This window comes from Homalodisca vitripennis, unplaced genomic scaffold (assembly GCF_021130785.1).
Source record: "Homalodisca vitripennis isolate AUS2020 unplaced genomic scaffold, UT_GWSS_2.1 ScUCBcl_579;HRSCAF=2902, whole genome shotgun sequence".
In the NCBI taxonomy this organism is placed as follows: domain Eukaryota; kingdom Metazoa; phylum Arthropoda; class Insecta; order Hemiptera; family Cicadellidae; genus Homalodisca; species Homalodisca vitripennis.
The window spans coordinates 8,921-153,099 of NW_025776711.1; the positions used below are offsets into that span (position 1 = coordinate 8,921).

The following is a 144,179-nucleotide window of genomic DNA, read 5'->3' on the forward strand; positions in this document are numbered from 1 at the left end:
ATAGTAGCCTACTGTGTTCTATTAGTTATTCTATATTACTTTTAGTGTACTTATATACAAATAAACAGTGTTGTTCAATAAATATGAAGCAGTCGACTAAAAAGCAACATCTTAGAACTAAAGTAAGTAAAAGACTCAAAGCATCTTTGGCAATAAACAAACGGTGGCAAAATGTCAAACTTATTGAGTCCCTGCAGGCTGATTCAAATGATTCTGTATCTAATACTAGTGACAATCCTAACAGTTCTGCTAAAGTACATGTTAGACATGCAATTATGGATCACTTTGAGGTTATGCCTAGTACAAGTACTGCAAATGTAAATGAGCCTAGGCCTCTAAGTGGAAGCCAAAACGACACTAGGCCTATAGTGTTATCTAGTGAACTAAATATAAATGCAAATCAGTGTCCCTCTATTGGTTTGAAGCCAATATCACCAAGAATAAGCGATCTTGATCAACGCCTAAATGTGGTGGTTGATAATGAGGAAATTTTTACTGGGTCTGAGTATAAATTAGTCGATATGGTTTGCGTGAAAGAGTTAGTACGAAACCTAGTGTGCCCTATATGTTTGCATCCAAACAGCTTGAGTATTACTGAAACAGAACGTAATGGCTTTGCGTGCAAATTGAATGTTGAGTGTGAGAACTGCCCTGATCTAGAAATATTTAGTTACACTTCCAAAAAAATTGATGGTTCGAAGTCATTCGACGTAAACCGCAGGATCGTGAAATCATTCATGACTATTGGTGAAGGTTATGGGTCCTTAGAAAAGTTTAGCTTGGTTATGAACCTAGACAGTATGAGCAGCAAAAACATATTCATCTCATTCTGCGGAAGTTTCAAAGTCATCTGTATTTATGGGCGGGGATAATCTGAAAAAAGCTAGGGCTCGAGTGCGTGAATCGTATAAGGATATGGATGCCACAATCACGGATGACACAGTTGTTGACATTGGTGTCAGCTTCGACGGTTCATGGCACAAAAGAGGCCACACATCCAACTATGGTGTTGGTGTTGTAATAGAACTTCAAACTGGTCTCGTCATCGACTACTGTGTCCTATCGAAGTATTGCCAAGTGTGTGTGAATACAGCCACTGAACTCGGCGCAGAGTCACCTGAATTCGATATTTGGTATGAGGGCCATAAAGAAGATTGTTACAAAAATTACAGTGGCTCTTCCCCTGCGATGGAAACCAAGGCCGCAGAAATATTATGGAAACGATCATTAGACTATAAACTGAGATATCGTTTCTGATGGGGATGCCGCAGTTTTTTCCCACCTACAAAATCTGAAAGTGTACGGTGAAGATGTACCCATCGTAAAAGAAGAATGTGTCAACCATATTGCCAAGCGACTTGGGACTGGCTTACGAAATGTTGTAAAAACATGTAAAGCACAAGGTATCACACTAGGTGGAAGGCGGTTCGGTAGCCTAAAACAATCGACAATAGTAAAGTTGACAAAATATTACCAGAACTCAATTCTTCGGAATCAAGATAGTGTTGAAAACATGAGGCAAGACATATTAGCAACTTTACACCACTGTGTGTCTTCTGACAGTGAAAACAGGCACACTAAATGTCCTCAAGGTGACAATAGCTGGTGTTTCTACAATCGTGCTCTCGCAAAAGGCGAAACTCCAGGGCCCCATGCAAGAAATCTGGGTACTGCAATATCACCATTGGTACTGAAACACATATTTCCTGTATACCAAAGACTCATATCAAGAGAACTGTTAGAAAGATGCCAGAAGGGACGAACTCAAAATGCGAATGAGAGTCTCCATAGTTGTATTTGGAAAAAGTGTCCTAAGACAAGGAACGTTTCGAAGCGAATCGTGGACTGTGCAGTTGCTGAAGCTGTATCTGAATACAATTATGGAAACACAATACAAAGTACCTTGATGGGAGCTGCTGGTGTGTCTCCAGGAAGACTTTCAATGAAAATAATAAGGGCAAGAGACAAAAGAAGAGTATTGCAGGCGAAGAAGAGACTGAGTGCAAAGTACATAAAACACCGCCGACAGCTAAAGGTGAGAAAATTGAAAAATGAAGAAACCCTAAAGGAAAAAGAAGGTGTAACTTATGGAGCTGGACTGTTTTAGGAGTACAAAGCATCAAAAGGTATAAAATTACCTGTTTCTTGTTATTGTATACAGTATTTATATGACAAAAAGCTACATACTATGTTTTTGCTGTTTTCCGGATATATTTTACCTGTTTTATCAAATAGTTTACAGCATAACTTTTTTATTTTTTAACTTACAGAGTTCAAACTTTGCACAATTGTTCTTAGATACAATATGCACAAACTGTAGTATGTGAAATAAATTTTGTTAATATATGTGTCATTTATGATATATTTACTTTTTGTTACAGAAAAATAAAATCGAAAATAAAACTATTTATTTTAAAATATGTTACTATGATTTAATCCTATTACTGATACTACAGTTTATAGGGATCATATTAAGCTTTCATTAAAAAAAATAATTTTTTAAAATATCTCTACTAGAAGAACAGTTATCCTGCAAACTAAAATTATAGTGTTTTTTATTCCGCAACCCCCCTTAGGGGTGGGGGGTGGTGTGGGGGGGTTATGTGACTTTTCTTGTATAAATTAGTTATAGACTAACTTTTAAAAGTCCAATCATGTATAAAAACCAAGTATTAACATATTTTTATTTTTGGGTAAATGGCCCCCTTAAGTTAGAATAAGGTAACATCATGGGTTACATTTTACAATTCTCTAATCATTACTTTTTGTACTTAACAATACTTGTTTATCTCATTCTCAATGGTGTGTTATGTAATAAGGTGTTTGTTTTATTAAATATTTACACGCATATAAGATAGGAACACGTATATTTTATTTTTTATATTGTATACTTCCCTTTTTTGTCCTTAGGAGTACTTATTTATCTTAATTACAATGGGTTTTGCTGTGTTATACGGTATTCATTTTGTCATATGATAAAATATAACAATATACATTTTAGACTACTAGTTTGGCACTTGTTTTCTGTGTTATTTTAGGATTTTTTTAAGTTAAGGAGACTTGTTTTTATTATATTTTGTATCTGATTTGAATAAAAAATAATTATCAAAAATGAGCAAATTTATTTAATCTTCTATACCTTTTATTTTATAAAAACCTACACTTTGGTATGTGTTTACTTACAAATTATTTAATAATATAAAACTATTTTCTAGAATAATGATTTTCATACACTATAAACTAGATAGTTTAAATAATGTGCAAAAGTAAAAACAAACTATGTAGCATAAATAAAAGATTTAAATATCTGGACCTTTAAATGGCCATTTAAACATCTCTACAATGTAGTAGTAAACAAATACCAGAGCGCTAGCGTCATCTGAGTTGTCCTTGCAACAGAGCTGGACGAGACAAAGTTGTAAGCCAGCGATGCTGGACATAAGAGCTAAGGGACAGGCAGCTGTCATTTCTAACCAGAGTAGTAGGGGGAGTGCTGTATCCAGGTATACTGGATACGAGAGGGCAAAGGGTTAACAATTAAAATGTACTATTGTTAGCAAATACAAGGTGTGACTGAAAGAACATCAGTATCTTTTACTGTGGAGGTTTGATTGTATATTTACAGAAATAAGGACTTTTGTCATTACCGCATTATAATTAATAAAAATATCAACGCATTCAAACTTCATCACATTTTAACAGTTAGTACTAAAATGCATTTCATGGATCTTTTCTCAATAACACTCTAATAAAATCACATACCTTTACAATAGTAACTGGGTGTGTAAAGGCCAATGTCACTAGTCGATATTAAAAGGATATCGACACCAACACGTGGCAAAGCCAGTCCCAGCGTGTACAGGGTTTGTCCGGAAAGTAATAGGACTGATTTTCTTTTGCCGAGACTGTACTCCGGAGCGGGCGTGTGTGCACCGGACTGGATTCGGTAGAGGGCGTTCCTAGCTAACGAACAAGCGGCTGGTCAGTTGTCTCCGAGCACCTGAAGAGTCAGGACAGGTGTTTTTTTACGTGACGTGTTTCTGTGAGTGGTGCAAGCCGAAAATGCAGCGTTCGTTAGAGAAGAGGTGAAACTCGGTAAATCTGCGACAGAGAGATTTGATATAATCAAGCAGGCTTACCCAGATGTTGCTTTAGGAAGAAGTGGTGTGTTTCAGTGGCACCAGGCCTTTTTGGGCGGCCGGGAAGAGGTTGCTGATGAAGACCGTGCTGAAAGGACCTTCGACTTCGACAAACACCGACAATGTGATTCGTGTGCGCAAAGTTTTGAACTCAGACCTTCGAATAAGTATTAGTTTAATTTCCCAAATGTTACATTTACCGAAATCTGTGGTTCATGAAATTGTGACGGAGCATTTTAACAAGCACAAAGTGTGTGCGAAGATGATCCCAAAAGTGCTCACTGGCGACCAGAAATTGCGGCTCACACCGCCATTCTTGCGAACAGCTACCTGACCAAGGCCGGCATCCCAACTCTTCCACAGCCGCCGCTCTATAATCCCAGATGTGGCCCCCCCAGACTTTTTTTTTTGTTTCCTCGCCTGAAAAAGCAAGCATTTTGAGACGACAGAGGGGATCCAAGCAGCTTGCACACCGCGGCTCTCAAGGCTATTCCGGAGAATGCCTTCCATGACGCCTTCAATGCTTGGAAATCACGCTGACAGCGCTGCATCGACGTAGAAGGAGCCTATTTTGAAAGTCTTTAAAGAATTGTAACGATTTGCTCAATACATTTTTTTTAATCGACTCAGTCCTATTACTTTCCGGACAAACCCTGTATACCAAACAAACACTACATTTAAAAGCTACCATCATGCTTAATTTACAAACTTTTACATGGTAAATACAGCTTTTTTCCAACATTTGTTTTATGTTTATCTTGAACAAATTGACTGGCATAGTTTTGAATGAAATTAGGTATTACATTATAAAATTTAATCCCTTGGTATTGGAAACTTTTCTGAGTGAAACTAAACACTTGCTAGATTCAGATTCAGATTTTATTCACCGTTAAATAATATCTCGTATTACAATAGGTTTCGTCATTGGTACACAAAAGTACTAAAACTATGTTAAAATATCTAAACAATCAGAAATTAAAAATTCATCAGTAGTGTAAAAAGCTTTAGAGATAGCCACTTAGAAATAGAAATTTTAAACTTATTAATAAGCTGATTCTTAACTAACATTGGTAACTTGTTAAACATCTTTAACTGTTGGTAGCTAAAGCTCTTATGGCTTTTATCAAGTCTTATTCTAGGAAAGGCCAAGTTTAGACTTATACCTAGTGTCATATTCATGTATTGAACTCTGACTGTCAAATGTATTTATATTTTCTCTAACATGAATTACATTGTTATAAATATATAGGGAAGCAAGGGTCATAATATTCAAGTTTGTAAAACTGACTCGACAGGAATCATTGTAACCAAGTCCAGCTATAATTCTTACTGCTTTTTTCTGCCATAAAAAGAGTTATTTTGCAGAACTTGAATTACCACATAGTCTTATTCCATAAATTAAATGAGTATTAAAAAGGCCAAAATATGTCATTAACAGTACATCTAGACTTACAGTAGGTTTTAACTTACGCAACAGGTAGTTTATTCTTTCTAATTTCTTACAAATATTATTTACATGTACATCCCACGTTAATGTGGTGTCAATATGTATACCTAAAGGTTTGACACGTTTGGCAAAGTAACTATCAATAGACAGATTTTTATTTAAAGAAAAAATTATGTTTTCTGTTTTGCTTTCAATAATAACTAAACTATTAGCTAAAAACCAAGTTTTTGACAATTCAATTGCATTAGATAATTTACCTTTAACCTTATCTGCATTGTTGCCTAAACAGACAAACGTTGTGTCATCAGCGTATAAATACAGAAAAGGTAGGTACATTAAAACTAAAATCATTCACAAAGACTAGAAAAAGGAAAGGTCCAAATACTGAGCCCTGAGGTACACCAGCAGAGACATTTAGAAATTCAGATTTACATTTATTTACTACTACTATCTGTTTTCTATTGGAGAGGTAGCTTTGGATTAGTTGCAGTTCTGAGCCCGTAACTCCTTAGAATTTTAACTTATGAAATAAAATAGTATGATTGACTGGATCAAAGGCTTTACTTATATCTAATAAACTAGATCCAACAGTTTTTTTATTTTATAACTCACTTAAAATATACTCAACAATAGTTTCCAGAGCAAGAGAGATGGAATGCTTAGGCCTAAAACCATACTGATGTCTGTACATATTATTGGCAATAAAATAATCATACAGTTGAGTCATTAAACATGATTCTATTATTTTACTAAACAGGAATGATGGCAATGGGGCAATAATTTTCTGCAAGACGATTATCCCCCTTCTTAAAAATAGGTGTTATCTTAGCAAATTTTAAACAAGTTTGAAACTGACCCTGGAACATAACTAGATTAATTAAAAATGTAAGTGGTTCTATAATTGATTCAATGATGTTCTTAATTAAATAATTTGAAAACCCATAGACATCCTCACTACGAGAATTACTAAGTTTAACAACAATATTTTTAACAGTTTTATCAGCTACCATTTCCACCTAAAACTATGAGAAACATTTGCATTAGACAAATTACGCACTAAATCCATATAATGTATTTTTATTTACATTAGTTTGGTTACAGGAATTCATTTTAACAGGTACATTGACAAAATAATTATTTAACTCGGTCGGGGAAGTAGGTATTTTACATTTTTCATTGACTAGGTTCCCATTATTTACTGTGTTGTAGACAATTTTCCAGGCAGCTTTGCATTTATTATGCGAGTTCTTAATAAATAAATTGTTTGCAGCTAATTTAGCATCATGTATTGATTGGTAATACTATTTTCGAAAACTTCTTAAAAACTACTTTGTCCGCAATGGACGAGGGGTTGATTTCCACTTATCATACAACACTAATATATAAGAATGCACTAATTTTAATTCCTGTGTGTACCAATTAGTCGACATCTTAAGATTTAGCATTATTTTTACAAGTAACAATAGAACAATACATATTAAAATAATTAGACAAAACATGAACGAACACTGAAAAGGCAGTATGTACATCAGTTAAACTATATATATACCTACAGTTCCAATCAATAAAACTAAGGCTTTGGCTTAAATCACTAATACTGTCATTATTCATTACACGTTTATCACAAGAAGGCATATCATTATCTTTTATATTATTTAAAGTAGGCTTACTATTACAAGATGTGGTTAAAAAAATCCACCCACATGCCAGCATGGTGAAAAATAATATCCTGACCTAATAAGAAACATATCGTCCACTCTTTATTAACATTTGTGAAAACATTATCCAGGCATGCCTGTTTACGTGTAGGTTTTGTATTTACAGGATACAGATCCACAGATCTAAGAATATTTAAGAAATAATTAACTTCTGGATTTTCTGATTTAGATAGATTGAAGTCACCTGAAAGCCCAAAGTATTTAAAAGACCTAGATAAGTATTTTTTTCTAGGCATTCAATAACATTAAAATCTGTGTTGGGTGTGCGATACACACTTTAGACAATAAAACTATAACCTATTAATATTTAATAATTCAAAAGAAATGCCAGTTCTGACTAAAACTGAAGTACCGCCATGCACCCTAGGAGGCCGTCGGCAGTAGCTCGCGCCAACGACAAATCCCTCTGGAACATACAATGATGCTTCATCATCCGCAAGCCAATGTTACGTAGACATATAACATGTGTTTGACTGTCTTTTTAGATTAACTCCAGATGATCAACTTTATTTCTTAATGATTGAATATTTATTGAGAAAACTGTAAGTGGGCCTAGGCCTTGTCACTCATTATGTTTACTATAATTAGGTTTATGGAAAGCTACAGTATCACTTATGAGACTCCTATGAGTTGAGGGTTTGGAGTTTAAAACTTCCTTGTGGGAGTTTAAGTTTCTCTTGGTCACAAATTTAGACACAAACACTGTACTGGGCCAAAAGTCAGGTGAAAAAAATATCTTTAAACTTGCAGGTACACCTACCTTGAAGTCCTGCACACACCAGAGCGATACTCCGCGCGATACCATGGTGGCTTATGGAGCCGCACACACCAGAACGAACTGCGATACCGAAACGATTGCGATACTGTAGCGATATTATCGCAGTAACGCTGCATGCACTGTTCGCAGCGCTTTATCGCAGCAATACAATGCGGCCAAACCTGAACTACTCAGTTTTGTCTGTCCATTGCACCTGTAAACAAGTCGTGTATCACTGAACACTTACTTGAAGTTGTGTATATATACCCGGTGCTCTATGATTTAAATCACAAGGATTATAAGAACATACGGAAGAAGGACAAGATCTGGGAGGACATCAGAAAGACACTGAATACCTCTGGTAAGTATCAAAATTGCTGGTACCAAGAAGAACTTTAACCTTTCTTCCAGGATAGAGGTACTGCAAAATATTTAATGAACCAAGCCTACGTAATTATGTTTCGTGTGCATATAATTGTAGCCATTTTATTGTTTAGTACCACCACGTGGTAAATGATGGTAAGGATGTTTGGTACAGTGATGAGGAAGCAGCTTGAGCTACAGGAAGTAGTGACGCCGTCTACCGTGGGAACGTCTGCCCTTGTTAAATTCCCGAGTCAACTCGCAGGACTCGTAGCCAGTAATCCTAGTGGTCCTACCAATTACGCTTACTTTTTACATATTTTACATTGGTTCTTATGGCTGGGAGTCGTTTTACATACTGTAGCTAACATATAAAGCTGAGTTGTACAACCCATTATTCAATGATTATATTATGTAAATATGAGGCTGAGAGGGGAGGTGGTATGGCGTAGCATTATGCTGCGTTATATGGGGGGGGGGGGTTGGCTCAACGTTACGTAACTCACACATTTTACCCCTCTTTAAAAATTAAAAAATACGTAATATGTGTATGGCTCCTAAATTATATCAAATCACACAGTTGCAGAAAAAGGTGTAGTTTATTTAGTAATAAGAAAAGTAAATACAAATAAAAAGGTAATTAATAATAATAGATAATTCTTAATACAGCTAATTTCTTTAATTTTGAACAACTATTAATGGTTATTTGTACATAACTATAATTGTTCATGCTTGACAAAAATTAGCTTTTGTCATTTAAAAAGTCTGCAACCATCTCACTTAGGTCGGGTTGTTTGTCTTGTCAAAACATCGACAAACCTCTCGCGCACAATCACTGCATAACGAGGACTTCTCTTGAATTCGGGATTGAATCGAGAAAAAGCACCCCCTCATGGCTCAGCAGCATATTCTTCAAGGCAGTCGAAGAAATCCTTATCAGAGTTCTTCGATCGTATAAAGTTGTGCAAAACGCACGTAGCTAGCACAATAACTTTAGCCAATTCCACTTTAACTTCCAATGGTCAATGGTAAATTCTCCACTTTTGTGAAAGTATGCCAAACGTATTTTCAACCACACCATGTGCTCTGCAAACATGGTAGTTGTACCTCCTCTTTCTTCGGTCTCGTCCAGCTTCTCTTCGTGGGAAGGGTTTCATAACATTTTGTTTCAGTGCAAATGCCTCATCACCTACTAAACAGTACGGGGTCTCCTGTTTTTGTCCAGGAAGAGGTGTGTCTTCAGTTAAATTGAGTTGATCTGTGTTGAACTTTTTTCCCATAACAGATTCTTCAAATATACCCCCATCACCGTTTTTTCCATATCCTCCCACATCAACGCAAATGAACTTACAATCTGGATCAACAATACTCAACAAAACAATTGAAAACCTGTACTTGTAACAAAAGTACGTCGAACCTGAATTGGATGGACACTTGATAGTGACATGTTTTCCGTCAATGCTTCCCACGCGATTCGGAAATTGCCATCTCTCGTAGAATCCAACAGCAGACTTTCCCCATACTTCTTTAGAGGGTTCAGGCAAATACAGAGGTTGTAGTCGTTGTATAATAGCATTGCAAACTTTCTCTACAATAAGACTCACCGTTGAAAACCCAACTCTGAAGCTGTGGCCAATGGTTTCTAATGAGTCTCCTGGGGCCAAGAACCTGAAACAAAGTTATGATTTTTTATAGTATTTGTAAGTTAAAACCCTTAATGCAAAAAAAACTCTAATAACATAAATTAATTAAATAAATTTTAAAATTCATTAAATAAAATAAATATTTTTTTTTGTAATACAATAAATTATTACATCTATTAAAAAAGTTCCAATTTTTTCTCTATTCAAGAATGTTGCAATATAATTTTTTTTTGCAATTTTATTTAAACAGTTATTTTATTTGCAGATGACGAAATGAAAAAGAAATGGAAAGATATGCGTGATTGCTACATGAAATATCTTTGGGATTGCAAAAACAACGACTGGTAAGGCAAAGAGAAACATAAAAAATGGACTTGGGCCACTCAGATGGAAAGGTTTAAGCTATTTATTGGAATGGCCAAAACTATGTCTAACGTGACAGCACCTGAAAGACGACAACACAAACCATGATAAGCTTGTTGACGAACCCGATGAACTGGTTGACGATGGAGGTGACAATCAAGAAATGCCAGCACGCAGAGAAATAAATATCCATCCAAGAAGAACCGATCAATATGAATCTTGTTAGAAACTATCCTACGGCTAGTCCATCTGAACCAGCTGCCAAAAGAAGGAAACCTAAGTCACCTGGGAGCAACGTAGATAAGGTGATTCAGTACTTAGAGAGGGAAAATAAACCTGTTCTATATGCAAGGTTGGATATTCGGAAACTATAGACTTTCACTCGGGCAAGACAAACACGTCAAGTTCAAAATAGAACAAATAATAAATCAGGCTGAATTAGAGCAGATCCAGGAAGAAAACCTCTCCAGACAATGTAGCTCTTCTACGGGATCTTGGGTTGACTCGGAACTCAACTGCCTTACTTAGACAGTACAGTGCAATCTCGCTAATCCGGCAGTATATCGGGATTGGTAGTGTCGGATTACCGGAATTGCCGGATTAATGGATGTATGGGTAAAAACGTACGAAAAACATACAAATGTACATTGAAATTTATTAGGAACCAGTTAAAGTATAGTTTAACATAAGTAGAACGCAAAAGTACAATTGGAAAATAACTAAATACACAATAAAACGTAATAAACAAACAGTACAGTATGCCTAATCTGACTGTGAAATAAATAACGGAAGGATACAGTACAAAAAATTTGAAAATCAATATGTAAACTTACATACCGTAAAATGAAAAATCTGCATATGCTTATTCATTACAGGCAGGAAAAAAGTCTTTGATAGTTTTTTGTTTTTTAGCATCAAATGAATGCTTCAATACTTTTTCTTGAAGTCCTTTGAGTGTAAGGAGTTCAGAAGCTGACACACTATTTTCCTCCGCCCAAGTTATAGCCATGGTGATCGCACGCAGCTCCTGATTAGTGTTTACTGTCTGTGGAGCAGCTGCGACACAAACAGTTCCCCTCTCCCCTTCGCTGTCGAGTATGTCTGCTACTATCTCGTCGTCTGTCATTATTTGGTACAATTGAGGCGTTAGCTGCAAGAAGGGCACATAGCTGAAAAGCTAGGTTTTCAGAAACAAGGTTCAAAGTTTTGTAATAGGTTCAAAATGCTTTAAGAATTATGCTGATTTTTTTAAATGGTTGAAATCAATTAGTTTTATTATATTTGAATAAGACTTAGAGTTAAGTAATGAGTTAATAAATTTAGGAATTTAGTAATTTAACATTTTAGAAACAGTGTTATGTGCCCTTCTTGCACCTAACGTTATTTATGCTGTGAGAAGTGTGAAGTAAATGATGTATTGACTCATTATTAAGCAAACCAAGACATTTATGAACACAAAAACAGGTTTATAACATGATATCAAAGGCTTCACAGTAAATATTGAAGAAACAACAAGTTTTTTTTTAAAGTTTTTTTCTCTTGCAATAGGACTATTGTTTGATAGCACTAAAACTCTTCGTCACTGATCTCTTCGTTTGTCGGAGGGGTTTCTTCAACAGTCAAGTTTTCGAAAAGCATTTCTATATATGCCACACCATCGTCATCAATGAACTTATACAAATCTCTTACGTCTCTAATTTTTGCCGCATTCATCATTGGTGGAGAAGGTGGTTTTAGTGTTTGTTGAACATTGTTCAGTATTTCACTGTTGGTAGAAGTTTTTTAGTGTTTGTTGAACATTGTTCAGTATTTCACTGTTGGTAGAAGTTTTCCATATTTTAAATGGAATAAAGTTGGCACAATAGGTTGTGGATGCCAAAAGAGTGCCATTTTCCATGTATTTCATTTGAACATAGGATTGAATTTTGAATTTCCTGCCTTTACACACTGGTGGCAAACAAGCAAGGGTGTTGAGAGCTGAGTTCCAGTCTTTTATCAGTGTTCTGTCATGTGTAACAATAAAAGGATTGCTTGAACGAGCTAGAACCATAGACTCTAAGTACGGTTTCACTGTTGTTATCACTTCTTTCTTCTTCAACAGTGTTTTGAAGAGTCCAAAATTCCTGTCGCACTGCGAAAAGGAATGGCCGCGAACAGGAAACATGTGTGTAATGTCAACGTTGTACACTTTTGCGAACCAGCATCCAAATGAAACTATTGTTTTGCTCTTATTTTGGCCCCCGGCACCATCTGAGAGAAACAGTATCTTCTTTACTCTAGGAAACTCGACAAGTTTCTTCTTTAAGCAGTCATACAAGAACGATGCTACGGAATTGGCATCTTTTTTGCCTTCTGTTTCCATAAAGAAACAGTATCTTCTTTGGCACACTACAAGTTCATGTCCATTATCTACCCTTAGAGAGTAACACCAACTACGAAGTCGCTCTTTCTTTGGTTGCGTAGCCACAGTTTTCAAACTTTGGGTTTTCATACAGCTAGACAGAAAAGTATCTTGAACTTCTTTGTTAGAACTATCCCAAAATTTTGTAAACATCTCAATCTGTTGTTCTTGGGTAACCTTTTCGCAGCATTTCTTTAAGCAGCAAGTTGTTACTCTCGTAAACTCTTTTCCACTTATTAGCTTTTTAGAGGTTGAAACATAGCTCTTACCTGAATTTCTAGCAGTTTTATTTAGATTCCGTTTCCATTCAGTTATTTTAATTGCTTTCTTACCACCCAACTGCACAGCTTTTAGGTTAGTTAAAATCTCTCCACTATCACTCATATCGAATACCGTTTCTGAGAGTTCACTGTCCGTTATATTATCACACTCTTATAAAAACTGAAAACGTCAACTCTAAAGTAACTAACAAAAAAAAACTAAGAGAAGATCTACTATTATTATTGTAAAACTATTAGTAATAAAATGTGGTTTTAAGTATTGTAAACAAACAGCAAAACAAAGATGTAGATGTAAACACAACTCACGGTCAGCTGACACTGAAAATCACCCGACATGCTAACACAAAAGCAGGCGTACCAACCTCATGGAATAAGATATCAACACAAAATTTTCAGGACACATGTACAAAGACATGGTGGATCGTTTTCTGCGTTCTCCGCAAAAAGATGTGCCCTTCTTGCAGCTACCGCCTCAATTGTTCTTCTTCCTCCCCGGTGAACCAGTCATTTACATCAGTTTGCGTCAGGTCATTAGGATCATCCACAAGCTGCTCAATAATTGCGGCTCTTAAGTCATTTAGCTCAGTTTTGTTATTCAGAGTCACTTTTTTCTATTTTTCGTAATCCTGTAGTAACGTCAGCGTAAGCCACAATTTTTTCCATGAACAGACAATGGTTTTCGTTTAAAGTTTTTCCCGTGCACTAGCTAAGTTAAAAACAACGTCTTTAAGGTTAGTGTTCTTTAGTGCTGTAACAACACTCCCCTCTTTTGACAAAATACTGTACAAAAGGGTTTTTTTGTAACTTGTCTTTACGGTTTGGATAACGTTTTGATCCATAGGTTAAAGTAATGGAGTAACACTTGGAGGCAAAAATAGTGCACAGATGTTGCCATCCCTTAATTCGTCTGCATTAGGATGCCCAGGGCAATTATCGAGAAGTAGCAATGCTCTAAGAGGCAACTTCTGTTTTTTCAAACATTTCTTGACTGATGGAACAAAGCTGTTATGAAACCATTCGTTGAAGAGAGTCTTTGTCATCCAGCCTTTTGTTTGGTTTGTGTATTCCACGGGCAAATTTACGTTCTTAAAAACACCTGGGGTTTTTTGATTTACCGATCACGAGCATTGGTAATCTATGAGTGCCACTGGCATTACAGCACGGCATAAATGTGATTCGGTCTTTTGCCAACTTGCGGCCAGGTGCGCTTTCTTCAGCTCTGTGAACAAACGTTTTTTTTGGCAAAAAGGCACCAAAATAAGCCACTCTCGTCCGCGTTATACACCTGATCTGGGGTCAAGTTCATTTCTTCAACAGTTGTTATGAATTTTTCTATAAAGGGCTCAACCGATTCTTCATAGCACGACAGTCTTTCACCAATTAAGCTTAACAGTCTAATCCCGAAACGTCTTTTAAACTTGTCCAACCAACCTACATTGGCACGAAAGTCGTCCTTCTTCATTATTTTGTTGTAGAAGAACTTGGTTTTTTCCATAAGGATATCACCTGAAATAGGTGTATGCTTGCTTCTTTCTTGTAATCTTCAACTTGGGGAAACTCACCTGATTTCAAGGTTTTTCTTGCAACAGCAGATTTCTCACTAGGCCTACTTTTGAAGAACGATTCAATTTTGTCCTTTTTGTTTTTAATGTCGTGTACTGTTGCACGACCAATGTTGTATTCTTTGGCCAAATGAGACAACTTATCACCTTTCTCTAAACGTTTTAGAATTTCGTACTTTTTATCGATTGTTAATCCCCATCGCACGCGCCGCGGAGCGACACTCCGCAAGTAGGTATATTTGTTGTTAGAATAGTGGTCAGAATGGGTTGAGCCTTGAGCCCGCGTGTAGCTTTCTCCCTCCATCTGTAGAAAGACGTGGCGCGCTTGTTGGGGCGTGTACGTTCAGTCGCGACTGAGCAGTGACATTGAGAACATCCCCGCGGAAGTGACGTTCCGCATGCGTTCTTTTCATTATCTGATATAACGGAGTATCGCTCCGTGGCGTTCTACACTGCATTCATCATTAGATTCATCACTCTTCACGTTCAACCTAAAACCTGTGGTAGTTACTGATAAGCGCTCGTTAACTAAAATAATAAGTCCGTCATTTTGATTCCGTTGTTTCTCAGTAGCGATAAGTTCAAAGCCTTGAATCCTTGTCCATTCCTCACCCCCCCTCAACCAACACTCTGACAGAAATATTAGATCTAATTATTCAAATATGCTACTCAAATATAACATTAACTGATCAAAATTCTTAGAAAAACTTCTTATGTTACAATGGAAAATTTTTAAACTGTTGCCACCACTATTATAAAAGTTAACACATTCCTTGTATGAATCTAACTCCAGACAAGATAAATTTAAATAGACATCATTGTCATCATCACCCTCCAATGAAACCAGTTTTGCACAAACCCACGCACAGCCTGCCCGCCCAGTCATAAAACGGCTTAATACAATTTGTGGCATTAACTACAAGACCACAGATCTATGTACAACTATATAATTATAATGCTAATATATACATACATACACATACATACATATATATACATATACATATATATATATATATATATATATATATATATATATACATACATATACACACACATATACATACACATACACACATACATATAGAAATCAACATTAACATAAATACTAATAATACATTTCAGATTACATAACATATATAAAGGAAACAAAGTATTTGAATATAATGAATCACTAATTTAAATTATAGTATTTACTTATCCAATATTATTTTTACTTTATAAAATATATAAACATAAAAGTTTTTTTTTTTTTTTTTACTTGCATCCTTATTATAAGAGTAAGAGAACTTACTCCTTAATATCCTTAATATATAGTAAGAGAACAAAACACAAGAAGAAATCTCAACGCGATAATTTTGAAATGAATATATATATTAGAAAATATTTTAATTATGAGAAACATATTTAAGGAAAGTAATTTATTGTTTTGGAAGTACACAATGACATTATATTATATAAATAAATTAGTATTGGCATATCATATTATATAGCCATACTTATGCATAGACAGGCAGAAACAGTGGTTAGACATAATATAACAGTAAAGAAGTATTAATAACTATTAAACATATTGTTAAAATGTATGAACTTGTTAGCTTGTCTGCACCTTGCTTATTTGCCAGAGTTCCTAGAAACTACTATGTATATATAATTTTAATGACATCACAAGAGTAACATTTTTACATTTATTTAATTTAATTATTGTCGCTGCAACAGACTTGTGTTTCCTATTACTTAATAATATATGGCGCTGTAAAGAATCTTCCAATAAGGTATCAAATTAAATTAAACTAAAATATGAATGGAACTGAAGGTAAACAAACAGAAACCTTTGTTTACAGAAATCTGGCCTTAAATAATCACAGTTAATATTATATGAAATTGGGGCATCGGATAATTCAGAAGACAATGTTCAAGAAAGCGATCACATGTCACTGAGTGAGGAGTCAGCTGAAGGCAGTGATAATGAGCCAGTTTTAAACCAATCTGTTCTTGAAAACGAGGAGGATAATGGCCAGGACATTCGTGGCAATGAGGTAATAAATAATGTTATTACTAATGACATGCTCAGCTACAAATTCCAACAGTATTTGCCTTATATATTACTGCCACAATCTTAACTGCAAAAGAATGTATTGAAATATCAGATTATCCTACTCAAAAATACAATACCAGGAATTCCAGATATAGAATAACTGGGCATCATAATCTTGAGTTCTATAAAAAAAGCCCAACCTACGTGGGACTAAAATTTCTTCAAAGATTACCTTGCCACATTAGATCGGAACAAACCTTGCCAAAATTTAAGAAAAAAATTAACAAGTTACCTGACAGCAAAGGCACTTTACTCAATAGAGGAATTTTATGAATCAGATGGCCCATTAGTTAGTTCATTAATTTGAAGCTTATTTTTAATAATTTAAAGTTCTCTTTAATTTATAATATGAACTTGCAGAAATATAATGTTTATAGATTAACCATTATATATTATGTATGGCTATTTTAAATTGGAAAATATACCCAGAATTCTAATTTGTTAATGTAAAGATTAGTCAATTATATTGTATATACAATGCTGACACTATTCATGTATAAAATGTATACAACTATGAATAAAGAGATTCTTATCTTATCTTATCTGACCTGTATGTCGCTGACGATGGAACTGTGTGGAGAATGACACCGGATCAAAATTGGAGGGTCAGAAGAAGACCGTGTGATCTTCTACGACATCTACCTGGCGTTCGTGCAGATGCGTGTAATGCTGAAAGCACTTTGGACGCACTGAAGCTATTTTTTACCGATGAAATATTACAGGAGATGGTGAGATGTACAAACATTTATATTTCTAGCCAACGCCCTAATTTTACCAGACCCCGAGACGCAAGTGACATAACTGTTGTTGACTTGAAGGCCTGTTTAGGGCTGCTTTTCCTTGCAGGCTCCATGAAGCTATCTCATACAAGACTTGAGGACCTATGGCGTACTGATGTTACAGGCATAGAATATTTTAGGCTGACAATGAGTATTAACCGATTCAAGTTCATTTTAAAATGCTTGCGGTTTGATGATTATAGGACCAGAGGTACGAGGAAAGCTACAGACAAGCTTGCAGCTGTGAGATTTCTTATTGACAAATTTAACAACTGCATGAAACATTACAGTTTATCTGAAACAGTAACCATCGATGAAATGTTGGATGCTTTCCGTGGGCGTTGCAGTTTTAAACAGTATATTCCAAGCAAGCCCGCCAAATACGGTCTTAAAATATTTGCTCTGTGTGATGCTAAGATGTACTACACAAACAATGTTGAGGTTTACTGTGGGCGGCAGCAACCAGGACCCTACTTATGCGGAAACTCGTCACATGAAATCGTAAAAACGTCTTGTGCGCCCAATCTCTAACAGTGGCCGCAATATAACCTGTGACAATTGGTTTGTGTCAATACATTTAGCTCAAGACTTATTGGAAAATGACAAGCTTACTCTTGTAGGTACAATTAAAAAAAACCGAAGGGGAATCCTAAACTTCATGAAAGAAGTAAAAAATCGCCAAGTAGATTCAAGTGTTTTCGCTTTTAGAGAAAATACCAAAATACCACACTTGTCTCTTACAAACCAAAGAAAAACAAGGTGGTCTTAGCCCTGACAACACTTCATTACGAACGAGATGAAGTGGAAACTGATGAAAATAATGAAGTGCACAAACCAGCAATTATTACATTTTATAATGCAACAAGATCAGGTGTAGACAAAGTCGACGAGATGAAGTGCTCGTATTCAGTTGCAAGAATAACCAGGAGGTGGACATTAGTGGTATTTTTTTCATTTTTGAACATTGAAGGCATCAATGCCTATGTAATACAAAGGCCAACAGTGGAAATACCAACCTGCTGAGAAAAGATTTTCTTGAAACACTGGCCAAAGACCTACTTGATGACTACATCAGAGCAAGAGTTGCGAAGACAAACATCCCAACGTCAATAAGATTACATCTGGGGGAAATATTGTGACTGCCAGCAACTCAACCAAATCATGTACTGGATCATAGGGAGAAAACTCATGGAAGGTGTAGCTTTTGTGACAGAAAAAAGAACAGACCAACCCGATTCACATGTTAGGGATGCTACAAATATTTGTGTACGGAACATATTGAAAGCTATGTGTGCAGGGACTGTGTGCCAAAGTTCAAATGATAGAACAAGGTTCAGATTCTAACTGAACAACATTTCTTAAAACTTTTCTCAAGGCATTTAGGTTTTTGATAGATTTAACATTTAGTTAATTATAAATTATCTGGTTGTAAAAATACTGTATTTGTAAAGTCTTGAATAGGAAGTATGAACAGTTATTGTTTAGTCATGAATAAGTACTAGAAATACAAGACAAAGACTGACATGCTGGTAAGACGTTATTCATTCTACACCAAGTTTTCTAAGTGAAACATAACTTTTACAATATTTTAAATTAAAATTATCTTATTTTATTTTCTCTATTATGCTAATAATGTTTATCATTATCATTTATATAAATTCAACATGTGATTGTTTTCAATTATAATGTTAGTTGTAGATGAATAAACTAACTTTCATAAAAACTGATCGTATTTTTATTACAAAACACGCATGCATACACCCACCCAAAATTGAAAAAGCATGTGTAAACACACAGTTAGAGTTTAAATACTAAAAAGGTTTACAAAATCTTCATAGAATTAGGATTTGTTAAGAAAGTGAAAAATATATCAATAGTGGAGTCACACTCCGTGCGCGTATGATTGTGTAAGAGCCCTTTAATGAATGCGTTTTTGTACGGACGTTAAAAAAACCCACGTTTTTAAATACATTGGAACATATGAGCGACTTTATCCACTGTCGTCCGTTTTTACAGCTCTTGCGTTCGACTTCCGTTTCTAAAACATTTCGCAGTGTTTTAGAAACGGACGTCATACTCAGTGACAGACGTTTGCTCAAAGTAGGGGAGACCGGGGGAATCGCGCCACACTGTGCAATGCCGCCACCCCTTGTATCTCACCAGTGGTTGTGTGTGGAGGGGGGCTGTGAGTGTTGAACTCTAGCGGGAAACACTGCAATCAGTAGTACAGACGCTTATGGCCGTGCGGTGTGTTGGTGTAACGTAATAATAACAAATACGGTTTTTAGTGAGAGTCATCTAATATTGAGTCTTTTGAAACTAAGAGGTAAGTGACTGTTATCCTTAAGTTAGATAAATCAGTTATATCTAGTTGAAAAGAGAAACTATTTGGCCATGTTTTCACGTTGTTAGTTGGGAAGTTAGACTATCTACCTTCCCTTAAACAAGCAATCTACGCCATTTTGTCTTACTGGGGTTATGCCGCCATCCTTGTGTGGGTGGCGGCATAACCCCGTAAAATCAAAATTTCTTATATTGGCCCTACAACTTGTTTGTTTTCTTTCTAGATGCCATGTATCCGGAAAAGAATAACTGAAAAGGCTAAATGGACCGAAGAAACGTTAAAACAAGCTGTCCGGCTGGTTTCAGAGGGAAAATCAGTAAAAAGTGTAGCTGTACAGTTTGCCATTCCAAGGTCAACGTTACGGGACAGACTAAAATCAGAAAAAACGTGCGAGCCTTGTATGGGAAGAAAACCTGTGTTTAACAAAGAGCAGAAAAATGAGTTAACAGCCAGAGTAATCGATTTAGCTAACATGTTCTACGTGATAACCATAACAGACTTGCGACGGTTGGCGTTTTCTGTGGCAGAAGAGCTAAAAATTAGCCACAACTTTAATAAGGAAACCCAGATGGCTGGTGAGGATTGGGTTGCAGGATTTCGGAAAAGAAATCCTCAGATCAGTTTGCGGAAACCATCTGCTACAAGTCTTAGCCGAGTAATAGGGTTCAACAAACCGGAAGTAGACTTATTTTTTAAGAACCTCGAAAATCTAATAGACAAACACAAATTTCCAGCCAGTCGAGTCTTCAACATGGACGAAACTGGGATTTCATCCGTTCAGAAGCCTGGCCACATTCTAGCACCAAAGGGCCAGAAACAAGTTGGTGGAGTAACTAGTTGGGAAAGAGGACGAAACGTCACCGTAGTCTGTGCCTTCAGTGCATCTGGCCAGTATGTACCCCCGATGTTTATTTTTCCACGGAAAAGAATGACGCCTCTTCTTGAACGCGGTGGACCACCCGGTGCGATTTATGGTTGCTCTCACAACGGCTGGTCTAATGAGGATCTGTTTTTGGACTGGTTGCAACATTTTAAATCCGTTTGCAAGCCAACTGAAGACGAACCGGTTCTCTTGGTTCTGGACAACCATGGGAGCCATATTTCCTTGGACAGCTACACATTCTGCCGCAAGAATCACATTCACATTCTGTCGATACCTCCTCACACATCACACAAATCCAGCCACTAGATGTGTCCTTTTATGCTCCGCTGAAAAGCGCTTTCAATAAGGAGTGTGACAAGTTTATGAGGACTAATGTTTATCAGAAAATCACACCCTACGACATTGCTCACATTTTCAACCAAGCTTATATGAATGTGGCGACCATAGAAAAAAGCCATATCAGGCTTTGAAAGCACAGGTATTCATCCAGTAAATCGAGACAAGTTTAAAGAAGAAGATTTCGTGTCTGAACAGCGTTTAAGAGCACCTGTCATTGAGGACCCAGATGGCGAGGAAAATCTTGAAGAAGAATCTCAAACCAAGCTTAACAACAATCTATCTCAGACTCCTGTGAACAACGAATCTAATATAGACCAAAACCAAGTCTCTGAAGAGCCAACAGTTGCTGTCAATAAGCAGGATGGTTACATAGGGCTGCCAGGACCATCGGAAATGTCAAAGAAAATCACTTTAGAATCAACCTCTAACTGCAGTGGAAATATTACAGCAGTTATAAATAAGTTTTCACCACTCCCGGCTTTTGCAGCTGACCAGATAAAGGGAAATTCTAGGCGGAAAGGCCAGTCATCAATCTTGACATCAACTCCAATGAAAGCAACTCTAGAAGAAGCTTTAGAAAAAAGGAAACAGAAAGATTTGAAAAAATTTAATTCTGCCAAAAGGGCAGCAGCAAAACTATTGACAAGCAAGTTAGACATAGGTCTTTCGCCTAAAAAGAGACCACGTATTAAGAAAGAAGGGACAAGAAAACCTGGAAGGAAAACTAACGCAAAACGTGGCACCTGTAGACGTCAAATAGACTTTGACTCTTCTTCAGAGGAAGATGTTCAGTTAAACAAAATTTGTGACGATAATGAAGACGACAATACTTTTGATTTGTTTGGCGATGACGTTGAATACTGTTTAGTGTGTGGAGAGTATGGTCCTACTTCTGAAATGTGGTACCGGTGTGTAATATGTGGGAAATGGGCATACTCAGAGTGCAGTGGTTACGATTCCCCAGAAAACTACTCATGTGATTTTTGCTCAGATTAGAACGATAGAGAATAATTAGGCGTAATAGCTATTTAATAGGCCTAAACATGTTTTTTAATGAATAGTATGACATAGACTAACTAATAGTGATTTACTACATGTGTTAATTTGTTAAGAATAGTAAAACTAATGCAGAGACTAAGTAATAGCCATTTAGCCTACTACACGTGTGATTTTTTTTAAACTTCTTAATTAATTTCTTCATTCAATTAAATATAATTTACTACTGTACGTTGTGCTTTATTACATCCTATTCTATTGCTCATAGATGATTTGATGTGCTTTGGTGGTGTGGTGGCATAACCCCAGTGGTGTGGCGGAATAACCCCAGGTATCGGGGTAATTCCGCCACTGTGCAAGCTTTTGGAAAAAAAACCATTTTATTTAGTTTCTATTAAAGATTTCCAATTTAAAAAATCACTAAAAGATAGATTATTTACTGTAGTATGCTATGGTTATTACAATTTACATTAATCCTAACAAAATTTTGCATGAAAATTCAATTTCCCTTAAGGTGGCGCGATTCCCCCGGTCTACCCTACACGGTAGTATATGGCCGCATTTATGCAGACGCACGTCAAACGTGCGTTCCCCACTCCAAGCCGCAGTGCAGCCAACCGCCTGCACTCGTGTTGTCTGCACTGTGTTGTCTGCACTGTGGTAGTTCTGCCAGGCTGTCACTTTGTCTTGTCTGACCACGTTGTCTTATGTTGCGCGTAGTTTAGTGTATAATGGAGGGAATTAATACAGAGTTATTTATTGATGAAGTTAAGAAGAGAGAAGCGATTTGGAATTCTTCTTCGGAGAGTAGGCATCCCCCTACTTGGGCGCTAACATGGGCTCTTATGGGAGGGAGAAATTCCCTTATGGGTGGGAGAAATTCCCTCCTCACACTCTTATCCTATCAAAATGTTCCAAATCCTATCGAAATTATCGTGTTTTTTCGGTAAAATCGGTGATTTGGGGTGTCAAAATCGGTGATTTTGTGGGTCCTCACTCTTGTGCTCACTACGTGAGGGAGAAAGAAACGAGGGACGGAGGGAATTCCAATATGGCGGCGCCCATGTATCACGTGATCCAAAAAATCCAATATGGCGGCGCCCATGTATCACGTGATCCAAAAAATCCAATATGGCGGCGCCCATGTATCACGTGATCCAAAAAATCCAATATGGCGGCGCCCATGTAACCTTTTTTCCGGCGCCTCTTTTTCTGTCAACAAAACCTCACTTTTTCTTGGCGGGAACCAAGAAAAAACCAGTACGACAACTACACACTCCATTTTTGGAACCGGTGGCGGGAATTTCAAATAAAACGACTTAATAAAGATAAGCTATTTATTAAACTAACTAAATATAGTAGTGGTCACCGCCTGTAGCCTCCGGGTCCCTTGCGGTTACCTGTAAAAAAAATCAGACAACTTGGTTTCAGTTTAGTTTGAAACATTACATTTATTTTAAAATAATATTGTTAGCAAACACTTTTACAAATTACTAACATACTGCCAGTTAATCATAGCAATTAAAGTACTTGAAATATTTCTGTGCGCAAACCGCCTTCTTAAAAAGTTAAGATCTATCCAAAATAGTTAAATTATAACTGAACTGTATTTTAAATTTAAATCTTACTGTCTTGCTAAACAACTGAACCTTCAGCACTACAAAAGTATGAAGCGAACCTGTTCCTGTACACATATATGCTGCCTTGGCCCCTCGACGCATTTGGCAACTTGGTATTTCCTGTAGGTCTGATAATCCATTAATAGTCAGTGTATCTTTGAATCGCACACCGTCCCTATTTCTGACATAGTTGTGCAAAACACAACAGGAGTTGGTAGTCCTGACAATAAACAGTCAACTGTACAATAATTTGTTCCGTACAAATATATCATTTTGTGACAGTTATAATACGTGAACACCAATTTAAAGTTCGCGGCACTATAATATCAGTGTTCATCATTTCCGGGAAAGCATCCTCAGTGCTACACTTAAGTGAGTTTTCCGCCTAAATAAACTCTTAGTCGGTCAAGTTTCTATAAATAGACATTGATAACGCTGCCTGAGGGATCCCGTTCGCCGTGGTTGAAGTTGGCGCATGCGCACTAGCCATACAGGTGTGCCACCGGCAAGGACAAGAGTGTCCCGCATCTCCCCGCTCCCCGCTGCCGCCGCGCCGCGCCGCTGCACGGCTGAATGCTGCAATGAATTATTTGTAGCGCCTTCCGTTCTGCTTATGCAATTAACGCCACTGCGTGTATTGCGTTTGTAGCGGCGGAGAGAATTGAAGGAACACTTACAACGTAAAGTGTAATGTTATTTATTAAATCATTTTATGAGGCCAGTTATTTATTATCATGACGCTATCAATCGAGCAAACAAACAAAGGCAAACCCTGCTTATTGATTGGAAAGTTTAAGTACAGAGAGGCTTATGTTGCAAAGAATGGTGACGTCACTTGGCGGTGCCTTGCTAAACGGTGTGGTGCGTCAGTTAAGACCGATGGTGATAGGACTCGAGTCATCGGCCGTGACGACGTCCACACTAGCGGCCATCCCGCCACGATGCGAACTGTCTCGCTTTCTTCAACGCCATCTCGCATCTCCTCGCCATCTGCTTCGCCAACGGCGTCTGGGGACCTTCCACTGTCCCCACTGGTTTCGCAACTAATGTCCAGGAAAGATACTCGTAATGCTTCTACGGAAACTGACGCATTGTTCCTTAACACCAAGGACGAACTTGTAAGTAAGGTTCAGAAGTTGACTGGAGTGCAGTCATCATTGGTCGACAAGATCCAATCGTTGACACTTGAGCTTGAGTCGACCAGGCAACAACTTACAGAAGCCCTGGGTCATTCAACTGATGGGGCGTCCAGTGGCGTGACATCTCTATCTGCAGCTGACGTGTCATCGGTTTCCTGTCAAACAGAGGAGTCCACCACACCTCACGTGCCATTAACCCCAAGTGAGAACTTAGCGGGGGTGGAGACTGTAATGGTTGCATGTCAAACTGATGAAGATTTTCCTCTTGTTATTAGTCAACAGGAACTTGGTGACTCTGATACATCCATCGAAGCATGCCCTTCAGCTCCATTACCTCGAGATGACACTCCTGCGGTTGAAGTTGTGGCTGAGACGTCTAGTGACCGCTTTGTGGACATTCCTAGCTTAAGTAGTAATTTATTGGAAATGAGGCGTAATAAACGTAAGCTAACTGACGATGAGGTATGGGAGGGACTTAGGGTAATTGACAATGAGGGAGTGCTTGTTTTAATACCTTCAGTATGTCTTACGATTAGATTTGCAGGTAGCACCAACCCCATTGTTGAGGCACTGGGGGACCTGCATAATACGAAGGTGGTACTTGCTCCAATTAGTAATTGTGCTTTAAGTGCTAATTTTAACTCTGAAGGTACCCATTGGAGCTTGGTAATTATTGATGTTGTCAGGCAGGAGTTCCAACATATGGATTCCCTGCCAGGTCTTAATCATGAGCTTGCACTTGAGTTCTGTAAGAAAGTAAATAGTGTTTTGATGTTTCCTAGGTTTGTGTTCAAAAACCGTAAATGTAAGAAACAGTTGGATGATTTCAGCTGTGGATACGAAGTTGTTAAAAATGCCAGGTCTCAGGCACAATATTATTGTTATAAAAGTAAGGTTACCACAAATTCACACATTTCCAACAGAAACACATCACTTAATTTGCATACTAAAGCACGAAGCAAGAACAGAAATTATGTCGAAAATCAAAAGGTCAAAACCAAAGTACCAACACAGAAAACTCACAACTTGTCCAAAATGTCTTATAGTAATTGTACAGATACTCCTAAAATTAAAAATTCAAGACGCAAAGTAGTGGTAGTTGGCGACAGTCATGTAAGAGACCTGGCATGGTTGTTACAACCATTGTTACCTCAGCATAATGTCATGGTTCAATGTTACCCTGGAGCTCCATTGGAGTATGTTTTGGAGTCTCTTGTCTTGATGCGTGAGGATTTGGGAGCGCAGGACACTGTGATTGTAATGGGTGGAACCAATAACACTAGCTCTGACCACTGCTCACGTGTAAATGAAAAACTTGTTTATAAAATTAACAACTTCAAGTGTAAAATTGTTTTGACTGAGATACCGTTGCTGTTTGGTGCCACTAAAACTAAGTTAAGTCAAATCAAAGCTTGTAATGGCACGATTTTTTCTCTTGCAACTCAATCCAGAGTACCGTTTTTGATTTTCAACCATCTTCTAGAGAAAAATCATTACGTAAGGAGCGGTCAGCACCTGAATTTATCTGGTAAGAGATTGTTGTGTACGCATTTGTATGTTCTGTTGTCTCATTATACAAAGTTCTCTCGAGCTGACGAGCATCACTCACCAGCCTCTTTTTTATAGAATCAGACACCTTTTCTAATAATTGTAGTAAGAAGTCTATAACCTTGTTGCATCAAAATGTACAATCTGTTGCCTCAAAAATTGGGCCCATTGAAGCCATTCTTCACAGTAAAGATGTAGATATAGCTTGTTTAACAGAGCATTGGCTAACCCCCGACAAGCGGAGTAGTTTGAATATACAGGGGTACTGGGTTGCTGATATTTACTGTAGACCTAACCTCGCTAGAGGTGGTGTTTGTACACTTGTCAGTAACAGATTCCCTCATCTCGTCTCAGACCGCCAGGTTATCTCTCACCTCAACTACGAGAAGCACTTTGAGTCCTCTGTTGTTGTTGCCCATGTTCTGAATTTGACATTACTGTCACTTTACAGATCTCCAGATGGCGACTGTGACGTTTTCATTGAGAGACTGGAGGAGGCTTTCAGAATACTTATGAGAAGCAACAGGAATATTATCATATGCGGAGATTTTAATATTCATTTTTGGGAAGTAACTGACAAGAAATTTGTTCAACTATTAGATGTTCTCAATAGTTTTTCACTGAAAATTCTTATTCGAGGAGTGACACGTCCTTGCTCTTCTGGTGGCTCGTGCATTGATAACGTCTTGACTAACATTGAGGTCGATCAGGTCTCAGCCGAAATACTCCCTACAGCCTTATCGGACCACGAAGCCCAGTTGTTCTCCGTCTCAGACACCTCTGGTTCGACTGGTAGCGGGCCGAAGATGGTAAAAGCGAGAAGGTTCTCCTCAATAAACGTTGATAGATTTTCTAGTCTTTTGCAACAGGTTAACTGGAACAAACATGTATTCAATGATGGTAGGGAGGATATTGAGGTTCAATTTTCTTCTTTTATGGATGTTCTTGTACATATCTTTAATTTAGCATTTCCTCTTGTCACTCGCAAGGCCGAACGTAGAGTACGTCCTAAATGGCTCACTGTTGGGGTCGTCAGAGCGAGGGAGGCGTTGAAGGATCTATATTTCCTCCAGCGCGATTATCCATCGGCTTTCCATCGCAAGTTGTATAATAAAAGAAAATCCGAGTATCGAAAGCTTATCCAATCGGAGAAGAGCATTGTGGCTAGGTCTCATATTGAGAATAGTGACAATACAGGAAAGGCGGTTTGGCAGATTGTGGCTGAATATTCAGGGAAGTGCAAAGGTAACAAACGCATAAATGGTTTGATTGATGATGGCTTTTTGGTCTCAGAACCTAGTTTGATAGCTGCAAGGTTTAATTCTCATTTCGTTAACGCTTGTAATCAGTTGGACCTTCAGAGCAAAATAACATCAACTGATTCGGGGTTGCCCAGCTCTCCATGTTCATCGAGCATTTTTTTTGCTCCTGCCTCGTACAGTGAAGTGTGAGTGTGACTAAGGGTCTCCTCTTCTGATGTATTTGATATGTCTCCATCCATTGTCAGGAGGGTTGCAGATTCACTCTCGTGTCCCTTAACTGTCCTGTTTAATAATTCTATTAACCAAGGACTCTTTCCTTCTGCGTTAAAATCCGCCAAGGTCATTCCTGTCTTTAAGAAGGGAGATAGAACCTCAGTTAACCAATATCGCCCCATCTCAATTCTTCCCACGTTGAGCAAAGTATTTGAACGATTAATTCACAATAGAATGATTAATTTTCTTAACGAAAATTCCTTACTATCTCCTTCACAATTCGGGTTTCTTAAAGATAAATCAACCACTCACGCGATAAATGATTTCCTTAATACCGCCTTCTCTTCTGTTGACTCTGGCAGTGAGACTGCGGGCATTTTTTGTGATCTTTCCCGTGCCTTTGACACCGTCAATCACCAACGTCTCCTGGACAAGATGGAAATGTACGGTGTTAGAGGCATCCCTCTAGAGTGGTTTCGTTCCTATCTTTCTGGTCGCTCTCAGTTTGTTGAGATCACCAACAAAGGGGGTAGGGGTAGGTCTGCTCTCTTACCGGTCAAGGTTGGTGTGCCGCAAGGCTCAATTCTTGGCCCTCTTTTATTTAATATATACGTGAATGACCTTAACTCATCTGTGAGGGGCCACTTGGTGCAATATGCGGACGACACCAGTGTACTTATTCAGGCTGACACAGCTCAATCTCTTTCCACCGAGCTTGCTTTTTCACTCAAGAGTCTTAGTTCTTGGTTTTCTGCTAACTATTTATTTCTCAATCCTGAAAAAACCTCAATAGTCCACTTTAGACCCCACAAGAATGAGAGTGCGTTAGTTACTCTCCTTGACAATATACCTATCGAGCATTCTTCAACGGTCTGCTTCCTGGGACTCCACATTGATTCCAGATTTGATTGGTCAAATCACATCAGTCATGTCTGTCAAAGACTTGGTGCCAGCATTTACTCTTTAACCCTTTGCCGTCGGATGGGTGTTTCAATGACTGTCCTCTCAAGTTGTATGGGCCACTTTGCTGCCCACAGCTGTTTCCATGGCAGCTCGATTGATGAACTAACCTCATTGTCCTTTGTAGTCGGCACGGCCACTATTGTGGCAATGGCCGCTTTGCTCTCTGCTCGGTTATTAAACTCCCATTGTGGTTTGAAATGTTGCAATACCCGTTTCTCGGATATTATTTATGGCTTCGACACAATGTTTGCTTGAGTGTGGGTTATTGTTGAAGTTATTACACAAGTCGTTTGATATGACTCCAACAATCCTCTTGGGTAGAGTGCAGCTCCTGCATGGTCTAGGTAAGGGCCTGTGAATCTTTGCCAGGTCGGAACGTATTTTTGGCCTATACAGACCAAAGTCTGTTTGTACATATAATGAATCGATGGGTGGTGTCGACCTGACAGACTATTATATTTCAAGTTACCCATTCATCCCTAAGTCACTAAAATGTTGAGGAAAGTTTTTTTTTGGTTATTTGAAACAGCCATTGTAAATGCTTACATTCTGTTTACAAAGGAGCTGCAGGTAGGTATAATTTGTACACTTAATGGTCTCAATCAGTTTAGTAAAACCAGTGTTATTTAAAATAGACTTACTGTAAAAATTATTAATGAAAACTGTCAAACAAGAAATAAAGGCCAGATATTTTATTGATGCTTCATAGCTTATATATTGTATAAAAAAAATTAAAATTAAATATAATAGAAATATATTAAAACACTTCTAAATGTTTTTATTGGGTGATTAATATGCTAATGTGATTTTTTTAGGCAAAGAAGAGATCTAAAACCGACCCACGTAAGAAGATACTGCCAAAGAAACAGTAGAAAGATATTCAGCCAAGTTTACCTTGGGCAATGCAAGTGTTTGCTCCTGAAACATTTACGCTTGTCCAGCCTGCGTACTTGCCCATATATTCTACAGATTGGGATGCAGAGAAGTATGTACAGCAATACTATGATGATAAAATACCGTCCATCATTGTTGAGAAAAGTAACCAAAACTACCTTTTAAAAACAGATAAAGAATTGAAATTAAAACTTTCAGAGCTTAAAGTATGGTTAGGGATTAATTTTGTGATGTCAGCTCTCTCCAGTTGCCTAAGATTAGAATGTATTGGGAAAAGATTTGGAGAGTGCCTCTAGTTGCTGATGACATGACCAGAGACAGATTTTTTTTTAATTCGATGCTCATTAAAAGTGGTTTTTGACAATAATATTTCTGAGGAACAAAAAAAGGTGACAGGCTTTGGAAGGTGAGACCTTTCCTTGATAGAATCCTTGAAGTATGTATGAAACAAAAAAGGGAACGAGAGAAGTTTGTGTTGATGAAATGATGGTACATTTTACAGGTTTTTGCCTTTTAGAGCAATATGTACCAAACAAGCCAAACCCTGTTGGTCTAAAAGTATATGTTTGAGCAAATCCTAATAGAATTGTATGTGACTTTACAGTATATGCAGGCAGGGCCATCTATCTGACCATCTGTCTGACATGACCATCTATCATTTATTCTAGGGGGGGCAAGCTTGACTTTTGGCGCCCCCCCCCCGATACCAAACTATTTACCATAAGTTTTACTACTATATGCTTTGTATATGGGGTTGAAATAAAATAAAACTTAGGTTGAATAAGAAAGTGTTATTTTAATGAAATAGAAATGTCTATTTTACAATTTTACATGAATCCAAAACAATACAATTGTTTTAGAAAAAAAAACAATACTAACAATTATAGAATCTTTATCTTCCGAGCCTTCTTTGCTGCAAATGTGTTAATTATCTGATCAAAATAAATCAAAGAAGCCCTTTCATGTTTAATTGATACAATGCTTAAATTAGTTAGTCTTTGCTGTTTCATAGAATTTCTTAAATAGGTTTTTATAAGCTTCAATTTGCTGAAACTTCTCTCTCCAGATGCTACAGAGACTGGAAGCGTTAGAAAGATTTTAAGAGCTACATATATGTTTGGATAACCCTCTTTCAACTTGCTCTTATGCAATATTTTGAGCAAAGATGCTGCTGTTGCGTCTTCCAATCCATCTTCCATATTTAAGGCATGAAATTAAAACTCTCTATTTCATTCACAAGCTCTTCTTCATTTAAGTCACTGGCATATGTTGTAGCTAATTCTTTTGCTTTACTTTTCAAAGTTTTAACATCCATTTTTTTTATTTGATCCCCACACAAAAAATTAAACTTATCAGCAACGATTTTTAACGCATCATATCTGTTAGTTAGCTCACTAATAATTCTATCACATATTTGAAAAAGTGATCTTTTGAAAAGCTCTTCTTCTTCTTCAGTAAAATTTGGCCCATCATCTTCATGTGTGTCTCCTGTCATTTTCTTTTTCTTTCTCTTTCTTGTTTCCTTGTACTCTGCTGTTATGCCCATATTATTAGCTAAAACTTTTGCCTCATCAATTGCCTCTGAAACAGTTAAATCCCTACTTGAAGATAATACATTTAGAAGACCTTGTATGTTTCTTGCAGCATTGTCTACTGTTGTGTCCTCTCTTTGTAGAAACTTGCTAACTCTATCAATTTTCTTGAGGACTGAATACCAAAAGCATGTCATAATAACATATTCAAACCTTTTCATGTTTTTAAGTAGCGATTTAGCTTCAGCTCTTGTTTCAGGAGATGAGAACTCATGGGTAGTTAAGTCTTCAAGAGAAGAGAGCACTTTGTCCATATGTTTATAAATAACCTCCACAGAATCAATCCTTGCTGACCATCTTGTTTTACTTTCTGATTTTAACGAAAGGGGAACATGTTGTTTTAAAACTTCCCACCTTGATGTAGAGCCATGAAAGAAGTTGTAGAGGCTGTTTATAATACCAAAATACGATTGTGCTTCAACACAGGCCTCTGCTGAATGAACCCCAACTAAATTTAAGGAATGGGCTGAGCATGGGACAAAGTAGGCCAGTTTGTTCTCTTGCACAATCCTTGACTGGACACCCTTGTATTTCCCAGCCATGTTTGCTCCGTTGTCATACGACTGGCCCCTGCAAAACATCAAGTCTAGACCATCTTCTTTGAGCTTTTTAGCAATGCTTTCAAAAAGCCCCTCGCCTGTTTTTTCACTCACAGTAAAAAAAATCTAAAAAGCTTTCACATACCTCTGGCTCTTCGTCAGTATATTTAATGTAACGAATGACTTCAGTCATTTGTTCATTTTTACTTACATCAGGGGTACAGTCGAAAATCAATGAAAAATATTTAGCTTTTTTTATGTCCTGAATTATGTCTTCTCTAATTGCATTTTCAATGAGATCAAGAAACTCATCTTGTACTGTGTGATAGCTGAGCTGCCCTTTCTTATGGCGACCAATATGCTCACGCAAGGTCTCATTATAGTGGGAAATTAAATCTATAGTGTTGAGAAATTTTCCACTATTTGGATCTGCAAAGTTACAAGTTTCGTTTGTCCCTCTGAATGCACTACCCTGTTTTGCCAAAAATAAGACAGCATCTAGTATACAGCGTAGTACTTCTCTCCAGTGGGATTCCTCCTTTTTTATCTGATCCTGCAACTCCTTGTCGATCCCTCCTTTACCAAGTGACGTTTCTAATGCTTTCCATGAAACAAAGGTTTTCTTATGGTACTGGGAGTTTTCATGTTCTGGCAATTTGTCACTGAGTTTTTTCCAATTTGTGAATCCCTCCTTTCTTGCTAAAAACGAAATTGTTGATTCATGTTCTGTGTTCAAATGACGAAAAAGCCTGCATGGAACACAGTACAAAGCATTCATTGTCTCGCTGTAAGCCAAATAAGATCTTTTGACCTTTGAACCATTTTTCAAAATTTTGTAAAACCAATCTTTTGTAAGGTTTCGGCCCTCCCTACCGCTTTTACTCAAATCAGGATTATAATCATCGTTTTCACATCTCCTTTGTATGATGTAACATCTTTGTTTGTCACTAAGCTGAGTTGGCCAAGTTCCAGGGTCGTTAAAATTAAAATTGTACTCACATTCACTCTCCTGTTCTTCATGGTTAGGCCCTTTTGAGTCTGAAACTGAAACGGCTTCTTGAAATGACGTAGAAGAGGCCCAAAAATCAGTAGCATGCGAAGTATGTGGTTTTTCACAAATAAAGTCACTGTTGTCTTCTTCCTCTGCACAAACGTCCATGAGATCTTCTCCTCCAGCGTTTTCTTCTCCCACCGCATCCTCTTGAACAGACGGTTTATTTCTCGTTGCTTCAGGTTCGGCTTCGTCTGTAAGCAACAGACATAAATGCACACATGACCAAACATTTTAATTTTTTAAGTAGGTTACATGTACAACATAAACAAATTATTACATTGTGTAACGTTTTATAAATCATGTAGGCCTAACTAAAAACGTTAAAAAAAATATAATGTTGTTAAATAGTGCCAATAATGCTAAAAAACATGCTATCTTAATTGGGATACTATTACAGTACTAGCCTACAGCCTATTCGATATATTAATTGTTTTAGTAGTAAGGGCCAAGGGGATATTATTACAATCAATGTATTGTTAACATTTTAATACGTATGTTACCGTATTAAAACTATCGTTAATAATAGCATAGAAAGTAAGTGAAAGAAGCATTTTATGTATATGTTTTTTAATGTATTTAGTTCTGAATATTTAAATGTGTTTATGCTACGCAAGGTGTGGTGGGCGTCGGCCGACGAATGTGAACGGGAGAGGATTTTCATTCAGGCAACGAATCTATAAAATATCTATAAACTAAAACTATATTTACAATTAATGATCTATAACCACTATTTTTAACATTAAAACTGAAGTTTGTTATTATTATGCCGCTATAGCCTATAACTGTTTTGTACTCAAAATGAATCTTAACAAATTAAAATACAACAAAAAATTAGTTACCTTGGTCCTTGATATTTTGCAACCATGATGACATTAAAGTTGGCGATTTCGCGGCCTCTTGTTGTCTTGCTTTAGCTTTCTTTCTGTGGAAACACCCTGATGGTTTTTTCGACATGTTGATCTATGTTAGTCACAGGTAGAATATTCATACAACTGCGACATGAAATCTAACCTAAAACTCATCAAAAGTTCACGCTCACGTCAAGCGGGAACACTCACGAGTCACTAGTCAGGGGCGGGAGCGGGAGACTTGCGCTTTCTAGTCCTAGTAAGCCGTAGACAATGTTGCCAACCCACAGCCTTAGTTATGAAAATACCCTGCCGCTTTAAAGATATTTCTTACTAGGCCTATGTTCTTTTGGTTTGCGCAAATATAGTTTACTGAAGTAAGAAATTGTATGTACGTAGACTATATTGTGCTATTGACACTTGACAGTAGAAATGGTAAATGTTTTTTTTTTATGGTGGCCTCATCCCATCATTTGGCGCCCGGGTCACATGCCCCCCTGCCCCTCCCTGGATCCGGCCCTGTATGCAGGGCCTAAGACATATACCACTGATGAATCATTGAACAAATTTTGGCAGTGTGAAAATGCAGTGCTACACCAGACTAGGTCACTCGTTCTAGGACATGTGGTGTACATTGATAGATTTTTTACTACAGTCAAGTGGCTGATGAACTTTACAAATGTAGCATTAGGTGCTCAGGAACAATACGAAAAGACAGGATTCCCCCAACCACAGATCTCCCTGATGATAAATCTTTTAAGAAGAACAATTCTAGAGGTGAAAGCGTAGTGACTGTGAGACAAGACGGAATCATGGCTATAACTAAATGGTTGGATAACAATACTGTAACAATGCTGTCCACTGAAGAGGCCAAAGATCCAATTTTTGAAGTACGGAGATGGTCTAAAAGCCAAAAGCAGTTTATAAATATTGATCAGCCCAAGGTTATACATTCATACAATCGGAATATGGGAGGAGTCGATCTAGCTAACCGTATGATGGCATACTGCCCCTCTGGAGCAAGGACCAAAAAGTGGACAGTTCAAAGTATTTTACATTTTGTTTATTTATCTAATGCTTGGCTTCAAATGCGTTAAACGAAACAGATGCTCAATACTCCTACTAGGTTAATTCTACAGTACCGAACTTTTAAACTTGAATTCGGACAGACACTGATTGAAAATAACGATGGTACTTGTACTAAGGCTGGAGTTCAAATCGACAACCATGGAGAGCATGGAGAAAACCATCCCTTAACTTTCAGTCATTTAATTGATCGTAGAACCGTTGAAGATCCATCTCTTCGACGTCGAACTCAAGGAGCTGATTATCTCCCAGAGGTAGCAAGTGTACAGAAACGATGTGCTCAGAAAAACTGCAAAATGAAGTCACGCGTGTACTGTATTCAGTGCAATATTTGCTTATGTCTCATTGAGGGTAGAAATTGTTTTAGAAAACATCATTCTGCTTAGTAATTTTAGAACTAAGAATTAAAAAAACTATTGTGTTCTGCTCTATTAATACTGTACTCTTAAGCCCCCCACAGACTGACGAGCATGTTCGCGAGCATGCTCGTGACGGTGTTGGCGGCGAACATGCTCGCCCGTGTGTGGGGTCGACGAGCATTCCAACCGGCGAGCATGTTGGGCTCGGCGCTCGGCTCGTCGGAACAGGCGAGCCGAGCGCCGAGCCCAACATGCTCGGCCGTCTGTGGTGACGACCAACATGTTCGCGAGCATGCTCGCCGGTCACCCTCAGCTGGAAGTCTCGGTGTCATGTGGTCAGTGGGAATTGTTGGTGGGAATTGTTGTTATTTCGGTTGGCAACACTGATGTTTGTCAGTCGGAGCGTCGGAGGGCGGGAGAAAGAGGTCAGTGTGCTGTAGGCTATTGTTCTTGTTGAGGAAGTGGTGGCGAAGTGTAGCTTGTGCGGTTATAGTGCAGTATTGGTGATTTTTTATTTGTCTAGTTGACAATATGTCGTTCAGCGATAACAAACCATTTTGGACTGAATTTATAGAACTGTATAGGGAACAGCGGTGTTTGTGGGACGTGAAAAGTCCAAATTATTGTAACAAACATTTACGAAAGGAAAGTTTTGACGTGTTAATAGATAAATGTAAGGAAGTATTTGTGAAAGCTGATGAGAAGTTCGTCAAAGCGAAAATTGACTCTTTGCGTGCGTCGTTTCGACGAGAACTAAAAAAATTAAATGCCTCGAAAAGCACAGGGAAGGGACTTGACGAAGTGTATGAACCATCATTGTGGTATTTCGAGTTACTTATGTTTACAACAGATGTGGAAACGGCGAGGAAAGGTTTATCTTCGCTGCAAAAGATAGTTGCCCCGCCCGAAGATTCAGAAGATAACACTGAGATGACGGACGAAAACGTAAGTTGTAGTTTAGTTTAGTTTAAGTTGTAGTGTAGGGCAATTAAATTCATAAAGTAACATTTGAACTACTTTATTATTTTATTGACAATGTCAGATTTGACTCAAATAATTTTACAAACAAAAACTGAAACATATACTTACCAAGAAAGTACAACCAACTGTAGTAAAATGTGCATATATTTATAGTTAAACACATATTAAAAGCAAAGCACATCGTCATTATTTTCCATTTCAATTATTTAGAGTGGACCATTAAAGAGGTAATGCATTGGGTTACCCTTGGCTACAACATATACATTACGCCCATCTGTTGTTTATTTTAGAATGTATAACATTAGCGGCGATTTATCATGCGCTCTTGAAACTCTACTTGTCCCTCGTTGTTGTAGAAGTCCCTGTAGTATTTTCGGATTGGTTCAGCCAGTGATGTTTCTTTCCCGGACCGATTGCGTTGCTTCATGCCTAAAAGTTGGCGAACATTCTTCCTCCATTCGCCTTCAGTGAGAACTGCAGTTTCCGTGTTTTCCCAGTCTACCGAACTAGGCGTCAAATAAGTTGAGCTTTTCCTTCGTAAATAATTGTGGAGTGCGCAGCAAGCTAAAATAATAACTTCAGTGGTTTCCAAGCTCGTCCTGATTGTTGTTTGCAATACTTGGAACCTATTTGCTAAAATGCCGAAGGCATTTTCAACAACTCTTCTTCCACGGCAAATACGATAGTTGAAAATCCTTTCATCGTGGGTGATTCCCTTATTAGGGTATGGCTTCATTAGGTTTTCTTTTAAGGGGAAAGCTTCATCTCCCAAAAAACAAAAGGTAAACATACATCTCTGTTGTTTGGAAAGGTCGTTGGTGATGGCAAATTCAACTGGCCGTTTTCCAACTGTTGCCCAAAATCGGTTTCAAAGAGAACTCCCCCGTCAGACACCCGTCCATTCACTCCACAATTTACGTACATAAATTCATAGTTTGCGTTTACCACAGCCAATAATACAACGCTGAAGAAACCTTTGTAATTGAAGAAATACGAACCACTTCCAGGAGGTTGAAGGATGGCAATATGCTTTCCATCAAGAGCCCCCACGCAGTTTTCTACTTGCCAGTATTTTTTAAAATCTGTAGCAATATTCATCCAGTCGCTTTCATTCTCAGGCAACTGAAAAAGAAAAAAATATATACTACTATGTTTTGAAGATGTGTCGTTATAAGTGTACTATTTCCATTGTTCTTTCACAGGAGGCCGAGAACTCGCCCAGTATCCTGGCCAGTCCAGACGGAGGTTCATCCACCCCTGCTACGCCTACTAGTTCGCTCTCACAAACACCTGCTCAGAACATCAGATCACAAACATCAGACTCCGCGAGCAATGTACAACGGCGCCAGCGTAAAAGAAAAAATGTCTCGGAGTATGATCGAAAGAAAGAATCATTTTTGGACGTAGCAACCAACGCTTTGAATCAACATGTTAATGAAAATCAAGCATTTGGGAACAGTATCGCCTTCCAGCTGGAAGACATGGATAGACGCCAAAAGATATTTGCACAAAAACTTATTTCAGATGCACTTTTTCATGGTAAATTAGGACATTTAAATGAAAACTCAGTCATTCACTTAAACAACATACAGAACCCTGACAATTACGGACCAAATTGTTCACGTGGATTCGCTAATGTACAACCTACCACTTATCAATTCCAGGAATACAATTACGGGCAACAGAACTACCCTTTTCCCCAGCGATACTTACCACCACAACCACAACAACAACAGGCCGCAAACAATGCAATGTTTGTCAATGAATCTACTGCCGCCAAGGGGTCTACTACCACTGAAGTAGATGAAGAAAATTTAGGACAGTTCTTAAAATTCAACTAAAGTTCACAACCAATTACTTATTGAACGTCAATTTTAATGTTATAGTTCATATTGAGTAATACTATTTCTTTTTTTAAGTTGTTTCAATAAATTTGCTTATTAAACTTTGTTTTAAGTCATTTTACTTGCACCCGTTTCACCGTTTTACTCAACTGATCACTTCGATAGTTATTAGGCCTTGTATTATTAGCTGCATTTCAATTCGTATACGGTATAAGATTTAAAAACAAATGTTAAACTTACGTGCAGGTATTCCTCACGTAGAGCATTATAAATTGCAGTGCAGGTTTCTGGTATGATTTTTCCCAGCGACTGAGGCGAAATGGCGCAGCTAAACTTTAGGTTTTCATAGGTTCTGCCACTTGCTAAAAACTGAAGTGTCGCTGCAAGGCGCTCTTTACAGCTGATCGGCTCCCTCAAAATACTATTCTGTTTCACAATATCTGGAGAAATACGTCTAAGAATGTCTTCGAAACAATCTTCAGTCATCCTCAGGTAATTTTTATAATCATTTGGTTCATTTGATGCTAATTCTTGCACCATATTTTACGTACCTTGCGTTTTTTCTCCTCCAAACAAACGAAACCCCCACAAAGGGCCACCACAGCGTTTGCATCCATTTCGCACCCGCACTGCAAAACTTGACTATCACACCGTAGAGAAGCAACAGTACTGAGCGGCGACGGCGAGCATGTTCGCGAGCATGTCCGGTCGTGTGTGGGCAACGCCGAGCATGTTCGCGAGCATGTACGCCAGCATGCTCGCGAACATGCTCGTCAGTCTGTGGGGGGCTTTACATCTAACGTATCTAATTTATATAAATAAAAAGAAAGTTTTCTTTTGCGGAGTCTTATAATTATTGACATTTACTTGAGTAGAGACCGAGGTGCCTTGTACAAGGACATCTAGAAACGGATTAAAACAGGTGTCAATATTTTTTAAAACTATTTTTTGTGTTAACCATCGGTATTTAGAACACTCATTACAACTTCAAAAATTTTAAATTAGCACTTTTTTTCTTAGGACTCAAGGGTCGTCAACAAGATGTCCCTTGTACAAGGCATTTAGGTTTTACCTCCAACTTGTGACAAATATTCTTAGGACTCAATGAGTACAAAAATAGTACCTCAGACAAGGTACTTAGGCCGGCCACACACGTAACGGTATACCGTACGTTTAGCTCAGTTGAGAGATGGCGAGCCAACAAGATGAAGATGATATGATAGCTTTAGTCGGATTGTGTGTGGTTTTAAACAGTAAGAAGAAGAAGAAGAAGTTTAAACGTAAAATGTGGAGTAAAAAGTGGCTTACTAAAAGAAATGAATACACTCATACAAGATTATTGAAAGACTTGGGTGGTGAGCCTTCAGACTTCCGTAATTATTTGCGGATGGATGAAGACGCCTATGAACAGCTGTTGTTACTCGTGACTCCATTAGTTGAAAAGAAAGACACGGTTATGAGGAAATCGATTTCTCCCCATGAGAGATTAACTGCGACTTTGAGGTTCCTTGCAACGGGCCGATCGTACGAGTGTCTCAAGTATTCTACGTTGATATCACCACAAGCTCTAGGCAAAATAATTCCAGAGACGTGTGAAGCCATCTATAAAGTGCTGAAAAACGTCTATTTACAGGTACGTCAAGCCATATTGCACAGAATATTCTATTGATGTTCTAAATGTAAAGGTAGGTTAAAATTGAAATATACACATGCTATTAAACATTTCTACTTTATTTCATAGCAACGTTACAGTTTTTAAAGGGAATGTTTAACTGAGTACAGAGACATGATATTTGATAGTGGGTAGAACATAAAAAAGAACTGTTTGGTAAAACAAAAATGTTTATTAGTGACATTGAATATAAATAAAGAAACAAAACAGACTATTGATTTTTGTCATAATTAGCAAAGTAATCTGCCATTGATTGATGAGGTGGAATAACGTCATTGCTAACAAATTCAGCTGTTGAAGTTTGTTGTGGATATTGGCCATAAGATACAGCTGCTACAGGACTCGTTGTGCTACTACTTGACCCAGGGGTGTTGGTCAAAGATTCGTAGTTGTACGAGCCAGTATTAGGTACGTCAAACGTACTCATTTCAGCCTCAAAAAGGAGGTAGTTGATTCTTTTTTCTACGATCAAAGCCTGGCGTTTCTCTAATGCCCTAATTCGCATTGCAATGGATTTGCCCATTATATCATATCTGTCGTCTTGGCGTGATGGTTTTTGAAAGTGGTCTCTGACTGAGACTAAGACACCAGTAAGTTGTCAAGTCTTCAACTTTCTTTTTTTTGGCCAATATTAAGGTCGGAAATAAGGAGGTAGGCTTGAGTTGGGTCTTGGGACCACAGGCGAAGGGACCTCGCTATTGATTGATGTTTATCTGCTCGGTGTTGTAGCTGCTTCACCAATGTCCTCCTGAAAAAAAATATTTATGTACTAGGTGTACCCATCCAATTTTTACACAACAAAATACTCTTTTTTACATTGGTTTGGAAATTGTCGATTTAATGGTTTATCCTTGATTTTGAAACCCATAATTTAAACATTGTTTACTCACGTTGAGAACAGTTGTTATGAATTTAATTTTGTTCCAGTTTCCTAACACCACTGAGAAATGGAAAGTGATTGCTGAACAGTTTGAAGAGAAATGGAATTTTCCCCACTGCCTCGGTGCCATGGACGGCAAACATATAGACATAGTTCCTCCGGCGGATTCCGGATCATATTATTACAACTATAAAGGCAGACACAGTATGGTACTTTTTGCAATAGTGGATGCTAAATATCGGTTCCTTTTAGTGGATTTTGGGACCAATGGGCGTGTTTCTGACGGAGGTGTTCTTCAAAATACTAAGTTTTATGAAAAGTTACAGAGTGATGAACTTAAGATCCCAAAACCATGCAATGTTACTGAACATTTCAAAGAGGTGCCTTACGTGTTTGTGGTAGATGACGCATTTCCCCTGTCAATTAACATGATGAAACCTTTCATACAAGCACAACTAGATTCAGCTGTAAAAGAAATCTACAACTACCGAGTTTCAAGGGCAAGGCACGTTGTCGAGAATGGGATTGGAATACTAGCCTCCAGATTTCGCATATCGTTGCCGTTCATGCAAAATGTTGTATGTAAAAAAGTGTACTTTTCAGGAAACAAAAAAAACATGATAACTTTTTACGTAATATAACTATGTGGTTTGTAATAAATAAATGTATGTTTAAAATGATATTGGTTAAGCTCAAATATATATAAATGTAATATAACCATTTTTCTTAAGTTTAAGTGAACATACGACTTTTTGCAGTTTAAAATCATTTATTCGGGCTAACATAACGTATTTTGCATTACAACATAGGACATTTTGCACTTAATGTAGACTTAAGTCAGACTTAAAACGAAACATAGGCCATTTTGCTTTGAAACATAGAAATTATTTTGTGAATTATTAAGGTTTAAAAAAGAAAACAGATACATAGTTTTAAGAACAATACAGTTTTATCGATACTTACTACTCTACTAGAATTAGTACTTAAATGCACAAACAAACGTAATATTAAATAGAATAGGACACGTTGAGAAATGTTTAGTATTTTGGCCATATTTACAAATTTGATCTGCATTACATTTACTTAAAAAAATTATTGCAAGTTAAAACATTGCTATTTTACAAGTAAAACATGTCTGCATTGGCTTTTGTCATCGTTACACTCGTGGGGAAGTGTATCATAAAAATTATGGTAGTCCTCATTAATAACTTTTTTTAAATACTGCAAATCTTCAAACTTTCTTGTAGTAATTTTTATTGGCGACTTGTAAAGACTACATAAATTTTCAAAAGCAGTATGTGTTTTGGGTCGTCTTGGAAGGGTTTGCCAATTGTCTTCCAAATCGAGCTTGAAGTAAATGCAGCCTTTGAAATAGCGAAACGCACACACATCAGAGACTATGGGATCACCTTTCTTCATGCCAGGCCGCACACTAGTGTAGTAGCCATTTGAAAAGTCAATAAAATCAGTGTACTTCAGTACAACAACATTAAACTCTGTTGGTTTGCTCCTTGCTTCTCGAATCGATCTGACATAGTCAAAGGGCACGTAAAACTCCTTTCCTTTAATTTTTTTCTCGATCTTACTATGGACCGAATCTACCTCCATTTGTGTATGTCCTACTTCAAGGTATTTTTGACATATTGTTGCTTTATTAACATTTGAAAGGTGAAGTAGTGCATTTGAGACCTTCTCGCACCTATTCTGATACCCGCACCCATCTGACCAAATTATGATTTCAGAAAGGTTTTTTGCACAAATTTCTTTTTGTAAGAATTTGTACAGAATGGAAGCAAACACATCACTTTCTAAGCTACCATTGGCCTCATGCCACAAAAAACAATTTACTTCTGCATTTTTCATATTATAAATTGTATAATTATGCAGTTTTAGATTAGTTTTGTAGTATGCAGAAGAACTCATTATGTTAGGTAATAAAAGAACGGCTTGAACATCAACTGTGTAAACGCCCAATGATTCGTTACTTAATGCTCTTTCCTTATCTTTCTCCTTTTCTGCCCTGGATTTCTCTTTTTTATTTTGATGTATTTTGAATTCTTTATCAGACACAGTTCCTAGTTTATGCTTAATGCATGTTTCACATTGGTCTTTTTTGGGTTGGTAGAGATCAATGTTAAGCTTATACATAACCCTAGAAAATACTGACCAACTAGCACTTCTACTGTTGTCAACGCAAAAATTTTGCTTGTATTCCTTGAAGAGCGCTACTTTACTTTCCCATACTGGTTCAAGGTAAAGTTTTTGGCTTGAGGCCCTGCAGTAGTGGGACTCCATCTTTGGGAGACTATGGAAGAACTCTTCTACCGAGCGAGACTTAACATCCTCTGAACCTCGCTTCTTCTTAGATTTTGCAACAGGAATGACAGGATTATTAACATTTAATGGTTCAAAATTGTATTCCTCTAACTCAGTATTATCATGTGACAGTTCACGAAGCCATGACTGAACACTTCTTTCACCCACATCCAATGTGTGTAAAAACATTTTCTTGCAAACATTAATACGCATGTTGTCTTTGATTAGATGATATTTGTATGTTACATTTCTTTTAGTTGAGTCAGTCAGAATAGATGTTTTACGTCTTTTAGTAATTTTCTTTCTTTCTATCAAAGAGGAGATGTAGGCTTTTCTACCAGACCAATCATTTAAAACTTTCCAAAAATATTTAAAGTTTTTCTCTCTGTCTTCCTCCTGCAGACTTGAACATGACAAAGAGTTGGTATTCTTACTACTCCACTTACACGTACAGCGACATTTCATTTTCCTACCTTCCTTGTCAACACTCAATGTAAACTTTCCATTATTATTTTTTAAGCCCTTGTAACTTTCTCCCCGCATCCTCTTTTCTTTGTTGACTTGTCTTTGCCATTGCTGTGGATTAGATAAACCTTTCCGACTTCTTTTACGTTTCTGTTTTATCCCTCTTATTTCTTGCCCTCGAGCTTCATTTCTATTTTCTTCTCCTTCTCTGTTTTCAACTACACTATCTTTATTAGTATTCAGTTGGGTATCGCCTGTTAATATTTGTTCAAAAACTACTGTTTCTTTTTCTGTGCTGCTTTCTGGTTCTTGTCCGATTTGCTGTTGTTTTTCATAGTGTGTTACTTCCTGAACTGCTACGTGTTTCAGCAGACTTACTTTATTAATTTTCTTCGATCTTCTTTTCTTTTTTGGTTCCTCATCACTGCTAGAAACCTCACCAAAGTCACTACTGGGAGCGTAGTTGTACTCATCTGAATCCGAAAATAAAGGACTGTCACTATCTGACAATTCTTTGTAGTTTACAATTTGGCAGAGTTTTGTTTTTACTGTATTTGAAGTGTTATTTTCAATATTGGTAGTAGGCTTAGGACTTACAAAATAAGTATGCTCATTAAGGTTTGTTGTACTGTTGTTGTCGATGTTCACAATACCAAACTCACGGTCCATGGATTGTCGAACCTCTGGTGAGACCTCATTTTCTGCCAACGCCAGTTCAACTAAGCGCCTGCCTCTGAGAGCCATAATTGATAATCTGAAAGAATACAACAGATGTAGCCTAATTACTGTAGTAAAATACTAATTAATTTTACTGAGAAAAAATGTAACTAGGGATAAATTATTATCTAATAGCCGAAAAATAAATATATTAACATTAAAACAGTATTTTAGGTATAGCCAAAATATAGTTGGTTACAAAATGATAAGCATAGTGAAACATTCAGAAATATTCAATTTTACTGATACTTTGATTTTATACGATACCGTTATGTCAGGATATGCCAACACCGCGACCAGTTATCTATAATAGTTCTAACTTAGGTCTCAATAGCGTTGTGAATTCATTACTCTCTAAAGTTTTTCCCCATATATATATTATCGTAATGTACTCTACAGTATCTAAGTTTCAGTTAGATATAAAGTCTTGATTAGCGCCTAAAACTTTTGATAAACTAATCTAATAAACATAAATCCTGCAACAATCAAACCCAACAAGGTAATATAATTTTATAATTCCTTATTAAACGTTTAATAAATTCAAGTACAGTTACAAAACTGTAGGCCTAAAATAAATATAATATTAGGCTTAGGCCTAGGATAAATAAGCCCAATATACTTAAATAGTATGTTAGATGTAACTGTAATATAATACAACATTAAGTAGTTTAAATTAAGATTTTAGAACTACATAATCATTTGATTCAAAAAGTCTTAAGTATGAAGTGAAACAAGCCTTTTGACAAGAAAAACTTACGACATTTTGCAGTAATAACATTAAACACTTAATAAAACAATTTACATAAGTTTGTAAGTAAATATAATAACGCCCCAACACATTGGCAACATTAAAATCCTATAAAGAATCCTTTTTCAAACCAAATCAAACTAAAAATTGTTTTTGTTGCAAAAATATTCAACAACCATAACCTCACTTTCACTGACAAATTACTTTTAGATGTCAAATCGAGCATTATTGTTATAATTTACAGTAAAAACATTAATATATCTGCCTAAAAACAAACCAGAACTTTTAACAAACAGCAGCTGAGTAAAAATAAGAAATTATACTTTATTTCACTTACCTATTATTATGTTAGAGCTGAGTTGCCAATCAATCAACAATCCAATGACAACATGAGACAATTTGCAGGAACAGGTGGCTTGACATGAAAACATATGGCATTTTGCATTTTGCTACAGCTCTTTTTCTATTGGTCAAAAACATATGACATTTTGACACAAGTTCCGGATAGTGAAGTCAAAACATATGATGCAATAAAAAAAAATGGAAATTTTAACATAAGACATTTTGCACGAACGGCAACGATATTCCATACTCAAATCAATTTGGAGCCAGAGATCATAGTAAAGGTAGTAATGGCAACATGTGCATTGCATAATTTCTTGATGCAAACACATCCTACCATTTACGCTCCACCAAACAGTACGTATCAAGAGAATGACGATGACGCTACTACTAATGCTGGGTTAGATACCAATGAATCGAATATGATTGCATTACAACGAGCGAGCTTAGGGAATGTAAATGTGGCCGCCAAAAATCTCAGAGAGGAGTTTGCTACCTACTTCGTCAATGAAGGCAAACTTTCATGGCAAGACCAAAGTGTTCTTCGAAAAAAAAAATTCAAGTTAAAGACTAAGTGAATCATTATGAAGTGAATATATATTTTTAGCTTAGTTGAGTCAATGACATTCACCAATCCATGTCATTACAATACATTAATACATATCAATTTTATCATAAAACTTGTTTTGTTTTATTCTACCATTCAACATTTAATCAACATATAATTTAACATTTAACTTGTAAATTAAAATGTAGTTCAAATAAATTGTTTAACTAGGTAATTGATCTGTCTGGTACTTACTTCCTCAATCTTGCTCCCATCTTCTTCCTCTAAATTCGACATAGATGCACTGGGAATGTCTTGATCACCAAGAAAATCGAACAAATTTAAGTACCACAATTTAGATACGTACACATTGTCGGCTGATGCACCAGACTTCATTGATATGTCCTTTTTTTCTCTTTACGCACATTGCTTCGCAAACTATTAATCTTTCTAATCACAGATTTCTTTGTTGCATCGGGTTCCAGTTCTTTCAACTTGAGCACAAGTTTCGCATAAGCTGCATCTCTCTTTTCGCGATCGTGATACTCTTTACTTTTTACCCGCCACAGGCACGGCTCGAGTTTATACATATCGATAAACTCTTCAATTACTTGGTTGCGTTTACGAGTCGACATCACTAGCACCAGTAGCCACAAGATAGTCCGCTAACTACAAAACACAAAGACAAAAGACACTCTCTTCACAGGAAGAAGCCTGAACTAAACAAAACTACTGCGCAGGCGACCGGACGTACTGACACACACGCTCAGGTCTAGGCATAGGCGTAATTTGGGGGTGGCAAGGGGTGGCAGTTGCCACCCCAGAATTGTGGAGCCCGGTATTTTGCCACCCCAGAATTTTGAAGTAAATGTCTAAATAATTTACATATAACTTACTTAAAACTGGAAAATACAAGTCTACCAATAGGGAACCTTTTAACTTTATCAATTCTCCATTAATTTTGCTTAGTTTAGCACAGAAAGATAGCACGTCTTTTAAAAACTTGTAAATCATAAACTTAAAATGAAATATTGGTGTAGTAGAATTTACGAAATGAAATAAGGAACATTAAATGCGTGAAGAGCGAGAATGAGCAATGTAGGCTGCTTCTCGTCTGCCGTCTGGAAACGGCAACTCTGTAATACACAGTTGGCGAGGGAGATTTGGCAACAGGGCACCTGTTGTAGTATATTGTCTTTACAGCTAGAAGCAGACAACGTCTGTCGTGTCGCCTGCCTACTTTAACCTTACTCCTCAGTAGATGTATTCGATTAGTGCAGTTGCAGTACGATGTGAATTACATTTCAAGTGAACCGTCGTATGATTGCATGGACTAAGAGATGGTAAGTTTGTTGACAAGAACATTGTCCGTAACATTCGCCTTCCGTTCGTTTGTGTCCCGTACTGAGCCAGAAAGCCTGGAAGTGTGAACTTTAACCGTAAAACTGTGCCGCCAAAATGTATAAAGTAAAAGGAGGACTAAGGACTCTTCTGGTCTCATACCAAATGAGACGTACTATGAACGCTACACACTAGTGATGAAGCTAGGGTTCTGGACAATAATTGGACATTGTATAAACTAGATTTCTACTGTGAAAGCTCCCTGTGAAGGAGTCGGAGTGAGGAGTCCTTACGTGGATGGTGCCAAAGATGACTGAGACGAGTCAGCGCCTTTTCCAGACCGACTTCAGAGGGAAATCTACAGGATGGCGTTCCTCGCACAACGACCACAGGACCAAAGAAGCGGGTGCTTGACCGTAGCTTCCCTTCAAGAAGGGGGTGTGTGACGACGGGGCCCATCTCCCGCCGTCTGAAGGAGAGGGGAGGCGTCAGTGAGTGTCACCTCTGGGTCATTCAGTGCAGTCGGGTCATCATCGAGGTGCGGAGCGCGCGGTAGCCACGGTCGAGAAGACAGCGGGCGCGGTGGCTTGAACTTTTAAATTAAATGAAGTCTTTGGAACATAAACTAAAATGTGAAAAAATACTAATGAAATTTTATTTTAAATGCTGAAGAGGTGGCCCGGGATAATTTAAATAAGGGCTCTTTGCAATATGGAAGTTTCAGGGCCCACAACATTTATAAAAGAAGGGACAACAAAATGCTTGACAAAATATGCACTTTAGGAGGTACAATTAAAACAATACAAAATGAAAGTTCAGATCAGCAAGAACAACATAATTATTTGAGCTTAGATAAATTTACCTACCTTGTTTGCTTCCTCTCTCTTAACAAAAAGAAACAAAAACTGTTGTCGATAATAAATGGCAGAAAATATTCACGCATTATTCTTGGTATTCTGTTGATTTACTTACTATATTTCTTAACCTATATTCGTGCAATACGGTCCTAACCTTTAAATTTATTCTATAAAACCCCAAAATACAAATATGCCTTTGCAAATGGCCAATGGCTTTAAAACTTATGTAAAACATTTGTAATTTGTTAAATTGGAGGTTAACGAAGCCCAGATTGGGGCAGAACTCTTCTATATTCCAAACCTTACTACGTCCTTAGTTTTAGGGATGGATATAATAAAGGAGTTAAATTTAGTTTATATAAACACACAGTCTTCAAAACGTGAAACGCGAAATGGCGTCAATGGTCCCAATATAAACTTAATCGCAAACTTGAGAGCAGATAAACACAAACGATTAGATTTATTTATACATAAGTAATCAGACAAGGATTTCTCGGCTATAATCACAAATCCAAGAAACTGTCGATTTCCCTCTGCTCAGCCTGAAACGCCCGAGCTCACAGTATGCTTCCCCGAAGGTCGTCAAACTGTAGTGACTGCATTGGACCCGATGCTTGAAGCCCTCAAAGAAGCCATCGATAGTTATTATGAGGGAACCGAATCCTCGGTTACTTTTTCTTATCCATCTGCTAATAAATTTAAAACCGCAGTATTTACCTCCAATATAACTGAGTTTATTTCATGCCATGAAATGGATGAATTAAAGAAGGAAAGTGGTCCAACGCCAAATACATTGTATCGAGATGTTAACATTCAAAAAGAAGCCTCCGCCGAGGATGACTTTGAGACGTTAAATATATCCGATGTGACGTTGTCGAGAGCATCTTCTCCATGCCTTTTAATTATGGAAGATTTTGAGTGGATAGACAGAGAACTAGGAAACAATTCCCTAGAAACGTCACCTAAGCCAAATGTAAATTTCATCACCAACTACAATACAATACAAGACGCGTATTCAATCCGGACAGCGCGTTTGTCCGAACAGATGTTCGAAAGCTCCCACCTGAATTGCGCTGAAAAATAATCATTTGTATATTTTAGTCACCAAGAAGGAAATCTTTTTATTTATTTATAACAGAAGAAACTATTGTGTTATTTCATTCCAAGGCAATTGAACTTCCTGCAGTGAAGTGTGTCTTTTTCTTAATTTTAAAATAGTTTATTTTTACTAGTTTTGTCAAAAGTATTATAAAAGGTTAGGCATTTTAAGTTTTGTTTTCATGTTTTCTTTTTAAGTGTTTTTTTTATTGTTTTATTTATCATGTATATAATTTACTACACACATTTTTGTGTTCAGAAGAAAAGAATGTTAGTTTGTTTATAAATTTTAGGTAAATAATTGCTTTGTCTAATTTAGTTTAAAGATCTTATTAATATGGTTTTACATTTTAAAATAGAAAATTGTTGAATTTAACTAAGAAGATGTTTATTTTTGTTCGTTTTGTCTTCTACCCGAAAGAGAGGGGTGTGATGTACTATAAAGTACACAGTATTTTTTTTATTATTTTGGTTCTTCCATTCAAGCTTTATCGTGGTATTGGTTTTACCGTCAACAATAAGTAACGGGATCCAGATCAAACAAGTTCGCCTCAGGTATCATGCCAAGACTTGTTCGACGCTTAACAGGTTGCGGCATGAACGATCACTTGCGCATGCGCTCCAACGTAAACTCGTAAGACGGACCGACCAGCAGAGGAGCTAGAGGTCAGTCTACAATTCCGATCACCACGATTAGAATTTAACCTCACTTCTTCCAAATTGTTCATGAGATACGGACATAACAAATACTTATTCCTATTGGTAATTTATTACTTTATGTACTACACTTATCATAATTAACCTTTCGTTCATATTCTGTATCGTTTTTATATGTTGTGCCACACGAAATTAACCTAAAACGTATTATTCTTGGTATTCTGTTGCTGTCTGAACAGGGACAGATACAGCTTCAGAGTAGGAAACTCCTTTTTTTGGAGTTGGGGCGACCCTCCTCCTGTACTCTTTACGCGCCTCGTTAAATCAAAGCTATTCGATAATCATAATTTTTAATATTTATTTTTCTTCTTTAAAGATATTACACTCTCTTGAGTATGCCGGATGTTTTCCCTTGCAATTGATGCATCGCGTCTCATTTTTGCACCCCTCCTCTTGGTGTCCTTCATCACCACAGCGGGAACATGTCTCCGGGTTCGAACACACTTTACTGGAGTGCCCGAACCTCTGACAGCGGAAACACCGCTGGGGGTTTTTAAAGTACGGCCGCACAGATAGAGACAAATATCCGGCTTTGATGGTTTCTGGTGGATGGGGTTTTGCAAATGTTATAATAAGACCCGGGGTAGGAACCTTTACCCCGTTTTCGGTCCGAACAATCCTGACCACATCAGTCACCATTTCGCACTGCAGCTCAACCTTTATTTCCTCTTCACTGCAGTCCATAAGGTCTCGACAGAAAACGATTCCCTTGGAAGAGTTCAGAGAGGCATGAGGCTGGACAGTAATCGCTACCTGGTCGAAAAAACTCGTCATTTTAAGTAACTTCTTGAATTGGATGCAATTTGCAGCCTCCACCAGGATAGTTCCATTCCTCAGCTTCCTTATAGATTTAGGTTGCCCTCCACAGGCTACTAAAGATTTGTGGATAAGGAACGGGCTCACCTTAGTAAAGGTTTTTCCACCTTCCTTATGACTTAGCACAAGAAATAAGGGAGTAGGAATATTTATCTCATCGTCGGTTTGATCTTTTTCCATTTTTCTTTGCTTGTTTTGATCGAGCTCACATTCTGAGTCAGACAACTGCTGTTTCTTCTCCAGATCACTTTGATCTCTTGTTACCACGCTTTGCCCTAGTTTTGGAGTGGTTTCGGTTTCCATAAGTATTTTCACCAGCGCATCGTGTGTAAGGGTGCAGGCCGAGATACACCGGGAACGGGCACGCCCTCGATAAAACTGGGTCCCGTGGGAGCCCAGGTTAATCTACCCCAGATCCCCGGGGCCCGGTGTTGACTCGTTTAACCAGGCTGGGTATACTCGCACAGCCTGGGCTCGCACGTTGCAGCAGGAGCTCCGGCACACCTGCTCAATACACACTTCCTGATCAAGGACATCGAAGTGGCTGGCTTCTGAACCAGTACTTGACTTACGCCTCGGCAGAGACAAGCTCACATCAGCTATCACCGACACCAGATAGGGCATCTAGTGCCGGCTTAAGCACTCCCAGTGAGCCATGCACTGGAACGGTCAGAGGACGGGTACTTATAAGACCCTGGAGGGGGATTTGGTAGGAATTAGGGAATGGTTAGGTGGGAAGAGGCAGTTTAACGTCATACCCAGGACGGGACACCAGATTATTATCGTTCTTCAAAATCATTTGTCTCCCAGTTATATGCCAGAAACTCGCCCACGCTATAAAAGCCTTTGAGGCTAGAATTTGTTTGAGGCAAGTCTTAGATACCCTGGGCATTTCTTGAATTTTGAGTGAGTTTGGCAGATTATTGAATAGTTCGAAGGCTACCGTCCTGTGCCTACCAGTACGGAGACTATTCCTGCCTCTGGTGTTGTGACTGTGAATGTCCCGGATCCACACAACAATGGCATTTAGACAAGCAAAATGACACAGTTTCAAGGATGTAGAGGTAAGGTAAAGTCAATATTTGCAACTCTTTAAACGCAGGTCTACACGACTCTCTTTTTTTTAGTTTGGTGATTATTCCGACAGCCTTTTGTTGAAGTCAAAATAATATCTTAAAATCTGCATTTGTAAATACGCCCCAGAGCGTTACCTTATATGAAAGGTGGGGATAGATGAGTTCATAATATGCGGTTAACAATCTGTTAACTGATAGACAACATGGCTTTCTGGCTGAGAGATCTACCATCACTGCCCTTGCTGATTTGGTCGAGCACGTAATTGACAACATAAAGGAAAAAATTACCGTCACTAGTACATTTCTCGATCTAAGCAAAGCATTAATAAATGCCTACCATGCACTCTTTGAAAGCAGAATAATTAGATATAGGATCATACTTTGGGGAGAATCCTCAAACAAGAACCTTCAACCTTTTGGTGTCGAGGGTGTTTTACTCAGTTGACGAGTTTATGGAGAGCCGCTGGGACGAAATTCAAAACTAACACGATCAATCCTCTGGTTCTGGTGTGGCAGTGGCAGGATTGTCTGGTGAGAATGAAGATGAGAGTGAATGAGAGAAACATGTGACTGTGTGCGTGAGTGAATGAAGTGTAGGCCTACCTTTTTATTATTTAAATATTTATGACGTTTGTATGTAATTTTATAATTGTTACTGCAATAAAGTGATATTATTATTATTATTCAACGTGTTATGGTCATTCAGAAGCGGGCGATAAGAGTAATGCCTCGCCTTGCGCCCCGGGACACCTGTAGAAAAGCCTACAAAGACTTAAAGATACTCACTGTGACAGCTCTCTACATTCTTGAGATCATCCTACACGCTCATAGTCTCAACTTGACTCGAAACAACCTCCATGGAAGGGAATCCAGGCATGGGCATACCTTCAATTTACCAACTCGCAGAACTGCACTATTTGCCAAAAAACCATCTTATGGTGGAGCTAAGCTGTTCAATGCTCTCACAACCCAGGTCAAGCAACTGGAGGAAAAAGTTGCAAAGAGGACTGCGCTGCTGGCTTATGGAGGAGTCGATTTACGCCATTGGCGAGTTTCGGGAGAGGGCAATTGAACACTAAACCATAATTTATGACTTTTATTTTATGTTGTGTGACGCCTTGATGTTTGTGAATAAAGCTGTCTGTATTCTGTGTCATCAATACCTGAGTTGGGCAGTATACGGACAGACTTCTCAAGGCAAAGATTGCAGAAGACAATTTTAAGCAGACTGCTTCCACGTGCGAGTTCCATGTCGGCCCTCGATCAAGGTGAATTCCAAGGAACTTTGTTGAACTGACTTCTTCGAGCATGTTCTCTTCTAACATAACTGCTGGCCACTCATGGTTTCCATGGGTCCCAGGTAGGTATGACATCTGACTTCATCGAATTTACTTTCAGGTTGATTTGATGGGTTTGTTAGGCCAGCGGAGGTATAGCCAAGCAGATTTTGAATTTTGACAACATTGATAATGAAGAACTGGGTCATGATGATGTTCTTGCCATAGCAAGTGGGTCTAATGATGTTCTTGTAATGAAGCTCAGAATGCAGTCAAAGTGATTGGGAGAGCATTTGACAAATATATTGGTTCTATAATAATCTTACTAGGCTTACCCGTTAGGCATGACTAAACTATTAGTTTTGTGTTACTAATGAACAAATAATCAGTCGCACTAAACAAAAACCCCATAAACAACAATACCCTGGTATCGGATGAAACACAGCTCCAAAATTACATGAAACTATGCAACAGTATTAAAAACATTGACATAGTCTCCTTTCCGGGCCTCTAATCAGTCCTTTCACTCTACCCGCCACATAGAGCTAGGAAATTCTTATAAGCGGGTTATTATTGACGAAGCGCTAATATTGGATGCTGGGGAAATCCTCTATTCAGCCATTCCCTCTAAAGCTCCCGAAATAATGCTTATTGGGGACATCAACCAGATTCCTTATATTAACAGAAATGGAAACCTTGGAGTTTGATCAAATAACTTCACACATAACAATAATAAGACATAAGATAAAATAATAAGACACCACAAAGGAACTAAACTTATCCTACAGATGCACAAGCTCTACTATCTGACCACTATCCTCAAGGGATAATGACAACCAGCTGTGTTGAGAATGAACTGAGCTAGCAGCCTTTGACACACTAGAAAACCTGCACAAAACAATTGACAAAAATAAACACACATGCCTTGTTTTCAAACAGTCTGAGAAGCTTGAGTTGACTAATTTGGCTACACAACATCTACAATCCATGAGTTCCAAGGTAGGCAAGCTGAGGGCATAGTTGTAGTGCGTACCTCATCATCACCCGAGAACATCTACAACTCTATTCCTCACTGCCTAGTGGGAATAACAAGACATACAAAATCCTTTTTGTATATCACAGCCCAGTGGGTGTGATGACATTTACTGAGTGTGTGATGACACTCTCAGTAAATGGATAAAAAAGCTAATTCCTTAGCTCAGAAGAGCTCCTGAGATGCTATGTAGACACGGGCTGCAAATAAACATCCCTACAAGAAAACACTCAAACACTACACCCACTAGACAGCAACACAAAACAAGGAGATTACCACAGAGAACAAAATATCCTGTTTAATTTTTTAGCCAAGAGCCAACATCCAGCCAAGAAAAACACAAACACCAGCTCAAACACAAAGCACTAACTTTCTGGAACTCCCTCTGCAAGACAACCAAAACAACCAAAGAACAGTATTGACAACCAATAAAAAAACCACTAGTTGACAGACACCAACTCACTCTTGCCCACCTAAACATAAACTGGCTGTCTAATAAAACAGAAAGACTATTACACTTCCGTAATAATAAATAACCAGACTTCATTTTTGTTACAGATCATGGTCTCTCCCGAGAAAACCTTAGAAAACACACAACTTGCTGGCTACACCCTAATTGGAGGCTACACCAGAAGAAATCACACAAAAGGGGGAGTTGCAGGACATGCCATACATGGCCTGGAAAAGTATGTTAAAGTGCTTAAGATAAGTGATGAAAACTCAGAACTAGTGTCTGAAACTGCTCTCTTCGAAATAAAACTGAAAAAAGAAATAATCCATGTCTTAGGGGTTTACAGGCCCCCAAGGGATAACGTGAAACAAGCGCTAGATATCCTATCAAGCCAACTGGAATATGCTCTCCGCACAAAAAATAAAATTGTCATTATGAGCGACATAAATGTAAACAACCAGGTGAACATACAAACGACAAAGATAACATCCAAGTTGAAGAACTTCTATCCTCTTTAGACATCGTTAGACTAAATCTGCCGCCTACTAGAATCACTAAAACCTCAATAGACTGGATCTGCACAAACATAGACCTAAAACGTATCCAGACGTATGTAATGTGGGTTGATCTGAAAATTACATTATGTTAATTTTATTTTCACACATTTAGCTAATAATTTGGTTTAAAAACAGTTAATGTTGGTGGTTGTTTTTTATGTTGCAGATGCTCAGCAAAATGTTTCGAGCACATTGGGCCAGAAAACATCCAGGATACTTTTAACCGATTTTACTCTGCCTACAAGACAAAAGATGAACAGGACCTTTTTTTACATGGTCTGATTGATGTTGAAGACGTTGTAACCAGAAGACCTGGATCACGCGACATCAAAGTGAAGGAACGCGAAGAAAATGCAAACATTCGCCCTAAAAAGAAGGCAGGTGGCAACAGCAACACCTTCTGTTACCATATTCTTGTTGGAGACAGGAGAGTAAAGGTATGCGCAGCAGCCTTTATTTCAATTTTTGCCATTTCAGAAAAGAGAGCAAGACTAATAAGGCAGCTAAAGACCAGTAGTAAGCTAGTTAGGGACCTTAGAGGGGCACACATACCAGCAATACTTTATCAGGCTCCAGAAGTTTATCAGGAAATTGACAAGCACATAACATCATACCCAACTAAGATAACCCATTATTCTGGGAAAGTGAAACAGTTTCTTACTGAGAAACTGAATGTAAAACTAATGCACCAAATATTTTTGGAAGAACACCCTGAAGTAAAGGTTCCGTACCAAGCATACTGGAACTATTTCAATACAAATTTAACTTAAGTTTTGGCCAGCCTCTGGTTGACACTTGCTGTACGTGTGAGGAGTTGAGCATTAAAATAAAGTCGCCCCATTTAAATGACGTTGCCAAGCGAGTAGCTGTGGCTGAAAAAATTGTACATAAAAGGAGAGCAAATAAAGTTCTACAACCGCATTGAACTAGGTTGAAGTAGACAGCTCTAAAATGGTTTACAATGTTAAAGATTGGTGGCCAACCTTTAACAAACGCATTGCATCATAAGAAACCAAAAGGAAGCGCAAAGAAGAAAGAATCTTTTTTCGGAATAAGTAAGTTCCACAACTTTGAGTACAACTCCGATTAACAAGGCGACTGTAGAGCAAGACAGAAAATCAATGGAATCCTTACTCATACGTTCAAAATGAGTATGATCACATGTGGCAACAATGAGCTGCATCTTCCAGACCAAATAGCTTATCCAACAGGGAGGTCTATATTAAAAGTGCAAAACTAAATGACTTGAGGAGGTGTTTACAATACATTCCCAACGACCATTTACCAATTCATTAAGAAAAACTCACAATGTCAATTAAAGAGAAAAAAGGACTCTCAACAAAAACACCATAAATCTATTCAAAACCAGGCTCCATGAACAACCCTGGGACTGTGTCTACCAGATAGAAGATGTCAAAGAATCTTATAACAACTTTCACAGGGTTATCCAAGGAGTATTCAACGAGACCTGCCCAGTAAAAATGACAAGTAAAAAACAACAAACCAAAAAAAACTGCTGGGATGCTGAATGCTCTAGACTAAAAAACATCTATATATAAATGCCTTGGAAAAAGAAAACTGCACAGGTCTACCTAAACATTAAGCAGAAACCACAGCAAGAAAAAAGGACTATGACCTCAGACTAAAGACTCTGAGGAAAATTCAAACCTTCGACTATATCAACAATGGCAACAAGTCCAAACCACCTCAACAATTTTTTTGCTACAGCTGCGGAAAGGACACTTCAGGCCAACAACACCAACACATGCACCAAAACCCCGAAATTCCTCCTTTAACAGATAACAAGTACTAAAAGCAATAGACTCACTTAAACAAAAAACTTCATCTGGCACTGATGAAATATCAGCTAAACTGATCAAAACATGCAAAAATGAACTGATTAATCCACTAACACCACTCATAAATAAGTCTCTCCAACAAGAGGTCTTCCCAACACAGTTGAAAACTGCCAAGGTATAGGGGGAAAGCGGGTAGTATGGGCCACCAGTTGTCTAAAAATGTTACTGTCAGGTAGCAGGTTTAGCAAGCAGCGCTAATGTCGCCCCGCCATGTGCAGGTAGTTGGTCATCGTCACTTTGCGTTGAGTATGAGAGAGTTTTGTTTGTTTGTGAACCTGGAAACTGGTGCTTCAAGTAACTTTTAACAGCTTCCTGTATTATTACAGGTAAGGATAAAGCTATTAAATTAGTATTGTTATCACGCCTACCTTTATAATTATAAATTACTGAAAGTTTCATTTCGATTCCATTAACCCGGCCTGGTTGCCGCCATGTTTTTTTTTTCTCAATTTCAGTCGGGTATTATGAACCCACGGTCAACTAGTTTGATGCGCTGTGTTGGACTCAACAAGCCACAGGTTGAAAGGGTTTTCAATCAGTTATAAGCAATGATTGAAAAACATTCTTTTCGTCCCTCCAGAATTTGTAATGCGGATGAAACTGGAGTTTCGTGCGTCCATGAAAATAACAAAGTCATATCTATGAAAGGCAAAAGACAAGTTTGTAAAATGACCTCTAGTGAGAGAGGTCGTAATATTACCCTTATGTTTTGCATGAGCGCAACTGGTCAGTTCATCCCTCCTCTATTTATATTCCCACGAAAGCGAATGAATAATCTCCTGATGATTGGTGCACCGGCTGAAAGTATAAGTTTCCCAACTCCAAGTCGATGGATGACAACAGAATCGTTCCTGAAATGGCTTCAGCACTTCGTCTCATTTGCAAAGCCTTCAGAGGACGGTCCAGTGCTGCTCATTTTAGATGGTCATGGTAGCCACAAGGACCTAGAAGTCAGTTTGTATGCTCGCAAGAACTATGTCCATATGTTGAGCTTCCCCCCATGAGGGAGCTACAACCTCTTAATATAACATTTATGAAGCCATTCAAAAATTGTTATAATGCTGCTTGCAGCTTATGGATGCGAGCCAACCCAGGAGCATCAATGACTACGACATAGCTAAATTGGTGGCTGAAGCTTACAGCCAAGTATGTCGCCTCGACATCGCTGAAAACGGATTCAGGTACACTGGAATGTACCCAACAAATGCAAATATTTTCTGATCTAGACTTTATGGGTAGTGATATAACAAACATACCTGACCAGCAACCTCCAGAGGGAATTCCTCAAGCTAAAGCTAAGAATCCATCAACATCAGAACATGGACTTGATACTAGTTGGACTAATGAAACTGTCCTAGACAAGCAGAATTTGCCAGCGCGAGCTACAACAGTCACAACCAGTATTTGCCAGCGCGAGCTACAACAGTCACAACCAGTATTTGCCAGCGCGAGCTACAACAGTCACAACCAGTATTTGCCAGCGCGAGCTACAACAGTCACAACCAGTATTTGCCAGCGCGAGCTACAACAGTCACAACCAGTATTTGCCAGCGCGAGCTACAACAGTCACAACCAGTATTTGCCAGCGCGAGCTACAACAGTCACAACCAGTATTTGCCAGCGCGAGCTACAACAGTCACAACCAGTATTTGCCAGCGCGAGCTACAACAGTCACAACCAGTATTTGCCAGCGCGAGCTACAACAGTCACAACCAGTATTTGCCAGCGCGAGCTACAACAGTCACTAGCCCGAAACTTTATTTCGGGAGTGTTTTATTGGAAATTTCTCCATTGACCTCATGCAGTGAAAAGATATTGACGACTAGGAAGAGAAAGGCTAAAAAGAGTGAAATTGTAACTTCAACTCCAATTAAAAACATGCTGATTGCTAAGAAAAATGAGGGGAAGAAAAAAGAAGAGGAAAGGCAAGCAAGAAAACAAATCCGATTTGCGAAAGAGAGAACTACAAAAACGTTGCCAGAATCTAAAAACAAGGAGAAGACAACAAAATTTGTTGATTACGACAATGCTAAACCCTGTACATCTTCAACCGTGGACTGCATTGTTTGTGGAGCTAGTTATGAAGAAAACTGGATCCAGTGCAAGACTGGTGAAGGCTGAGCTCATGAACTGTGTGCCGAAATTGATGGTCCTTTGTTCTACTATTGTGACTATTGCAAGTTAAACAACTAGTAGGTCCTACAATATAAAGAAACCTCTGTTACCTCTATCATATTTTATTGTAATTAAAATAAATGAATGGGTCCGTGCAGAAAGGGCTTCAGTCACATTTTTGTCAAAATTGAGGTAACCATGGAAACCATGTCTATAATATAGCCTCATGTTTTTGTGCAAGAAAGACTTCAGTCCTATTATACCATATGCTTTAAACAGTAGGGCATTATTTAATATTCCCTGCAAAAAGGTCTTCAGTCCGTGACTGAAGTCCTTTTTGCAGGGAATCATTAATAAAACATCTGTTGTTATCGTCAATCACAGTACAATTTAACTCTGTTTAGTTGGCAAGCTTGTTTATTTCTATTAATTTGGAAGAAATCAGCTGTTATAGAGGAAGAATAATAATTTTATTGTTTAGAACCGCACTCATTCAGTGTTCCAACGTGACTTGGGTTATTTTAGGTTAACTTGACTAAAAAGTTAATTTTATCTTGCAAAGATGAATAATAGGGAGGGCGAAAATGAAGAGGATTTTCATGAAGAACAAGAAGTTCAAAGCAAGAAAAGGCAAAGAACGCCGTCTCAATGGAAAAGGAATAAAACTAAAGTTGCTCGACTCAAAGGAGAAGAATATGAAGATTACAGAGGTCGGCTCGTACCAAAACTGGCAGAAGGTCAACTTTGCAGGTAGGGCTAAAATAATTGACTACTTACTTTATTTTTTAAGTTTAATGATAATTTATATTAACCAATATGTTTAGGCTTATTACCAGTAGCTTTCAACTCTATATTACACACAATCTAGTAAGCTTAATTACAAAACATTTACCTAGGTTAGAAAAAGCTACTGGTCTGTATTACCCACGGCAAAGTTTAATTTTTATTCATGGCAAGTTTTCTAGTATGCTATATACTTTCCGTCCGAGCCTATTAGTCAGGGCCTAAGCATATACAAGAGGGCTAGCTCATACCATTGTTTGAGCATATGAAAAACTGACACAGCCCCTCTGACATTTCCCCCCCTTTCCTTTATGATCTAGTCCTGTGTTAGTGTAGCCTAAATGGACAGCTATATCTTTGCTGACGTAATAAAATGTTATATCTCTGTTATTTTTTCAGATGCAAGAGACTCAAGTGTTTTGAGCGGATATCAGAGGATGAAGCTACAGAATTATTCAAGAGAGTTCATGATCTGCCATCAAAAAACGAGCAAGATCTGTACATTCGGTCGTTGATTGAAACAAACAACATCAAACGCCACCGCGCTCGGAAAGATGAACCTAGACAGGTAGACAACATGTTTACTTATTTAGTTATTATGGGAGGTAAAAGGATTGAGGTTTGTTATAAAGCCTTTTTGTCTGTTCACGCCATAACAGACAAACGAGTGAAAAGGATTAGAAAACTACTTCTGGAGGGCAAAACTCCTGAAGATAAACGAGGAAAGACACAAAGTGCAAACACTCTCCTGAAACAAGAGAACTCTTAAGACAGCACATTGAAAGTTTCCCTTCTAAAGTGTCTCGTTACTCGTCTGGAAAAACCAAAATGTACTTAGATGCTAGGCTGTCTGTCGCTTCAATGTACCGCCTATTTAAAGACAAATATCCAGACTTGAAGTGCAGCTACAATTTCTTTAACGAGTTTTTTAATACCAATTACAACCTGACATTTGGCAGACCACAAATTGATACTTGCTCAACATGTGAAGAGTTTCAATTGAAACTGAAAAGCCCGCATCTAAGTGAAAATGTAAAAAGAGCAGCTGCCGCGGAGCTTATAGTTCATAAGAGAAAAGCAAATAAGTTTTATAATGCTTTAAAACATGAAGCTGAGATGAATGATGAGCCTCATGTACTATCTCTCTGCATGGATTTCATGCAAAATGTGCCTATCCCACAAATTCCAATTCAAGACACCTTTTACATGAGGCAACTGACCCTTAATGTGTTTTGTATACATGATATAAAACAAAACACAGCAATGATTTTTCTTTATCATGAGGGCACTGCTAGTAAAGGTCCTAATGAAGTCTGTAGCTTTTTACATGACTATTTAAAAGATGTGTCACCCACGTACACTGAGCTTCGTCTGTTTGCAGATAACTGCTCGGGACAAAATAAAAATCATACACTTGCCAGATTTTTACTGGCTCTTACCCAAACTTCTAATTTTGAAAAAGTCCAGCAGTATTTTCCCGTAAGAGGGCATTCTTTCCTTCCTTGCGATAGGGATTTTGCAACTATAAAAAGGGAACTGAAGAAACACGATAGGCTGTACGATGTGGAAACTGTGAGAAATCTAATTTTACAAAGTAGTAAACCAGGGAAACTTACTGTCAAGGAGATTAATACCTCAGAAATCCTTGAATTCAAGAACTAGTGGCAAACTTACTACAAAAAAACCGTGGTTTCTGAGGAAAGTCGTCCTTGACATATTCCAAAAGATGCAAAGGTTCGCTTTGGAATCAGCTCTTTGACCCACTTTATCTACAACAATGCTCTACCTGGGACTATTATCTGTAGTACTACAATAAAAAGTATTGTTAAACACACATTCCGACTTGCACACAGCTCTCAAGAACAGGTTCGGCTCCCACAGCAACAACATCTAGCCTACCCTGATGGGAAAGTACCAATTAAAAGGGCAAAAATTGGTGATTTGGTTAAGCTCCTGCCATATATTCCTGATGAATATAGAGGATTTTATGAAGAAATAGTCAACTGGCCATCTACTGAAGAAGAAATTGATATTCATGTTCAGGATGACTGATTTTGTTAATTTTAAGTTTATGACAAACATTTGAGTGAGAATTTTACAAAGCTTATATTATACTACATTAAATATTTTAATCAGAAAACTTTGTCATTTTATTCATCCAGTCTTCAAATTTACACTGTATAAGAAATAACAAGTTTTGACGATAGAAACTTGAATTTAAAGGTTAAAAATTAATTTTTGTGCAAAAAGGGCTTCAGTCCGTGACAAAAAACAATTTTTTTTAGACTTACCGAAACAGGTATATGTATTTGGTGGCCACAGACCAAGTTCCTAATGTCTATAGAAACTAACATATTTTTTTCATAATTTTTAAACAGTGTATGTCACGTGGAGATAGTTTTTTTTAGTTTTCCAAAAATTGTGTTTTTGTGACTGAAGCCCTTTCTGCATGGACCAATTCAAATTGTTTTTCATCACAAAAAAATTACAGTATACTGATTATTTCCTATATTATATTAAGTGGCCCATAATACCCTACAGATATACGTTTTTCAGTATTTCCACAAAATTCTAAGTTACCAAAAAACTTTTTCATATACATGGAAACATGTTAAAAAGATGTTTACTTAATGAATAATATATGATAATTCATATGACAATATACATAAATAAATGATAATATATGTTTTTGCTGCAAATGATATAAAATACACGAGTCGGGGAGAAAAACGATGAAGGTGCAGTTTTTTTACATTTTGAGTTAAACACGGGAAGTTGTAGGTTAAAGGCAATAGAATGTTGTTAACGAGACTTTGGCGCTAAAAACAGTGAGGGTGCAAAGATATTAGCAGTTGAAATATCCATGCAAGCGGGAATAATGATAAACGTGGTCGGCTCAGGCGCTAGTAACGATGAACGTCACCTCACTGCTCCCCACTCCGCATCCTCTATCAGCTGTTTATTGTTCTGCAGACGATCCTGTTGTGACAGGAAACTCCAGTAGCCGGTGCTTGCCATTATAGTGTGTTTAGCTGTATTTTTGCTTGGTTTTCATTGTGGGAGGCAGTTGTTTAATGTGCGTGTGAGTGCCAGTTTAAAACTGAGTGGTGTGCTGAGTTGTTTATAGTTAACCCATAATGGATGAAGAAGGTGCTGTTCCGGACAAAACAAAAGCTAAAAAAAGGCAGAGTCTAGGAAGAGTGAGCGATGCTGCAAAATAAAAATGAGGAACCATACCCATGAAACAGGTGAAAATTGTAATTGTAAGGTATTTTGTTGCTTTAGTAATATAACTGAAGACGAACGTAAGAAGATTATTTTGCCCTTTAATGGTCTAGAAAATCGAGATAGCCAAAACATTCATCTAAGCGGGTAAATTACTTGCAATTTAGTGAAGCAAAGAAGAAACAGGCCAGATGCAAAAAACAGTAAACTTCACTCGTACGCATATCGTTATAAAGTACGTATGACACGTGATAACGAAATGATCGAGGTTCCTGTGTGCCACAAAGGGTGTCTTGCTATGCATGTTATCACTCCAAGGCGCTTACAGACGATACAGCAACAACTGACCGAATTCGGGAAAGTGTTACCAGATAAACAAGGTAAACACTTGAATAGGCCTCACGCCTTGTCGGAGGAAGTTACCAATAAGATTCATGAACACATTCAGTCTCTCAGGGGGAGAAAGGCTTATTATTCTCTCAAAAAGACTGACAAGATCTATTTGCCTGATGAATTAAACATTACTAAGCTTCATGAAATGTACAAGGAAAAGTATCCGAATTTCCCAGCCTCTTATGATAATTATCGCAAGAGTTTTGAGACAAACTACAATTTTTCTTTTGGTTATCCCCGTTCGGATACTTGTTGTCGTTGTGATGGGTTAAATGCCGAGATAGAGATAGTAAAAAAAGAACTAATGAAAAGTGATTGCCCTAACGTTGCTGACATTAATAAAAAATTGTGTGAAGTTCAACGTGATCTAGAGTTACATAAAAGAAAAGGCGATACATTTTATGAACGAAAGAAAAACTGCAGAATAAGGTGCTCAAAACTTGCAGAGGAGGAAGCTATCACGCTAGATTATCAGAAAAACTTATCAGTTCCAAATATTGCGACAAATACTATATATTATAAGAGGCAACTTACGGTGCATTTATTCAACATTCATACCCTGTCTACAGGTGAATCTTTCTTTTATGTTTATGACCAAACAGTTGCTAAGAGAGGCTCAAATGATGTTACATTCTTGCTTCATAATTTCATACTTGAACAACTCTCTCCCAGCGTTAAAATTCTTCACATATTTTGTGATTCGTGCGCTGGACAGAACAAGAACAGTACTCTACTTCAATACCTTCACTACATTGTTCACTACATAAAACGTTTAAAATCCGTGACTTTAACATTCCCAGAGCGAGGACATTCGTACATGGGATGCGACCGCAACATGACTTTAATTCCAAAGAAACAATTTGCGGAATTGCCTAAAGACACTTACAACATAATAAGAGAGGCTAGGGCTAAACCAAGTCCGTTCATAGTCATTGAGTGTGAGCAAACTATGTTTAAGGATTGGACCACCTTCTTCAAAACCAATAATGAATATGCAAAAAAACTTGCTATGCGAACGCGCCCTGTAAAGGAGCTGAAATTTGAAACGGATCACTTCAGAACCATAAGTCACAGGTCCTCCTATAACGGATACTGGGAATCTCCCATTGTCATTGCTACAAAGAGGACTTTGCAGAATAAGAAAACACAAGAAGAAGCAGAAGCTTCGTCTACAGGAGAGTTCTTTCTGCCGAGCAATGCCTATGATATAAGGCTCCCACTTCCAGAGGCCATATGGAGAGATTTGCAGGTAATACTTCACATTACTAGGCATATACTTTATATTTATGTTTTATAACGCAGAAATAATTTATGCAATCGTACATCCTGACCCAAATTTACAAAAAAACAAACGAGCTAAAGAATACTCCTGAACACTGTGGGTTTGAAAACTAAAATAAAACTTTTTAAATGAGTTTTGTGATTTAAATTTTCATCATTTCAAAATTAACTCCTATACAATATAAACTTGTGTTTGCACAAATATGTTCCTTTTACAGGACCTAACTCCATTCCTGACAAGTACTGAAGCGAAAGAGTTAAGTTTTTTCATTTATAAAAACTGTAAAGTTAACTTTGAAACATGAACTAAGTACTCAATAAAAGACTATTAGATTGTAATCTGTTGTTGTTAATATTTTCCTGCTAAATTGCTGCACCTTCATAATTTTATTTGCAAAATTATTGTACCTTCATCATTTTTTCCCATTAAAAAAGTGCAAATTTTACTAAAAAATTTAATAAAAGGTCGTTTTTAAAACACTAAAATGATATATTTACTTCTTATAAGTATCTAATATTGCTGATAATAACTAATTATTATAATTTTTACATCTATCAGAATAGATTTCCTGAAGAGTTCTAAAATCAATATATCATTATTTCTGAGATTCAAAGAACATACACCTTCATCGTTTTCCCCCCCCCGACTCCTCATATATACGTAGTATAAGCCGGTTATAGCGTCGCCCGCTTATAAAGTTGGAATAGCGCCACCCCGGTAAAAATCAGACCCCGTTTCGCCGCATATAAAGTTTCCCGCTTATTACGTTTATCCGCGTTTAAGGTACGGTTTCGGCTGCATTTCGACTGCTTATAACGTTTTCAGTTGTCCTGAGAGAGCATTTTTTATCCAGTTCAGTGAGAGAAACGCCACTTTTGACATGACGTACTGTCGCGCCGCCAGGATCTCGCCGCCAATGGGTTGCGATCGGAGAAGGAGCGTGGGGGAGCGGGAGCGCGGAGGGTGGAGGCGGGCGAGTGGGCGGGCCCACTAAAAAGAATCTCGCCAAGGAGCTGCAGATCCCTATAGCTATACTTCAAGGAATCATCAAGAGCAGGGAGAAGATCCTGACCGCTGCCCTTACGGGAAACACGAAGAGGAAGAAAGTGAAGAACTCGACGAAATTCCATCGGCTTGAAGAGGCGCTCACAGAGTGGATCGCCCAGGCGAGAACCATGAAGAAGAGGGTGCCGCTTAGTGGCAAGGTTCTGAAAGAAAAGGCTTTGCGGTTGAAAATTGACAACTTGTTTTATTGAAGAGGAGTTCCAAAGGACAAAATAGTGATGTTCAAAATTTCTTTTTATAGAGAGTTTCAGTATGGCATACTTTCAATTTGAAAAAGTGGGGAATCCAACCACTTGAACCTCCAGCAACCCTTTCATATCCAGGTGGTAAGATAGCCATTAATATCAAGAAAATCAATGACCTGAAAAAGCTAGAACCATACTTGGTTGGTTACGAGTTGTGTAGTAAAAATGGAAAAGGTTGTAAGTGCCAAAAATAAAAAAAATGACTTTTTCGGTGAAAAGCGAAGTAAAAGCCAAGCGTAATAAGATAGACAAGGTAGTAAGTGCCAGAAAAATTGCCCCTAGTTTGTAGAGCAGTCGGAAGATGTCAGCACCGTGTAAGAGCCGTGCGGGGTTGAAGTGGAGAACGATGTAAGTCCACCCGCCATGATGTATGTTCCTTGTCTATTCCGTAGTTATTTGCTGTTGCCGGGCGGGCAGTGACGCTACGCATGCTCGCCGCTTTTACGTTTTGTGTTGTTTTACGTAGTGATTATTTTATTTAAGTGTGTTGCGTGTAACAGGCGTTGAAGTATTTATTAGTGCAGTGTTCTATCTTACTAAAAATGGAAGCACCTCCTGTCCGTAAGAAAGTTCTAGTGGAGAGAAGACGAAGGGCTCGGGAAAAAGGAGACAGTTATGTTACTTGTAAAGGAAAGACTATCCCCGCAAAAAATCCCCCACCTCCTGAACGAAGCTGTTCATGTAAGTACCAATGCAAAAACTTGAGTAACGAACAAAAACTGATATTGTTTATGGAATTCTACAAAGTTGACGAAAAAAGCCAGGGAACATATTTACTCAACCACATGCAGATGCTACCTATTGCCCGTAGAAGACACGGGAATTACGATGATCCCAGTGAGAGTAGACGCACCTGCTCGTTTGCATACAACATTCCTGATGGTTCTGGCAAAAACATACAAATTTGCAAAAAAAAACTTTAAATAAATTTTTGCTACTTCTGAAAGGAAGTTGATTGGTTTACAAACTAAAAAAAAAAAACAGGATGCTTGATTTTCGAAGACAAAAGAGGGAAAACCCCTGGATCAAATGAACACAAGGTGAAGTATACAGAAAATGACCGTAATCTGGTTAGGTGTCATATAAATTCTTTCCCAAGATACGAAAGCCATTATTGCCGAAAAGTATCAAGCAATGAGTTTTTGTCCCCAGACCTGAACAAACACAGAATGTTTATGGCATTTAAAACCCAATACCCTACAAGTCCAGTCAACTATAGTTTTTATACAGAAGTATTAAAAAAAGATTTCCCAAAACTCAAGTTCAAGGCTCTTGCAGCTGATACTTGCAAAAAATGTGATCTTTTTAAAGTGCAGATTTCATCAACGACCAATGAAAGGGCAAAACGGGAAGTTAAAACTAAAAAAGAAATTCACCACCGAAAAGCTGAAAAGGCCCATGTCTGCATGAAAGAGGATATTACTTTGTCCCAACTTCCAACTGGTACCGCTACAACATTATGTATGGACTTGCAACAGGTGATGTTCGTGCCCATGCTTACCCATAGCACCATGTTTTACTGCAGACAACTTTCTTGCTATAATCTAGGAATACATGTGGGGGATAACGACTCAGCGTTTATGTGTATGTGGCATGAGGGCATCGGAGGTCGGGGAGCCAATGAAATAGCTTCTTGTCTGTTTAAAGTTGCTACTGTTCAAGGCCATTTTTCTCGGAGAAGACTTGTAATATGGTGCGACAACTGTGGTGCTCAAAATAAAAACAGGATGCTCTTAATGGCAATTATTTACCTAGTTCACAAAGGGTTTTATCGCTCTATTAACTTGAAGTATCTTGTAAGTGGGCACAGTTATATGAACTGTGACAGAGACTTTGGCATTATTGAAAAACGCCGCAAAAATGCAAAAGCAATGGTTCCTAAAGACCTGGAAGATGTAGTTGCAAGTGCAAAATTTAAATCCCCCTTCACAGTTGTTTCTATGAAGACAGAAGACTTTATAGATTTTAAAGGTCTTGCAAATCAGTTCATTAACACAAAAGATCTAGCTATCAGCAAAATTTCCCACTTCCGAGTTTCTCATAAGAATCCAAGCACAGTGAAGGTAGCGTCAGTTTTGGCACTTCAAGATGATGGTATGGTAACATGGAACAAAGTTGACGTCTTAAAGAAAAAGGCCGACCTTGGCAATCTTCCCGACTTAAAGGACTTGCCAAAAATCCAGTTTAAATAAAAAATCTCACAAGAAAAGAAGAACGATCTGATAGGAATGATAGACTACATAGAAAAGGCAGAAGACAAGCAGTTTTATAGAGATCTTCTGGCAGCAGACACCGTTCCTGATGGTGTCATGGAGGTGGATGCAGACATTGAAGACAAGGACTACTGAGGGCTCTAACTGCAAAAGTCACATTCTCCAATTTTTTTCGAAATTGACTTTTGGGTATATTCTAATTATATTCATAGCTTTGCACATATTGATCTAAGAGTTTTAAAGCAAAACTAACAGTATCCCACTTTATTTTAACGGTGAAAATTACGTTTGTTTTCAAAACTCACATTCTCCAAAGTCTTTGAATGCAAAATTCACATTCTCCATTTCAGCCAATAGGAAGGCTTGTTTGAGTCACGTGACACTGCACCCTGTATCGTCTGTTTTGCTAATGTTTTGTAAGTAGGAAGTCAGTGTAGTGGTGTACTGTTTCTGTTTTATGCGTTAAATAGCTTAAAAATGGATATTAGTGTAAGACCAAGTGATAAAAGTAAAGGAGAAACACCCAGGAAGAAGGTTCGAGCACCAAACCACTGGAAAAGAGCCCAGGCAAAAAAGAAAAGGTAACCAAAACCTTCATACATAACCTCTATGTTCATAACCTATTTGCCATGTTTCAAAGACCGGGTTAATTAAGAAATAAAACTTTTTATTGCATAAATATTTACTTATTTAACTATATTTAACTTACGTACCGGTCTGAGGCATAGCTTTTGGATGCTTGTCATTCTCTAGGCGTATGCAATTTTAGCAAATAGGACTTAGGCCTTTGTTACTTTTGACACGAAATGCTAATATATCATTGTGGTTCTCTGAGACAAGAAAATAGAAATAATTGCTGAATAAAATGTTAGAATCAGCATATTATTTTTATTTTTTTGTTTTCAGATATGCTCCGAAGGGTTTTCCGGATTTTCCTACGTGTAACCACACCAAAGGCGCCCTACTTTGCCGATCATTGACAGCCCAGGACATAAGAAGATTTCATTCTGCTTTTTATAAGGAACATGATAAAATATACCAAGACAACTTTGTTCTAAAGCATATAACAATGAACGTGATAAAGCGAAGAAGACCCAAAAACCAAAAAAATATTAAAAAACAAGCTAGAGCAAAATATTTCATAACAAACCGTGAGAAGAAAATGGTTCCGGTGTGTTTGGGTACTTTTCTGAGGGCCTTAAATATTTCCAGATTTAGAATTAATAAAATTGCTGACCGGTTTTATTACAAACATGAAATGCCGAAGGAGAGGAGAGGCGGTGACACTACTGGTAACAGATTTGTGGCTAAAAAAGAAAGTATTATGACGTTTATTAATAGTTTAAAGTGCAGTGAAACTCATTACTGTACAAACAGAAGTGGCCGGAAATATTTGCCTGCAGAACTAAATATAAAGAAGCTCTGGCGAATGTATCAGACCAATGCGGAAGATCACCTTAAAGTGAAAGACAGTTATTTTAGATATATTTTTAATAGAAAATACAACTTGGGATTCGGATCACCTAGGGTGGACGTATGTTCTACTTGCCTAGAATTGGCAGAAAAAATAAAGTCGACAAAGAGTGATGCCGAGCGAAACATGCTTCTTGTTGAGAAACGGGTCCACAAGCTACGATCACAAGCATTTTACGGTTTGTTACAAGAAGACCGTGAAGATCTCCTAATATTATCTTTCGATTGCCAAAAAAATCAACCTCTACCTAAACTTCCGGATCAGTCCTCCTACTACACCCGTCAGCTATATTTAAATAATTTTTGTGTTGTAAAGGGCCATTCAAAATCCAAACTTGACAAAGATAATGTAACAGCTTACACGTGGACAGAGAATGAGTTTTCTAAGGGATCCAATGAGATTTCATCCTGTTTATATGACACTTTGAATTCTATTGACTGACCCCCTACATGACTGTTCGACTTATTAGCGACGGGTGTGGGGGTCAAAATAAAAATTCAATTTTAATCACTATGGTGTGCTCATGGTTTGTCAATGCACCTGATAACATCAAGGAGGTACAGTTAGTTTTCCCAATGACAGGTCATAGTTTTATCCCCCCAGATAGGGTGTTTGGCAATGTCGAGAAGGAGATAAAGCGATGTGAAGTAATTGTAAGCCCACAGGAGTACATTGACATCATAGGAAATTTTGCTACAGTGAAAAAACTTGGCGTTGATACTGTGAACCTTGATTGGAAATCTGAGGTGGAGCAACACATACGCAAGACAAGTACATGGCATTTTGGTATCCAGTCTTGTAGGCGGGTCTACTTTACTAAGGAGAGTAATGGTAACAATGAAACGGTTTTGGTACAAGGAGAATGTACCTATCGCCTAAAAGCAAATCCTGAACAAGCAGCAAGAAGTATAGTAAAAAGAGGGAGAAGCCTTAACAACATAAGACCAGTGACTATTGTTAAAGGTAACAGTGTTGGAAAGGAAGAAAAAAAGGCTGATGTAAACACTCTTCTACTAAAACATTATGGAAATGAATGGCGACAGAATGAATCCCTGGAGTTTTTTAGACATGTATTAGATGACCCTGAAGTCGAAGTAATTGGTGACGATGAGGAAGGTTGCCAACGAGCCGAAGAGATGCCTTGTTACCAAATTTAAAATACTGTACAGAAGTCCTAAATGAATAGGCAATAAAACTTTGGTTCTCTGATTTCTTCATTTTATGAGTTTTAATACCGTACCTTATAAATCCCCAGTAATTATGTCTAAGCATATTAATTTATTACTATTTTCTTGTCTTTGAAAGCCTACAATGTTTGGTGTCAAAAGTAACAATCTCCATATCGGATTATTGCAAAACTAACATTCTCCAGTTTGAGAATACAAAACTCACATTCTCCAAAGTTTAAAGGCATTTTTCACTATGTTAGAGTGCTTTTATATACAAAAAATGTTGTAAATCTAATTCGATGGAATGCCAACTCTAAGAACATATAATGGTTACCAAGGTTACTTTATTTATAATGCAAGTAGCAGTTTTTTGCTATTTTCGTAAAATTTTAAAAAGTGGAGAGTGTGACTTTTGCAGTTAGAGCCCTCTACTAGTTGTATTAAAAGTAAGGTATTTTAATGTACAAAGTCCTAGAGTTAATAATATTAAAAATAATATTAATAATATTACGTATATTATGTAACTTTTTTCAGAAAGTCAAGACTATGACTAAAAGTGTTTTATCTTTTGTACGTATTATCATGTATCCTTGTAACATATTTTGATGTTATGGTGTACATTAAACGCTTCTAAACAATACTGGACTTACATCCTTTTTTTTAAACTAACCCTTCACTTACATCATTTATTAAATAAAGAAAGGCACATACATCCTTTTCCACAAAAAAACCGATTGCTCTTATATCTTTTTCCATATTTTTTTGGTTTCCGCTTATATATTTATAGCAGAAATTGTATTATATGTTATTCCTATTGTTTTATTTTATTTTATTTTAATTTTGAAGTGCAAAACTAGACTTTTCCATTTGTTCAGATGCAAAAGTGGTCATTTCCATTTCCAGATGCAAAAGCGGACATTTCCAAACTTAAAATTAAAATTATTAAATAATGGTTGCTTAGATACATGGTTTGAGTTGTAATTCATTTTTGGTTACCCTAAAGTTTATTGCAAAAAAATCTGACATAGAATAACAAAAAAGCCATTATTACAGAAGTTTTTTGAGTTTACTGAAAAATACACGAAATTGGACATGTCCTGTTTTTCTTCTAGACCCCTCATTTAACAAATTAAATGTTGTTTAACTGGACAAATAATTTTTATTTATGATTTTATTAACATAACAATTTCAACTGATGGTTCAAAATTGAATTGGGGTAGTGTAAAATTTATCCATCTAGAGAAAGAAAAACCAGACACGCTTTATTTCAAAAACGAGTTTTGGGAAACTGGTTTTAAGGAATTAAATATTACAGAGAAACCTGAAATAACATCAGGAGATGGAAAAACGTGCGGAAAAATTAAAAGGAGTGAAAAGAACCAACCATTTAAATTGAGTCCAGCCTGCACTAGAAAACTACCACTTACTGATGCAAAAATTAAGGACATAAATGAGATGTGCAGATCAGGGGTGATTCCTATAACCTACCATACCTTCTATCAAGAATTACTCTCAATTAGTGATAGCCATCCTAACGGTAAAAAAAGAAAATCACCTAAGTCAAGAAAAGAAAAAGAATCAAAAAGTGATGAAGAAGATGAACTTTCTTTGGCAGATATGAAGAGAAAATTTGTAAAGAAAAGGAAGGCAAAGAAGCAATAAAAGGCCTGGTTTTCATTGTAACGAATTAATTTCAGATAGTTTTCTTTAAATTTCTATTAACTATAGCATTTAAAATGTTTATTAATATACGAGTAATAAAGGACTTGTTGTGGAATTGGAAGTACTTTATTACACCTTAAGTTTCAATAAAGGCTAATTTAACATTCAAAGACTACTAACTTTTCATCATAGAAAAGGGGCGTATGAACCACACTTTTTTTTAAATCAATAAAAAAATTGTGTTGTCTAGGTAATGTTAGTTTGAAATAGGGGTTGTATTCAGGAATATATAAACTTAAAAAATATTTTTTTCAAATTTAAATTCTTATTTTCTGACGTGTTTCTAAGTTACTAAAACGTTTTTTTGTCATTGTTGTAAATTTCAGAATGGCTCATACGCCCCTATTCCATGAGACCCTCGATATTATATATTTCATTTTGTGCTAGTTCATCGTAATTTTTTTTTCTTTGTTTAGATACAGGACGGAAGTTACCATGAACAGTTTGGAACTCTGTCTGCATCTCCAAAGGGTCCTCAACCATATCATCATCAAGTGATAATTCTGTACCTCAGAACCATATGAGCCTAAGTCCAAAATTTCTTATTTTTTAGGTTATTGCACGTATGTTCTTAAAATTTCATTTTACATCCAGCCATACCATCGTAACTCCGCTAAAAATTCTATTTTTATGATTTATCAAAGGTTATATGAGTCTAAGTCCTGAGGTATATCAGAACCAGACAAACTTAACTCCACCTATGATGTTATGGTTCTGAACATTGAGCATTTCAGCAAAAACCTAAGTCCACAAAATGGACTTGCCATTGTCTGGCCCTAGCCACTATACTCATTTAGTCTCAAGTCCTGTTTTCTGAACAGCTGATGACTGTCAATAATACTGTTGATATTGCTGCTGCCTGCTATTAGAGAGATTATTGAGGTTAGGACTGAGCTGTACTAATCAAAGTTTTATTCTACTTTTAACAAAACGTTTTGGTATTAATATGGAAAGTAGGGGAAAGTTTATACTTTCCAAATTGAAAAACCTTAATACGTTCACTGAAGATAATCTGAAACCTGAAACTAATGATTGTCCTAGCAATCAATCAGTAGAAGTTCCACGAAGAAATTCCACTCCTTCACCGACTTTAAACCGAATTAAAAGTAAGTATTTTTTAAATATGTTTACAAGCTAACAATATGTAAAACTTAAAGTAAAATTCGAATTTTATACTCAGACCTCAAGGAACAATTTTTATTATTATTATTATTATTAGCCTAGGTTTAGAACATTGTTGTGCCAATAGGAGAAGTAGGCCTAAGTGTATGTTTGATTTTCAATTTTATTTCTAGGTATTGAATCCAGATTGCACATCCATCCTCGTTTTACCTGACAATGACTCAACCCAATGGAATTTTAACATGCATGAAAGTGAAAATATCCAAGTTGAAAGAGAAACTAGTAAAGACGTACATCTTCTTAATTTCATTTCAACTCCAGTAGAACCAGGTGAGATTAGTAGGTACATAATACTCTAGGCTCAGTTTAAATAAATTTCAGTAAATTTATGGTTGTTATAAAAATCTTTTTTGTGTAAATTACTGTTATGTTTAACCATTTAACCATAATTGTAGCAGGTATTTACTCGGGGGCTTTAGCCTACCCTAGCAATAATTTAGGTTCCATTTCAATCGTGTTAAGCTGGGCCTGGACCTAGTACATTGTCATTAGACTGTAAATGCTGTAGTCGGTAGGGACAGAGAGCATTAATTTCATACGATAATAGTTATATTCTTAGGGGTTCTTTGTCTTTCCGACTTGTTATTCTACCTAATTTAACATTCTACATGTTTAACAGAAATTATACTTCAATATGAAAAACTTCGTGAGTGACGAGTAAATTACACATAATTACCAAAAACATGATAAAAATTCAATAGAAATCCACTTTAACGATATAATATTTTTTATATCCACATTCTTTGTGTAGGCTATCTATATAATGAACTAATCAATGTTTTGGCGGAACATCAATTTAAAAAATTAAAATAAATTGGACAAAACCGAGTGAATTTCTCTATTTCTTGAAGGCTGGGAACACTTGTAGGAAAGAAAGCTCTATGTTATTAAAAGCAAAACACTTAAATAAAATTAAATATTCAAAATATCTTAACAATTTATTTTTCAGAGTCAAATGAATGGGAGCTAGAGACGATAACACAAGTGACAAACATGGAACAAGAATATGGAGCATCGACAACACTGGAAGATTTAGATGATGCGCTATCTTCTGTGAGCGACCTATTTGAGAATGACATCGATGATCCAACATACACTCCACCTTCAGGTTCAGAGAGTGATTCAACTTTAAGTAACGATTTAGAACAAGTACAAAGTCAATCTGTAAGTACAAATACTACAGCAAATAATAATAATATAATACCTCTGGTACCATACACCGATTCAGATGACACGGAGAGCGAGTTACCGATAGTTACTCAACCTAAAAATAAAGGAAGAAAAAGAATAAGGAATGAAAAAAAGTGGAAAAAAAACATTAGAAAGCAGGGACGAATTTCTGGAAAAGAGCATGTCAACTCTAAAGGAGATATTGTAAAAGAAAGAACTTTAAGACCTCCTTGTAAAACTACTTGTCGCTTGAAATGCTCTCAGCGCATAAGTCATGCACAAAGAGTACACATTCATTCTGACTATTATAATAGTGAAAGAAACTTAAGTTCTAAACGCCAGTATATAGTTTCTTGTATTACAACCAAGCCAATAGCCAGGTCACGACAAAGAGATGGTTCTAGAAATAGTAGAAAAAACAGCCATACTTATTTTCTCAAATGGGATAACAATTTTGAAAAAGTTTGCAAACAATTTTTCTTGAACACACTAGTAATATCAGAAACATTTGTTAAGTTTGCTCTCTTAAAAAACCCAAAGTACTGGTATGGTTGAACCAGACCATCGTGGCAAACATGTACCAGGAAACAAAATACCAGAGACAGCAAAGGATATCATAAGAAACCACATATCAAAATATCCAGCATATGAAAGTCACTATAGTAGGGAAAGGACAAACAAAAAATACTTGGGTAATGATTTAAACATTTCCATAATGTATACCATGTATGAAAATGAATGTAAAGAAAAAAATATCAAACCCGAAAAGAAATGGTTATTTTCAGAAATTTTCAATAGAGAATACAATTTGTCATTTCATTTGCCAGACAATGACACATGTGATTTTTGTGACAGAATTGATTGCCAATTAAAGAATGCAAACGGTGAGCAAAAAGAAAACCTTCAAGCAGAAAAGCAGAAGCATCTAGATGAAGCAGCACGTAGATACCATTTGAAAAAAGAAGATAAGCTTTTGGGACAAGGAAATGAAAAATTTAAAGTTGTTATGGCAGACCTACAGAAGTGTCTTCCTACTCCAGCTCTCACAAACTGTCAAAGCTTCTACTTGAGAAAGCTCTGGACTCTAAACTACACCATTGACGACAGTAGTGGAAAGAAAACGTGGTGCATGATTTGGAATGAGACCACTGCAGGTAGAGGTGGAAGTGAGATGGCTTCTTGTTTGTTTACCTGGGCAAATGAAGAGCTCAATAAAAGCAGCATTGACACTCTGACTGTTTGGACCGATAACTGCAGCGGTCAAAATAGAAATATTAATATGATTTTTAGGTACATTTGGATTTTGAAAACTCTACCCAACATTAATGAAATAAACCACAAATTTTTATTAGCTGGGCATACACATATGGAGGTAGATGGTAAACATGGATTAATAGAAAGAGCAAAAAAGCATCTTAAAACTAACACAATATTTACTACTAATGATTGGGCGAACTTCATCGCATCTTGTAGCAATAAAAACCCATTCATTGTAAAGAAAATGTCTCTTGAACACTTTCTTGATTTTCTTTCGCTTACTAATAAAGATGGACCATTAATAAACAGGAAAAAAAATACTATTGGAGAACCTTTCCTCATTTCCAACACAGTTTGGTTACAGGTTCGAAGAGAAGAACTTGGTATACTGTACTATAAAACAAGCTTTGATGATGTTGATTTTAAAAGTGTGGATTTGAGAAGAAATAAGAGAAAAGAAACAATCATGCCTGAATCAGTTCCGAAACTAAGATCTGAGAAGAGGAAAATAAGTAATGAAAAATTCAGAGATTTAATGACAATCCTCCAGTGGGTCCCTGAAGAATACAAGGCTTACTTTGAGAACCTTCCACATGGGGCTAGTGAAAATGACTTTCCAGATATCAGTTCAACATTATTAGATTAATTCTTACCTTATATTTATAGTTTTTATAAGCAGTGTAATAGTGTTTTATTGACGAAACAATGTATATTAGTTGCTAATGGAAATACAATGCTTAAGTCCAAATAGCATTAAAACAAATGTTTTTTATTTTAGAAAAAACAACTTTCCAGATGCCATTACAACATTGTTAGATAATATATTTTATTAGCATTGTAATAGTGTTTTTATTGACTAAACCATGTATATTGGTTGCTAATGGATACACTTAATTTGGTTGCTTAAGTCCAAGTAGCAATATAACATATGTTTTTGATTAGAGCCAAAATATCGTAAGTCCATTTTTAATGTAACAAAAAAATAATTACATAAAAATACTAAAGCAGTTTAATGCTTCTATAAACATAAGTAAGTTAACTTGTGAAGTAGAAACTAAACACAGTTCATAATTTTATAATAAAGAATAAACACAACTGTTCGTAGTTTTTATGCTCTCCTGTAAAATCTACTAAATGTGACTTAGGCCCATATAGTTCTGAGGTACAGAATTGGGAGGATCTGGACGAGGATGGATTAGTCTTTTTCACTTGGAATGATCTATTTTCTCATTTTGTTTGTATGTTCTTTTTTAGTTTGTCGGCGAGTTTTTTCCTCTCTTCCAAAGATAAGGCGGGTTTCGTATTTTGTTGCACCTTATCTCTGAAAGCAGGAGTAACTGTTGGGCGAGCTTGAATCTGTGTGGTGGACTTCGTATAGGGCGTGTGGACTGCTTGGGAAGGATTACTGGTGGTGTCAACGGATGTTGTCCGGTACCGGCTGCAAGCTGCTTAACCAAAGCAGCAACCTGCTCTGTTAGATTGAGTACCATACCTTCCAAAGCGGTACATGACGGGCACTGTGCGGATTGGACTGGGGCTAAAGCAGCTTCGGAGTACGAGACTCCCTTTTTAGGGGTTGGGGCGATTCTTCTCCTATACTCTTTGCGGGCTTCGTTAAAGGAAAGTTTGTTTAGAGTAACAATCTTCAAAACTTCCTTTTCCTCTAAGTAAACTCTGCATTCCTTCGAGGTCGCCGCAAGTTTACCCTTGCAGTTCACGCATCTGACGTCGTTCTTGCATCCGTCTTCTTGGTGGCCTTCATCGCCGCAACGGGAACATGTCTCAGGTCCCGAGCACGTCTTAGTAGAGTGTCCGAATCTCTGACAACGGAAACACCGCTGCGGATTTTTGAAGTAAGGCCGTACAGTCAGGGATAAATATCCAGCCTTAATAGTTTTTGGGGTTTGGGGAAATCCAAAAGTCAGAATTAGACCAGGAGTAGGAACCTTTCTCCCATTCTCCGTCCGAAGCATCCTGACCACATCGGTTACCATTTCGCATTGCAGCTCGTCCTTGATTTCTTCATCACTACACTCCATCAGGTCACGGCAGAAGACGATCCACTTGGAGGTGTTCAGTGAGGAGTGCGGGTGAACGACGACTTCCACCTGATCAAAAAAGCTTGTCATCTGAAGGAACTTCCTGGCTTGGATGTAGTTCACAGCCTCCACCAAGATAGTTCCATTTCTCAGTTTGCTTACAGATTTAGGCTGACCGCCTGAAGAAACAAAAGCTTTGTTTATAAGGAAAGGACTAACCTTCGTTAGAGTTTTGCCCTCATCCTTATGACTAACGATTATGTATAGTGGAGTTGGAACGTTCATATTTTCTGCGTTTACTTTTTCTTCCACTTTTCTTTGTTTTATATATGATTCATTTTCAGAATCTGACAACTGTCGCTTTTTCTCTGGATCATTAAGATCTCTTCCTCCGAATTCTTGCCCTAAGGGTGGGGTGGTTTGAATATCCATAGATAAGTTCACCAGCTCATCGTGTTTAGTAGTGCGGGCCGATTCACCGGGAGCGGGCATGCCCTCGGGTGTCCCACAGACCGTAGCTTGGGGGACAACCCTACCTCAGTTCCCCGAGGCCCGGTTTCCATCGATTAACAAGTCGGGAATACGCGCACAACTTGGACTCGCAAGTGGCAACAGGGGCTCCGACACCCCTGCCTACTGAACACTTCCTGACCAAGGACCGAAGTGGCTGGCTTCTGAACCAGTACATGACTTACGCCTCGGCAGAGACAAGCTCACATCAGCTCTCACCGACACCAGATAGGGCATCTAGCACCGGCTTAAGCACTCCCAGCGAGCCATGCACTGGAACGGTCAGAGGACGGGTACTTCAAAGACCCTGGAGGGGGATTTGGTGGGAATTAATAAATGGTTAGGTGGGAAGAGGCAGTTTAACGTCATACCCAGGACGCGCTGGCACGACTAAAGAAATTTTTTTTATTTCTTCATGTAGGCAAGGTGAGAAAAGGCGACGAGGTAGTGAGACTTCAAACAGGAAATTTTCATTTAAATACTTTTTGACTAATCAGAACGAAGAAAAGATCCAAGTGTGTAAGACGTTCCTTTTAACAACTTTAGGTTACACAAAAAACAATAATGCACTTCTCCATAATGTTTTATCTGTTGATAAAGAGCTAACTAACATCAAACCTGATGGTCGAGGTAAAAGTACCCCTCCAACCAAAGTGGACAGAGATATAATAAAAGAACATTTGGAATCATTTAACCCAGCAATTGCTCATTACAGAAGAGAGCATGCTCCACTGGGGCGTTATTTGCCCAGTGACATAACCATACATGACATGCATATGAATTTCAGGTCTCAACACCCTAGTATTAAGTGCTCCTATGATTTGTACAGATCTGTTCTCAAGGAAATGAAGATATCTAATGAGGAGTGTGAAGCCTGTGAGATATTCAATAATCATAATCCAGATCACAATAAAGAACACTTGGATTCTGAGTGTGAATTTTGCATAGAGTGGTCTGATCATATAAAAAGAAGTTCAGATGCAAGACGTTTGTATAAGAAACATGCTGAAATTGAAGCAAAGAACGATCACATATTTTACACTGCTGATTTGTAGAAAGTAATTATGCTGCCACGGATGGAAGGTTTTAAGACAACAGTGTTTACTAAGCGCATTATTGCCTTCAATGAGAGTTTTGTACCTGTTGATAATAATCAAAGATATGGGAAACCGATTGCGGTAATATGGCATGAAGCCATAGCAGGTCGAAAAAAAGAGGAAATCGTAAGTGCCTTCCATGTATTTTTCAAGCAATTTAGAGATGTTGAGCATATAACATTGCAAAAATTTGTGCCTCCTGACATTTCTGCTTAGTATTATAAACTCCTCAGAAATAGCTACTAATGTTATTGAGATTCATTTCTTTGAACCTGGCCACACCTTCATAGCTGCAGATTCCTTCCATCACCAAGTGGAACTTGCACTTACTCGTCATGGTAAAGTGTATGACTTTTCAGACTTTGAGAATGCCGTTGGATCTGCATGCTCTGGAAAAACAGTAGTGAAATCTATGCAGTTCAGTGACTTTGCTTCTTGGCCCTCTTGTGTTTCTTTTCACAAGCTTAAGAAATCCGGCAATCGTCCTCATCTGAGTGACATGGTGTACATAAAGGCAGAACATGGTCAACAAAATTTGTCCTACAGACTCAGTCATGATAAATTTTGTCCGCTTCAAGAACTGGACTTTTTGTCTAAAAAGGTTGCACAAACCACACTGGTTCTTCCAAACCCCAGAACTGCTCCAAGAGGTATTTGTTCTGAGAAAAAAGAAGATATTGTGAATAAACTGTTACCATTAATGCCAGCAAACAGAAAATCTTTTTTGGTTGGACTTACCTGTTACTGATGTGTCTGATTTATGTCAGGAACAAGATACTTAACCCTTTGTACGCCGTAAGCAGAATATCAAGAGTACACAGTTTATGGTTCTCTTTCTACATACAGTACATATTTGGCGCTCTAATGGTTAAGCTTGTAAAAAATGTTTGGATTAAGTAAGTAGCCTAAAAGAGACTTTTAGTATTTTAGTAATATAACATTAATTTTGTTGTAATAAACAATGTATGAATACAGTCCTGTATTTTTATTTCCAGTGTTCTGATTTATTTTAAAAAGTAGCTAAATGAATATTTTAGAAGTGGTAAGTATTGCTATGTTAGAACAAACAAATATATTTTTTATTAACCAACGAAAAACAATCTACAGCAAATTCACTTTCAACTGGTTGAACAGTTTAGAAGTCAAAATTAGTGAAATTTGTAAAAATATGTTGAGATTTAAGTAATTCTACAAGGAGTCTTTCGTTAAAGCAAACAACTGTATTTCAACATGCCAATAAAACGAGGACATTTTATTGTGACTTTCCCAAAATGAAATTTAAATGTCTAGCATCAGACAGCTGCAAGTGAAAATATAAAGAATGCCATAAAAGTACAGCAGGAGTTGCACCATAGAAAATCAGAAAAAGCACAGGCTTGTACGAAAGAAGAAATTGTATCTTCACAACTTCCTAGTAGTACTGTAAACTGCTTATGTATGGACAAATCATGTTGTTTTAATTTCATCTTGTTTTTTTAAGGTTGTTACTTCTGAGCCCCTGTTGACAAGAAGAAGGCTAGTTTTATGGTGTGGTAGTTGCAGAGCCCAAAACAAGAACCAGTATCTCTTAATGGCAGTAATTTACCTGGTAAAAAGAGGATTTTACTGCTCAATAGATTTAAAATACTTGGTTAGTGGACATAGCTACATGAACTGCGACCGTGACTTTGGTATGGTTGAAAAACGGCGCAAAACATGTAAAGCAATGGTTCTAAAAGATCTTGAACATGTAGTTGCCACTGCATGTGCGAAAAACCCATTTAAAGTCGTGCTTATGAAAACTTGGGATTTCATTGATTTCAAAGAGCTTGCTAAAAATTATCTTAACACAAAAAACCTGGCAACAAGTAAAATTTCACATAAGGATCCCTGCAATGTAAGAGTAACATCACTGTTGGGACTGGAAAAGGATGCAATGCTAACTTGGACGAAGGTAACTTGGAAGTCGGCAAACTTGATCCGTAACTTCGGAACAAGGATTGGCTCTGAGGGTCGGGGTGTATCGGGCTTGGCGGGAAGCGTAGACGTGCCGGGAGCCGGGCCTGGGCGAGTCGAACGGCGGTTGGGGCGTCGCAGTGTGGCGTGGCAGTCGCGTCCCCGCGCGTTCGCGCCGTCGTGATTCTCTGCTCGGTTCCGCGCCTTGGCCTCACGCGGATCTTCCTTGCTGTGAGGCGTTGGCTGTCTGGTCGCGTGCGGGTCCGTATCGGGTTAGTCCCCTCCGGGGGCGCCGGTGCGGCCGGCGTGGACGGGCCTCCTGTCTCCGCGGTCGCCGTTCAACGATCAACTCAGAACTGGCACGGACCAGGGGAATCCGACTGTCTAATTAAAACAAAGCATTGCGATGGCTCCCACGGGTGTTGACGCAATGTGATTTCTGCCCAGTGCTCTGAATGTCCAAGTGAAGAAATGCAAGCAAGCGCGGGTAAACGGCGGGAGTAACTATGACTCTCTTGGCTGAGACTCAGGGTTCACGTACCGGCAACCGGGCAACGTTATGGGTTCGGTCTTCGGACTCATCCGTGTCAGGGATTTGCTAGTCCCTGGCGGCTAATGAGTCACGCATATCCCCCGCTATTCTCACCCCTACCATCCACGCTGGCGGCATAAATATGCTGTCAGTGCTCTCAGTCAGTCTCGCGTCCGAGCAACCCTGACAGAGATCGGATATCCAATCCCGGTGGATGCCAGGGTCGGACTGCTAGCGAGATAGCTGGCCCCTCCCGTGACATGGCTCGCGGGGGAAGCCTGCCCGCCCGAGAGGCCTCCCTGGCGGGGAGGATCCTCCCTCCCCAAAGGGGAGGTTGGGTGAGATCGGGTAACCAACCCCGGTGGATCCCCGGGCCGCAGGACCGAGTAACCCCAGCGGTAACCAATCCCGGTGGACGTTGGGGTCGGCGTAGGCACACTCCATCCCCGTGACGTGGTTTCGCGGGGGAGGCTTGCCTGCCTGAGAGGCCTCCCTGGCGGGGAGGGTCCTCCCTCCCCAACGGGGAGGTTAGGTGAGCTCGGTTGAGAACCCCGGGAGATCCCCAGGCCGCAAGGGGACCGAGAACACTGGCCGAGTCCGGGCAACCGGAGGAGGCCAGTTCGGTCCCGTGGCACTTACCTCTAACACCGAGGGTCGGAATGCTACTCCGAGGAGTGAAGCGGCCCACAATAACATCTGTGGGCCGACCCCCATGAGGGGGAAGACTCCATGGGTATCCATGAGGCCTTCGGGCAAAAGGGTGTACCGTTCCACCCTCGGAGGCAGTCCCTCTGGAGCGGTGTAGGGTGTGGGAGCTAACCACTCTCACACCTGAACAGAACCTCCCAGTTTTCAGCGTAGAAGATAAGCCTCGGACACCGGTGGGGACGCGCTCCCCCCCGGTTTACAACGCCAGCAGCGCTTGGTAACGCGGACAACGCCCCAACTTGGGGCTGCTGGCGTCCAAATGGCAACTTACGACTGGCCATGGGAGGCAACAAAATGTCTCCTATGCCAGTCGTGGTTCACCCTTTCGATGTACTTGAACATCAACACGGCGATCACTTGCTCAGGTTTCGCTGTACGGGGTGCCGGACGCTCTTCAACATACTGGGGAATGTGGCCGCAGGCCGAGAGAGATTATCGAGTTATAAACAAAGAGTTCGTAAAAAGTAAAAATTCAACAAAAGTAGCTTGGACCGGCTCTGTGAGTTTGTTCTCTCCACAGCGTAGCTGTACTCGACAAACTCACAAAAGAAAACAAAATACCCGTTCGGCCATTGGCCGAAAACTCCAAACTCGGTGACCTACTGGCACCCCAACCCTAATACTTTTGACAAATTTTTCTTCTCTCTCGGTGCCCCTACCTCCACGCGGTTGCGACCGGGCAACGGACTCCAGCAACCCCCCTGCTACCCAGTAGGGGGGCAATAAGAGAAACCGCACGACACGAATCCGTGCGGTTTCCTCGAGCCCGGCTAAAAGGGACATTAACACCTCCGAGAGAGGTGTGAAAAATCTTCCCGGACCGGACATCAATGGATCCAGATCCCTTTAAGCGTAGGGGGAAGGTCACAAGGACCCCCCCGGGATCTGGACCAACCAAGCCGGTGGACCCAAAGAAGAAGGGGATCAAGACACCCCCTAGGTCCACCACGGCACAGACAATAGACCACCCCCCCAACAAAGACCTCGTTACAATTTTGAGGGGGGGTCATCATCAACATATACACCGGACATGACCTTTACGAGTAAGAACAAAGAACACATGGCAATACCACACAAGGAAAAGACGGTAGGTTCTCCCTCTCGAATCCGTTCCGGATCCGAAGGGAGAGCCCCACACAAGGATATGACGGACGACCTCACCCCTCCTCGGAAAACAACCGAGAGGATGGTGACGGGAACAACGGACGAGGACTCGGAGGGCTACGCAGTAGTTACTAAAAAGCGGAAAAATCGCTCGTGTCCGACACATGACTCAAGAATCAGCAAGAAAGACAAGGTTGAGGCCCCCGGGACTAGGTTGAGAGAGTTAAGTACCGACGAAGACAGTGACGACACCGTCAAGGAAGAAGATTCGACGATAGAGTTAACCAACTACGACGCGATCGATAGTTCCATCAGCCTGGTCTTGGGGAAGTTGAGACTGCTCCAAAAGAAGGCGGGGTCTGCGGATAAAGTGCGTGACATTGAAAAGGAACTCCATTCCGTCCTTCGTAGAGCACGAATGTTGCAAGAGGAGAATTTGACCCTCAGGGCGCGTCTTAAAGAGAGGAGCTCGGTCATCAAGATCTTCAAGGATGCCATCCCTCCGACCCAGCATCACACAGCAACTCCACCAGGACCCTCATACGCTCAGGCTGCAGCTAGGCAAACGACGACCAGGACCATCCCACCCAGGTCTACGAAACCGACTCAGACGATCCTCGGAACCCTCCCCCCTCCAGGAGCGTCGCAGCGGCAGAAGATGATCCAATACCAGCACAGCACGACCAACACCTGACAGGACCAGAGATGGAACACAACACACACCGGACCTGGAAATGACAACGTGAGGACATCGGGTTCTGCAAGTCTCCGCCCCTGGACCCAAGCAAGTGACTCCAGCCAGCTGCAACGACTCTGCTCGCGGCCCTTGCAGCTGGCGGCCCCTTCCACCGACACTGGGACTCGTCCAATCCGTGGAGGGGCCCAGAAGTGCGCAGCACAAGCGAGACTAACAAACCCGTTCCTAAAACCACTAACCAACAACCCAACTTCCCTCCCCTGTAGTATCCTTAACTTACTCCTGCATGCCTGACTCCAACAAAACTTCCCCTACCCGAAGCTCCCTTCTATCCTGCATGCCTTACTAACATAGTTAAACTTAGGTTAAGATAGATAGGATAGATTAGGGACCTTCATTGTAACTAGTTCAGGAACTGCAAAGTATAGTTTAGGTTAGAGTATAGAACATGTCTTGCGGAAACGTGTATTCTTAAGTTATAGATTAAATAAAAAAAACCTAATACGTACCTGACGAATATGCCTCGGATGGAATTCTTGCAAGGCAGTGGATTACATCGCAACAACCATGTGCTACAGGTGCCAAAGGTACGGCCACCTGGCCAAGGTCTGCAACGCTGTAGGGGATACGTGTGGACACTGCGCAAAGGAAGGACATTCAATTAAAGACTGCAAGGATAGGAGCAAGCCACCCACCTGCAAGAGAGCTGGAAGAGACTACAAGCACGCTTTGACATCGAACACCTGCCCCAGCTATCTTGCAGTGTTCCAGGATCTCGACGCACATAGACTATGACTAGACCCCATCGACGAGAGATCCTGAGGGTCGGGCAGCTTAACCTCCGAAACTCCAAAGCTGCCGGAGACGAAGCCAGACACACGATGGCTGATTTAAATTTAGACATTCTCGCGCAAGAACCCTACAGCGTTTCGGGCAAGGTCAGGTGCTTCGGATTATCGTCCACGAACCTTATTATTGGGAACCAGCAACAGGAAGCGAGACCGATGGCAGCGATAGTCTGCAAGCCGGAGCTAGAGCCGCTGGAAAAACTGCAGCTTAGGACGACACACTTCGCGGTGATGAAGATCAGGACAAACGTAGGACCAGTGACTTTCGTTTCCGGCTATTTCCAATTCAGCCACCCAATAGACAATTAAATTGATCAATTGGACAACATCTTGCGGAGTCTGCGTGGAGAACATGTCGTCGTGGGATTGGACGCTAATGCCAATTCTACGTTCTGGCATTCCGACGAGACAAACGACCGCGGGGCTGAATTGGAAGCATTGATTATAAGAAGAAACCTGGTGGTTCTCAATAATAAGGGACCCAGCACCCACAGTTCGGGCACCAATATAGATGTGACATTGTCGACACGTAACATCCTGGAGAGTCCTGGAGAACCAGAGCATGAGCGACCATCGACTCATAACGTGGACGATTGACTCTGCGCCATCATCGAATGAACGATCCGGTACCGTGATGAGGGTTAACAAGACGAACTTCGACAGGCTGAATGAAATTATACAAGTTAGAATACAGCAAGCAAGAATCAGCCCGGAGGAATTCACCAGTCCTGCAGGAGACCTGCGCCGCGGCAATCCCCCGTGTCCAGAGGAAACGAGACGCATCAGCCCCCTGGTGGAATGCCGGTCTCGAAAACCAGAAAACCGTCGTCAACCGTGCCAGAAGAAGAGCCCAGCGCTGCTGCCCTTGTAGGATGAGACTCGTGTACGCGGGCATCCACAGGAGGGAGCAGCTGAAGTACAAAGCCATGATCAGGAAGAGCAAGACGGACAGCTGGCGGCGGTTTGTGAGAGAGACCGGAAATGATCCGTTTGGATTCGTTTATAAGCTAGGGGCTGACAAGCTTAGACTAAGGGACGTTATGACAACACTAAAAATTACGGATCAGAAGTTCACGGAGGACATGGAGGGGACGCTGCGGCACATCCTAGGGACCTTACTGACACCAGACGCGATGGGAGAAGATCAAGAGCACCAGAGGATCAGGGAGGACCTCCTCGTACCATACGACGGGCCGGTTGATCAGGACTTCACAATAGCAGAACTTACCAACGCTATCACCAAGATGAAGAAGGGGAAGGCTCCAGGGCCGGATGGCATCTCAGCTGCAGTTCTGAAAAATTGGTCCGCCGGGGTGGGGGAGATCTTCCTGAAACACCTGAACAGCTGCTGGCAAAGCGGACACTACCCATCCGTCTGGAAAGAGGCACTGGTGCGGATCATCCGCAAATCCGGGGACAGAGACTGGTCGGACCCGACATCCTTCCGACCCATTAGTCTACTATCTGTCCTCGGGAAGACATTCGAGAGAATGATATGCGAAAGACTGACGAACCATATTGAAGGACAAGGACACCTGTGCGACTCTCAGTACGGTTTCCGGGCTGGGCGGAGCACGGTGGATGCGATTCAACGACTCCTGGATTAGACGACAGCAGTGGACTCAAAGCACGCAGTAGGACTCTTCCTGGACATCAAGGGAGCTTTCGACGGGGTGTGGTGGCCAGCCGTGTTCCATAAACTTCGACATATGCGTGTATCCCTGAACATCTACCGGATCATCGAGAACTACCTGCCCAACAGGTCCGCATATATGGAGCATGGGAGCATGCCGCGCACAGATACCCGTTGAGAGGGGTTGCCCGCAAGGGTCAGTCCTGGGACCCAGCCTGTGGAACTGCGTGTTTGACGACCTTCTGAGGATTCCTCTACCACATGGTTCGTCAGTCATTGCTTTTGCGGATGACGCGGTCTTCCTGGTACAAGGAAGATCAAGACCAGATATTGAAGAAAAGATGGCGGAGATCTGCACCAGACTGGACGCCTGGTCAAGAAGGGTGAAACTGAAATTTTCATCGACTAAGACAAAGGCTATGATTCTGGCCGGCAACCTACATAGAGGACGACCACCTCTGATCAGACTCTCCGGACAACGAGTCGGATACGTGGAGCAACAGGAGTACCTCGGGGTTCTGCTCGACAAGAAATTGACGTTCCTTCCCCATGTGAAAGCCAGCGGCGAGCGAGCCAAGGCACTCATGGGGAAGATAGTAAGACTAGCAAGACTCAAGTACGGCATACGACCAGCCACGCTGCAGAACATCTACCGAGCAGTCTACACCCCGATGGTGGACTACGCTTCGCGTGTCTGGGCTCACCGGGTCGAGAATGTTCATGTGAGAAGACAACTCCGGATGGCACAACGTCACGCACTAAGATGCATTACAGGGGCGTATAGGACCATATCCTTCCAGGCCGTGGCGGTTTTCGCCGGAGAACTCCCGATCGATCTGATAAGCTGGATAAGATGCTGTGGGAAAGGAAGAAAGGACAACGTAATGGCACCACACAACAACTCAGGGAGCAGATTCTGGATCAGTGGCAGAGGGAGTGGGATGAGGCGGACACTGGACGCCTTACCCACTCCATCTTTCCGGATGTCCGAGAAAGGCAACAGCTTAGGTGGATCCGGATTGACCCTGTTCTCACTCAGTTTTTGACGGGGCATGGCCAGTTCGGTGAGTACCATCACCGCTTCGGGCACTCGGAGGACGACCTCTGTCACTGTGGAGAAGTCGACACACCGCACCACAGCATCTTCCATTGTAGCGCCTACGACGATCTTCGGCAGGATCTTCGGACTTTCGTGGAGGAAACCCTGAACGTGCAGTGGCCATGTGACTTTCGGACGCTTGTGACGACACCGGAGACAGCAACCTTGACGAGACACCTCTGCGGGGCTATCCTCGAAGACAAGGCTGCCAGACGACACACCTAGGAGTGACATTGACGGGAAGAGCCAGGCAAACTTCGATGTCAAACTGATCAACTTTGACTTGAAGAGCCTGGCAAACTTCAAAGAAGAAACAGAACTTTGACAACGCAAGGCATCATTAACACTAGATAAGACATCTCCCACCGGACAAGACAACCCAGATTTAGACTTCCCCTTTTCGACGGCGCTGGGACTGCGGCTGCACACACGCACCAAGGCTGAGGAGCACCGCGGCCCACGACGTCGAAACCGTCCTCGGAACCCTCCCCCCTCCAGGAGCGTCGCAGCGGCAGAAGATGATCCAATACCAGCACAGCACGACTAACACCTGACAGGACCAGAGATGGAACACAACACACACCGGACCTGGAAATGACAACGTGAGGACATCGGGTTCTGCAAGTCTCCGCCCCTGGACCCAAGCAAGTGACTCCAGCCAGCTGCAACGACTCTGCTCGCGGCCCTTGCAGCTGGCGGCCCCTTCCACCGACACTGGGACTCGTCCAATCCGTGGAGGGGCCCAGAAGTGCGCAGCACAAGCGAGACTAACAAACCCGTTCCTAAAACCACTAACCAACAACCCAACTTCCCTCCCCTGTAGTATCCTTAACTTACTCCTGCATGCCTGACTCCAACAAAACTTCCCCTACCCGAAGCTCCCTTCTATCCTGCATGCCTTACTAACATAGTTAAACTTAGGTTAAGATAGATAGGATAGATTAGGGACCTTCATTGTAACTAGTTCAGGAACTGCAAAGTATAGTTTAGGTTAGAGTATAGAACATGTCTTGCGGAAACGTGTATTCTTAAGTTATAGATTAAATAAAAAAAACCTAATACGTACCTGACGAATATGCCTCGGATGGAATTCTTGCAAGGCAGTGGATTACATCGCAACAACCATGTGCTACAGGTGCCAAAGGTACGGCCACCTGGCCAAGGTCTGCAACGCTGTAGGGGATACGTGTGGACACTGCGCAAAGGAAGGACATTCAATTAAAGACTGCAAGGATAGGAGCAAGCCACCCACCTGCAAGAGAGCTGGAAGAGACTACAAGCACGCTTTGACATCGAACACCTGTCCCAGCTATCTTGCAGTGTTCCAGGATCTCGACGCACATAGACTATGACTAGACCCCATCGACGAGAGATCCTGAGGGTCGGGCAGCTTAACCTCCGAAACTCCAAAGCTGCCGGGGACGAAGCCAGACACACGATGGCTGATTTAAATTTAGACATTCTCGCGCAAGAACCCTACAGCGTTTCGGGCAAGGTCAGGTGCTTCGGATTATCGTCCACGAACCTTATTATTGGGAACCAGCAACAGGAAGCGAGACCGATGGCAGCGATAGTCTGCAAGCCGGAGCTAGAGCCGCTGGAAAAACTGCAGCTTAGGACGACACACTTCGCGGTGATGAAGATCAGGACAAACGTAGGACCAGTGACTTTCGTTTCCGGCTATTTCCAATTCAGCCACCCAATAGACAATTAAATTGATCAATTGGACAACATCTTGCGGAGTCTGCGTGGAGAACATGTCGTCGTGGGATTGGACGCTAATGCCAATTCTACGTTCTGGCATTCCGACGAGACAAACGACCGCGGGGCTGAATTGGAAGCATTGATTATAAGAAGAAACCTGGTGGTTCTCAATAATAAGGGACCCAGCACCCACAGTTCGGGCACCAATATAGATGTGACATTGTCGACACGTAACGTCCTGGAGAGTGCTGGAGAACCAGAGCAGGAACCCGAAGCTCCCTTCTATCCTGCATGCCTTACTAACATAGTTAAACTTAGGTTAAGATAGATAGGATAGATTAGGGACCTTCATTGTAACTAGTTCAGGAACTGCAAAGTATAGTTTAGGTTAGAGTATAGAACATGTCTTGCGGAAACGTGTATTCTTAAGTTATAGATTAAATAAAAAAAATACCGGGGTGTATCCGTGCATCCTCCAAAGTGTAAGGGGTCTCCCGTAGCCGTGGGCGTTCTTTGCCCCGACTGCGGGAGGGTATTCCCCTATAAGCGAGGGCTGAGCGTCCATCGGAGCGCCCACCACCCTAAACAGGTGAACATCGAGCGCCTGAGGAAGGACAGGCGTGCTACGAGTGCATCTGCATCACTTCCACCGACAAGGCCGCGGAGCTCCGGATGGACCGAGGACGAGGACCGGACTTTCATCGGCCGCTACCTGGAGTTCAAGACCAGGACGTGACTTCTCCCCAGAGCAACATGACTCCCCTGTGGAGCCTTATGGCCAAGAACCCGTGGGCCATGACGCTCCGGGGACCTATCGGGAAGTGATTACGCTTCCCGGGCGGGCCGGGGGGACGGATCCGGACTGGGGGCCCTGGCTGAACTTCCCGAGGGGGAACAAGGGCCGGCAACAGCCACTCCCCATCGGGAAACGCCTGTTAGGCATTTACTGAGACAGCGAACCAGGCGGGGACTCTCACTTTCTCCGGCGTCGCCTCCCGGGGCGGCTCCTGACCCCAGTCTCCGGCAGGGGCACTGGCAGAAGGTCCTCGATGAGATATTGGGGACCGAGCTGGTGTGTCATGTCGGGGCCCGGCTTAAGGCATTAGCCGCTCAGGAAGCCGTCATCCAGGTTCGGCTGGACGAACTGGTTGAGAAGTTTCAGGCGGCCATGGTTGCAACGCAACCAGTGATGGCCAGGGTGAGGCGGCCGGCGAACCCCACAACCGGGCGTTCTGAGAGAACCCGCCGTAAAGTTACAATGTATGCCCGAACACAAGAATTGTTCAAGAAGAACCCATCGTGCCTGGGAGATTTGGTCCTCTAGTATGAACTTGGGGACCTGCTGACCGATGGGCCTCGAGTAATGCCACCAAAGCGGGAAACCCTTGAACTTTACTAGGGGATGTGGGAAGCGCCGGTCGACTGCACCCTGAGCCTACGGGGGTGCCTACGTCTTAACCTCCAGGAGGACGAGCTTGTCCTTCACCGGTGACGAGGTGAGGAGGCGCGTCGGGAGGAAGAGGGACGGGGTCTTGGTGTCCCTCACCTTGTGCAGCAGGTCAAGATCTGCCCCTCAGGGCCGGCCTGCAGTTGGTGGAGTCGGAGGACTCCCTGCTACGAGAACTGAGCAGGGAGGCAGGTCGTTTGGTGCGCTGGCAGCGCAGTTAGGCATACAGTACCCTGCAACAGCCAGGGACATCGACAGTCGCTTGAGACGGATGAAGGAAGAGGCGAGGCTAGCGTGGCAGGCCCAAGTCTCACAGGACGTCGGTGTTTTGGACTTTAAAGACAACCCAGTTGCCAATTTATGGCTACTGAACCAGGCTGCTCTTAAGACTGGCCAATTCATCGACGCCCTGAAGTTCCGTACCAACACGTACGGAACGAGGGTGGCCATCCACCGAGGGGCTCGGACTGGCGTGACTGATTGACGGCGGTGTCGCTCCAAGCCCAAGACGTTAGGACACGTCATCGGGGAGTGCACCGCCGGGAAGAGGGCCCACATAGAGCGCCACAACTGGGTGGTTGCCCGCGTCGAGGACCGTCTTAGGGAGCAGGGAGCCATTGTCGGTCGAGAGCAATCGTTCCGAACAACATCTGGGGATCTGCGCAAGCCCGACATCGTCACTAAGATCGGCGATGTCGCGCTTGTCGTAGACGTGACCGTCCCTTTCGAGAACAGTTGCTCTCTCGCTGAGGCCGCGATGGCAAAGACGGTCAAGTACGCGGACATCCTCCCGGTTGTTCAACAACAACTCCAGGCTACTCGAGGAGAAGTAATCCCGGTAGTCCTGGGGGCGCACGGTGCCCTTCCAAGGGCCACAGTCACTGCCCTGAAGAGCCTGGGGATAGCCGACAAGAAAACCCTCTTAGACTTGAGCCTTGCCATGCTAAGGACCTCCATAGACATTGGACATGCCCACCATGATTACAAGAACCGGGACCGCGGGCCGAGGCTGACTCGGCCGCCTATCCCGCCATGAGGAGGGACGGAAGGAGTAGGCCGGGGTTAAGTTTAAAATTTGGGGGGGGTCAAATATTAGAAAAACAGAAAAAGAAAAAGGCTGAAGAGGAAAGACAGAGAAAGAGAATAGTAGAAAGAATAGATGAAAGGATGAAATGTAGAAGGAACAAGAGGAGACACGAAAGAGAGAAGGTGGAAGAAAAAGAACAGAAATAGAATAAAGCCCCCCGTGTCGGGGAAGACTGCGAAAACAGCCTAAAAATGAAAAAGAAAATAGCCAAATGCCTCGTCAATTAGCCAACGATGAAAAAACTTTTTTACTAAAAATACCTTATTCTAATGTTTTTAGGTCGCTGAATCCAAATATGATGCTTAAAAAGCTGTATCACCCACAATTTCTTCACATTTTGAAGTAACATTTTTTTAACTAAGCGATTTCTACAGAGTTTAAATATAATCAAAAAAGTAGAGGTAATGGACTTAAATTGTGTTGGTAGCACTGCTAAAACACACTAAAAGATCAAAAAAGGTAGATTCCATTTGAACGTTAACAGCTGATGTTTGTTTACTGTCAATCTAACCTCACTTTCACGGTTTTTGTACACGTGCTCAACACAATGTCTAACCGCGGTTGTAAAAACTCTGTTGACAGTTTTTGTTATATTTGTGGTGAGTTTGTGATTAAAAAACACCAAAGAAACATTACGGACTTTGTGAAAAAGGTTTATCGATCATACTTTAGAACTTTACTTGGAGATCAGGATAAATATTGGGCGCCGCATAAGGTATGTTATGTATGTGTTGAAGATCTAAGAAAATGGTCAAAAAAGGAGAAAAAATCCTTCAAATTTGCTGTTCCTATGATATGGAGAGAGCCAAGAAATCATTCTGATGATTGTTACTTTTGCAGTGTTGATGTAACTGGTCACAACTCAAAAAATAAGAAGGTAATAAGCTACCCTAACCTTATGTCTGCCATCCGACCAGTGAAACACGGTCAAGATTTGCCGGTCCCTGAACCTCCAGATGATTTGGATTCCATTCAAACTGAACCATCTTATGATGTAGAATCTGAGTTAGATGAACAAGATGATGAAGAATTTCGATGTATTACAGAAAATGTAGAGCCTAAATTGTTTACTCAGATTGAACTTAATGACTTGGTTAGGGATCTAGGCTTAACTAAAGAAAAAGCTGAATTGCTTGGCTCTAGACTAAAAGAAAAGAACTTGTTGGGTGCTGGAACCAGCATTTATGTGTATAGAAAGAGAGAGCAACAATTTTCAAAGTTTTTTGAACAAGATGGTGATTTGGTGTACTGTACAGACATTCCAGGTCTGATGAATGAATTTGGTGTTGAGTACAAAAAGGAAGACTGGAGGCTGTTCATTGACTCATCCAAAAGAAGTTTAAAGGCTGTTTTATTACACAATGGAAACCAGTACGCATCTATACCTGTTGGTCATTCTGTACACATGAAAGAAAGCTATGAAAACCTAGAAATAGTGCTGAATAAAATAGGCTATTGTGATCATGGTTGGATAATATGTGGTGATTTAAAAGTAACATGTATGCTACTTGGTCAACAAGGTGGTTTTACCAAGTTTCCATGTTTCTTGTGTGAATGGGACAGTAGGGCTAGAGATCAACATTGGTGCAAAAAGAACTGGCCTGCTAGGGAATCTTTAAAACCAGGTGAAAAGAACATTCTTCGCAAATACCTCGTAGATCCAAAAAAAGTGCTCCTACCACCTCTTCACATAAAGTTAGGCCTCATGAAACAGTTTGTCAAGGCTTTGCCTAAAGATGGGCCATGTTTTATGTATCTCTGCCTAAAGTTTCCACACCTTTCAGAAGCTAAACGGAAAGAAGGCGTCTTTGTCGGACCAGACATTAGAAAAATGATGTTAGACCTTAACTTTGAATCGACAATGACCTCAAATGAGAAAGAAGCATGGGTGTCATTCAAGCAAGTGGTTACCAAGTTCTTGGGGAATAAAAAAGATCCAGAATATGTTGCTATTGTTGCTAACATGTTAAAGAACTTTAAAAAGTTAGGATGTTTGATGAGCCTGAAAGTTCACTTCCTGAACAGTCATCTTGATTACTTCCCGGAAAACTTGGGCGATGTAAGTGAGGAGCAAGGAGAGCGTTTTCGCCAGGACATTAAACTGATGGAAAAACGCTATCAGGGCCGCTGGAACACTAACATGATGGGGGACTACTGTTGGTCACTTCACAGAGAAGTTCAGCAGGCGACTCATCGTAGAAAAAGCTACACAAGAAGTTTCAAAGAAAAGAGGGAAAGAAAATACAAACCAATCCCAGATGACTAATGGAACCTGTATTATACCACATGTACAACTCTTTCAAGTAACCTATTGTATTAATATATTCATAATTATGATGTAACATAGTGTTTCATTAATTTCACCATATACCGTATTTATACTACATAAGAAACTACATAAAAATGTATACTACATAAAAACCCAAATTGCAGAAAAACTATGGGTGATACAAAAAAACTAAGGCCAGATTTGGATTCAGCACATAAAAATCTATAAAAATCAGCTATTAAAGTAAAAAAAGTTTTCACAAAAAAATTTTTCGTTGGCCTGTGAGTGACGGGTGATCTAGTTTTGTTGTACTTATTGGTCTTGTTAGTAAGTTAGTTTTTTTCAGTTGCTCCGTGGATGCCGGTGGAGATAGACGTCTTGTTGTGTCGCTCCGTACTTTATTCACTCAACTCGCGTTTGTGCGTGTGTGCGAATTTTCGCGTGGATTCTGCAACTGCAGTTTCCATTGTAGTGTGTGTGGGTGGTTCTGGTCTTTGTCCCGTGGTGCTCCGTTGCCTGGGTGAATTTTGGTGAGCATTTCCTCCACTTTTTGTCAAGTTATTCCTCCTTCTGGGGTTAACTGAGGGGTTTCCCCTTTTGGGAAACGGTACAGCCGATTTTCTCTGTATTAGAATTGGGGGATTTCAAGTCAAGTAGTTTTTTTTTGGGGTCACTTTAAAAATTTCAACTTCTGTCCACAACTTTTTTTTTGTTTAGCACCCTACAAACTTATAGAGGGGTTGTTACTTGCCTCCAGAAAAATCTATTTCATTTTGGGTATATTTTGAGCATTTTGTTGTACTTATTGGTCTTGTTAGTAAAAGTAAGTCGGTGATTCTGTTCGCCGTCGCCCGGCTAGGTGTGGACGCACTAGGGACGTCGTCAGAAGGCATCCGCATGTACTCAAGAGTTCTCTCGGAAATGTCCAGCTAGGTTGGCCGAGGGTCGAGCTTCCGGTCTGTTCCCTGGCTGACTCGCGCAGTCCGCCTACTGAAGAGATCAGGGGGGTGTACTCTGCCCTGTGGGACTCCCCTAGTCTGTGTCGTTTTGATCCGCCTCCTTGTAATGAGGTTCATTGAATTGACCCGGTTTCTTCGCGAGAGGTCAAGGCTCGCATCAAGGGCATGAGGCCCGGTTCGGCTCCTGGTCTAGATTCTATAAGAAAAAAGCATCTTCTTGGCGTACATGGTGTTGAAAATCTACTGGCAGGTCTGTTCAATCTTCTTTTAAGTACTGGGCAATATCCGTCAGGCTGGTGTGTTAACTCTACGACCACGATCCCCAAATCTGGGAAGAACCCGTCAGTGGCCTCTGGGTTTGGGCCCATTACCGCTGGTTCGGCCCTTGCGAGGATGTTCTGCGACCTCGTTGAGGCCCGTGTCCGGTGGGTGGTACGGTTATCTGTGAGGCAGAAGGGCTTTGTGGAGGGGAATGGTTGCTTCGGCAATGTTTTCCTCTTCCATGAATGCATTCGCAGGGGTAAGTTGTCTTCTGTTGCATGTGCTCAGCTCGATGTGAGCAAAGCCTTCGATAGTGTTCCTCGTGAGGCTATCTTTAGGGCCCTTAGGGGTAGGTCGGTCCCTGAGGTGCTTATTGACGTTATCTCCTCCATATACCGAAATGCGTCCACCTCCTTTAAGAACTGTGGAGGGTTCAATGTTGGTATTCGGCGGGGGGGTTAAGCAGGGGGATCCTCTCTCACATATCTTTTCAATATTGTCATTGACTATTTGTTAGTTGAACTTGCGAGCTCTGGCTTGGGGTTTACTTTGGTTGAGCACAGGGTTCCTGTCCTGGCCTTTGTTGATGACCTCATTTTAATGGGGTCCAATAATGCTGAGCTCCAAACCCTTCTTGATATTGTGTCCGCCTTTTTTGCATCTGTTAATATGGAGCTGTCGGTTCCGAAGTATGGTGATTTCTTTGTTAGGAGACGTGCGAGGACTTGGGTTCAGGAGCCCCTTGAGGTACTCCTGGATCGGGTCCCGCTCCGCAACTTTGGAATTGACGAGCAATTTTCTTATTTGGGAGCTTTATTTACTGTTCATCGGGGGCTCAGCAATTCCAACGTTTATCTTTCAATCAGGGAAGCAGCGACCAGGTGCTCCAGGCTTTCCCTGAAGCCAATGCAGAAGTTAAACCTGCTATGCAATTATGTTCTCCCAGCCTTCTTCTATAGACTCATTGCGGGCCCACCTGGTTTGGTCGCTCTTTGGGAGTTGGATTCCTTCATGAGGTCTCTGTTTCGGACTATCCTACACCTGCCCTCGGCTGTGGCATCTAGCTATATCCACATGGGGAGGGCGGATGGAGGACTGGGCGTGCCGCGGTTGGTCGACCTCGTGAGGGCTGCCAATGTTCGCGCGTTGGCCGACACTCGGTACAGGGCATTGCAAATGCCTCGTCATCTAATTAGTGACGCGCATGAATGGATTAACGTGATTCCCTCTGTCCCCATTTACTAACAAGAAGAGATTGAAAAAGATTATTGTTAAGTACCATATGTTTAAATGTTGAATTTTCCACTCTGGTATGCCGTAAGGCTGGTACAGGGTTTAAGTCTTGTGTTGGTCAATGAAAAAAAACAAAATATCCCTATTTACTATCTAGCGAAACCACTGCCAAAGGAACGGGCTTGGAAAAATCAGCGAGGAAAGAAGAACCTGATGAGCTTGACTCTAGTCTGGCACTGTAAGGAGACATGAGAAGTGTATCATAAGTAGGAGATCGGGGCAACCCGTGTCGCCGGTGAAATACCCTCAGGCCGGGGAGATTGTTATTGCACAACTCGTGTGCATGAGAGAGCAGATCTCGCTTAATCATCGGCCTAAGCCTTATGTGTGCGGATCTCTCTTTCGGCTCGCCAACTCGTGACTGCAGCTGAGCGCGCCCGTTGCAACCGTGGGACACCGTCACGGCCGGGCGCGCGTCATAACACAACTCGTGTGTGATGTGCATCAGTTCGGCCCGCGAGCCTCTTGAACTGTGCCAGGGTAGTGGTTGCCAAGCACTCCCTGAGGCAGTGCCACCCTCACTGCCGCTCTTTACAGAGCAAATCTTTTTGTTAATTGCTACTAGTTGAAATTAAATTATTTCAATTTTCTTAGTACATTGTTTTAATTGTTTTAAAACATTTTGTGTAACTGTTTATTGTCAAGATTTTATCACGTGTTATTTAATTTTTTTACTATTATTCATTTACAAAACAGAATTGTTTACGCCACCTGCAGCACCCGCGCCAGTCTGCTCCACACCATCCGCACACCTGCCACACCTACTGCAGTTCCTTCGACCGACTCAACACCCGACCCGCCAGCACTACCAGCTCCAGATCCGTCGCAGCTCCTCGCAGATAACCAAGCCCTCAATCAAAAGATTCATGACATCCAACAACAGATGAAGGTCATCCTTGACCATTCGATAGAATCGGATCAAAGGCTTCTCGCGTACACGGATCAGGTATTTGTTGCGCGTTCGGCGGTAAACGTCCCCTCTTCACCACATCAATCTAGGGACCAGTATTGTCAGACCTCAGATAATTACCAACATCCTTGTGAGAGGTGCTCAATCTTCAAAGAAGAAGTGCCAAATACGCTGACAACTATTAAGACCCTAGAAGAGGAAATAAAAGTATTAAAAACAGAAAAGTTATCGCTTATAGAGAAAACTAATTGTACAAGAACTCAGCATACAAATGCCATCCCACTAAGCAACAACAAGTACGAAATACTATCTCATCTTCAGGATAAACCCGATGACTTCACGATAGTGACAAAAAAGAAAAGAAGCAAAAGCCAAACAAGAACAAACAAAAACAACCATTTTCTTAAAACACATTAAACTAAAATAGAAAATAGATGCGAAAAATTAAAAAAAAACTCCCCTTCAGGACGGTGTCCATCGTGGGCGACAGTCATGCCCGACATCTTGCCGTTATGATGAGAGTGATGGTGGACGGTGACACTGATGTGAGTGGCACCTGCAAGCCCGGCGCCGGCCTCCTCAACACCACCCCAAACCCCGCCTCTCCTCCGGGAAACTGCTTCGTCTTGGTCTCCAGGAATAACGATGTGGCGGCTGGGAGGCAGAATATAATCTTCGGCAACCTTGAAGAAGTGATTAAAACTGTAGGGTGACGTCCAAGGTACTAATTACACCCTTGTTTCCAAGGTACGACCTGCCCCTGGCAGACCCATACAGAAGAACATCAGAATCGCCAACGCCTACATCAGCGAGCTCTGTGTCCGGAGGGAGGGAGTGGAGATGGTCGATATCAGCCGCATCGGTCGGCGGTTCTTCACCGCGCACGGCCAACATCTTCGTGCGAGTGGGAAGCGACTGCTGGCAGGCCTCATGGCGGAGCACCTGGCCTCCATGACTTCGAAGCCTCACTGCCCGCGGCCCACTGCCCGTCGAACACCGGAGGGGCACCGGACCCTAGCCGTCGTGGGACGCCGGGGTTGCCGCCGTGTGACCCAAGGAGGGCTTCTCCTGGGACTTCTGCTTCGATGGCCACGTCTTCAGCCGGCGCCTCTGCACCGGCGGTTGTCGGGAGGGAGTCTACGGACGGGCGGCGGCTTTAGCGTGTCACCTACGCAGAGGCTGTCGGTGGATCCCATGGCGGAGAGGCGTTGCCTGATGGTACATGTTTTTAGGGGCCCCACCTGCAGCAGTCGGAGTGAACTTACTGTTGGTCAAAAAATACGATTGCTTCACCAAAATTGCCAATCAGCAACCAACAAACTTGATGAAATTCAATTGATGTGTGAAGTCCACAAAACAGATGTTTTGGTTATATCCGAAAACGGTTTTAATAAACAAAACATCCACATATACAAAATTCCAAATTACAAATTGGCAAATGTTTCCTGGCGATACCACTCCAAAGAAGGAGGCGTTGCTATTTTCCTGAAGAACCACTTTTCATTTTCCACATTTTCAATTCAGGAAACAGTTGACCGAGATTTCGAAGCAGGCGGTGTCAAAATTCAATCACACAACTCACATTTTTTCATCATGGGAATATATAGGTCTCCCAGTGGAAACGAAGAAGTCTTTTTTTCAAAATTAAATTCTCTGCTCACAGACCTGACGCACAAACTCAAGGAATTCGTCCTGGTGGGCGACTTCAACATTAACGCAATGGACAACAATCATCCAACCACAAAAAATTTGAAAATTTGTTGAGGTCTTTCGGTTTAGAGTTGTTGATCAGGACTCCAACAAGAGTAACTGCAACAACTCAGACAGACATAGATAACGTCATCACCAATATTCCGAGTGTCGTAGTTTCCGTGGTTAACACAGCAATCTCGGACCACTACGGCCAAGAGGCTATAATTGGTGGAAAGAGATTCGAAAGGGAACCCTAAATTATCAAAACAGTAAGAGACATACGGTCTGAAAACATCGCTCTTCTCAATGCAACCCTCTCAAAAGAAAAGTGGAATTTTCTAAATTTAACGAAATCCGTAGAACAGCAGTTTAAAATTTTTAACGAGGTCCTTCTCTTCCATCTGAATGTTTGCTGTCCTACAAAAACATTAAGAGGTTGTACCACAAGGACAAACTCCAAGTGGATCCTTAGAGGCATATTGGTCTCAAAAGAAAAACTTAGATTTTTCTCGGAAATCAATAAAAATTCAACGAGCGAAGAATTTAAGTGTTTTTTTTTCAAAAAACATAAGAAAACCTACAAGAAAGTGATCCTTGCAGCGAAAACCTATGATGTCTCTAAATCCATAACATCATCAAAAAACGTTTCTAAAACTGTTTGGGGCATCATTAACAATAAAGAAAACACTCACAAACAAATTAAAATAGTGATAAGCTTGTGGATGATGCAAAGGAGGTGGCAAATGAGTTTAACAGATTTTTCACGTCTGTTGCTTGTGAGCTGAATCCAACACCATTACAGCCCCGAGTGAACCCTACGCGTAGGCAGAGTCCTGTATCCTCAATGGGTTTAGCGCCTGTCGTTGAACAAGAGCTCGAACGAATTATTCAGCAGCTCCCAGCCAAAAGTTTAAATGATTCCAATTTGATAATAATGCGTCTCTTTAAAATATGCTCTAAGCACATTTTGAGACCATTAACCCTTCTAATTAACTTGTTTTTTGACCAAGGAGTTTTTCCCTCACTCCTTAAAGTCGCGAAAGTAAATCCAATTATCAAACAGGACGACCCTAGTTCCACAAAAAATTACCAGCCTGTCTCAATTTTGCCAGTAATGAGCAAAATTTTCGAAAATATTTATTTGTCAAGAATGCTACAGTATTTGAATATGCACAACCTACTTTCAGAAAACCAATTCGGGTTCAGAAAGGGTACATCGACAGTAGACGCGGTAGCAAGTCTGGTCGATTTGGTTGTAGAGGGATTTGAAAATCGTAGGTCCACCCTAGGTGTGTTCCTCGACTTGTCTAAGGCATTCGACTGTGTTGACCACAACACGCTGCTCGAAAGACTGGAATTCTACGGCATCCGAGGCGTGCCACTCTTGTGGCTCAGATCATTTCTGAGCAACAGAAATCAAGTTGTCCAAATTTCAGACCAACTCTCCCAACCAATTCAGCTGAACTATGGAGTCCCTCAGGGATCAATCCTCAGCCCAATCTTGTTTCTCATTTATGTCAATGACATTGGGTCATCACTACTACATGGAAAAATTGTGCAGTATGCTGGTGACACGACTCTCTGTTTCAGTAAAAAGACAAAATCTTTGTTGGAAGAACGATTTTTTGTTGATATCAACAACTGTGTTCAGTACTTCAACAGCCTCAATCTCATAACAAACACACAAAAATTCAACGCCATGAACCTTTCGATCTGTAGACTCAGAATGTGACCCTGCCATCATGTTGGCAGATTCCATTCTGGAAGAAGTTTACAGTATCAAATTCCTTGGAATACACCTCGATCGGGGGTTGACGTGGAATGTTCATATCGACCATGTTTGCAAAAACTTGTCCTCAGGCATTTATGGTTTTAAGGTCTTTAGCCAAATATTGCCCTACTCAGGTCCTGATGACGGCATACTATGGTTTCATCTACCCCACCTTACCTACGGAGTGGTATTGTGGGGTGCCAGTGCAAAGGACCAGTTGATGAGAGTGTTTAAACTGCAAAAACAAGCGGTTCGGATAATCGCTCATTTAAATTTTCGAGAGTCCTGCCGAGAAACCTTCAAAAATTTGCAGCTATTGACTCTGCCTAGGCTCTACATTTGCGAAACGACGCTGTTTTGTATGTCTAAGTGTGCCTTGACAACTGGCCGAGACATTCATTCGTATGACACCAGAGGCAGGGAAGCCTACCGAACTGGACAACACAGAACGGGGGTTTATGAACACCTGCCCTCACAAGCAGGTGAGCATTTCATCAACAAGCTGCCCAATGGGATCAAAAATGCACCATCGCCCCAGGCGGTCAAAACCCGGTTGAAAAGCTTTTTAGTGTCACAAGCTTTTTACAATGTGGCCAAGTTTTTGGCATTTAACTGGGAGACCACTCAACAGGGATATTGACTATGGCTGAGGAGGTGGAGAAATTGGCGAATGGATGTGCGATGAGTGAATGCGGAATTGCATGTATGAGTGTGATCTTGGTGTGGTGAGAGTGGACAAAATTTTAGTTATTATAGTGACGTTTGCTATAGATGCTATACATGTCTATTGCAATAAAAAAGGATGATTGATTGATTGATTGACTCCCCGTTGTCGCCTGACCCCGATGATGGCGATGAGGTACGTGTGCGTTTGTGTTGGTTTTGAGTTTGTATGAGTGTTTGTTTGCGCTACGGGCTGAATTGTTTTTTCTTTACCAGGTGTATGACTCGGACGCTACTGTAGAGAACCTGATGCCCGCTGTAAGTACAATTGGATTCTTTGTTTTGTCTATCTCGTCTTTTTTTGCCATTTTTGCTACGGTTTTATTGCAGTCTCCGGATCCGTGGGCGTTTAGGCCGAGGCAGAAGCCTATCAATGACACCGCGGCTGAGGACCTTTTGTTGGGGCCCTGGCCCGTGTTGGAGGCTAAATATTAAAAAAAACTCCAAGGATAAATTTCACCCCGGCCCAGTCCCCTTCGACGTCCCGGTCCTCTAGTGGGTCCAATGTCGCAACCGTCGCCCCGGTCCCACCCTCTACCTCAACGGGTCGAACCGGCACTTGTAGAAGGGTAAGTGTCTACCGGTAGTAGTAGTAATGGTAATACCTTACTTGCTTGTTTTCCTTACTTTTCAGCCTCCTACAGCTGAGCCAGATGTGCCGGTCCAAACCTCTACCTCAACGGGTCGAACCAACACTTGTAGAAGGGTAAGTGTCTACCAGGAGTAGTAGTAGTAGTAATAGTAATACCTTACTTACTTGTTTCCCTTACTTTTTAGCCTCCTACAGCTGAGCCAGAGGTTGATCTGGCACGGCAGAGGATACGGGAACTGGTGCTGGACCGTTTCCTTCAGGTATTCTATTTTCGTTTTTCCGAGTGTGAGTGTGTAATATATTGAGGCGGGCTACTACACCTTTTTTGTTTTGTTTCGCAGACGCACGCTCCCGTGGAGTGCACCATGGTGGCATTGGTTTCGATGTCCACCCTGAGGGTCGAGCTTAGGGATATACTCTGGCTCGCCGAGCATCTTTTCGACGAAACGCCCTATGACCAGAGCCTTCTTATAGCGTACGCACTTTGGAGGGAAGTGCGCTCGTCGTTGGAGGGTCTGCTCCTCGGCGTTGGCGAGAGCATGGAGTCGGCGGCCCTAAGGGATCCCGACGACGTCGACCCTGAGGAACCGGAACCATCGCCCCCCGCCTCGGCACTTCCGCTGTTGCGTCTGTATGGACAGGTTGCCAACGGTAGGGTTGAGGCCTTGTGGACACGCTCTGTGTGCACAATGTGCCCATAGACTCTTACGTTGTCCAATCTGTCGGGCGGCCATCCACGGGAGACTGCCATCGTTTTTATCCTAGTTTAATTTTTTTAATAAACAAATTTATTGCTATGTAAGTAGTTGATTTTTCAAGTTCCCGCCACTTTTTTTCTTCCCGCCAATTTTTTATGTTCCCGCCAATTTTTTCGAGGTTAAGGGTGACGAGCACCAAATCAGTAACAGATACTACTTTAGTTAGTGAAACTCCTTTAGTTAAAACTATATAAGTAACTGACTAAAGAAGGAATATACTTCCGGTCTTTTGGTTGGAGAGCTCAAATACAGGATACATTTTTAGTTCTAACTTCTTTAGTTTATACAAATACTCTGTGGTGGAAGCTTGGAAGGTTTCTTTCTAACCTGAAAATAGTGGTTTGTGTTTGTTTACATTAGTTTTTCTAAAAATGGAACTTGAAAAGAAAAGAAAAAAGCAAAACATATCTCAGATGCAGATAAGGCAATGTTTCTTGAAGTGATGAAACGATATGTTAATATAATCTTGGGGTGACATACTTGTTGATTTTAATGCTGAGGCAACAGGGACAAAAACATTAGAGATACTATGGAAGGACTGTAAGGCTAAAGCAAAAAAGCAATGTCTAAAGAGAAGAGGGAAAGAATAAAAACTGGCCGGTGGAAGTAATTACTATGAAATTGACCTAACCTCAAAACCATTGTTGACATGATTCCCCAACTTTTTGAAAGTGTGTCAGATGTACAAGACGATGATAAGGATGAGGAAAACATGATAAGTAATGAGGAAGACAATTCAGAGAAGGAAGATGAACCTGTACATCAAAGTGAAATTGAGTAGCCTAGTTACAAACACGGCCACGTCCATTTTTTTCACAACATGAGTTTAGTATTGGATATTACGGTATATTTCATTTAGAATCAGATTCTGACGTCTATTCATATCAAAAACGGCCAGATATGTGTTAAAAATGCATTTGAAAATCTGAGTGAGTTACAAAGTCGGCTAGGTCCAAACGCACTTGGTTACATATACGGCCACGTCCACAAGAGCCAATCGGTGAGCTGTATTCCAGTCACGTGACCTCAGACAGTAGTCGGTGTTTTCTTTCTGCTGTCACTGTGATACCGTTACTCCAGAAAGCATCTTTTATTTCATGAATTTAATTAATGGTACATTAGACTATTAAGAGATGGAAGTTAATGTTGATTTATGTTCACCTGAAATTGCAAGAAAAAAGCAGAGACAACCAGAGAATTGGAAAGTTACCAAACAGAAACTGCAAAGGTAAGAAACGTATTTTATAGGTTAGTGACTTCATCGTTATACAGTTAAACATCATAGTAATAATATGACCTAAATAGTATAATCCTAATTTTTACTCCTAAAATGATGTTAGTTAACATAACCGTCAATTGTTATGATAACATTTCTAAAAATGTTGTTGTATTTTTTAGGTACAGCCCAAAGGCCATTCCAAACTACCCAACGTGTGGTCACAGAGGAAAGTGTCTGAACTGCAGCCTACTGACAATGGTAGACATTAAGGAGTTTCATGCTGCATTTTATACCGTAATAACTAAGATGAGCCAGGATGCTTTCATCTTAAAATACTGCAGTGTCTCAACACCAGTCCGATACCGCCCTAGATCTGGGGACAGAGGTAAGAAAACCATTAAATATAAATACTTTGTAAAAAACCAAGTTGGAAACCGAATTGAAGTTTGCAGAAGAGCATTTTTGGGAATTCTTGGAATAACCAAGCACAGAGTAGAAGGTGTTTTTACTCGTTTTAAAAAGGAAGGGTCTGATATACCAGTCGAAACAAGAGGAGGTTTCCGGAAAGACTCCAAGTACAAAGCTAAAAATGAATCTGTTATTGGCTTTATTAAACAATTTAATGGACTCGAATCACATTACTCTCGAAAAATCAGCAGACGAATGTACCTTGATTCAGATCTAAGTATCGCAAAAATGTGGAGGATGTATCAGAATTCTGTTGAACATGAAAAAAAGTAACTCAGTCTCTGTTTAGATGCATCTTTGTTTCAAAGTTTAATTTAAGTTTTAAAACACCTTCTACAGATGTATGCTCTACTTGCCTTGAGCTAAGTGAGACAATTAAAAGAGGAAGTAAAGCTAGGTTCTCTAAAAACTCAGCTGACTCTCCATAAGACAGTAGCCAAAGCATTTTTTACACTTTTGAAACAACAGGATCCAGGTTTGTACATAATATCTTTCGATATGCAGAAAAATTTACCTTTGCCCAAGTTGCCAGATCAGATTTGTTATTATTCACGACAACTCTATTGTTATAATTTAACAGTAGTATCTGGAACATCTTGTGGCAAGAATGCTCTCGACAAAAATAAAGTTTCTATTTACACATGGACTGAAAATGAAATGTGCAAGTCATCCAATGAGGTTGCATGCGCAGTCTTCCATGAGCTTGATAGTAAGCTAACAGAAGGATAATTTGACAGTGTTCATACCATACGTTTGGTAGCTGACGGCTGCGGTGGAAAAAATAAGAACAGTATTGTTTTGACCATGTGTTTATTTTGGTTTAACCGCAGCCCAGCAAATATAAATAGGATGGAAATTATATACCCCATTACAGGCCATTCATTTATGCCCAGTGACAGGGTTTTTGGTGGCATTGAAAGAGAAATAAACAAGAAAGAGTAGATTGTCAAAGTTGAAGAATACCATGAATCATTTTCAGGTCATGGTACAGTGAAAAAGCTGGGAGAACATTGGGAAAACTGTGACTGGAAAACACAGACAAAGGAGTATATTAAAGATACTAAGGACCTCCATTTTAAAATATCTCGTATAAGAAGACTAGTTCTGACTAAACACAGAAAGCCCAAATGTATCAAGGTTCAAGGTGAGATGACGTACTTACATGACACTGCTCAAGCTCTTAAGGTTAACAAACCAGGCAAGAACCTGTCAACGATCAATCCTGTTCAGTTCAAGATTGGAGTGAAGGTCCAATCAGCAAAGTTGAAGGACGTTCAAAAGCTTCTACAAAATCACTATGGAAATCAATGGCATGAGATAGGATCATTACAGTGGTACAAGGACATTATTGACAAAAATGATGGACTTCCCGAAAAACCCCATGAATTCCAAAACGAATGTGAATGTATGGTTAATAACGAACATGAAGAAGAATTAACAGAAATTGTGAACGATGGCAGCGCAGACTTTAATAAGCCTACTTAAGGTCAATCTATTCTATTAACCATTGACTCAAGAAATTAGAGTGCTTTGTTTTTTATTTTGATTCTTTTTTAATGTATTGTCAGTAATGTATTTTCTTAAAAACAATTTTATTAACTTTGATATTAAAATTTAATTGAACTATTGATTTTGGGTTTTGTTTTAATTAAACGCCTAAACACACTCATGTTAGTTACAATATTAACACAAAATGCTCCTAGTTAAATAAGTTTGATAAAGAGCCTGAATTTGTTACAAACACGGCCAGGTCCAAAAGTTGGTTACAAACCCGGCCACGTCCATTTTTATTTTCTAAATATCTAATAAGCCACTTGTTTGTTGTAATACATCATGTATAATTTTAATTTCGGTCATAGATCTCAACTCATACAAAAAAAACCAGCTTTAATAGTATGTTGAATCATTATGAAACAGTTTTTGCTCTCTCCTGAAAATTTTTGTAAAATGGACCTGGCCGTGTTTGTAAATAGACTACTCAATTAACGATAATTCAAATTTGGTGAATGAGGAGGTGCCCACTTCAAAAGAAACCAACAGCATGACATCAAATAAATGTAAGTAGCATTGTATGTTACATATAATACACAGAGCGTTAAAAAACTCCTGTACTTTGTGATATGAATAATTAATTGTCTGTATTATACTTATTGTTTAGTATTAGGCTAATATATCTATTTGTCTTTACCCTGGCTTTAATATAATCAACGAACAGCAAAACCTATACATAGAGACTTGAAATTCAGTAAATAGACTGTTCCTTGGTCCTAAGATATGCACAGTTTTGCGATATTCCATCAGAGCTCCAGAACGAGTTTTTTCTTTTGAATACCTGAGGCCAAAGGCATGGGGTAAGTAAACTTATTTGTACAATGTAGGAAGTAAACACTTTATTAAAATGAAATTAATCTTTTAAGGACAATAAATTTTAAGATGAGTTTTATTATAACAGCATATTGTATCTTGTAGGTAAGACGAATCCATGGTAAAAAAGGCCTGAAAACGACGGTGTTCAACCACTGAAATTGCTGACCAAGTGACAGATTTCCATTCACTGAAACTTAAGCTACTTCGAGAGGAGCATGCAGCTAGAATGATGTTGATTGAAAGAGAATTTGCTGAAACTGAACACGTACTCCGTATGGATATACTGCAGAAAATTAGTAATAGTATTACAAACCACACATCTTCAAATGGACCAATACCAATACACTATGAGAATGTGGTTGAAAACACTAGCGGTGATGTTTATTTAAATAATTTAGCATCTATGGAAAATTTATTACTTTGTAAAGATAATTTGTTACCTTTGTAAAATCTCATACAGCTGAACATTTTTTAATTACACAACAACAATGCTGTAAAAGTTTTGTTTTTGTGTGTGTCCTTTCATAATATGAATTAATAAACTAAATAAACACATTTCAATTACTTTATTGTTATTAAGTCATCCACTTTCCAAAATTGTATGATCACATTTTTTAGTTACAATTCTAAATACAGGACTATAAATAAAGTTACTGAGCAAAATAGTTCAAATGAATGCTCTTCTAACTTGATTTCCGCCTTCTTCAACAACTTCTACCTCATACAGTTCATTTTCCACATCAACCTCATCCGCTTGAAAAACGTCACCTACTTCAATACCAAAGTTGTGCAGCACACTTGCAGCTACTATTATGTTTCCACACTTGAGGAGAGCAAACATTCAAAAGGTGATTTCTCACAAAAAATTAAAAAGTGAGTTTTTGGCTGATTGTTACTCTCTAAGTTGAATCTCACGAGATTCAATAATTAGTTTCAGTCAAAAATGCTTTCTCCTAATAAAAATAAATGTAGAAAACTGACATCTCAATCAAAAAGTGTTTCCTCCAAAGCCTATGTTCATTCAATTAGTGGTTTCTCCAGTGGACCAATCACAGCTGCTCACTTGTGTCACATGACCAGTTGTCATCTGTTATTATTTCCAGCAGATATTTGAGGTTATAGTGAATGTTTAAAGTCATGTTAGACTGTTTTCATAAGTTTTAAGATTAAGTTAATGTTGTTTTATTACAATTTTGAAAATAATGTAAGATTGCTGACGGTAGGGTTGAGGCCTTGTGGACACACTCTGTGCCCACAATGTGCCCATAGGCTCTTACGTTGTCCAATCTGTCGGGTGATCATCCACGGGAGAATGCCATTATTTTTATCTTAAATTAGTTTTATTTAAAATAAACAAGTTTTTTGCTATATAAGTAGTTGGTTTTTCAAAGTTCCCGCCACTTTTTTTTTGTTCCCGCCATTCTTTTTGTTCCCGCCAATTTTTTTCGAGGTTAGGAGTGTGAGGGAATTTTTCCAGCATGTTTCCCGTCCTCGGGGGATTTTCCCGCTCGGTCTCGCCAAAACGCGACATGGGCGCCGCCATCTTGGATCATGTGACCTGCTCTCGACCAATAAGAACGCGGGGATATCCTCCAGGGTAGTCTACTAGTAAGAGATATTATTTCTAACTTGAGGGCATGTGAAAGTCACTATGGAAGAAAAAAGTCCAAAATTAAAATGCATTTAACTAGTTTGTTTGAGGCTAACATCTGCTACATGTCTATTGATTATCTAAGGACCATCTATACTAATAAATAAAAAAATCAAGGTTAAATCATGTGTTTGAGTTTCTATAGGTTTTTTTCTGTTTCCTGTAAAATTGCATCAGAGTGAGAAATCACCTTTTGAATGTTTGCTCCTCACTTAACAGGATTGAATCTCATTCCCTTCTCAAGAATTTGAAATCATTTCTTTAAGACTCCAAAAGTTCGTTCTACAATATTACGGGTTAAAATATGTGCACGGTTGTACCTGCTTTCTCCTTGGGTTGTAAGCAGCAATACTGGAGTCATCAGCTTGAGTGACAACGCATATCCACTATCACCAACAAGTAAACCATCATATAGCCTATACCAGCTTCAAATCTTGCAGCAACAACACTATTGTCCCAAATCCTAGCATCATGGGTCGAACCTGGCCATCGACTTACAACATTCATTATTTTCATATCAGCATCACATATTTGAGCATTAATAGAAAAAAACCTTTCCTATTTCGAAAAATTTCATTATTATCACCTGGTGGGCACAGTATTTTTATATGAGTGCAATCGATTGCTCCTATGGCATTTGGGAAACCACCTAATATATAAAAGGCTCGCTTTTTTCACTACATTGCTCTTCAGTGCTGGGCAAGTCACCAGCAACTAACTGGTAAGAACCTGTACGAAATATCCTTAAACCACAAAGAAGCTGAAGTTGTGGTGACAATGTGGTTCCTGTCTGTATCATGTTCAAGGTAAGGCCCTATCAAATAGAGAAGAGATATGAAAGAATCTTTAGAAAAACCAAATCGTTCTCGAAATTTAATGTTAGAGTAAATGTCAAAGGGATCTCTATCACGAACAACACGCTCAATTGGCGCATCTAATAAATAGTCTATATAATCAACATAATCCATGTTTAAAAGAAATCAAATTTCACTGAAAATAAAAATGTTTACACAACTTACACCTACAATGATGTAGGAGTATATTTTATCATAGATATCTCCTTAACTTACTAGTTTAGTTTAATACTATACACTGGTGCACACCACAATTAAACTTTCTCTGTAGAGTAACATTAAATACTACACGAGTAAAATAGTTTATAATTTACAGAACTAAATAAGTATAAACAGCAATTAAAGTCACAGTTTCTCTACTCTTTTAGTTATGTTCTACGGGAGTTTGGCTTTCTCCTATTTGGTGCTCGTCACCATTTGAGTGTGAAGGAATTTTCCCCACATATAAGGGTTTTTTTCCCGCACGTTCCCGCCATACCGCGACATGGGCACCGCCATCTTGGATCACGTGACCTGCTCTCGACCAATCAGAGCGCTGGGTTATCCTCCAGGTTACTCTACTAATAACTATTCATTATTAGTAGGTTAAGTTAGAATACGATTATGTCTAATCTCGGCCCAACCGTTGATCACACGGGATAAATGTAACTTATAATGAAATACATAGATGAATATTATTTATTTTATTGCATGGGTTAATTTTGTTTTAGGAGACTCAGTGGCAACATGGTTTCCTCAAAGATGGAGAACACCATCTTGAAGAAAATTCAAGAATATCACCACGCAAAAACCATTTCCTAACTTTGTTTTGTTTTCTGTATAATAATAGTTGCTATGTAGAATATTAAATATGATATATATGTGGATATATACATTTCCAGCAAAAATATATGAAATTTTTTAACCTCTTTTGCCAACGCTCAGCCAATTAATAAAATATAAACTTATTTTAAAGCTCAAATACATTTTGTATTATTTGGGTAACAGAATTTCTCCATCTTCTAGATATTTGTAGATTCATTTTGTAAGCGTGCATTACCGTTTCTCGCCGCCTCAAGAAGTATATTATACAAAAAACCACAAGACAGTGCAGTTGAGGGAGAACCTTGAGAGTGACCTTGGAGCGGCCAACGAGAACTGAGCGACGTTACCAAATGTGTTCCCCGCTGTAACCACAAGCCGCGCGAGTCCAGCGTTCTTAAAATACTTAACCGCTACGCTCGAAAGAAATGTTAGAGCTGTCTTAAATTAATTAACTACGTATTACAAAATGTAATTTTACGGTCATTTAAAAAAGTACAACTCTGTAGCTTATTTCCATGTTGAGTTAAATGGATTGAAATAAATTATTGTATTATATTACTCATATACGTAGAGCGTAGGATTAAAATATAAATATAATAAGTTAATAAGAATTAATTCCGAAATATAAATTAAAAAGAAAACATAAAAATACCGCAAAAACGTTAATTTCCCGTATTTAACAGTTAGATAATGCCATTATCACTTATATATAATAAGGCATTACATGTTTGCATAGTATAATCATGTTATGTTAAATGGATTTTCAATTTGGTAAGAAAGTTACAAATACATCTGAAATATATGTTCTTTTCCATAAATATACTTATTCAGTACATAACGGTGGGAATTGTTACCGCAACGGTTTTGTTACGCACTTCGGTTCTCATTAATTTATAACCAATTGAAAGCATTTTTCCTACCTGGCTATTAGTAGTCTTGAATCTGTGTTATGTAATTCTTTTCACACGTGGGTGATTTAAATATTTAAACTGGCCATAGTTGAAAAATCTTAGGGCTAACAGGCACTACAGCGGCCGCGGCCACGGCCACGACAGCGGCCAGCCGCTCGCGGCCAGTTTAACATTAAGAACAATTGGTGAAGTGAATAAAGTTGGAGTACATGCTCTGTAGCAGATGCTCAGGTAGTGAGGAGCAACTCCTTCTAACACGAGTAAGTGCTCTGATTCAATGTGAATAAAAAGTCAATATTGGGCCAGAGGACTTGCTCAGGCAAATGGAGCAAGTGCTCACAGTTCCCTTTCCGTATCTTGTGCTAGGCAGACGTGTTGCAACTTGTCCAGGTATCGAGCAGATAACACTAATATTCAGCGTCCACATTCGCATTGTTGTTTTAGTTGTCTTACGAGTTACAACAAAACAAGTGATGGCTTGTGATAAAGGGAATAACCCACAACTTGAAAACCAGGCTTCATTTATTTCGATTATAAAGGAATATCCAGCTATTTTGGAAAAGAGTAATATACCAAGTATCAAAAACAAAAGAAACAGAGCCATTGAAGAGATTCAAAATCGAATCGATAATGAATTGGGATTGCATCTCGACTCAAGCCAAATTTGGAAAAAATTCAATAATATGAAGAGGAGAGTGAAGTCAAAGGCAGATACTAACAAGACTGGCAACATGAAGGTTATCTTAAAACCATGGGAAGAGGAGTTACTTAATTTTATTGAAGGTGACATCGACAACCCGGCTATTGTACGTTTAAAAGGTAAGTTCAGTTAAAACTGCTAAAAAAATAATTTTGCCTTTTATAACAGTTATTTGATCTTGTTGACATGATAAATAAACTCTCATTTTTTCTTCATATTGTACTGGTAAACTTTGTGTTAATGTTTTTTAGAACTACGCTTGTAATAAAGAACTTTACGTTATCAGGTGCTGTTACTGCGGGGACTGAAGAGACTCAGAATGAAAACAGTGTTTCTTTTGACTCTTCGGTGGATTCCACCAACTTTGAAACTAGCTTGGACAAAACAACTGAGAATCAACAAGAAAAAAACGCTGAACAACGTAATGTAACAGGACGAAACGTTAAACAGGCAAAGAAGAAACTTAAATTAATTGAAACTGAGGAAACTAAAGATTTGACCTTGCCTGAGCTACAACATTTGGTGTTACTTAAGCAGCTTGAGTACTTCAAAAAAGCAGAAAAATTGATTGATATACAATTGAAACGAGAACAATCTAAGGAAATCGATCAGCCACAATCAAAAGCACCATCTGAGCGAAACGGAATTTCAACAGAGGAACTACAAACTATGATTGGAACTTCTTATTCAACAACTTACTGTGATGGATTGGAGTGAATCTGTGATACTGTGAATCTCCAATTAGGAGTGCATTGAATTCCATAATTCTGTAAATATCTGAATTTCTCCAAATTCGTGCATCATGCACTGAACCTGGCCAAGAAGCATCTACGCTTGTGAACTCTTCAGCAAAATTACAAGTTGCCTGCACATTTATACTTGGAAACCCCTTTCTATTTATATATTCATCGCTATGATCAGAAGGCTTGCGTATAGGTATTTGAGTGCAGTCAACAGCTCCAATGGCTGAAGGAAATCTGTATTTTTCTTGCCAATTGGCTTTTTGTTGTTCCATTTCTTCTCTTGTAGAAGGAAATTTTATCCATACGTTTTTCTTCAGTAATATAGCTGCCATTACATCTGAAATGGTTTTTGAGACTGTAGTTCTGTCGATACCAACATCTTCGGCAACACCACTCGGAGACCCAGGATCACCAACATATCGAAGAAAAGTACCCATTCTGTCCAAATTGGACAACGCACCACCACGCCTTTCAAAGTTTTCCCCAAGAAAATGATCACTAATCCACTCAAAATTCATTTTATTAAAACGATAAAGAGCTCGATAGTCTTGCTGTAGAGATTCCCGACGCACTCTGTAAAGTTTTACAACACGAAAAGGTAAAAACTCTGCCATCACAAGATTGAACGTCTTTACTTGAGCAAGTTGTATCTACTAATGAGTAGATCGGTAATTTCTGGAGTACCTGCTCACATTTTGGAGCAAGTGCCTAGTTTTATTCACCTAAAAAGGTGAGTAGATACTCCAAGTCAATTGTTTAGTCGTCAACATGAGAAAGTGCTCCGAGCCTCCACTGAGCAAGTTCTTTTTATTCACATGAAACCGGAGTACGTACTCATATTTTGGAGGAAAGAGCATTTGCTCAGCTTTATTCACTTCACCCATTGTAACAACACGCACCAAGCGGTTGCGGCCACGACGCGGCCACCTGGCCGCCGCGACCAGAATTTTCTGTCTTGGCCGCCGCGGCCACATGTTTTTACGCGGCCAATGAAAACACGCAGTTAGATGAGACAACGCGCACTGTCAAGCGACCAGTGCGCGGCCAGATACAGTCGAGGTGAGTCTTGTTTGAGGTTAAGTTTTAGATTTGAAATGGCTGAGGTTGAATTTGATACCGAAAGGTTCATTTTAGCTATTAAAGAAAGGCCATCTTTGTGGAATAAGTTATTAGACGAGTATAGTGACAAAAACATAAAGAAGAAGATGTGGGAGGAAGTTACTCTTTTGTTTGGGGGCAGTGGGTGCTCCAACACAACTGAAAAAAAAAATAAACTATGTAAGTAAATTTTTAATTTATTACACATTACTAAAACAACTTAACATTGTGCCTATTCAAATGTAATAATATTAGTTAATTTCCACTGCTCTTGAGTGACATAGAAGTAGTTTTGCGATGAGACTGTCCTTCTCACAGATAGTTCTTTTGCCACGGCACTGCTCCTTCATTGACAAAATATTCAGCTAGGATGTTTCTTGTGTTTGAGTTGTACTGACGATTGCGATGTGTACTTTCAGAGTCATCGTTGTCAGTTGGGAATTTGTACAATGTGTCCACAAACTGTAAACCATCCCTACTTCGTACATAATTGTGCAAAATACAACACGCTTTAACAATGTCTATAGCCAAATCAACATCCACATTCAAAGGCCTGTGAAATATGCGCCATTTATTGGCTAGTATGCCAAACGTACACTCAACATATCGTCTGGCTCGACAGTGGCGATAATTAAATGTCCTTTTAGTGTCATTGAGCTGTTTTCCAATGAAAGGGCACAACACTCTGTGTGACAATGAGAAGGCGTCGTCGGCAAGAAACACAAAAGGGATGGGTGTAGACGACGAACTTGAAATCGCTCTGTCCTCTGGGAGATCAATGGTATCAGCAAGTATTCTTTGGTGTAATGCAGATTGTTGGAATATTGTAGAGTCTCCACACTTTCCATAAGAGCCAACATCTATAAAAACAAATTTATAGTCAGCATCTGTCACTGCCATAAGGACGATGGAAAAGTAATGTTTGTAGTTGAAATACAATGATGCACTATTTGGGGGTTTCACAATCCTTATATGCTTTCCATCAACCGCGCCTAAACAATTTGGAAAGTTTGCTCGGTTTTCAAATTCTGAAGCAATTCTCAACCAGTCATCTTTGTAAGGTTCGGGTAGGCATTCATTTTTGAGAACATTCCATAACGCTGAGCAAACTCTTGCAACAATCTCTTTTGTGGTAGTAGCTCCAAGTCGATAGGAATGGTGCAAGTCCACAAATGAATTTCCAGTGGCGAGATACCTTGAAAAAAATACATATACAGTTATTTTATGTAAAAATCAATGCTACAAAATGTGGCAATAAAAAATATTGAACACCTACGTGTTGATCTCTGCTTGGTAATTTTTAATTTCAAATTTCGCAATGGATTAAATTGAAAGCACCAGCTGCTTTGGCCCCCACATCTAAATGGTTAATTTACAAAATTGGAAAAATCGAAGTGTTTTTTTATAATTTAAAAATTTATTTTTAAGCAATTTTCTAAGAAAAATATTTTTTGCTGATTTTGTAAAACGCGTTTTTTAAAGAGGTGTTAAACACATTTTTTTCATTATTCAGTGAACTTCGATTAATCGAGCTTCTTTCGACCGAGACTTCTGTTGCACCGAGAGCCGCCAACAGTTGGCCTTGAGTAGCGACAGAGTATAGAGGGGAGGGGAGCTCCCTTAACGTTGGGCTGCTACTTTCAATTTTGAACCGTATAGTTTAAAAGTTTTATTGTTTCAATTTTGAAAATTCTTTCAACTAATGTGATTTATTTTATTGTATGTGAATTTAAAACATCAAACCACTTTATCAATTCTAGTACCCAGTAAATTCTTAATTCCAGAAATTTAAATGTTTATTACATTTACTACTCCGTCTATTAGTTTCAACTATAATGTTTCTATTAACCGAGATTCTCATTATCCGAGATTACTACAAGCCTGTAATCCCCGGTTAATCGAGGATCTACTGCACTTGTGTTATTTACTTATTACCCTTCTTATAAGATTGAAAAGAAACAACCAAATTGTTTTATTACAGGTATGACCCTTCAGAAGAAGTGGAAGAACATCAAAGATTCATACGCCAGAGAGAAGCGGAGGCTGAGTGGAGTAGAAAGTGGTTCGGCTGCTGAGAGGAAAACACCTTACGTAATTTATAATACACTTACATTTTTAAACACCAACAATCCCAATATCTTGAACAATATCTTGAAAAAAAAATCAAGATAGCTGTTGTGTTGTAGTGGTTTTCGTAGTGCTGTTGAATTGATACCGTATTTAATCTTCTGTCTACTTATAAGCTTTATCAATACAATAATTTGAACAACTTTGGTCCGTGAGTTGTTGTATGTGATAGATGTTAATTGTAACTAATCACTCATTGGAAGAACTCGCACATTAATACTGCCCTAGTCCTACGAAAACCAGGATTGTTTGCTGTCTGCTTCTTGTAACAGTAACAGCAGTCCGTTCCTTCATTCCGCAATCCACATCACATCTCTGTCAAGTCACTAACAGCATCTAAAGAGAGCACCAGAAACACGCCGGCTGAAATCCACAGCCTTCTAGATATGATATACAACACTATATAAAATTCAGTGCTGTTGGACTGATTATCTTATACATTTATTTGTGGTGGATTGTACAGCTGCGGATTTGGGGAACTGATAATGATGGCTTCTACGATACCTGCTTGTGTTATATGTATGAAAAAAGTACTTGATCAGGAGAAGGCCATTGGTTGCGATGGACCTTGTGACCGATGGTTTCATATTGATTGTATTAAAATGTCAGCGGCGGAATATGCAAAGTTTGCAGGCAATAAGAAATTGTCATGGAACTGCAGTCGGGTTGATTGTTTAAAAGATGTCGGAAACCCCATTAATCATTTGATTGTTCAGATTTCTGACCTTGCTGGGAAAATGGATCATCTTATTTCGAAGGTTGATTTCTTGAAATCTGAGGATATAGCCCCCATAAAGGAGGACATTAAAGCTTTAAACTCTAAGATTTGCTCTTTGGAACCTCGACTTCTGAATACGGAATCAAAAATAACCACTCTTGAACAGGACTTTAAAAGTTTGAAAGATACTGTTGTTGGCTCTGATACAGAAGCTATTATTGGCGAACTAAATGATAGGTCATAGCGTGCCGCAAATGTCATAATTTATAATCTAGGGGAGTCCACTAGTTCTACCGTAAAAAATAGGCAAGACCACGACCTCAACCACGTGTCTAACTTAAACACTGCTCTGAAAATAAATTTGCCCCTTGAACGTGTAAGGACTATTAGACTGGGTAAGCTAATTCGTGGTAAGAATATGCCTCTTAAAGTGATATTCCAGTCGTCAAATGATGCCAGAGTATTCACTTCTAAATTTTCTCAGGAGTTGGTTTCATCAGCAAATGGTGATTATGCAAGTGTCTCGATTGGTAGAGATCGCACTCCTAAAGAACGTCAGTATTTGCAGGAAGTTAGAAAGGAACTTGAAGAACGTAAGAAGAAAGGTGAAACTTCCTTGACCATCAAATACACCCATGGAATCCCTGCTATCGTTAAAGGCATATCAAAAAACGAATAAACTTTAAAGACCAGACCGATCTGCATGTTTACTTTCAGAATGTCAATGGTCTTAGAAGTAAGTTAAATATTTTGAAGCTCGCCGTTGCTGAAAGTAATTATGATATTATTATCCTCGTAGAGACAAACCTTGTACCCGATATAGATGATGCTGAACTTGGCCTTACACATTATCAGATATATCGTTGCGATCGTTCAGATGAAACCTCAAACAAGATGAGCGGTGGCGGTGTTATTGTGGGTATTCATGACAGATTGGTCTCCCAAGAGATAGTGCATCGTGCTTGCCCTGTTGAGTGTGTTTTTGCATCGGTTAGATTTACTGGTTTTTCTATGTTTCTAAGTGCTGTTTATCTTCCACCCAGCATGCCAGCCAGCCAGTATGTGGACTTCTGTGTTGCCTGTGAGGAGGCATTACTTTCTGCAGGCACAAAGGGGCCTATTCTTATAGTTGGAGATTTCAATTTGCCTAACAGGGACTGGACATGTTCCATGGATGCTGAGCGGGATTCTTCCTTTCGGTCTGTATTGGGTTTTGTTAACCTCTTTCACTTGCAACAGTTTAATGGGGTTAAGAATGACCGGGAAGTTGTGCTGGATCTTGTATTCTCCTCATTGAAGAATGTATCGGTTGAGCTGGCTTTGGATCCGTTGATGCCTGTCGAGTCCCATCATCCTCCTTTGGACATTGAAGTTGTGTGCAATGGCAATATGAAAACAAGAAATACAGTTAATAAGTATGATTTCAAAAGACAACATGGAAGCGGTCTTTCAAGACTTGCAGCTCTGGCAGTACCCTATTTTGGATGATTGTGAAGATATTGAGTATTCCTTTACACACTTTTGTACTAGCCTGAGTTCCCTAATTAAATCTCAGACTCCAATGAAAGGTTTAGGGAAATCTTCCTTTCCCTGTTGGTTCTCCCCGGAATTGAGGAGACTGGTTCTGTTGAAGAGGAAGCTTCATAGTCAGTATAAGGCTACTTCTGATATGAATATTTACACGGAATTTAGTCGCGTGAGAGGGCAGTGTAAGGAACTTTCGTCACTCTGCTATCAGCTGTATATTGAGCGGGTGGAAGGAGCTATGAAGACCAATGTTAAGGCTTTCTGGGCTCACATAAATCATACTAAGGACTCTGCTAGGTTTAATGCTTGGATGTGTTTCAATGGTAAGACTGCTGAAGGATCTCAGGACATCTGTGAACTCTTTGCCGATCACTTTTCTTCAGTGTTCAGGCCATCCACTAGGAGACCTTCCTATGGGGACTGCTTGACTATCGGTTCTTTCACTGAGTTCTCTGCCTCTTGTGACGAAGTTGAAAAGATCCTCTCTTCTCTAGATGTTAATAAGGGGCCGGGGCCTGATGACATACCACCCTCGATATTGAAGTACTGCAGTTGCATTCTTGCTCCCCACTTGACTTTATACTTCAACCGATTTTTGCACTTGGGTATCTTTCCTCAATGTCTGAAGACAAGCTTTATTACACCCATTTTCAAGAGTGGAGCTGTCTCCGATATAAAAAATTTCAGACCAATTTCTATACAATCAACATTGGCAAAGGTGTTTGAATCTCTGGTTCTTTGCTAGACTATCTTTTTTCTTTAAGAGTCACATATCTAGGGCCCAGCATGGCTTCTGTAGTGGTAGATCAGCTTTAACAAATCTGGTAATTTATCAGGATGATATTATATCAGCCTTTGCAAGAGGTCATCAAGTTGACAGTATATATATCGACTTCGCTAAGGCTTTTGACAGGATGAGCCATGTACATCTCTTGGCTAAGCTTAGCAATATGGGTGTCGCTGGACCCATGCTGCGGTGGTTTGAAAGCTATGTTAGTGGTCGTCACCAGAAGGTCAGATATAATGGGGCAACCTCTCGGGCCTTCCCTGTGCTTTCTGAAGTCCCTCAGGGCTCTCTGTTGGGCCCTGTATTGTTTACCATATTTATAAACGATTTGACTTATGTTATCAAACACTCAAAAATATTACTTTTTGCAGATGATGCTAAAATATATAATGAAGTAGCCTCAGAACTTGATTGCAGATTGCTCCAGGATGATTTGAATAACGTACTATTGTGGTGTTCTGAGAATAAAATGGAATTGAATGTATCTAAATGTGCAGTACTATCCTTCTCTCGAAGAACTGACACTCTGATCTTCAATTTTTCTCTTGGTGAAGAGCCACTTACAAGATCTTCTGTGGTCAAGGACCTTGGAGTTACAATGACATCTACATTGAGTCCCGACATTCATTTAGACTGTATTAGTAGGAAGGCAAGTTCGGCCCTTGGATTTATTATCAGAGTGTCCAAGGATGGTTTTTCTCCTGGAGCGTTAAGGACACTTTATATTCATCTAGTTCGCCCCATCCTGGAGTACTGTTCTCCTGTCTGGTCACCATATCAACTAGGCCACATTGATCTTCTTGAGGGTGTTCAGAGAAAATTTCTTCGGGTCATTGGTGTACAACTTGGATTTCGTTATGCGGATGTTCCTTTGGATGACCTAAGCCACCATCTTGGACTTCAATCCTTGGATTTCAGACGTAAAGTCCTTGATCTAATGCTCCTAAAGGGGATCATCTCAGCCACTGTGGACTCAACTGATCTGCTTGGGAGAATCGACATTCGTGCCCACCAGTCTCTTAGAACCAGACAACTTTTTGAAAGAAGATTCTGTCCAACCCAATATTCTTTCTTCAGTACCATACCACGTCTCCACCGTCTGGGGAACAGCCTTCCTGTTGACTTTGATTTTTTCGCTATGTCTGATGATGCTTTTAGGAGAAAACTCAGGAAACTCAGTGCTTTGTGAGCTGGCATGTCCTGCTGCAGTAACTTATGCATGTTGTATTTATTTATGTAGTAATTGTTGGTTTGTTGAATTTTTTTGTACATATTTTAGCTCATCTAAATTTTGTATATCATGTAATTATTATCTGATTGCATGTATCTGTTTACTTTTCTGTCCTCACTATAAATGAATTAAGTTTTTTGTTGAAGCTGATATGCATTTGGTGTATGTTGTAGCTTTTGTGTGTTAATTATTCGTTGTAATTACATACTTTTACCTCTTGTTATGATCATTGTCAATATTTGTTACAAGCCATGTATATTTATCTATTGCTATGGCTTTTGCTAGTCATTATTATAAATTATATTGGTTCATTTTTTGCTATTTATGTGTAAGATTATATATATAAAGTCCAGTTGCATGTTTGGCTTGACCCATAGCTTGTAAGTAGTAGTTTGGTTTGAGTGATGTTGCATGTTTGGCTTGACCCTTTGTAACTGAGTTTGGATTTAGCCGTCTTTGTAGAATTATATTTGTAATATTGTTGTATATTGGTCCTCGACCGTTGGAAGTTGAAACAGAATATGTTAAGTTCGCATACATATATATATTTATCTTTTGAATTTGTTATAATATTGATTCATACTTTGCATGTTATGTTACAGGTTACCGTATTTAATATCATAAATTATTCTTTTATACTGAATATATTGTTGTTCATCTTGATGTTGGCTGCAAGTAAAATTACTGTATATTGTAAAATGGTGTTAACCGTATATGAATAAATAAATAAATAAATAAATCCCCCCACAAACACACATTCAAATGTTGATCGTCAGGATCCGAATAATACAGATCTTTTACATTTAGACATTGAAGCCCCTGCCGCGAACCCAGATCCAACCGGGCCGTATGAAACGCGGGTTTTAGCAAAAAAACGTGAACCTAAAGACGAAGTGGGACAACAATTGGTAAAAATACTCAAAGATTCGGCTGAGGAACGGCGTAACCGTGAAATTGAACTGACATCTGATGAGGACAGGTTGTTCCTCATGTCTCTAGTTTCAGATTTAAAAAGAGTTCCTGAACACTTAAAACTATCTGTTAAACGTCAGCTTATGGCAGTTCTGGAACAAAATCAGGTAACTCCAGCAGGAAGAACTTCATATACAGGGTACGCACAAAATCAAAATTACCAGTACCCGTCTCACTCGGGCAGTAACGCTCAATTCGCTCCAGGCTACTCCACAACCCCATATGGATATCCTTCCCGCCAACACACTTCAACCCCATTATCATATGGAGCATCTAGTGAATACAGTGGAGGTGACATAAACAGTGCTGAGTCTCCAATATTCACATGTTTCGATGCAACTGAATAAACAATCACACTTCAGTTTGGATTTACTACATAGTTTTTGTATAATGATTATCTCTTGGTTTTGTCCTTTGTTTTATTACATAATCATTAATTTGTATTAATTAATATAAATAAACATACCTTAATGTAACCAGTAGTTTTTCTTCAACTCCTATGCATGGCCGCATTGATGTGTCTGTTCCCCTTATACTACCTGCAATCTTGTTGAGTAGCTGATCAAAACTAGCAACAGACATTCTTGTATAGTTGAAAAATTTCTCTTCATATAGCCGTAACTCATAAAAGAATGTAAAAAACTGTCCTCTTGTAGGCCTTGATTGCAGCATAGGGTGTATCCAATACCTCCTTCTTCTACGTTTTATGTAGTGCCTGTACACATGCACTGTTACGGCTATCTCTTCGACGTCCATTAACGCAACTGGGACACAGCGCAGACAAGGAGAACTACTGGCCGCGCGGCCAGCCGCCCTGTTGGTCGCTGACACTGGTCGCTGGTCGCGGTCGTGGCCGTGGCCGCGGCCGCTGTAGGGCGTGTTCACACTTACAGCACAAGTATTTTTATAATATGATATGCACTTTCTTATAAAATTCTAAAGTAACAGTTTTCTATAACATCCAATTAAATTTGAACACAGTACATAATAGATGATGTCAGACGAGTGAAAATGTGGAGGAAACGGGTGAAATACCTGTAAACAAAAGCCGCACCAGCCAGCAGTGGTGGTAATAACAGACGGATGAGTCATACTGTTTCCAAGAAACAGCCCCTTCCTCATCCGGTCTCTGACCGTCAGTCAGTGCCTATTGTCGCTTAATCAGTGGCGGTTGAAAATACTGCATTCTCTTCAATTCCAGTACGCATATATTATTTTGTGCTGAATTTTACTGTTGATGAACGTTTTCGTGTTTTTAAGTGTTGTTTATTGGTAGCTATTATAAGTGTACCGATTGGTTTCTGTGTAGTGTCATTAAATTGTAATATACTTGTTATTGTGATTCCTTATTTGGACAAAATGGAGTGTGATGATGTTTGTTCAAGTGCACAGCCATCCGGAAGTAAGAGCGATAGTGGAAAAACTCTACGTAGTGGAGAACTACGTATTATTTACAACGTTTACAACTTTCTTAAAAAACTGTCGTTGACAAATTTCCGAGAAACTCTAAACTTTAAGCAAAGTGGTAAACTGTGTGCTGAGGCCTGCGGTGTAAGTGAAAGAACCGTTAACAAAATAAGTAAAGAAGCTAAGCTGTCCGAAGAAGATGGACCTTCATCATCAGAAATTAAGTTTTCAACGCCAGGAAAACAAAGAAGTCGAAAATCAAAAATAACAGGCTTTGATGACTTTGGAAAAGATGTTTTGAGACGAATTGTCCTTTCGTACTACGACAGAGGGGAATTTCCCACATCAAAAAGAATCACGCAGGATCTCAAACAAAAACTTGATTACAACGGATCGGTAACTTCAACAAATAGATTATTAAGGCATGTTGGTTTCAGGTATAAGAAAACCATTGATGGTAGAAAGTTTTTATTGGAACGACATGATATTGTAGCGGCTCGTTTAAAATTTTTGAGAACTATGCAAGAGCTTAGAGAATCTTGTAGGCCCATATATCCTTATAGGCGCTGGGTTATCCTCCAGGTTACTCTACTAATAACTATTCATTATTAGTAGGTTAAGTTAGAATACGATTATGTCGATTCTCGACCCAACCGTTGATAACACTGGATAAAGGTAACTTATAATTAAATACATAGATTAATATTATTTATTTTAAGATGTAGAACACCATCTTGAAGAAAATTCAAGAATATCACCACGCAAAAACCATTTCCTAACATGTTTTCGTTGTCTGTATAATAATAGTTTATAACTGTATAACTGTTAAACATGTATAATTGTATATGGATATACATTCTAGATTTTTGTAGATTCTGTTTGTAAGCGGTCATTACCGTTTCTCATCGCCTCAAGAAGTATATTTGGTGAACCGCTAATTTAGCCGTAGTGATCCTATAGTTTCTCTTTCTACACTGAATGTCTTGTTTTATATTTCGATAAATTGCCTATGGAATGTGCTTTTCTCATTGATTATTCATTATTAGTAGGTTAAGTTAGAATACGATTATGTCTAATCTCGGCCCAACATGGTTTCCTCGAAGATGGAGAAAACCATCTTGAAGAAAGTTCAATAATATCACCACGAAAAAATTATTTCCTAACATTTTTTGGTTGTCTGTATAATAATAGTTGCTGTGTAGAATATTAAATATGATATATATGTGGATATATACAATTCCAGCAAACATATATATAATTTTTCATCCTCTTTTGCCAACGCTCAGCCAATTAATAAAATATAAGCTTATACTAAAGCTCAAATACATTTTGCATTATTTGGGTAACAGAATCTTTCTATATTCTAGATTTTGTAGATTCAATTTGTAAGCGTTCATTACAGTTTCACGCCGCCTCAAGAAGTATATTAGGTGAACCGCTAATTTAGCCGTAGTGTACTATATTTTCTCTTTTTACACTGAATGTCTTTTTCGATAACTTGTCTATGGAATGTACTTTTTTCAGTAACTATTCATTATTAGTGAGTTAAGTTAGAATACGATTATGTCTAATCTCGGCCCACCCGTTATTACAGGGGATAAATGTAACTTATAATTAAATACACAGATGAATATTATTTATTTTTTACATCGGTTAATTTTTTATGCAACTATGTGGTGATATTTATTATTATACAGACAACCAAAACATGTTAGGAAATAATTTTTTCGTGGTGATATTCTTGAATTTTCTTCAAGATGGTTTTCTCCATCTTCGAGGAAACCGTGTTGCTATTGAGTCTCCTTCTGAAAACAGAATTAACCCAGAATTTGCTGTATTTTTCGATATAACAAAAGCGTAAACTGAACGCATTCGTTGTACCGTGGAAAATACTGATACCATGATAATGATGTTATTGTGAAAGTACATATAAAAAGCTAATTTTTAGGACGTCTGACATCAGTTCCATTCCAGTCTCGCCATTAGTGCCATTCCAGTCTCGCTTCTACTTCGTAAGTATATTCAGATTGAACAATATTCTTTTAAATTAATATTTTAATTATTCCATTGTATTTTAACAGGATTGTGGCATTGGACTATCATGAAATTTGGAAGAATATAAATATTGCCGACTTTATATTATTTTAATACAATATTATTTGTAATAAGAGTTGATTTTTACATTATTTCATCTTTTTGTACGGTTACGTTTGTCTACAGCAGGGCGAGCAGTCGACAGCACAAGGCGAGGCGACACGAGATAGACAATAATAATAATAATAACCTCTTTATTGCATTATTTTAACAATTGTTACATCGTATCGCAATCGTCAATAGTTTTAGTAAATTTACAGGGTTTCATCTACACATTCACACAACCTCATACTTAACATTCATACAATCATTCAAGACACAATCGCATTAACCTCAGATCCAGCACTCTCAAATATCCCAGCGGCTTAACATGAATTCATCAACAGAGTAGAAAGCCTTGGACATCAAAAGGAGTTGGGACGCGTTTTAATTAATTTTGATTACTGGAAATTATAAAGCCTCCCAATCTGTGACGCTTCTTACAAAGGGAGGACGGGTCCGTGTTTATAGCGTAAGTCGGGTGCTGATTACAACTAATGATAACGATAAGAATTAATTACCTTGAATGTGAATGATGTTTTAGGCAAAACTACAAATTCAGCTAATAATCTCACTGATTTGTTCGTCTAATGATACTGTAGTTTTACAGTTTTATGTCAGTTTTTTAAAGTGTCGTAATTGGAATCGAAGACTATAAAAATTCAGATCGTAAGTACTGAGCAATATTCCTTTTCTTCTATTAGTATATTGCTAGGACTAAATTATATAAAAAAATGTACAATATGTCAATGGTGATTTGTATAATTGCTAATAAACACAAGTCACTAAATTACGTTTGTTATAAGAATGTTACCAGGAATTCCATTCTCAGATATTTGTTTTTTAAATGCATTAAGAAAAACCAAATTTAATTACGAAGTTAGATTTTTTGTATCAGAGCAATGCAGCGATTTAAAATAATACTGTGAGCATTACGCAGTTGCTTATTTCGTACTTACTTTCCTTTGGCACTTATATTTCATGAAACCCATGATTTATTATAATCACAAATGACTTATAGCATGGTAAAGATATCATTAGTAGAACCTCGGTTAACCGAGCCTCGCTTAACCGAGACTCCGGGTTAACCGAGGCCGTCCTCGGACGATTTTTTTTATTTAAAAAGCAAAGAAAACACGCACAAACTACGTACAGTAATGAGCGTTTGGGTGCTCCTTTTATCGCAATACGCACGCTAGCCTGCAATGCGTTTAAAACTACTGTACAGTAAATTGTTGGCAACTGTTGTGTTTCCTCGGCCAAATATTTGCGTAGCTTAGCGCTTATCTTTGCCGAATGCATACGGCACTGTCACCCGACACCGCTCGCCAGAGCAGCTGCAGGTGTTGTAACCCGACACCGCTCGCCGCCGGACCAATGCGAACTGTTTCAATGCCGAGACGCGACTGAGCCACTCGCTCTCCCCACCACCCCCGATTCGACTCCGTAGCTTATTGCGCATCTAGTGGGCTGTCCTGGTGTACAGCTTCAGCTCGGATGTGTTCGTGCATCATCGGTCTGCCCGAAGACGCCATTTCGTCTCAGTGGCAGTCCTTTGTTTTACTTTTACAAGTCAAGTGTCTATCACTGTTTTTTTTATTGTGTGTTTAAGTGCAGTTTTACAGTAGGTGTAAATGAGTGCTAAACGCAAAACGTGTCGTTGTGTCCTTAGAGACTAAAACTAAATGCGATTCGTCGTCTGGACAATGGTGAGTCAATAAGAACAGTCGCTAAAGACTTGGGTGTTGGTGAGGTTACCGTCGGAGATTGGAGGAGGAAGAGGGCTCTGAGTTAGAAAAATGGGGTGCTCAGAGCTTAAATTCCAATTGCAATTCAGAGAGAAAAACGTTTAAAAAGTGTGAGTATGAAAAAACTTCCGAGGCTTTATTCTTATGGTTTTCGGAAATGAGAGAGCAAGGGGAAGTCAATAAGTGGGCCTATTTTGCAGGCAAAAGCGCTAGATTTCCATAAATCTTTTGGCGATGGCGATGAACCTTTTACCGCTAGTTCCGGTGGTTAATGCGATGGAAGAACCGTTATGGAGTGCGGCAACTTAATATATCTGGGAAAAACTTTCAGGTAATGAAACTGATGTGACAGTTTTTGAAGAAAAAATAAGAAAATTGATTTTGAGTGAGGGTCTTACATCCGATCAAATATTCAACTGTGATGAGACAGGCCTTAACTTCAGAATGTTGCCCTCAAAAACTTTAGCCAGTCAGCAGGAAACATCAGCTCCTGGGTATAAGAAATCTAAAGATCGAGTTTACAGTTTTAGGATGTGCCAATGCTGCAGGAAGTTTGAAACTCAAACCAGTTGTAATAGGCAAGTATAAAAAGCCACGTGCTTTTAAAAATACTAATGTGGACACATTTCCCAGCACATACACAAACCAGAAAAACGCATGGATGGACTCGCGGATTTTTCAAACAATGGTTTTTTGAGGAATTTCGTTCCAGTCGTTTGAAGCTTTCTTGGAGAACAAAAAACTCCCTCGCAAGGCCCTTCTTATTCTTGACAACGCTTCGTCCCATCCAGATGCTGATGAGCTAGTCAGCGATGGCATTAGAGCCTTATTTTTGCCTCCAAACGTTACTGCCCTCATCCAGCCTCTAGACCAGGGAGTTCTAGAAAACTTTTAAGCGAAACTACAAAAAGAGGCTGCTTAGAAATCTACTGGAGAAAGCTAGAGGACGGGCTGGGTGTCACTGATGCTCTCAAGTTAATCACAATGAAAGATGTTGTCTACTGGGTGTCAGAAGCTTGGGATAACGTTAGGGAGGACACTATAAGAAGGTCATGGCGCAAACTTTTCGGAATTGAAAAGGCAAGCCGCCAAGAGACAGCTGCTCCTGAAAACCAGCCAAGAGCATGTCCTCCTGAAAATGAAGAGCTTGTGAATCTTTGTAACCACCTTCCAGTGGCTGAGCCCATCAGTGCAGAGGACATCAGTGAATGGATCAATGGAGATGAGGATCAGGCCCTAACTGATGACGTGATTATCCAGATGCTCAACCAACCAGAAGATGATGACAAGTAAGTTTTTTGATTTTTTTATTTATGCAAAATTTTAACATAAAAACATAATCCAACATCAATTTTTTTAACACAACTACAGTATATTTGTTACACTTTAGTTAAAATGTTGCCCATTCATCAATCCAAAACTAATTTCATACCAATTCCAACTGCTGCCTTTTGATTGCGTTACGGTTACGTAAAACAAAAGTTTTTTTTACAGCGATGAACCTGATGGGGCGAACTGAGAAAATATCACATACAGAAGGTCTAAGAACGATCGAGGGAGCACTGGCATACATTGAACAACAAGAAAACCGCAACAACAAACGATTTTAGTTTGGCTGCGACGCTGGCGCAACAGGGCGGCTAGCCTAAGAATCCTCTAATCTAAGTCAAAAAACAATAACTGATTTCTTTGGGAAAAAAGATTAGCTTACTTTGTTTATTTTTGTACAATGTACAGTAAATTAATTTTCATTTTCTTTGATTTAATTTTGTAAACAGGAATACTGTTACTGTAACTAAACTTCTGTACATTGTGTAGCCTATATCATACGTATTCAGTTGTGCAATAAATTGAGTGTTATATTAAAAACAGTGTTTAGTATTGTGAGTGTTACCGTTTCCTCTCACGTTTTATTGCGTACTAATAACATTTCTTGTACTAATAAAACTAAACAACAGTTCAGTTAATAACTTTTGTTCATGTTTTAGTATATCTTGAGCTATTTTTAGCCCCGGTAACGATTTTTAGGTTACGTTCCGTGTTATCCGAGGTTCGCCGTATCCGAGGTACCCTCGGTCCCAATTACCTCGGTTAACCGAGGTTCTACTGTATATTAATATAATTTAGGTTATATTATTTACAGATTATTATTTACAGCTTCACATTTATTTTATATGCGTAAAACTTTTCGTATCAAAACATTATTCATATTTCAAGATAATTATTTATTAAATGTGGTCCAGTACCTCATAATTGATGTTTGGAAAATATTTCAACACTAACATGTCATTGATATATATATATATATATATATATTTTTTTTTTTTTTTTTTTTTTGGGTTGGTTTGCAACAGGTTAGTTCTGATATTCTTATACTTTGTTGTTCACATAAACAACAACATAAAACAATTTAGGTTTATTTCTTCATTACAGTTTTATTTTAAACACGTCATGTAAGCATATTGTGTCAAAATATGTACGAAATATGTAGTTTCAATACTTCCAGCATCATTTTGGCGATCGCAGCGTCGTATATATTTTCGGCGATGAAGAACCGATAGATGTGTAGTAGCAAAAGTATATGTTTCCGCTGCCTTCGGTATTGAGTGGTTAAAGTTTCCTCTTCACAAAAGTGGACCAATATTTGGTTTTAGCTTACTAAAACAGTTACACATTCCTTTTCTCAGTTATGTGATCTGTTCGTTGGATAAGACTAGGAGGATTTCTTGATATGAGAAGAATATGCAACATTCTGAAGGCTTGAAAATACAGAAAAATTAACCAGGTACGTCAGTAAAACGTCAAAATCTTTTTGCAAAGACACTCATAACCGTGTATACAAGTTCATTACGTGTATTTTTTCATTTATCTTCTTTAATTTCCATGAATATTCTTATTGCAGAGATAATAAATACACTTAAATGTAGGAATACAATTAGAGATTATTCACTTGATGGTCTTATTATAATAACTATATTAATATTAAAAGTATAATATTATTAATCGAGGTGTTCTGAATGAACTTAAAGTATAATTAATTATATTGGCGATTGTTCTATGTATTCTTAACCTGAAAATTTACCGCTTTTATTTCTCCTATTAATAAAATGGCTGATTTTACCACAGGTTCAGGTTAGGTAAATTATTGTACCAACCACGATGAAGCTTTAAAATTCAGCCAGGAAAGAATCTTATTTAAGTAACATTTAATGGTCGTGTGATAATTGTATGTAATCTTACATCTGCTTAGTTCTTTGGATTTTTATAATTTAATAAACAACACATAATGTTTAATAAATATTCGTGTTTTCATTTTTATAAAGAAGAAGAATTGAAATAACTATTGGCCTCTAATGTTACTCTATCGAATTTTGTGGCCAATTAAAGTTTGAATTGTTTTATAAAACTCCATTACTTGTGAATAATTTTGTAACGAAATTAAATGGTAAAATTCTAGAAATCTATATGAGTTTACAAAAACATTCATTATGTTTATAATTATTAAGTTGGACTTATCAGTTTTTAGTATGTCTTTCTCCAAAAGACATATAAAAAATTCTGGATGAGATTTTTTTACTTTTTGGATATTGAGGAGTTAAACTGGGGAAAGCTTAAATTTCAAACAGAAAAACTGTGATTCCTCCATATGTTTGGTTGTCACAATCCACAAAACACAAACATATTTTTCGGTCTAATACATGGGTGAATACTATCCAACAGTAAAAATTGTTTCCGATATAATGTAAGTGTGTACTGTTCATAATAATTCATAATATCTTTATTGCGTGTTTGACAATATGTAACATTGTATTGCAATAGTCAAATGCATCATAAAATATATCCTAACTACACATTCACTCACAGTCATACTTACATCTCAGCATTCTCACGACACAATCACACAGACTTCGGATCCATGATTTTCAATCATCCCAACGGCTCGTCATGAATTCATCAATCGAGTAAAACGCTTTAGACACCAACAGGCGTCTGAGACGAGTTTTGAATTGATTGGGGTTGTTGGAGTTTTTGATATCCTCAGGGAGCTTGTTGATTAGTCTGACACCCACCTGCTGAGGGAGGTGTTGCGATAATGCCAGTCTGCGTTGATGAGTTCGCAAGTTGTCCCTGTCTCTAGTTTCATATTGGTGAACGTCTCTGCCACTTATCAAGGCACATCTCGATCTGCAGTACACGATCGCCTCAAAAACGTAAAGGCAGGGCAATGTCATCAATCCCAGCTCCCCGAAAGATGCCCTGTACGACTCTCTATAATTCAGTTTTAAAATTATCCTGACTGTGTTTTAATGTGATAGACGTTTGAAGTGAGATGTATAGCATGTGAGAGAGGTCGCCAGGACCCGGTTCCATCAAAGATCTTTTTTAGATGAGACTAAGGAAAGACTTGATAAATACTGAGGGGGCTCGGCACCTTCAATTTCAGTGGTTAAGAAGTGGTTTACACACTTCCGATATTATTATTATTATTCCATCAAGACAATGCCTGTGCGCACACTTGCCTAGTCACGATGGCAAAGATCCATGAATTTGGGTTACACACTGCTACCCCTTCCACCTTATTCTCCAGATCTAGTCCTCTGCGACTATTTCTTGTTTCCAAAGCTAAAGAAATAGTTGGGCAGTAGGAAATTTAGGTCGAATGAACAAGTCATTACTGAAACAAGCACCTATTTTTCTCAAAACTGAGAAAACCTATTATTTTGGGGAAATAACAAACTTGGAAAACTCTGGACTAAATGTATCTAGCTAAAAGGTATCATATTAAAAAATAAAACGTTTATTTGCCGAAACAAATTTCTTTTATTCAAAAAGTCACTGACATCAAAAACCTTAACTGAATTAAACACAAAATCATAGACTGCAGAGCTCAGTGTTCATGTAGCTAAAATATTATTTACAATGCGGAGTTTATTCTGTTAGTTTTGTATCAACTATCAAGTTAAGTTTTGAAAACCTATTACTTATTATAATATTTGTAATATTATTACAAAATTTAGTTTCAGAGTTTTAATATTTCTCCATTGCAAAAGAATAGTTACTTTATTCATGAAATGGGTTAATTATTTTCTTTAATACACAGTATCAACCATATGCGATTCAAAATTGGAAACAAGGTCCACAAATACGTTTTGTGGTATTGTAAAATATATTGAATGAAACATTTGTAAGTTTATACCCATTATTGATACGCTATAAATTATAGATTTAAATTATAAGTTTAAAAACTATGTATTTTTGGTTTCAAATCTTGAATTTTACTTATTTTGTTTAGTTAGAAACAATAGCCCATCAGGGAGACGACGTGGACCTGCAGTCTGTTTACGGTTTGGACTGATGATGCGACACTCGCGCCCCGACGCGCACACACCGACACACGCGCTTTAATCGCTTTACTCTGCAAATTACTATTTTTTATTTGTTATTTTATGTTAATATTCTCGTAAGTTTTTAATTCTGCATTTTATTTCATGGAAATATAGTACAAACACAGAATGAACACGACATTCCTGACGCAACTTGAGGTCAATGGTGAACTCAACTTTTAATACCGGTTACTTAGACTTGATTACAATTATAAGAATATTAACCTAAAATAAAAATGTAACATTAGCAGTTTGCAGACTAAAACCTTGGTGTCTGGCAGGGCTGCGCGTGTTACTGTGTGTGCGCGTAGATGCGCGCGGCTCTTGAGTTTCAGGACTAACTTTGGGATTACAATGCTTATATTGAATACAGAATATACCTACAAAAGTTACTGCATGCTGTAACCAATCATCTGATATTAACTAACATGTGTGTTTTAGTATTAGTTTTATTTACAGAGCTTTTACACTGTGATAATTTGTAAAAAAAGCGGTGCTTATAAAGCTGTTATTTTAGGTAGTCGATATCTGGAGAATTGAGTACGTTGAATGTTCAATGCACATTGCAAATAAAACTGAATCACAAAATGTGTTGCTAAGCGCTAACCGCGAGAACGGCTGGACCAATTTGGCTAATTCTTTTTGTAAAATGTTCATTGAAATCCGAGGAAGGTTTACGTCAAGAGAAATATAAGAAAAGTTACCTGGAATATTATATAATTCGGAATAAATTGTAATATTTATGTTTCATAATTTAAATTAACTGAAATAAACACTAAAGGGGAAAGAAACATCTGAATACAATTTAATTATAGAACTGTGCTTGCTAAGTAGTGATTCAGATAGCAAAGACAAGCAATACCTATATTTTCCTCCAGATTGCGCCAGAGATGAATTTAAACCATTTAATGCATTGGACATAATATTATTTGAACTCCATTAAAAACCAACTTTAATTAATAAACCCGTGAGTGTTCTCACATACTCAGAACTGTTTCCTTAACATTGCATATGTCATTTTAACAGTAGCTTAAGGAAAAACAAAGGAACAAACACTAACATGCCTCAACGATCCACTATTTCTCAGACAACGGTCCAAATAATAACAAGAATTATATGACAAACGATTATTCTGAAATGTTGCTTGAACTTCATAAGGATTTTCCTCTAGGCCGTAATAGGCTTCTCAGCCCTCTGTATGAATGTATATTATCTGTATCGGGACAACAAGGTAAACTTAACTATGAGTGAAAATATCTTAACGTGAATATAAATTACGAGAGCATGAGAATTATGTAAGGTTTATAGTGTTGTTATTGGGCAATAAGGCAAAATCAACTGTGGTACTAAATCAAAATATTGTCAATTTAAAACCAGCATTTCTGTGTGTGACACAAAATGTTGTGGGAAATTAATTATTAGTATAAAACACTAGGCTAAGTATGAATATTTCTACGTCTTCAGCCAAATTTTCAGTTTCTACCGTTTCATGAAGTTCAGCTTGGTATCAATTCTCTGTTAGATATATTTCACTTGACATTTGTATATGCAAGTTTATACTACTTATAATATAAAACATTAAAACTTACCGTATATTGTTCCAGGAAATGGTGAACAACAAACTGTTTGTTCTGATGTGTCTCGCCCTTCTAATTATTATGGAGTGCAGCAGTACTCGTATTAATTCTGAGACAACCACCAATGATATCATTCATGACGCTCCTCCTTCAGACAAATCTAGGCTAAAACAATGGTTGCCACTAACAACAAATGAGCTGAGAGTGTTTATTGCAATACAATGTTAAAGGTTCATGAAAAAAAAAAAAAAAAAAAACTTAATGACTACTGGTCTAACGACCCTCTTCTAAAAGACACTTCAGTTGCCAGTTTTGTCGATCGATACAAAAATATATTGCGCCTCTTACACTTCTCAGACAACACCATACCTGCTGCCTATGGTAAACTTACTAAAATAAAGAACCTTATGAAAATGAAATGAAATGAAATGAAATGAAATGAAATGAAATGAAATGAAAATTCTCTTTATTTTTTCAGGCGAAGTTAGGACTACATAGTCCTTTCTTACACTTAACCTGATTATTAGTATATGTAAGTACAAGCCATTTGTAATCTTCAAAATAAAAACAAATCTCTTAACAAAAACAAAATTGCACTCTTAAATTTATACTGCGTATAAAATTAATACTTGATTACAAAATAATATTGATGATACTTTTAAACAAAAATTTAGTCAAAATATACAACATTACAATATTAAAACATTATATTTTTATTAAAATTATTTACTTACACTCACACATTCATTCATTCTGTCTGCAACAAATCATGACCAGCAATCCTCGGGCACATGTTATAGACATGTTTAGAGAAAGCTTCTCCAAAACTTTTGTACCTTCAAAAAATTTGTGTATTGATGAAAGCCTACTTCTTTTCAAGGGGCAAGTAGGGTTTAAACAATTTATACCCTCTAAAAGAAGTAGGTTTGGTATAAAGATATACGTACTATGTGATTGTAAAACTGGCTATATCATTGAAATGATCATTTACACTGGTAAAGACAGTGAAATAGAACGGAAGATTTAGTTACTTCTGGGGGCATTGTCTATACCTTGCTGAAACCTTACCTTAACAAGGGACATTGCATTTATTTGGATAATTTTTATTCTAGCCCTGATTTATTCAAGTTTTTACACCTAAATCAGACTAACGCTTGTGGTACAGCAAGATTACACAGAAAAGGCATGCCGGAGTTTCAGAATGAGTTACAAGTTGGTGAAAGAGAAGTGTTGAACAACGAAACAACAATGGCCCTCAGGTGGGTGGACAAAAGACAAGTCGTTATGCTAAGAACACAACATAATGGCCAAATGATTGACACAGGAAAAATTAACAAAAGAACAAAAACGCCTGTAATCAAACCAAAATGTATTGAAGAGTACAATGTAAACATGGGGGAACTCGATCGCTCCGATATGATGATTGTAAACATAGAAATTATTTTTTCATATATTAGACATGACCATCCTCAATGCACATGTATTATACTTATGTAAAACTGGTAAAAAAACGGACTCTGTCCCAGTTTCATCTAGAGTTAGTCCGCCAGCTTCTGGAGAAGTACCTCGAACCCCGTCAAATTAAGAAAGGTGGCCGTCCATCTGGTGATACACCTATGAGATTGACAATGAGGCATTTCCCAACATACATACCTGCAAACGTATAAAAGGCGGGACCATGCAGGCCCTGCATAGTTTGCTAGTTTACTCAGAGGCGGGAAAAGAAACGACGGGAAACAAGATACATGTGCGAGGAGTGCGAAGTTGCGTTGTGCGCGGCACCGTGCTTTCGCGAGTACCACAAACTCAAAAACTATTAAAAAAAGTAACGAAAAATAGTGACTGTACATAGTGTAAATAAACAATAATCTAGTATATAAATGAGTACTCTTCTGTCTTGTATACAAGAGTATGAAGGTCACCAAGCCCAAGAAGATGATTTTGTAGTTTAGTAGGCTACAATTTAGTTCTACCAGTGGGACTTTCCTCAATTTGTTTTAACAGTTGTCATCAGTTTGTTTTATTTTGTAGTGCCTAACTAGTAAGGTTGATATTCTTGAAGATGACAAAAGGTTTTACTGTCCTTCAATGTACTTTTACGTGTTTGATGTATAATAAAAACAATATATAAATAACCATTCTTTTATATTTCACCATACTTCCAGTGATGGTCAGTTAAAAGAATAGTCCCTAAGTTAGTTAGTCAAAATCACAACATTTAATTTGTTCCAAGTGTTTTATGTTAGCCAAAATTAAAACGTGTCATGACATAACTAACTTTATACTAACACAATCTTTCTAAAACTATCTTTATCCATTGGTGTCAGGGCAAAACTAACATTATCCAAACTTTAATCTTAATTTTAGAAAAAAACTAGACATCTAACGTGAAATTTGTTTACACTATTTTATGAAAACATGTATCCTTCACCTGAAGACCCAAACAACCAAAAATAACATTTTACTGTAACGTTATTAAATTAAACGTTTTTATTGTTTCCTGACATATTTCAGGAATTGGATTATGTAAGTTTTTAAATGGACCGCCTCATATAAATGGAAAACGCCACAAATATGGCATCAAGCTCTATACCCTTTGTGAACCAGGTGGCCTTATCCTGCGTTTTGTAGTCTACTCAGGATTCTTTAGCAATTTAGGCGGGAAAGATCACGCAACAAAAGTTGTACTTCACCTGGTGAGAGGAAAATTGAATCATGGGCTCTCGTTGTACATGGAAAATTTTTACAACAGCTTTCCCTTGGTCCATGAACTACTTGCAAAGAAGACCTATTGCACTGGGACTCTTTGAATTGATCGAAAACACCTCCCAGAAGAAGTGAAGACCGCAAAAGTCAAAAAGGAGGAAAAAACTGCCAGGTATGCTGATAATGTCATGGTCGCGAAGTGGAGGGACAAGCAGGATGTGACATACCTGTCTACCGAGTTCCAGAATGACGTGGTGATCACCCACAATCGTCATGGAGTCCCTAGAGAAAAGCCACTTCCCATTGTAAAGTACAACACTTACATGAAGGAAGGTGGATCGGACAGATCAGATGCTCTCGTACTACCCAAGTGAACGAAAATCTCTTCCAGAAGGTAAAATTGCCAACGATTTAGTTGTTCGTGACGTAAGAATTGCCGTTAATGAATGGCCTAATAAGAAGGCCGAGATTAATATTGTTTTGCCCCGTGGAAATAGTGTCAATGATCATCATCAGATCATCAGCCCCTAACAACAGAATCCTTCTTTTGCAGAAAAAAGCTATACGAATTCTTGCTGAGCTTGGACCTCAAGAGAGCTGCAGAAGTAAGAATTTCCGTTCCTATATATTTTGGGATGCCACCCTTATGGGAATATGTGGAATATAAGTCATGGAGCAGAGGGATAGCATGGATTGGGGTTTCTTTAAATCTTAGACATTGTATGGGGGATTTTACTTTGGCATTGTTTGGCGTGTACATCCCTTAGACTCTGTGTTTAACATCAGTACAGAATAATTGAAAGTTAAATGCATTAAACTAATGAATGCGCCACTAATAATTGACGTGTTCTCCTCCAAATAACATATATAGTCATTGCATATTAGGTTGTAGTTCATGCATATCTTCATCTGAATTCCTTATTACGGGAGAGGGTACACAACATCAGCCACTACAAATTAAAAACATATAATTTGAAAAATAAAATGTGCTGATTTCAAAAACGTCTAAAAAATCAAGAAGCTGAAAGGAATAAAATAGTTTTAATTATAAAAATTGTAATGCACCTCTAATCAGGTGAACCGCTAATCTTGCCGTAGTAAACGTATATTTCTCCATTTTACACTGAATGTCTTGTTTTATATTTCGATAACTTGTATATGGCAGTGTACGTTTTTCAATGACTATTCATTATTAGTACGTTAAATTAGAATACGATTATGTCTAATCTCGGCCCCACCGTGGATCACACGGGATAAATGTAACTTATAATTAAATACACAGATGAATATTATTTATTTTTTACATGGGTTAATTTTGTTTTCTGGAGGAAACACTTCACCAAATTTTCCTCGCAGATGGATAAAACACAGAAAATGAGACGATAACAGCACGCAGGAACCTCTTAGAAAAATTGTGCTTTCTCTTTAATATTTTTTATTGTTAACAGCAAATTGTTTTGCACATACGTTTAAAAATATATAAATTTCCCCAAAAACAAACAGATATATATATATATATAAAAAATGGTAAAAGGATTAATTTTAGGCTGTGTTATATCTTGGGTCGTTTGGTGTCGCAATCGGAAGAAGTTATTATATACTCGAAATTCGAAAAAATACCCATCATTGATATATAAAGATAGCAGGAGTTAACCACTGAAAATTAAACTGGTGATCTGTCCCCGGTGCTATCGAGAGTTCTCTTGGAACTCCTCTAGGTAGGTGAATCTCTTGAGGTACATCTCAATAGTAAACAAACCTCTTAAGTGTAAAATTCACAGTTTTAAATCGGACATGGCATCCAATATAGACAAACCTGAGGAGTCGCAACCTCCCACAGAAGTGATTGAAGACCAAGATCCACAAGTTTGGGCAGAATTAGCGGAGGAAATTAATCAGGGCACTCAGAGTTGGAGGGGGGCTTCTTATGAGTCACCCCCCGATGTACAGTCAGAATCAGACATTTAGATATGTACCAGGGTATCAACAGGCTCAATACGTCCCTGTAAGAAATCAAAAAGGCGTACAATACTACCCAGTACCCTATGATACAAGGTCTCAAATGGGTCAATACTTGAACTATTACCCCACCCCGGAACAGCCTATAATGATTCAAAGGAATCAAGATCAACAAGAGCAACCTCTTGCAATTGATCCGCCAAAATTTGAAGCCAGTTCTCGTCCTCAAAAGAAGAAGAAAGAATATGTGAAAAGATTAGAAGAGCGTAAATATTTTAAAGAGGCTAATTGCTGTCCTCATGGTCTCACTTACCACCACTATACTCACAAACTAGGAGAGGAGTACTCGATTCAGACCTTACAATACACATTTGATATGATCATTGGGAACCAAGTATCAATGATAAAGCACTTGACAAATCTGCAGAGAACTCAAGCGAATATGATGGCCTCGATCAAATCATTGGAACAAAAACAAGAGAGAGTCCATAGAGATTTGGAGAAACAACTGAATAAATTAACTCAAGGCATGAGGAATTTGGGGATTTCCTCCAACAATCTCAGTCGAGGATCAAATAATCGCCAGAGGGGACGAAGCACTGATCGAGGGATCGACGATCTAAGAAGCCGAGCCAATAGGTACAGGCAATAATCTTATTAATAAAAAAAACTTTATCAAGAAAATTTTTATTTGACAAGAGTGCTCTTTATCAACAATTTGACTGTTATAAATCTAAGGATAAATAAGGAAGTACATTTTTTATATGGAAATAATGTAAATAAATAAATATTAAAAATGTACTTTTTCATCAACGTACATATCTGCTGTGGTGCTTAAGATTAAATTTGACTTTAAAGTTACTGAATATTCACACTAGGCCTTTACACACAAAATAAACATTTTGGTGGTAAAATAAGTAATTATCTGTGTTTCACAAGGATAGAAAATATTGAAAACATTACATTTAATATTTATATATGAGGCATGTTTTAAAATAAGTACTGTTTTGTTCTGCCGCTGCAACGCTGTGTCCAGTTCCCGCACTTGCGCACTGTCTACCTTCATCTGTAGTAGCTATAAAATCGTTTTCCCATCGTACTGTCAAAAAATATGCTGCTGTCACACTCTTTGCCATATGAACCAGCATCTATAACAATAAATTTGTAATCAGAGTCAACAAGTCCGAGCAACACAGTTGAAAACCTACCCTTGTAATTATAAAACTTTGAACCAGAGTTAGGTGGTGCCTGAATAGTAACGTGTTTACAGTCTATGCACCCAATGCAGTGAGGGAAATTCCACCTGTTCCTAAATCCATCTGCAATACTTCTCCATGTACCTTCGTCTGGGATTGGCATGTACAGAGGCTGCATTTGGTTCCACAGTGCATCACAAACCTCTTCGACAATACTTCCTACAGTACTTCTCCCCACTCTGTAGCTGAAGCTCATTGTTGTGTAAGTAACACCAGTTGCCAAGTACCTGAAAAAAATTAAAACTTTCAGAAAAAAAAACGCCAAAAGTAAGTGGAAGAAGATGCGAGACAGTCTCCGCCAGGCTATGCTGCGCAGGAAAACAACTACCGGACAAGCAACTTCAGCTATCAAGAGACGGAAATTTGAAGAGCAAATGCAGTTTCTGCTGAAAACAATGGCTCACAGACCGTAAGTAGTTTTTCGTTATATTACTCGTATATCTCTATAGTTACGCCACTGAATTTATCCCTTGTGTTTACATGAGTGACATCCACGTCCCCTCAACTATCCACCCCCGAAGCAACTGACGACCTAGAGCATTCTGAAGACGACCTCACTGAACTTCAAATCGAGGAGAACGAGCTTTCCATCCCTGCTATTCCGCCGACACCGAGGACCGAGAAACTAAACAGGCCAGATAAGGGCGCGGATAAGATTATTATTTTTATAAAACAAAACATGATCAAAAAATACAATTGAAACAGACTAAAAAACCAGTAGATGGAGTAGACCTATTTTTAGCTAGTGTTGCTCAGTCCATCCGTAAATTGCCCCGTCGACAGCTTAACAAAGCAAAAGTAGCAATACTTAATGTGATTGCAGCTGCAGAAGAATAAAGTGAGTGGGAGGGAGCTGCTAGTCCAGTACCATCAAACAGCCCTTCCAACAGCAGTGCTTCCATGAACAATACTATGATTAGGCCTTCAACGGCTGGTTCCAGTACACCTGAAAGCCCACACTTGCTGTCAGAAAGTCTCTTTGTAGCCTAAAACCAAAGCTACACTGGAATGAACAGTACTTTTACTGAACATTGTACTAATTTGTACTAAGAATAAATATAAAATCGTGCTTTGAAATACTGAAATAAATTAAATTAATTTGATCGCTTTTGTATTCTTACCTTAAGCAACTTGGTAGTCGTTCACGGCTCGTTATTAACTCCCTGAAGGTCGTATACTCTTTCTTGATATCTGGGTCAATTAAATCTAAAACTTCGTCAAACTGTTCCTTATTTAGCCTAAAATAAGTACGAAATTTGTCATCATCGGCTTCAAGGTCATGCATTAAATGATGGTACTCAACAACCTTCCTTCGTTTTTTATTGATAGGATGTACCCAGTGCTCTTTGTGCCACTGAATATAATAACACCAAATCGTCATACCTGCTGCCACTATCGCTGCTGGAAACACCCAGCCAAGGAACTGCTGAACGTAAGGTAGGGTCTCCTGGTTCACTGCAAATCACCGGCGCAGACGACATTTTATTGTGTACTGAGCTACCACCCTCCTAGAAAGACGTGGCGTTGGCCGCGGACGCGTGTCTCTAAATTAAAGCCCATGAAGGCTCTTTCCCTTTAAGTTTCTTAATAGACTGTAATTAGATAGCAAAGTATTCATTCTTGTATACCTGCTAGATTTTAAGTCATTCAAAGTTAATCAAATGTAATTGCCGCCATTTGTAAAGAATTTATGAATATTTTTATAATTGGCCTTGTTACCACAAATATTGGTCCAAATTAGGTAGGATTTGTTTATTCGTTTTAAGATATTAAATATTTATAAAAACATACAGACTGACAGGTAGGAAAGTAAGCACCGAAGACCCATTTCCATATTCTGAATTGGGTTTGCCATGACCGAGCAGTAGCGGGATATAGCCTTGTTTTAAGAATTACAGGACATTCTGCATATAAAATTATTATACAGTGTCCCACAACCTTCTACCAATATTTTCAGGCATTATTCACGGACCAAAGGCAGAAACAATCATGTTCACCTTTCTAAAACTCAATAATAACTTAAATAGCCACAATTTTGTTTTGTTTTGGTTTTTTTTTACTTAACTGTTTATATTTGATAACGGATTGTTTAGGTTAAAATGTTGTCTATACCTTTATAACCCTAATGCCTAATTACATAAAAAATTCAATTTCGTACAAGTTTTATTTTCAAAATAGTAGGTTCCAAAAATCTTTAGGCGTAAATATTTTAAAAGCGATATATGGTAAAAAGGTTAAGTAAAAAAAAGACCAAAACAAAACAAAATTGTGGCTATTTAAGTTATTATTGAGTTTTAGAAAGGCGAACATGATTGTTTCTGCCTTTGGTCCGTGAATAATGCCTGAAAATATTGATAGAAGGTTGTGGGACACTCTGTATAATAATGTTATATACAGAATGTCATGTAAATCTTAAAACAAGGATATATCCCGCTACTGCTCGGTCATGGCAACGCAATACAGAATGTGGAAATGGTCTTCGGTGCTTACTTTCCTACCTGTCAGTCTGTATGTGTTTTTATAAATATTTAATATCTTAAAACAAGGATATATCCCGCTACTGCTCGGTCATGGCAACGCAATACAGAATGTGGAAATGGTCTTCGGTGCTTACTTTCCTACCTGTCAGTCTGTATGTGTTGTTATAAATATTTAATATCTTAAAACAAGGATATATCCCGCTACTGCTCGGTCATGGCAACGCAATACAGAATGTGGAAATGGTCTTCGGTGCTTACTTTCCTACCTGTCAGTCTGTATGTGTTGTTATAAATATTTAATATCTTAAAACAAGGATATATCCCGCTACTGCTCGGTCATGGCAACGCAATACAGAATGTGGAAATGGTCTTCGGTGCTTACTTTCCTACCTGTCAGTCTGTATGTGTTGTTATAAATATTTAATATCTTAAAACAAGGATATATCCCGCTACTGCTCGGTCATGGCAACGCAATACAGAATGTGGAAATGGTCTTCGGTGCTTACTTTCCTACCTGTCAGTCTGTATGTGTTTTTTATAAATATTTAATATCTTAAAACAAGGATATATCCCGCTACTGCTCGGTCATGGCAACGCAATACAGAATGTAGAAATGGTCTTCGGTGCTTACTTTCCTACCTGTCAGTCTGTATGTGTTTTTTATAAATATTTAATATCTTAAAACAAGGATATATCCCGCTACTGCTCGGTCATGGCAACGCAATACAGAATGTGGAAATGGTCTTCGGTGCTTACTTTCCTACCTGTCAGTCTGTATGTGTTTTTATAAATATTTAATATCTTAAAACAAGGATATATCCCGCTACTGCTCGGTCATGGCAACGCAATACAGAATGTGGAAATGGTCTTCGGTGCTTACTTTCCTACCTGTCAGTCTGTATGTGTTTTTTATAAATATTTAATATCTTAAAACAAGGATATATCCCGCTACTGCTCGGTCATGGCAACGCAATACAGAATGTGGAAATGGTCTTCGGTGCTTACTTTCCTACCTGTCAGTCTGTATGTGTTTTTTATAAATATTTAATATCTTAAAACAAGGATATATCCCGCTACTGCTCGGTCATGGCAACGCAATACAGAATGTGGAAATGGTCTTCGGTGCTTACTTTCCTACCTGTCAGTCTGTATGTGTTTTTATAAATATTTAATATCTTAAAACAAGGATATATCCCGCTACTGCTCGGTCATGGCAACGCAATACAGAATGTGGAAATGGTCTTCGGTGCTTACTTTCCTACCTGTCAGTCTGTATGTGTTGTTATAAATATTTAATATCTTAAAACAAGGATATATCCCGCTACTGCTCGGTCATGGCAACGCAATACAGAATGTGGAAATGGTCTTCGGTGCTTACTTTCCTACCTGTCAGTCTGTATGTGTTTTTTATAAATATTTAATATCTTAAAAACAAGGATATATCCCGCTACTGCTCGGTCATGGCAAACGCAATACAGAATGTGGAAATGGTCTTCGGTGCTTACTTTCCTACCTGTCAGTCTGTATGTGTTGTTATAAATATTTAATATCTTAAAACAAGGATAT

General features: G+C 39.0%; 10 protein-coding genes across 10 annotated transcripts; 6 read left to right on the plus strand and 4 right to left on the minus strand.

Moving 5' to 3' along the window:
• Window positions 1–16,605: 16,605 nt before the first annotated feature.
• LOC124370854 (MFS-type transporter clz9-like) lies at window positions 16,606–21,084 on the plus strand. The gene is made up of 2 exons (XM_046829157.1): window positions 16,606–16,713; window positions 20,119–21,084. Exons 1-2 carry the CDS (start codon window positions 16,606–16,608, stop codon window positions 21,082–21,084), a joined length of 1,074 nt encoding a protein of 357 aa, XP_046685113.1.
• Window positions 21,085–36,957: 15,873 nt separating this feature from the next.
• LOC124370855 lies at window positions 36,958–38,843 on the minus strand. Its single transcript, XM_046829158.1, has 2 exons — window positions 38,295–38,843; window positions 36,958–37,332 (listed from the first exon to the last, which is right to left on the minus strand). The coding sequence occupies exons 1-2, from the start codon at window positions 38,592–38,594 to the stop codon at window positions 36,958–36,960; spliced, it is 675 nt and encodes a 224-aa protein (XP_046685114.1). The 5' UTR covers window positions 38,595–38,843.
• A 400-nt stretch (window positions 38,844–39,243) lies between these two features.
• On the plus strand, window positions 39,244–41,227 carry LOC124370856. Its single transcript, XM_046829159.1, has 3 exons — window positions 39,244–39,687; window positions 40,654–40,815; window positions 41,210–41,227. The coding sequence occupies exons 1-3, from the start codon at window positions 39,244–39,246 to the stop codon at window positions 41,225–41,227; spliced, it is 624 nt and encodes a 207-aa protein (XP_046685115.1).
• Window positions 41,228–41,503: 276 nt separating this feature from the next.
• Window positions 41,504–45,427, minus strand: LOC124370862. The gene is made up of 2 exons (XM_046829166.1): window positions 45,190–45,427; window positions 41,504–44,141 (listed from the first exon to the last, which is right to left on the minus strand). The coding sequence occupies exon 2, from the start codon at window positions 44,129–44,131 to the stop codon at window positions 41,720–41,722; it is 2,412 nt and encodes an 803-aa protein (XP_046685122.1). The 5' UTR covers window positions 44,132–44,141; window positions 45,190–45,427; the 3' UTR covers window positions 41,504–41,719.
• Window positions 45,428–50,051: 4,624 nt separating this feature from the next.
• LOC124370857 lies at window positions 50,052–50,873 on the minus strand. Its single transcript, XM_046829160.1, has one exon. It carries the CDS (start codon window positions 50,871–50,873, stop codon window positions 50,052–50,054), a length of 822 nt encoding a protein of 273 aa, XP_046685116.1.
• Window positions 50,874–68,282: 17,409 nt separating this feature from the next.
• LOC124370858 lies at window positions 68,283–70,059 on the plus strand. Its single transcript, XM_046829162.1, has 2 exons — window positions 68,283–68,725; window positions 69,051–70,059. Exons 1-2 carry the CDS (start codon window positions 68,622–68,624, stop codon window positions 70,057–70,059), a joined length of 1,113 nt encoding a protein of 370 aa, XP_046685118.1. The 5' UTR covers window positions 68,283–68,621.
• Window positions 70,060–73,610: 3,551 nt separating this feature from the next.
• Window positions 73,611–76,140, plus strand: LOC124370864. Its single transcript, XM_046829167.1, has 2 exons — window positions 73,611–73,961; window positions 74,641–76,140. The coding sequence occupies exons 1-2, from the start codon at window positions 73,874–73,876 to the stop codon at window positions 75,414–75,416; spliced, it is 864 nt and encodes a 287-aa protein (XP_046685123.1). The 5' UTR covers window positions 73,611–73,873; the 3' UTR covers window positions 75,417–76,140.
• Window positions 76,141–81,664: 5,524 nt separating this feature from the next.
• Window positions 81,665–82,130, plus strand: LOC124370865. Its single transcript, XM_046829168.1, has 2 exons — window positions 81,665–81,810; window positions 81,854–82,130. Exons 1-2 carry the CDS (start codon window positions 81,680–81,682, stop codon window positions 82,089–82,091), a joined length of 369 nt encoding a protein of 122 aa, XP_046685124.1. The 5' UTR covers window positions 81,665–81,679; the 3' UTR covers window positions 82,092–82,130.
• Window positions 82,131–109,838: 27,708 nt separating this feature from the next.
• LOC124370859 (putative nuclease HARBI1) lies at window positions 109,839–114,721 on the minus strand. The gene is made up of 3 exons (XM_046829163.1): window positions 113,460–114,721; window positions 110,211–110,305; window positions 109,839–110,049 (listed from the first exon to the last, which is right to left on the minus strand). Exons 1-3 carry the CDS (start codon window positions 114,115–114,117, stop codon window positions 109,852–109,854), a joined length of 951 nt encoding a protein of 316 aa, XP_046685119.1. The 5' UTR covers window positions 114,118–114,721; the 3' UTR covers window positions 109,839–109,851.
• A 13,473-nt stretch (window positions 114,722–128,194) lies between these two features.
• LOC124370860 lies at window positions 128,195–128,770 on the plus strand. The gene is made up of 2 exons (XM_046829164.1): window positions 128,195–128,540; window positions 128,746–128,770. Exons 1-2 carry the CDS (start codon window positions 128,236–128,238, stop codon window positions 128,768–128,770), a joined length of 330 nt encoding a protein of 109 aa, XP_046685120.1. The 5' UTR covers window positions 128,195–128,235.
• Window positions 128,771–144,179: the final 15,409 nt, after the last annotated feature.

Excerpts from the sequence above, each read along its gene's own strand:
- LOC124370854 (XM_046829157.1), top strand. The coding sequence starts at position 16,606 with ATGTCACTGAGTGAGGAGTCAGCTGAAGGCAGTGATAATGAGCCAGTT. Across the intron at positions 16,714-20,118 it reads AGGACATTCGTGGCAATGAG|ATGCCATGTATCCGGAAAAG; the intron begins GTAATAAATAAT and ends TTTTCTTTCTAG.
- LOC124370855 (XM_046829158.1), bottom strand. The coding sequence starts at position 38,594 with ATGGTGCAAGAATTAGCATCAAATGAACCAAATGATTATAAAAATTAC. Across the intron at positions 37,333-38,294 it reads TACGTGAGGAATACCTGCAC|TTGCCTGAGAATGAAAGCGA; the intron begins GTAAGTTTAACA and ends TTTCTTTTTCAG.
- LOC124370856 (XM_046829159.1), top strand. The coding sequence starts at position 39,244 with ATGGCGAGCCAACAAGATGAAGATGATATGATAGCTTTAGTCGGATTG. Across the intron at positions 39,688-40,653 it reads TGAAAAACGTCTATTTACAG|TTTCCTAACACCACTGAGAA; the intron begins GTACGTCAAGCC and ends ATTTTGTTCCAG.
- LOC124370862 (XM_046829166.1), bottom strand. The coding sequence starts at position 44,131 with ATGGCTCTCAGAGGCAGGCGCTTAGTTGAACTGGCGTTGGCAGAAAAT.
- LOC124370857 (XM_046829160.1), bottom strand. The coding sequence starts at position 50,873 with ATGGAAACCGAAACCACTCCAAAACTAGGGCAAAGCGTGGTAACAAGA.
- LOC124370858 (XM_046829162.1), top strand. The coding sequence starts at position 68,622 with ATGGATATTAGTGTAAGACCAAGTGATAAAAGTAAAGGAGAAACACCC. Across the intron at positions 68,726-69,050 it reads GCCCAGGCAAAAAAGAAAAG|ATATGCTCCGAAGGGTTTTC; the intron begins GTAACCAAAACC and ends TTTTGTTTTCAG.
- LOC124370864 (XM_046829167.1), top strand. The coding sequence starts at position 73,874 with ATGCATGAAAGTGAAAATATCCAAGTTGAAAGAGAAACTAGTAAAGAC. Across the intron at positions 73,962-74,640 it reads TTCAACTCCAGTAGAACCAG|AGTCAAATGAATGGGAGCTA; the intron begins GTGAGATTAGTA and ends TTTATTTTTCAG.
- LOC124370865 (XM_046829168.1), top strand. The coding sequence starts at position 81,680 with ATGCTAACTTGGACGAAGGTAACTTGGAAGTCGGCAAACTTGATCCGT. Across the intron at positions 81,811-81,853 it reads GTGCCGGGAGCCGGGCCTGG|TCGCGTCCCCGCGCGTTCGC; the intron begins GCGAGTCGAACG and ends GTGGCGTGGCAG.
- LOC124370859 (XM_046829163.1), bottom strand. The coding sequence starts at position 114,117 with ATGGCAGAGTTTTTACCTTTTCGTGTTGTAAAACTTTACAGAGTGCGT. Across the intron at positions 110,306-113,459 it reads ATTCACTCCAATCCATCACA|GGCCTTACCTTGAACATGAT; the intron begins GTAAGTTGTTGA and ends TCTATTTGATAG. Across the intron at positions 110,050-110,210 it reads TTTCGTACAGGTTCTTACCA|GAAAGGTTTTTTTCTATTAA; the intron begins GTTAGTTGCTGG and ends TTTTCGAAATAG.
- LOC124370860 (XM_046829164.1), top strand. The coding sequence starts at position 128,236 with ATGAAAGATGTTGTCTACTGGGTGTCAGAAGCTTGGGATAACGTTAGG. Across the intron at positions 128,541-128,745 it reads CAACCAGAAGATGATGACAA|CGATGAACCTGATGGGGCGA; the intron begins GTAAGTTTTTTG and ends TTTTTTTTACAG.